The sequence below is a fragment of the Diadema antillarum genome, unplaced genomic scaffold, assembly GCF_040938485.1.
Source record: "Diadema antillarum isolate AM-2024a unplaced genomic scaffold, OU_Dant_1.0 seq00000530_RagTag, whole genome shotgun sequence".
NCBI classification, from domain to species: domain Eukaryota; kingdom Metazoa; phylum Echinodermata; class Echinoidea; order Diadematoida; family Diadematidae; genus Diadema; species Diadema antillarum.
This window is the reverse complement of record NW_027271481.1, coordinates 8,730-152,908: the sequence shown is the minus strand read 5'-3', so window position 1 is coordinate 152,908 and position 144,179 is coordinate 8,730. Positions and strand designations below refer to the sequence as shown.

General features: G+C 39.1%; 4 protein-coding genes across 4 annotated transcripts in view; 3 read left to right on the top strand and 1 right to left on the bottom strand.

The window, feature by feature from the left end:
* LOC139734495 (uncharacterized) overlaps positions 1–8,339 on the top strand; it is a 9,177-nt gene extending 838 nt beyond the window's left edge. Inside the window, exons 2-9 of the mRNA XM_071645276.1 lie at positions 1,469–1,587; positions 2,162–2,308; positions 3,479–3,622; positions 4,510–4,625; positions 5,050–5,173; positions 6,317–6,475; positions 7,128–7,271; positions 8,118–8,339. Coding sequence (XP_071501377.1) covers positions 1,469–1,587; positions 2,162–2,308; positions 3,479–3,622; positions 4,510–4,625; positions 5,050–5,173; positions 6,317–6,475; positions 7,128–7,271; positions 8,118–8,339 — 1,175 coding nt within the window. The remainder of the gene's footprint in view (positions 1–1,468; positions 1,588–2,161; positions 2,309–3,478; positions 3,623–4,509; positions 4,626–5,049; positions 5,174–6,316; positions 6,476–7,127; positions 7,272–8,117) is intronic.
* Positions 8,340–15,835: 7,496 nt separating this feature from the next.
* On the bottom strand, positions 15,836–28,329 carry LOC139734494 (serine/threonine-protein kinase 16-like). Its single transcript, XM_071645275.1, has 7 exons — positions 28,065–28,329; positions 23,276–23,495; positions 22,572–22,714; positions 20,955–21,075; positions 20,257–20,352; positions 18,617–18,741; positions 15,836–16,497 (listed from the first exon to the last, which is right to left on the bottom strand). The coding sequence occupies exons 1-7, from the start codon at positions 28,139–28,141 to the stop codon at positions 16,371–16,373; spliced, it is 909 nt and encodes a 302-aa protein (XP_071501376.1). The 5' UTR covers positions 28,142–28,329; the 3' UTR covers positions 15,836–16,370.
* A 5,476-nt stretch (positions 28,330–33,805) lies between these two features.
* On the top strand, positions 33,806–82,530 carry LOC139734503 (serine-enriched protein-like). The gene is made up of 5 exons (XM_071645283.1): positions 33,806–34,022; positions 78,865–79,150; positions 80,178–80,425; positions 81,015–81,172; positions 81,652–82,530. Exons 1-5 carry the CDS (start codon positions 33,806–33,808, stop codon positions 82,528–82,530), a joined length of 1,788 nt encoding a protein of 595 aa, XP_071501384.1.
* A 14,367-nt stretch (positions 82,531–96,897) lies between these two features.
* On the top strand, positions 96,898–114,592 carry LOC139734501 (nostrin-like). Its single transcript, XM_071645282.1, has 15 exons — positions 96,898–97,281; positions 98,356–98,441; positions 103,647–103,727; positions 104,310–104,372; positions 105,074–105,155; positions 105,693–105,755; positions 107,790–107,900; positions 108,591–108,815; positions 109,264–109,383; positions 110,214–110,319; positions 110,856–110,935; positions 112,204–112,332; positions 112,492–112,783; positions 113,898–113,981; positions 114,447–114,592. The coding sequence occupies exons 1-15, from the start codon at positions 97,249–97,251 to the stop codon at positions 114,590–114,592; spliced, it is 1,701 nt and encodes a 566-aa protein (XP_071501383.1). The 5' UTR covers positions 96,898–97,248.
* The last annotated feature ends 29,587 nt before the right edge of the window (positions 114,593–144,179 follow it).

Here is a 144,179-nt window from a genome sequence, read left to right as displayed (position 1 = left end):
TAGAGAAGATGCCCATAGATATTCCATGGCTCCGCACAATACAAAGAAGACGTTTATTTGTGTGCACGTGTGTGCACTCAAGTACACAGTACCCACAGCAACCATCCACCCCTACAAGTTTTCACTATTTCCAAGAGCAACAAGACTGTGGAACAGTTTGCCAGGCGCAGCTGTTCAACTCACCAACCCAACAGAATTCAGAGAGGCTGCACTCCAACATATCATCATAATGTAGCCTTCTTCTGGTTCCAGTGTCCTGTAAGGAGCAAACCTTATTTTTACTTGCACGCTTTCAACCACTTTTATTGTAAATATGTGGGTTACGATTATGGCACCTCTGCACCCTTGTTGACACACAGCAGGGATTGTTCATCCTGGTATAGCTTCAACGGAGCTGCAGTTTTGGGATTATTTCAACAAGTAGCAAGTAACGTGCAGTAAGGAAACTTCAGGTGGCTACAGCTATGTGGCTAAGCAGTCTTAGCAATTCTTAAATTTGCTTGACTCTAGAATCTAGAGTAACTTTTTAACATTTTGCAGTTGTCTTTGACAGACACCTCAACTCAATTAAGTGGCCGTAAATTCACTATGCTCTATTTGTGCGCTGCCTTGTGGGGCTTTGTAAAGCTGTGCCTCACTCCTGTGCTCTGAATAATGATAGCAATGAAAGGTGGCCAAAACAGAAAGAGTGTTGGGTAAGTATGGCATGGAGATGTTCTTTTTTTTGACACTTCTATGTTAAATCTGATTCACCACTTACCTTTAATACCCACAATTACAGTAAAGCAAGCTATCCATAATTCAACCATAATGCCATCCAAAATTTGACTGCCGGCTGCATGTAGAAACCTAGATGCTTTTGCAGTGAGTAAAATTTTGGTAAAGGAGGTATAACCTTGTTGTGGGTTTTTTACATGATTTTGTATCTACCTCATGCATTTTTCATTCAGCATATCTCTGCACGTACTTCTTCTCATCATGATCTTACTCACAATTTTGTTTTCCTTCATATGTACCACCCATGACTGTCAATACTACCTCTATTACCGGATCTTCTAGAAAAATGCAGTGTCTTCTAAAGTCAACTTTCCAGGTCTATCTCTCTCTAGCTAGTTTGGTTGTTCATGGGTTCTTTGCAGTTGAGGTCATTTACATAGACCTTTGAACTGTATGAATTCAATTTACTTTACTGTTGTTATATTTGTCTCCATGCTATTATGCTGTACAATATTGATCTGTTCCAAATAGCTTCAATTTATATAAAAAACCATAAGAATAAAAGATTGAAGTGCATTCAACAGCTGCTTTTGGGAAATCATATTTGTAATAAGCAAACAGATTTTATTTTGCGTGAATGTTTTACACAATACTTTGCCTAGTGAGTAGTATCATTGCTACATGATTTGTTCACGATTTGACATAATGCGATATTCATCGTTGCATTTTTTTGTCTCTTCACTGCACACAGCTGATGGTACTCCATTAACACGACAGGAAGTCCAGGATCTTTTGGAGGAAAGGAGACAAGTCAGAAAAGCTGTCAAGAAAACAAAAGACAAATTTAGTATAGAGCAATTACTTGAAAAGGTAAATAATATTGATTGGTATAAATCTGATTGCTTGCATTGTTCATACTGACCAAACTATTTAATGAAAAGAACTAACCGTAAAACCAGAAACATTCGCGGCATGAAACTTTTGCGAAGTGCTATAGGCATTCATTGCATTGTGCTCACGAAATGTTTCTCGCATAGTGTACTTTCAAGGAGCTTGGCTCGTCACAAAATTTGCTAAAGTTTCATGGTTTTTAGACAGTAAGTCATGGACTAGAGAAATTTATCTTAATTGTTCTTGTTAGTGTTTTTCCTTGATATAATGACACAAGTAAAAAAAAAAAAGGAAGAATAGCTAGTCATCAATTGCACAACTCATTATCCAACTCATTCCTTCATTTGTAAATGATTTTAATAGAATTGTCAATGGTCACAGTACAAACTTTTGTTTTCCTCTCTTTGGAAATTGTTGTTTGTTTTGCAAATCACTTACCTACCCAGATGCATCAGCATCCTAACATTATTGTGTTGCCGTACACTCATTGATCAACTAATTTATCGTAAACAAGGAGAATAATTCTCACTGTTGCTTTTTAATCGTCACCCAGGCAAGTGACTATCTAGATACCTACGAGTATGAGATGGCTCAGAGGTTCTGTCAGAGGGCACTCCAGTTGAATCCAGACCACGTCGGAGCCTTGGAGATGTCTGGAAATCTCCTGGCAGAGCTGGGTGATGGGGAAGGAGCCATGAAAATATCCTTTTACTTACACCACCGACCATTCTGAGAGAGTTTCCACTCGGCATGTATCATTCATAAAACAGCATTCAATTACATAGATGATGAGTTCTCTAGACACATCCAAAAGTTGTATTCATGAGCATTCAATCACATAATATTAAACTCTCTCAAAGCAACTACATGTATGTAAGAGTATTTTGGTGCACATGATAATCATGAGGGAGAAAGGTTTGCGGTAACACCATGTGTATGTAGTCCTTATCCGGATCGTTGCTTGGCAGAAGAAGAGCCTAGAAAGAGGAGAATTGAGGAGGGAAGTGAAATGTGGGGGTTGTAAGGAGAGCAAAAGTGAAAAGTGGGGTACAGTAATGGGCTGGAAGTTGAAGTTGCTTTAGTAGAGACCGTAGAAAAGGGAACAGAGAGAGTGGTAAGGAAGAATATAGTGAGAATCAAGTAAGATGTTCGGACATCGTTGGGAAGAGAAAGATGAAATAGCTAACAATGATAATCATATGAGCTCAATAATTAAAAAAAAAATCTAATGTGGTATTTTCATATCCATGTAAATTAATCCATATGTCTGTGCAGATGCTTATTCATACAGATTTTTAATCTATTCCAAAACTTGTTGAGCCCCCCACCCCCTTCTTTACTCACGCTGTTGCTGCTGTTGCTATTTCACTCTTTTCCTATTCTTTATCCTCTGTTGTTCCTTATGTTGTTTGATGTTTCCTCCCTATTCATCTTTATCCATCACAGGTTGCCCCCTATGATCCTTGGGCTCATCACCAGCCCACCTCTGCCTTTTGTCTGTTCACCCCTTGCTTTAATCCCCCTTACCTGTTGGGCTTCCTGCCTTTGACTTCTAATCCACCCCTTTTGTTTTCATTGTTCTGTGTCCCTAGCCCTCTTCAGACTGTGCTTGTTGTGTGTAAACTTCGTCTTGGGTCAGGGTTGATTGAACTGTGACTAAAATGAGATTTTGTTTCTAGATTGTAGAGATGATATGGTATGACCAATCTTGTGCTGCATCGAATATCTTCTATTTTTAGAAATTAATGGGATAGGCATTCATCTGGGGAAAGACATTGATAAGAATAACAAGGTTTTGCTTCAGCAGGAAAAACAAAATGAAAGAAAGAAAGAGAGAGAAAAAAGTTTCCTTGACAGTGATGATATGTACTGCTTGGGTCGTGCAATCACACTGAGTCCGGAGGAAGGGTTCTCGAAGTACATGTACATGGGCCAGCTGCAGGAAGGGTTGGAGGCGGTGCAGTTCTTTCAGAAGGGAGTGGAACTCATGGTGGGGGAACGCGACAAGAAACAGGTTTGACTCGCATCTTGCTATGGTGTAATCTCTCACAGTATCTTGGAAATGTTTGTTTGTTTCGTTTTCAATCTAACAAGATTTCTGGATAGCTAGTATTCAGCAGCTCTAGCTGGTCTTCCATTTGCTCCAGTTGAATGTGAGGCGGACCACCTCACCGAGTTAAACACCCTGCTCTTTGCGATTAATAAATGAAGTGGGATTTTTTACGTGCATGAGTTGTCACACTCTCACACATGGATCCTCCACTTTATGTCCTATCAGAGGGACGGAGTGTTTTGGCTCCTACTAGAGGAGGCGGGGTGATTGCACACAACATTGCTCAGCTAGACTTGGGGATCTGATGTCAGGGAAATGTTGCAGTGTTTGAGTGAATCAAAATGAAAACTGCCCTTTGCTGGATAGGCATTCAGGCATGAAAAACTCACAGCCATACTACCAGCCAATGAACACCAGGAAATCATAAAAAGATTAGCATCTAATGGCCTCAGAGAATAGCCTCACTCCCTTGTCAGAATAATCAGTGAAGAATGGTATTGCTCATTGCTTAATGTGGAGTGGTATTTAAAAAAGAAGAAAAAAAAAAGGAATTTCTTTCTGCCAAAGCTCATAGTGAAATAAGGCTAGATAAGATCCCATTTGCAGTCTGTCCATCACATGGTCATAGGAGTACATGTATCTGTCATACACATTTCTATTGAGTTTTCAATTTCCTCTATACAATTTGCAAAGAGAGCAAGGAAAAAAAATTACTCTTGATTTTTTTCTCTTTCTGTATCAACACTAATGTCCTTCAGAATGCTTACAATCATTGAATACATTGTAGATATTTTGAAACGCTCATATTATTGTATCGCTTTAATATCTGATTGCTGCGTGATCAACAGGGTGAAGTGAATGGTGCATCATGTTCGACTGATGGGGATCATGCGTCAGCAGTGACCAATCAGGATATATCAAGGGCATACTGCTCAATTGCTGAGATATTCCTGACAGATGCATGGTAAGGAAGCGGAAAGATACATTTTTATGTAACACAGTCATGACTGTTTGATAACCACTGCAATAGACTTTTGACTCCTAGCTGCTTCGTTTTTCACAATTTTGGTCTCCAAGGACATATCCTACCTGCATTACCTACCGGAGTGCACATCACAAAATGTTTTCTTTAAAATAGTAATAAAACACATGAAAAAGTGTCATTGATATTTGCAAGTGCCTCCCACCCCCACCCCCACCCCCAAAAGACAAAAAGCTTTAAAGAGGCTATTAACCTCATGTTAAAGCATGACATATTGTAGTCTATAAGATAATGTCCCCAATTTTAGTAAATGTGACTCATAATTTCCAATAAATAGGAATGATTTGTGTAGATTGATGTAGGTTATTATTTAGATGGTCAAATTGTCTATCATATGCTTCTTTAGCTTTGAAGACGATGCTGAAAAGAAGTGTAAAGACGCTCTAGACCACGCCCTAAATGAAGACCCCAACAATCCTGAGGCTCACCAACTCATGGCTAGCTTCTGGCTTAGCAAGGACGACAAAGAGGTTTGTTGGCTTTGATCCATCTTTAGCTCTTTATGTGCCACGTTCGCACGCCCGACTCAGTTGACGGCGTGCCTAGTTTGCATATTCTACTCAAACGCACAAACCCGCCTAAACCGATCGATAAATCGCTAAATGCCGCAGTTCAATGAAAGCATTTCTAGCTGTTCCATTTCTGTCACACGTAGCTCGCATTTTATGTGGTGAATGAATATCAAGTGGTGTTCCCTACTGGATTTGGGGGTAAATTCTAACTTTCTGTCACTGTTTTGTGTGCAACAGTGATTCCCCTATACAATAATATCGCTACTGGTCATTTGAAAGAAAAATAATCGTATATTTGTCATACAATTTACGTCAAAGCAAAGCGAGACATTTTCGCTACAACTTTGCCCATTACATGTCGAAGGCAACAAAATTTTAAAAAGTTGCATAGATTTGAAAAACAGAATGTTTTTCCAAAGCATGACTATGTTGCTGTCTCAGAATAATGTGGCACCCAGGGGGTTTACACCATGGCACATTTGAGGTATGTACAAGAATTAACCAGGCTGAACAGATTCCTATTTCAAATGCATGTTATTGTTATTGAAAATTTTCAGATGTGTACTGATAAGGTTTTTGTGGCAAATGTCTCCCTACAGAACCTGCATGATAAATTTTTTTTAATTGATATATTGATACATGTACCATGTATTTTTAAGTAAAATATCTACCGATCAAGTTCACATGTTTTGACATGAAACGCAAACATTATATTATGACTTGGCCATTGTTATGATTGTCTCTCAAATTTCCATCCATTTTTACACCAGATTTATATCTTGTTGCACCCAGTTTTTGTATATACACTGTACTTTCTTACGAATCAAAATCAAGAGTTTCCCCTGAAGTTCATTAAATCATACCATGCAATATATACCAGTATACAGATGCCTAATCAGTTGGTTGAGTGTGGGGTTAAGGAGCTGACAACATACAGTGTAAGATCAAATATGTACTAGACAACATCTATACATCTAAAGATTGTGTAGTTTGTGAAATTCAACTTGTTGAATATAATAAGTGGTTAGATCTCCTATTGTAGATCACTCAAGGGGTAATACTGACATTGTGTACATCACTTGTTTTATTCCCTGTACGCAGAATGCCAAGGCCTCGATAGAGAAGAGTGTATCGCTATGGCAACAGGCAGATGTAGACAGGATTAGGGGAGAGGAGACTGATGAAGAAGCTGGCCGAATTCTGGCATACGAGAGCAGAGTTGGAGCAGCCAAGATCCTGATGGAACTAGAATCATTTGATGTAAGTAGAGCTTGTTGCAGCAGAATAGTTGAACTGAATTTAATGTACCTGTATTAGATATCCTGATTATAGAGTAAAATTAAAGTGATTTTTTGAAGACTGGCTTCAATATGAAGTGATACATACATTTTGTATTTTCATACATACTTATTCTCATTCAATCACTCAGTCATATTCATTCATTCATTGAACCATCCATCCATCAGTTTATTCCTTCATTCATTTATTCATTCAGCAAACCACTAATCCATCCATTCATTCATTCATTCATTCATTCATTCATTCATTCATTCATTCATTCATTCATTCATTCATTCATTCATTCATTCATTCATTCATTCTCATTCATATTCATTCATTCATTCTTTCATTCATTCATTCATTCATTCATTCATTCATTCATTCATTCATTCTCATTCATTCATTCATTCATTCATACTCATTCATATTCATTCATTCATTCATTCATTCTTTCATTCATTCTCATTCATTCATTCATTCATTCATTCATTCATTCATTCATTCATTCATTCATTCATTCAATCATTCAATCAATCAATCATTCATTCATTCATTCATTCATTTTTTGTGTACATGTTGCATTTCTGGGAATCCTAAATTTAGCCTACATTTGTTTGTGTGTGACATGTAGGTGGCAGAGACTGTTCTACACACTCTACTGGAGGAGGATGATGAAGTGGTCCAGGTGTGGTACATGTTGGGACTCCTCCAGTGTGAGAGGAAGACTGATGAATGCAAGCCTCCTGCCAGATACTACCTTCACAAAGCAAAAAAGGTACTTCACAGTTATGAGAATGGTATGTTCTTTTTTATGCAGTAGAGCCTGTTTGATGAACCTCTTTTCCAGCGTTAAAACTTGCCATGGTTCTATACTCAAAGTACTGGGTACTGTAGAACCAAAAACATTTGTGACATGAAACTTTCGCAATTGGAGCTGACAGCTTATTTCGCTGCATGAAATCCTCTTGAATTGCTAACCATGAAAAAATGATGAATATAAAGAAAATACATGTATTGCATTCATTGCACTGTGAGGACAAAAACTTTCACATGCACTTTACTTTCGAGAATCCTGTCTCGAAAAATTGTCAACAGTTTTGTGCACACAGAAATTTCTGGTTGTAGTACATTATGCAGTTATACACCTGGGTAAAAATGTATGTTGTAGGTGACATGTCATGTCCGGCAGTGCACATGCGCGGTAGGTTTTAACCCGAGATATTTTGATTGAGAGTCCACAGTCCTTTCCAGTCTACCACTTCACTTCCACTGATGATTGACAAGCCTTGTCTTTACAAGGCCTTTAGATATGGCTTGAAGGGAGTAGTAATACAGTGCACAGTGCACTTATAACGAACATGATTATAACGGAATTCTGGTTACAACAAAATAATGATCCAGGTTGCAAAGTTATCGGCTGTATGTTTTTTATTGTTTATTTGTTCAGTTATAACGAAATTTCGGTATAATGAAAGAAAACTGCCGGTCCCAAGGACTTCGTTATAATGGGAGTCCACTGTACCGCACCTGTATTCATCCTGTCTTGTAAAGCTTACAACAGGTACATTTAAGAGCAGTTTGGTTTACATTAAATGCTCTTTATCCATCCTTCTTTTGTCAGCTGTACTGTGCATTGAGCTGCGATGATGAACAGGTTCTGCAGCACATCAATGAACTCTTGACCTCGTTGGGACCGGGTGAAGGTGACGAGGAAGACTGGATGGAGAAGAAGGCAAGAGAAGAGGAGGAAGAGGAGGAGGAGGAGGAGGAAGGAGGGGATGGAATCGAGGTTGATAGTGAAGCATCATCGGATGAAGATGAGGAGGAAGATATGGAGCACTGACAGCGAACACGGAGCGACATGAAAAGAGACATTTCAAAAGTTTGACAGACTGATTTTGAGATCAGATGGACCAGGCTGCAAGAAACGAAGATTGAGGTGGATGTGAAAGATGCCTTACCATGTCAGCAAATCACATCACGTCACATCAAGTTATAGATGAAATCCAACAGAAAGTGGAAGCTCCATGAATGGATTGGTAGATGGGAAGGTGGATTGAATCGGGGAGAGAATGAGGGTGAGAAGCAAATGGAGTGAAATACGTATTGAGAAAGGAGAAATGATAGACAGATAGACAGCTACAAAAAGAGAAAAACAGAATGCGAATATTAGAGTCAAGGTCAAATAGTAGAAAAAAATAAGAGGGGCAGGGATAAGTTGAGCTCAGTTCTGTGATTTTTCACAACAAATTGATATTCCTATCCTTGAGATTATATCCCTGAAATTAAGAATAAGAAAATGACAATTTCAGAAAATGAATATAAACTCTTGTGAATACACTTGAATTTTATACAGTATGTGTACATGTAATAGGTAATGTAAAACCACATATTTTTGCATGCATGAAACTTTCACAATTCTGCCAGGAGACAAGATTTAGTAAAATGCACATGATTTTTTTTCCTCTTTCTCTACACAATGAATTGAATGCCAGGTGCAATTCACGAAAGTTTTATGCCATGAAAAAGGCCATCAGCTCCAATTCTCGAAAGTTTCTTGCCACGAACGTTTCTGGTTTTCCAGTAAATGCAGTTGAAATATGTTGGCATATTATTATTTCTTGACTGAGACAGCAGTCATAGGAATGCACTCCATGCAAAAATGGTGTTTTTTGTCAAATATCTGTTGAATCATGTTTACAAATGGCAGATGGTTCGAGTAAGCAACTGTCATGGATAAATTAACTTTCATAATACAAACTTGAATGCTAACAGGTGCCAACATGTACAGAAAATTGCTTTATTTGGAATGGGTATGATTGCATTGTTACACAAATTCTAGTGCTACAGGCGAACTCTGATATTACAAGATGCACTGTAGTTAGGACTGAAAAATTTAGTGGTTATAACGAAATCTTGTCAGAATGGACAAAGTAAATACAGAAAATATGACAGTTTTACCAGACTCATGTAAATCATCCCATTTTAATTAAATCTTGTATTTGTGTTCATCATAACCCATTCATGACAGAGGATTTGCTTGTCACACTTGGCTCCAAGCTTTAGGTTTCCTTTTTTTCCCATCGTTAGTTGTCCACCTTACACGAGTTTTGACTGGTGACTCGGGTTGGAATATCAATCACATACGTCCTCTCTGCATCTTATCTCGCCAAAGTAGCTTACAAAATCTGAAACAAAAGTAGCAACACACTTAACAGCTGCAGGCTGTGTTGACAATGTGACATCAGTGACAGCTATCAAAATATATTTGGTAGAGTATCAGGTAGAGTGAAAAAGGTAACCTCACAGTCAGCTTTCTTGATTATATACTCGGGACATCTAGAACGAGTTCGCACAAGTCCAGGCTGCACTGTGAATTGGTGTCAATTTCTTTTTTTTTTTTTTCTTTTTGCGTGCAAATGGCAACCCTAAGAGTGTAAGCCTTCCGTTGGTCCCACTGCATGAAGCTTACATTTCATTGCCTACCAGTCTTCATCATTAAAGAGTGACGCTCTGTATGTCATAATGGGAGTCTAACACTGCATGTTGGAGGAAAAGCACGCGGACTGCAAGCGTTGTCAGTATAGGAATACATGTACCCAAAAAGGGGACGCGAGGATTGTACATTTTATCCCATTATAACCGTTTCCTCTTCTTAAACGTACTAAAATGAGACCAGCCAAAAACAGTTATGGAAAATTGGGATCGCCAAATTCACCTCATTAAAAGTGCCACCCCATTGTGAGCAAGCTCATTATACAGTACATGTAACTGCTTTTCCATTGCATTGTACTTGTAGCATAACATGTATATTGTTTTTCTTACCTTGTTTGTGGTATGGACCATACCTGGAACAAGTTCAAAAGATTATTTTATCCTGTGTCAATGTCACCATCTCAATTTTGTCATTCATTGATATCAGAACACTTCCTACTTGTAAAAATTTTATTCAAAAAATAAATAATGTGTATACATTTATTATATTCTATCAGCTTAAGTACCGGTAATGCCTTTTATGTGTCTGCGTGAGCAATGAGTGGATCGAACATTCTTCCCGTGCATACCAATTTCCGTAACTGTGTGAATTCTATTCTGTCCACTATCTTAAACACACACACAAAAATCCACACCTAGAACCTGTACTCTTTGAGGAGATTTTATGTTGGCTCGTTTCAAGACTATGTAATGTTGCATGTACTGGCATTTACAACATGTACATGCAAGGACAGGTGGGAAGCTTAAGTTTTACTGTGAATTCTGCCTGGTGGAGAGATAGATGTATATACTACACCTGTGTATGTACAATTGTATAAACAAGCCTATGGTCATCATTGTACAATTCTACGAGTTCATCTGGGTTTACAGCACCACATCACACTCTTGACCAACCAACAATAATACAAAGAACCACCAACAAAATAAAAAAGTTTTCTGTGGATTTGTGACATACCCTTTAATTTCTCAACATCATGTGACATGACAGATACAATGTGATTTCAGAACATTGTGGTTGTACTGTATTACTTTGAGTTGTCAGAAAAAAAAAAAAGTTTTTTAACTTGCTGATGCTACAGGTAGATATAATTTAGAATGACAAACATACATGGTACAGTGTATGCACTGTATCTACTGCCCACATCTTACATTTGTGACCTTCACCTGGCAATAGTATAAACAAAAAAGAAAAGTCTTCACAAAACATTTTATCATCTAATCAGACACTGATATACAATGAGCATGAATACATGAAAGTTACATAATATGCTAGGTATACGGTTCACCATGTGTGAGTCCTGAAAAAGACTGTTGGAATGAAAGAGGAAATGAGAAGGATAGGAAGAAGCGAGAAAGTGAGCGAGAGTTTCTTTCTAGAGTGTGTGTAGTCCTGAAAAGGACTGTGAACCAGAGAGGAGTATGGAGCAAGAAGAAGGACTCAACGTTTCGGACAGTTGACTGTCCATCCTTCTCCTTGCTCCATACTCTCTGGTTCACAGTCCTTTTTAAGACTACACACACTCTACAAAGAATACTCTCGCTCACTTTCTTGCCTCTTCCTATCCTTCTCATTTCCTCTTTTATGCCGGGAACCGTAAACCTAGCATATGTTATGTACAACACCATGCAAACTTCTTCCTTCAAAGATCATCTACATGAAAGTTGTTGATGTTAAATTGGCCCTCTGTGTCAACAGAGATGAGACACTTTGATAAATAGATCAGACATTCTGAAATAACTCTTTATTTATTTTTACACTATACACGTACATCGTTACACTGTATGAGAGGGAAACTGTATTAAATACAGGTGCATACCAGTTATACTAGAATATGTTTTAGTGCAAACCAAAAGTGCTGTACTTTTGCCAATCTCCATACAGGTTGCCATCAACACCTGGTGAGTAAACATTATTTGAATGTTATTTGATTTCATCTTATTACAACAAAAATGAAGCCAAATCACTCTTAAAAGACCTGTGCCCCATTTCATAAAAGATGTTAGGATAGCAACTCTTTCTGGGCCCTAATTTTATCAAAAGATAAAATCGATTTTAAATTTCCTTACCACACAGGCTGCCATAGACTTACAGTTGAAATCAACTACAGCTGTATGTAATCAATTTTAACTTCATAAAACAGGGCCCTGGAATGGTAACTTCCAATAGCAACAGCCAATCAGGAAGCTAGATTCTTGTCAATCGTTTCCATGACAATTGCAATTCCAGCAAGAGTTGCTATTGTATCAACTTTTTATGAAATGGGGCCCAGGTACAGATAGCGTGGGGATTCAACGATGGCCCAATTCATTTGCTGACCACCAGGGTACATTAAAAACCAAGAAAAATACAGGTCAGTGAATATAGTATGTGCATCGAAGTGTACGCTTGCCGGTAATGGTTTACACCAGCAAAGACTCTTCAGCTGTGTGTGTACTTACACAGAGCTAAGTGATAGAGCTGTACACATTTTGTTAAGGTACTCTGTAATATATCCAAGCTGGGCCAGCCTTCTTACTCCATTGAATCCCTACACTACCAGGTGGGTGTTTCATAAAACTGTTCTTAAAGTTACGAACAACTTTAAGAACAGCTGGTGATCAGTTCTTGTGCTGAATTATTGACATTCTGAGAAGTATAGCACATCAGAACTGGTCACCAGTCATTCTCAAGTCGTTCATAACTTTAAGAACAGCTTTATGAAACACCCCCCAGGTCTTTAAAGTGATAAAAGAAATGTATCACATGATTACTGGATCGACAAACTTGTGTATAAAACTTAAAAGTAGAACAGGAGGACTTGCCCATAACGTAGGGAAGGAACAAATGCGGATTGTGGCAGTGCTTATTACAAGTACAGTAATTAACTGAAGCGTACAGAACATTGACACTATGCAAGTCTTTTTCAAACCAATGTTTAAGTGTGCACAGATCTCTTTAACTTCTCTAAAAGTCAGCCAAACATTTTTAATACTCTTATTAATATTTTGCATGGAACTGTTGTATCTTTCACTCCTTTGACACCATAAATAGTTTGTACACATACTTGCGATCTTTCTTTATACAATTATTTTTAACAATATGGAAAAACAATATACAAGTATCAACTATTTTTGTGCTGTATTTGATGATTATTTAGTGTGTCTTGCAGGTTTACACATGGATGGGTGATGAATGGCACTTTCATACAAATTACTGCCATCAACGTTCATACAATGTACATTGTTCTTATACATCATGTGGTAAGGAAGTTTGATTATGGAAGATCATAAAGTTCAAATTAATTTGCATTGACCAAATATGCAAATTATGTTGCTGACCTGTTAATATTTGCCTTTTAAAACAAATAAAAGACATGAAACCAAGGAAACTGAATTATTACTCAGGCATACATGTCATGCCTGACATAAGTCCATTCCAAACACTAGCATCACATTGATATGTTTTAAATAGAGCCCTCTGCAGTCAATGCAAGTGAGATCCCAAACCTAGTCACCTATGGTCTCAAATAAAGTTGACAAATAATGTTACACTGATAGTCATAATTCAAATCATATCATAATTCCACTTTATGAGTGGTAATAGCAAGAATACAGCGATACAAAATATTGCTCAACCTTTTCTCACTCCAAGAAAACATATCAAGCATTCTATTCATTCATCATTCAAGTGTATGGCACATTGTGCCTGGTTGATACCATTTGCTGACTATTGCTAGTCACCTGGGGCGAACCACAATGGGTACTATGTACTATGTACTACTTAAACTATAGTTTGTAGAATTTAACAGCAATGAAATGTATGTAACCAATGGTCTTGAATCAAACTACAGAACCCTTTCTACAATAGTACTGAATAACAATAGTCTATTTTTGCTTCCTCCTTCCACACAACGGAAGATTGTTGTACACATACTCCTCTTCATTTACACCAGTTTTATATGCACATTTTCTGGCAAAGTTTTCATTTATCAAGCTTGAAATCATTGTAGAGCAAATAACTTACAGACTACATCAAGAAAGATCCAAATGTAAAAAAAAAAAAAAAAAAAAAAAAAAAAAGAAGAAGAAAAAAGATAGCCAGGATTGAACTAACAAGGGACTAAATTCAAAATGAGAAGTTTCAGCTGGATGATACTTTCACAGGCAGATGATACACAAAATATATGTCCTTACACAAAACAATTGTAAGTGCCATGGAAACAGTGGCATAATTTTCTACCAGTTCTGTTCAAGTGAGTAATTTACAGTAAGATAATTTTACATCCCAAGTATTGATGTCTGAAAGTAGTGTCATCGCAACGGTATGAATAGGACTGAAGAAAGAGGGCACAAAGATTTACTTCAGCGCTCTACCTTGTGAAGAGAACAGAAATTGTGTAGGTACATGTAAGAGGGTTTCTGTTAATAATCCTTTTATTCAAAAGTAGCAGTCAATATTATTATTGAAGTAGTAACTGCAAATCACAATTTATCTCCAGCATTCCAGTGCATCGTGGACCAAATCTTCAGGAAAATATGTGACCCGCCACAACAAAAGGATCCGAAAGTCGGGGGAGGACAATTTTCTGAAAATGACATGACATTATTCCCTTACTCTTCTACTTTAATTTCATATATAGCATAACTCATAAAAGTACTCGGTTGCGGAGATAGCGATGATTTTAGCGCATGTCAAGTGGTTGAGGAAATCAGAGTTTCGAGAAAAATGCCTTGAAAGTTTTCCTTCCAACGCTAACATGATCAAGAGGAGGCGAGACAGTTTTCACCGCTTGGCAATAGAAGGTATGCTCCTAGCGACCTCCGCGATGTTCATTCATGCTTAGTCCCAGCGGTCTACGCACAACCAATCAGTAATCAGGATGCTACGTACTGACCAATAAGATCATTCCCTCGTTGCTAGGGGTGGAGTCTTGTTACGGCGCTAAATGCAAATCTTTGGACACGCTTCTGTTACGTTGAAAGTCAGAAAATCATGGCCCAAAAAAACGTGAATTTCCTGCCTTTCGTTTGGTCAGTTAGCTGCGAAATTTCGGCAGATGATAGACAAAACATTAGATCACAAAATTATGCCAAAAACAGAAATCCGATTGTTTTGACCAATTTTGATGATGTGACTTCAAACTTGATTATCTCGGCTCAGCCATAAGCGACTTTGGGATCCTTTTGTTGTAGCAGGTCACATATAATCTCTTTGGAAAATGAAGCTTCTGCTGGGATGTGAAGAGTTACATTCCATCCGTAAGAAGGCCTACATGACCCTTCTTCTGGCCCCTTCGCACATCTTATGTAATACAACCTAACTTTGGAAATATATGCCATTCCTGACGTTTCCCATGGAACAAATCACTCTGAACAAAGATACAAGTATACATAAATGTATTTTTGTGCATGAAATACACCCATTTCAAAGAAATTTATCTTCACGAGGTAGCACAATTCCTTTTTCAGTGCCATAGCAAATGAGTCATGCCTCTATTATGTGAAGAGTGTTACACCTTGAGACACACACTATACAGAGCTTTGGCTGGCTAAGTTTTTATAGTATTTCTACAGAGGACCACCACTGCATTTCTGCTTTGCGTCTGTAAATATTAAGTGAACGTCCTATCTGCAGTCACACAAAAAAGTGTATGATACATGTATATTTTGATATTCATATTAATAGCTGCTTTTGCCTATTACACTTTTCATGTATGCATCTTGTTAAGCTAATGATAACTGTGACAGTCTTATACATTAGGACAAATATTCATCAACACCCATTCATTAGTTGCTTTTTCTATTTTTCAGCTGGAAAATATGATCACTGTGTGAGTTTAGAATTGAAAGTTTTGAAAATATATGTCATTTATCCGTTGATTTCTCTGTAACACACTGAATGTTTGCATTCTAATTCATGCTTAGAATACCACTAGCTCCTGCTTTTGTTTTGCCTGAGAGGAAAATGAATTGGGAATGCATTACTTCACTGCACGACAGCACAACATACACGCAAATATCCTGTGCATATCAATGAATCAATAGGAGCTATTTCACAGCAGCATGTCATTAAGATATCTTCCCTTTGCAATTACCGGTACTTCAATCTTTGACTAGCCAAACGATTTAAGCCAATACGATGTCCTTCAGCCAATACGATGTCCTTCAATCCGGTAGTGGTGGACCTTGGGGTTTATCACACACATCAAATATTAGACATACTTGAGGCACAGATTCTGAGTCCATGTCCCCACAAACCGTTCCATCATTGTTCAAGCTCCATGCTTCCTATCTCTGCCTCATCTCTGCTGAAGTTGGACTGAGCGCTTCTCTCGTGCACCATACGTTGCCATTGCGACGATGGTCCATTCTCAACTTGCCTCCAAGTTCAAGCACCTCCTCATATTCTATTTTCCATATTTCTCTGTCCCTCTGTAGCTTTGGTCAACACCCAGTCGATAGACGGTCTCTCAACAGCTTCCACCACTAGCATACCAGACACCAAGTCTTGTAGCCCTTGGGTGTACCTGTGGTTAGTGGTTTCAGGCCCATTCAACCCGACAGACAGACAGACAGACAGACATAAGAAATAGACACATAGGCAGGTTGAAAGGCAGATAAATGAAAATAATGGATGAGAGAACAGCTGGATTAGCAGATAGTTAAATGAATTGTCAAAGAGATGAATGAAAATATAAAGATGGACAAATCTGATGTATTATATGAAACATTATAGTCTAAAGGAGTTAGAAAAGGTAGTCGCACCTGCAGATATAGGTAAGTGCATTAATGCAGAGATATGAACGTGACGGGTATATTAAAGAATCCTGCATAAGGCACCAAAATCATAAAGAGATTGAAAACAGACTTATGAAATCATAATGGAGAAACTGTAAACTGTGTAGGTAACCATCTTTCCATGCACACAGATCAGGACAGCAGCCGAATGACACAGGTAGTCGAAATTGGTAAGGGATATCATTAATTAATTCAGCTTATGTACCAAGGTATGTTATGTTTGCAGCATGAAACAGAGTTGGAGAAGGTCAGGAAATGGAAACCTGTTGCTTCAAAGCAGATTGTTTGTGTTCTTCAATGTTCTAGTACACCAAAAAATGTCCTCATTCTATCAGGACTCTTTTTCAAAAACTGAGCTTGTTATAATTGGGTCACTATGCCAAAGGGTTTTTCACTCAAAAAAAGATGGGACCAACAATATTGAAAGCAACACCTCATCGTAAATGATCATAGCGTCCTGCTAATATGATCAAACTAGAAGTGTTTACTGAGCTTGTGCTGCAATTTTACAATGATTGCAAAAACAATTTTGGACCTTGTATGAGTTCTCTTCAATTCATGCATGACAGCAGAATTCGGCAAGCATGTTTATAAGAGGATATACATGAAATCATCAGGTAAGTCTGAATAAAGGAAAAAGCAGCTTGATTACTGAAAAATGATGTCACAGAGATTCTAGGATTATTCCTACAGATGGTCGTTCATTAGGGTTTACACAAAGCATTTCGTTTACAAGCCGTTTAATCTTCCCAAAGCCAACCCTGCATGTTTTCGAGATAAAAGTTTCCCATGTATATACATGTGATAAATATAAAGAATGATGAAGAAGAAGAAAATGCATTAAAAGACAACCATAATTTGTTTGGATAATGCCTGAATCATTTCCACTTCAGAAATTGGTGCCAGTCATTAACACAAAGTAAACAGGGCTGTCACAGTGCTATTTAAATGCAGTATTTTCAGAATACAGTATATTTGAAACTTCTTGAAGGAATGCACAATGAATATTAACATTACCCATTATTGCCCTGATAAAGTTACAGACTTACTAGCCAAGAACTCTGTAAAATGATGTGATCTGCTAAATACAATGTAGCAGGAAATGCAGCATTTGTTCAAAAATTAAAACAAAAAGAGCTTGCACGATTAGCTACCACTTGTACAAGTTTGAAAGACTTCAAAAATCATTTTGAATGTCAAAACTTTTCCTCATTTAAAAACTTTCTAGTATGATATGTGGAATGTACTGATAGTATTTGGATACCTGATCTCCTACATGCTTAACTGCATCTAAACTTCTAATTCAATTTTCTGTCTCAGCGCTGCTTCCTTACCATCCTTACCATTTCTGTGGTATATTTTCTAAAATTAAACTGAGATAAAGTCCTTACCCTTGGAAACTTTTCAGAATTTCATGACTTCACAATTAGAAAATCGAGATTTGTTTTTTTTTTTTTTTTTTTTCTGGCTTTTGTTGTGGCTGGTGAAAAATGCAGTCAAAACAGTTACAGCACACAAGATGCTGTACAAAGATAACTAACCTATCAACAGACCAAACAAAAATGAATGGGTATATCACTTCATTGGTTATATGGTCACAGGAGTGAAGAAGTGAGAAAGGAAATGCAATAAGAAGTAAAGAAAATTTGTTTGGATATAGAATTGTACCTTGTTGTCCTTCGTGAACTGAAAACAAAACATTCCTATGAGGGTCATCAATTGATAAACTAAACTCGTGAGGAGAACTTTTCTTTGCACATTTTATCTAAGCACACACAAGACGTGTCTGACATTAATTCAATGCTTTTGGTATATTCTTCTGAAGGCACATAGATTGTCGTATCTCACCTCGAATTTTCTGGAAACTTGAAATTTCTACCCAGCACTGCTAGGTGGAGGCTGTCTCCCCTGGCATAGATTGGTTCAAAGGGTGACTGGAGGAATGCCATGTTGTACAGCAGACAGCCTAGAGACTGGCAGAAGGAGACGGGGGTAAAAGTTTATGAAAACTTGTGAAGCAGACATGACAATAGAGAGCATTAAATTTTCACAACACAGACATTTAGAGGAAAAAACCCTGTTCTGTGCATGTGCAAAATTGCTTATCAAAATCAGTCTGGCATCATCTCACTCTGTGTTTCATGGTTGGTTGCAGAGAGCTTTTTGATGCAATGATCATATCGTCGGTTGAGAATGATAAGGGCGTTAAGTTGTCACAAAACCCATAGTGTTCGAGACAACTTAACGCCCTTCTCAATCTCAACAGACGATATGGGGACACCTTTTTGCTTTGTATAGGCTGCGTCCTCACATAATCCAAAGCTATTTTGCAGCACGACACAGGGAGACATGAGAACGGCCAACACAATCGCCTAAACGTCTGCACTGCAAATCTCAAGCTTCATATCATATGAGGAAGCCAAACATCTACCAATCTTCTCTTGTGATGGCTCCAAACTACATGAGGTCAAGACCTCAAATGTCAACTTGAACTATGTGTGACACTGCATTGTAATGGAAGGGTAATGCATTTAAAAAGATGAAACAGATTACTTTCACAATCTCATTTTCCATTCAATTGCGAAGCATAGATGAAAACACTCAGACCAATAACATTGTCTCTCTTTTTAAATCTCTTTTTAAATCTGTAAAAATCATAATGAACCAGCCATTATTTCCTCAGCATCTAGAAGTTTCCAAATTATGACTTCTATGATACACTAATGACAATATGTTACTCATATGACAGACACATAATAATACTCAATTGAGATTAATTCTGAAGAACATTACCTCAAGGGGACTAGGAGACTTTTGGGGGAATCAAAAGAACAATTCTAGGAAGGGTATGTTAATGCATGTGTCATCCTTGAAACTGGGTGAGAAGTTGCTTGACATATGTCTCAGACCTATCATAGAATAGACCATTTTTTAAACATTTTGTAACTAATATTTTGAAGGATGAATCAGAGGCATCATCATATTTGATATTATGATATTCTGTCTCTAACCTCCTGATATCACAAGCTGGTACAGGGTACATCAGTCTAGCTGAACTTTGCCTGTGTGTACGCATTTAAAGGGATGGTACAGTATTGGTAGAGATGAGAATTGAGCTTTTAACTTGTTGTGAGATACCAAGAAAACACTTACGAAATAGTACAGAGCATACCATTTTAAGAGAAAAAGTTTATTTGATGAAAATCGGGTTTGATATGACTGAAACACCCAAAAACAAAGGAAAAGAAAGCAAGCGGAATAAAAGGTGGGTCCCACACTTATATTAGAATCGCTCTGTTTTGGATATCTCAGCCATTTCAAAACCAATTTTCATCAAATAGACATTGAATTCCTCATGGAATTACATGCTCTTTCATATTTCATACGAGGTTTCTCATAATCTCACCAAAAAATTTTAGAAACCTAAAATCAGGTCTCAACCAAAACTATACAATCCCTTTAAATCCTTGTCATACATAGAGCATTACCCAAATGTCCACTTTCTCGTCAACGATGCAGTGGCTGTCTACATGGAAGAGCTCCGGTGCTCTGAACAGCATGCTACACTTCTCAGCTGCGAGGTCCTGGAGAATGGATGTTTGAATGGAGACACACCGAAACATCACTCATCATACTCGAATCAGTGCAACCAGAATACTACATAACAGCATATACTGCAATTTGATAGAATACCACATTGTTTGGCTATATTCCATAACCACAGCAGTACAATGAATACCAGAATAAATTGAATATATATAATCATACAGTGTATATATATATATATATATATATATATATATATATATATACATGTATATATTACTGATTTGTCAGCTACCAGATATTTGAGAAAGGCAGCTCTCACAACAAGAAAGGTACCGATACAACAGAGCTATTCACAGACTTTAACCGAGATCTATAGAGTGAGCTTGTTTGTGTGCAGATGCAAACCTTTTACATACATTTGACAGAAATACACACACAGCTGACACTTCTTTTGTTTCTTTTCTTTTTTGGAATTGCCTAAACTCATAAATATGATAACAGTTCAAAGAAATTGAAAAATACATACACTAAATGATTTGGGATTTTCATTTGATAGCAGAAGAAAAGTTTTGCCTTGAGGCACATACATGTTTACACTGATATATTGTGAAGTACATTTATGAACAGCACTTTTTACCTGCAGAGCAACAGCTTCCGAGCGACCTTTGACCTCTATCCTTGCCTCTCCCATAGAGCCAAAGTCCATTATGACTGGTGTATCATCTTCTGTAAGCATCACATTACCTGGCTTCATATCTCTAGAGATGCGTAGGTACAGGACAAGAATCGGTAGAACACAAAATGTACAAATGATGTACTGTACACAGTATATGGGAATTGCAAAATACACTGTCGGCTACTCAAATCTGCATGCCAAGCTTAAAGGGATCATATAGTTTTGGCTGAGACATAATTCATCCTAGAATACTCCTAGAATGGTATGCTCTGTACTATTTAATCAGTGGCTTCTTGGTATCTTGCAAAAAGCTACAAGCCCAATCCTCATCTCCACCAATACTGTACCATCCCTTTAATTACGGACAACCAATATTTCCTAGCTGATTAAATTTTGTGTTTTCTATAAATGGAATATCAATGGCTTGATCCTGCACTTTATTATGAATGCAAGGAAATGTTTCTTCAGTGGCTAATCTTTTCACTGTGACTAGAATGAAAGCAATGGTAACAGTTCAAATAACCACTCGGAAGTGAAGTGTCAGAGTTTATAGGTACACTCTTGATGCTGCTCTCTCAAATGTTTTCTCTCTAGTCTCAGACTCTCAGACTTTGCAGTGATGATTTGTTTGTAACATATCACTATATGAAGAAGTGCTTGCCACTGATTGAGTGCCTGTTGCAATTGCAAAGTCAGAAGAGCATCATGGTGCAAAACTGCATGTTACATTGACCCTTTCTGTACGAGGGATTTTAGACAGTGCACATAGCACACAGCACAATGAGGTTTTCAATGCCAATTGGCAAATAAACGGTTAAGAGCCTATCTTGCAAGTAAATGTACTGGCAGTACATGGTTAATAACATCAGTGTCTGCTTCCGAAACTGCTGGACAAAAAATGTGCACTCAACAGTGAAGCTGTGCCATGATACTTTGAAGTGAATGTTACTTGACGAGCAGTTGACCTATTGGATAGCAAGAATCTTGTTGTATTACCCCGTTCCTTACAGGAACCTGGAATACCAGGTTCCTGTAGCAGCAACAGTTTAAAGACAAGAGTGCCTGCTTTCATGGCCTAAAGTCATGTTTCTTTATGTTATAATGCCCAGAAAAATGGGTTTGATAAAAAGATGAGAGTTTATTCTATCAGCATTTGTATCCTTTCTGTAGGAAAATGCGTATATCACAGTATAATTTACTTATTTTTTTGTTTTAGTTTGCACTTGTTCTGCTACAAAACTTGTATGAACATGTACATAGCGATCAAAGCAGAGCTCAGTAGATTTCTGTGTTCGTTGACCCCAGTCATCCCATTCAAGTGCATGGTTTTTGTGTAGAACAAAAGAGTCTGTGAGCCCATCAGTGCACCCTCTATTCATACCTGGCACCCAATCAATATTTCCACTGTTCCATGACACATGTAGTTGACCATGGAAAGGGGATACATGCATCGCTCGACTGCTTTCACATTGGCGGATTACCAACCTGTCCGTTCTCTGTAGACGGGCAAAAAGAATCTTGGTTGGGGGAATTAAAGGCACTCAGAGAATTATGGAAGGAACCGGTTATGGTCATTACCTGTGCGCCACCGGCTTGGGCTTGGCTGTATGCAGAGCCTTCATTCCTTCACAGATCCCTCGAAATATTCTCCATATTCTCTCCTCCGACATCTGGTCTCCTTTGCTCTTGAGTTTGTCAAGTTCATCCTGCAGGGTCCCTCTCTGCTCAAGCACAGTGGTAAGAAAGTGAAATATATGTGATCAAGACATGCGTCACAAGACTAGAAAAGTATAATGGAGGAGAGATGGCAAGAATGGAATAAAAACCATTCGAAGAAAATATAGTCATTCAGAACGTACGAAAAAAAAAGAACTAAAGGGTTTTCTTTTTCTTCTTTTTTTGTGATGGTGGTGTGTGATGTACATTGATTGTTGATGTGGCTGTATCTAGTCTTCAGTCTGTAGATACCACCACACACGTATGTTGCCTATTGGTAAAGACACACATGTGGCTGCATACACTGCCTTCACTGAAATGATTTGTTTAGAGCAAAGAATTACCACCTATACCACAATTAGTATCAATGCTCTCGACAGAACACAGACACATAATGGTTGATCACATGTCGGTGTAATGCACACATTATCAGAACAAGATTAGTTCTGTTTAAATACTGATGCTATAGGTTATTCAATAGCCACTGCTGATGAGATTTTGTAGAAACTTGCAGAGATTTATTTCAGAGGATTACCATCACACAACTCTTTACTACATGTACAAACCTTGAACAGGGGTAATACTAGCAGAACCTCACTGGCCCCGCCCTGTCCTGGCACCGACCCCCACTCCTCCAGTGGGATGAGGTTCTTGTGTTTAAACTGGCAGTGGTACTCAGCCTCCTTCTTGGCCTGCCGTTCATCCTCTGGACTGTGGCACTGGATCCGTTTCAGGGCAAACTTGTCACCCTGATCATCCTCTACCAAGTCCACCACACTGAATCCTCTGAGACGAATAGAAAAAAATACAGTTTTATGAAAGGATACTTCATGAAGCAGCAGATCAGCGTCTATATACATTATATGATTAGCTTCATCATTCCCTTTTTGAAGGGACTGCTGAAGTAACCAGCTTCAACACTAATGGTCAGATGGCTGTAAACCTCAAACTGTTATATGTTGTTCACAACTGTACTACTTTAATGTCCTATTATGAGACTCAATAGAATGGTAAACCAAAAAGATATTGTTAGCTGACTAATGACAGGTTTCCATATCTCGGTGATATTGGCAACACTATACCACACACCACAAATCTGCCATTTGTGCTTAAGTCAGTAACAGACGTACTGTAGCAGTCAATTAGATACTTTCATGTGATTACACTGTGCGGCTCAAAAAACATAATCTGTGACCCGCTAAAAGGATCCAAAAGTCAAGGGAGGTTGATTTTCTGAAAATGACATGACATTATTCCCCTACTCTTCCGCTTTAATTTCATATAACATGACTCATAAAAGTACTCGATTACAGAGATATTGATGATTTTATGAGACCAAGTTGAGAGGTCTAGGAAATCGGTGTTTTGAGCAAACCGCCTTCAGAGCTTTCTTTCTTGCTGTATGCAATTGTGACCAAGGGGAGGTAAGACAGATTTCACCTCTTGCCAACAGAAGGTCTGCTCACAGCAACCTCCACGATGTTCATTCAAGCTTAGTGCCAGCAGTCTGCGCACGACCAATCAGTAATCACAATGCCATGCACAGACCAAATAAGATCACTCCCTTGTTGCTAGGGGTGGAGTCTATCTACAGCGTTACATGTAAATCCAAATCTTCGCACACATTTCTGTTCCATTGAAAGGCAAATAATCGTGGCCCAGAATAACGCTAATTGAATACCTTTCCTTTTATCATTTTTTAGCTTGGAAATTTTGGCAGATACAGATGAGACATGAGTGTGCCAAAAACAGAAATTTGATGGCTTTGACCAATTTTGATGACCTGACTTCAAACTTAATTTTCTCGGCTCAGCCATCTGCAATGTTTGGATCCTTTTGTTATGGCTGATCACATTTATTTTAGGTTCTTGAATTTGTGCTGTGCAAATCGCAAACCCATTCAAAATATGCAGAGAAAATTGTGAAGATATTTTTGCAGATTTGAGAATTTGCTCCAGCCAGAAGAAATGCAAAACACACGAAAATTAATGAACCATAAATTCTAGCTGGGAGCTCTGGCTAGCAGCTGGAACATCACAAATACTCAAAAAGGCACAATTACTTGCTCTGCGAGGCCTCCAGCACTAAAACCAAATAGCTCATTGATTCAGAGAATGCAAGAAATACTAGTAGAAGTAGACCCTATTACTGGAGAACTGGAATATTAGATTTAATTAGTAAGGTTTTTGTTTGTTTGTTTGTTTGTTTTCAGATCTCTACCTTTTTCCCTGTTAAATCCCATATCCATGTGCAGTCATCCTTGGGCTTGGATAAGAATTTCAGTCTTATAATAAAGGTAGAATGCTATGATACATTTAAGGTCAACTGAAAAGTTTGTGTAACAATAAGCAATAGTCTATCTAAAATGCTATTGCATTATTATGATTAACATCACTACTCTGGTCATGAACACTTTTTTGTTGTTGGAATGGCATTGCCTGCGATTGCACATGTATGCAGGCTTGGATCTTGTGGCGCCAGAGCACCTTCTTCACTCAGGGCCATTATTTCAACTCCTGCTTCTTACCATCTTGAACACCTTCCTCAGATGTACCTTCATACTTCAGAGCTTCAGGAGAGGTGTTATCATTCCTATCCACAAAGGAAAGGGTAAACCCCTCACAGATCCTGGGAACTATCGAGACATAACACTTAGCTCAGTCTTTTGTAAGGTATTTGAGCTGCTGTTGAAACCAAGTTTGGAGCAACTACTGCTCCAAAGAGACATTCCAGACATTCTGCAATCAGGCTTCCAAAAAGACCACTCATGCATCATGACAGCTCTCTCCCTCAACCTCATCATGGAGATGAACTCCGCAAAGCGACAACACACATACAGTACATCTATACATTGCTCTGCTGGATGTCACTAAAGCATTCGATACTGTCTGGCATGCCTTCTACAAGCTCCACAAGGCAGGCATTCAAGGAAACCTGTGGAAAATCCTATTTAAAGAAACCTGTACAGAGGACTATGTGAGAGCATTGTCTTGTGAAATGTCATCCTCAGCCAACCCTTCCCTGTCACTCAAGGCGTGAGGCAAGGTGGGGTTTTATCCCCCTGCCTGTACCTGGTGTACATACATGATCTTATCAAGGCCTTGAGATCAACAAATGTAGAATGCTCCTTAGGCCAGGAATTCCTTGGTGCCCTTGTCCTTGCTGATGATGTGGCTCTTATCAGTCCAACACCAGAAGGCCTACAAACCATGCTGGACATAACCCACAAATACTCATCTAAGTGGAAGTACAAGATCAATCCCTCAAAGAGCGCTATCATCTCTTCTACGCATAGCTCGTCAAGCCATTGGCATCTTGGTGGAGACACTATTGCACGAGTGGAGGCACACCCACATCTGGGCATCAACCGTACCTTCTCACCCTCTGACCCTACTCCAACAATGACGTCAAGAGGTACTGTAGGAAAACTCTGTATGCCCTTGCTGGTGCAGGGGCTCACCGTTGCAGATTGACACCAAATACAGTTAAAGTGCCCTCTGGAAGCGTTTCTGTCTTCCATGCATGCTCTATGGAGTGGAGGTTTACCATCTGAGCAAACGAATGCTTGCTGACCTCGACAGAATGCAGTGCAGTCTGTTCAAAGTTATCCTTGACCTCCCCCGCAGAACAGGAAATGAGGCAGTCTCCATACTTGCCAAGCTCCCCCAGTCAGTGTTGAAGCTGACAAACAGTTTCTCAGACTCCATGGAAAAGTCCTCCTGCTCCCTCATGACAGAATCGAAAGGAGATTGCTTATGAATGCCATCTGCCAGGTACTTACTAGTCATGCTGTGAAGGACCTCAAAACCAAGCTCGCTTTGTACGAACTCCCTTTCATCGATGAACGTGTCACTTCACCACCTCCTCCACACACCTGGAAATCGATGGTGAGAAGTGCCGTGGAAGAGCATCGCACAGACATCACCAGAAAGGCAGTCAGCAAAAAGCCATCACTGCACCTACACTGTACTCTCCATCGTCCTGGGTCATGAACATAAACTCCTGCCCTCCATCATTCCCTCACAACATCTCTGAACAGCAATACCCATCAAAGCCCAACTGCTCAGCAGGGTATCAGTTCGGGAAACCCACTCACAAGGGGGGCCCATCCTTATAAGTAACCCGTCCCCCTTATAAGTAACCCCGTCCCCCTTATAAGTAACCCCCGGGGCACCCCTTATAAGGAGTCTCCACGCTTTTTTGCAATGCAACGCGAAAATGAAAGGACTGCGGCAATTCGCTTGATTATGTCCATAAAGCTTCACAAGTTTCCTAGTTACTCACGAAATTTGAGCAAAATCGGTTTGAGGCATCATATCTAAAATCATGGATTTAAATGCGATGTCAAACGACCCATGCGAATGCTGAAATGCGAGCGATTACTGGCGCGAGTGTCGCCAGGCACGGCGGCGCGGCAATGCTTGAGTGCAGAAGTGGCGACTGAGTACGAAAGGTCTCTGTACTCAGTCGCCACTTCTGCACTCAAGCATTGCCGCGCCGCCGCGCCTGGCGACACTCGCGCCAGTAATCGCTCGCATTTCAGCATTCGCATGGGTCGTTGACATCGCATTTAAATCCATGATTTTAGATATGATGCCTCAAACCGATTTTGCTCAAATTTCGTGAGTAACTAGGAAACTTGTGAAGCTTTATGGACATAATCAAGCGAATTGCCGCAGTCCTTTCATTTTCGCGTTGCATTGCAAAAAAGCGTGGAGACTCCTTATAAGGGGTGCCCCGGGGGTTACTTATAAGGGGGACGGGGTTACTTATAAGGGGGACGGGTTACTTATAAGGAGGGGCCCCCCTTGTGAGTGGGTTTCCCGAACTGGTATAGACCCGGTCTACCCAACCAACTCTCGCCTTCACACCATAAGCGGCAAAACAAGCCCAGGATGCCTTTGTGGCTGCACTGATGAAACAGTGACCCACCTGGTGGGTGAATGCTCACTGTACAAAACCCATAGAGGCAGCTTCCTCGCCAAGTGGCCAAAGCAATGGAAAATACACTTCACCAAAACTGCAACACCACCCGAATGCTTTACCAGACTCACTCTTCTTGGATCTTGCTGCAACTCCACTATTAGATCTTCCTCTCTGACCAGACCCCCCCCCCCCGTTTCATAACCTATCTCTGAGCTTTCTTTTCGACATACATACCAAACGTACAACCGTCTAGTACCATTGTTATCCTGTGACCTTGTGACTATTCATTCATAGACCTCACATTTTTAGACAACTCTGCAACTTTAGCAAATAGCAGTTCTCCTGACCTGACTGGAGGAATTCAAGCAAAGAAGAAGCACTCATTTGGCTTTTGCGAATGTTTAAAAAGCAGTTTCTTCACAAACTTACCCTTCACCGAGCTTCTTGAGAATGTAAAACCGTCTTCCACCGACAGTAACTCGTTTTTTGGTGCACGAGCATCCCATGTCTTCGTATTTTAGTTGTCACTTCGCTTTGACGAGGATTGTAAATGCTCAGTCCCACTCTAATAAGTTTGTGTTAGTGGGATCCTATCTGGTGCTCCTTCCGTTCAAGTCATTGATTTGCTCTCATTGCAACACTGCTTTCCGAAGGAAACAGACGTTCGCCCACTTCAAATTGACTTAGTGAAATATTTACATGGGCGTGACATAAATTTAAAACGTAAAGACCAACGTAACCGCTCAATTGCGCTGCGTTTTTTTTGCCTCGACTCTGGTCTACGTGGTAAGTGGTACACTTGTCAGCACAGATTTTTGTGTACTGACTGAAGGGTTTTTGTTTTTGTTTTGTTAGCGAGCAAGCACTCTGCTGCCCCCTACTGGTCATTGAGACGACAGTAACTTCTCGTTACGAGTGGGCACAGTCACTTGAGTCGACAAGGGTTATTCCACACTTTGCAGTTAGAGCTTGATCATACACCAGGGGCGGATCCAGGAATTCTGTAAAGGGGGGGGGGGGGGGGGGCGTAACTATTATTTTGGTGCCACTTCCGGGTTTCATTTAATTTTTTTCTTTTTATTTCTTTTGTTTTCAACGATAAATAAAGGGGGCGTGCGCCTCTTGCGCCCCCTCTCGATCCGCCACTGTACACGCCGATTCTGTTTCTTCCCATCCTCTTCTTTTATCCACCTTCTCCGTCTTTATCCTCTTCCATTGATCTTAACTCTCTCTCTCTCTCTCTCTCTCTCCCTCTTTTCTCTCTCCATCTTTCATTATTGTATGAAATTTTCTTTTTTTCATCATCATTGTTATCATCATTATCATCATCATCATCATCATCATCATAATCATTATCATTATCATTATCATCATCATCATCATCACCACCACCACAACTATCTTTTTCTTCTCCCTCATCTTCCACTTCTTGCTTTGTTCTCTTCATATCCCTTCCTCTTGCCCTTCTTATTCTTCTTCTCCCATATCAGTTCAGTTCAGTTTATTCAAACCAAATCAAACATGACAAAAATACAAGACATAACTGCACAAATTCAGAATGATAGGTTTGGGACCCCAGTGAAGCACAGCTTGTGGTCGGGGCCCCTTTACACAATACACTACATATGGCAAGGTGTAACATATTTACATGGAATATAACATATGTACATATTGCAGAAAAGACATGCCATATAGCAGAGCGAATGGCATCTCATAAGTCGTTATCTTGAATCAGACGAAGATAAGTAATTGTTGTATTGACATACGGCATGTATCGGACAGTAAAAACCATCGATCGAAATTGTTGGAAACAAAGAGAAGAGGTCGACTTTCTCGCTACGGTCAATTCTCGCAATCAATGACCTTTGGGAAGGCATTCTTCGAGTTTCTATAATAAGAAAGGGATGTGCGGCTGAAGGATTAACATGAGCCATAGACAAAGACAGCGATCGTATAAATTACTCTTGGGAGCGACAGTAAAATAGTTCATCGAGCTATTCCTCTTGCATGTTAAGTCCAAAGCCTGTCGCAATGTCATTATAACCAGCTTCCATCGCCTTCAAGTTCGAACTTGGTGACATCATGCTCATGAACTTTAACGCGCACCCATCACACAACACACACATTTCCTTCAGCTTATTCGAAAGCCTAAGTGTCGTCGCAAACAGTGTAAGCCCCTAAAATTCCCCAACACCACTATGCCATCAACAGTATCAGCAGTAGCATCCTCAATATTACTACCAACGCAATTTGACTATTTTGATACCAGAATCGAACATCTTCACTTACCGTTTCATATTGTTCTATGGCATCTTCAACTGTACAACGTGTTAGTAGCAGAAACCTTGTCTTTATAAGTTATCATTTTCTCAAACGCTATCATCAATGCCGTCCCTGCTATCTCTACTATAATCACCACCGCCGCCACCACCACCACGATCATCATCCTCGTCATCATCATCATCATCATCATCATCATCATCATCATCATCATCATAATTATCATCCATATCGTCATCATGATTATAATGGTGTATATTTTTATTTCCACTAAAATTGTCTAATTGTCTAAAACCACTTTGGTCGTCGTATATTAAGAAAGAAGAAGAAGAAGAAGAGAAAAACCAGTTGAAACTACTCTGACGATGATGTCTTATGATCGCTTTCGAGTATGTTTGATTGCATTCTAGATAAAGTATACAATTAAGTGTGAAAAACCTAAATGATAAATGTATTGTGCTCCCTACATGTGCAACAATCTCACATCCGTTGACCTCTTGATTGAAAACCTTTAGTGGATTATTGACGTTAATGCTTGGGCAAGACTAACTAACACTTTGTGCCAAAGAACTGTATAATCCTATTACACTTACAAATCAATTGACCATTTCTTTGCCCATTGTTCCTCGGTAATCTCTAGCGGACGTGTTTGTCCAGCATCTTGCCAGTTCATTCGAAACTGACAAAAGGAACCAAGAAAGACGCGAGAGAGTGCAACGTCAGTTCCCCAAGACATCGTTAACCCACCCATCACGACTACTGGGAGCTGCAGGCTTATGTGATGACGTTACAAAAGGACAAATACATCTCCGACCTCAGACAACCAAGTAAACAAATTTGCGTGTGATCGAGTGGACATCGCTTTAAAAGTGACGCTGTGTTGTATACATCAAGTTGAAAATTGATAACCATCTGCAATTTATCTGTGTATTGTAGTCTTTCACCCTTTCAACCCGAACTCTGAAGTAGGTAAGTATATATCATCGGCGTTTGCCATAATTTCAGAGATTCAGAATGTATATAGCCGCTGTGTCTTATAAGGGCCGATTCAACATCCGATGTTAGATAATTATGTTTGGTAGCCAGTTTTCTTTTCTATTTATTGGGGGAGGCAGAATATAATTCAGAAATTATCAACAATCCAAGTTTGATATATACTGAAGGGAACAGTAAACAGGCAGACCGGACACTTAAACAGGCGGTATTCATGACAAACAAATAAACAACTGGCCTATTAACATTGACCGACGAACTGAATAAAAAAAAGGCATATCAAAAGCGGAAACCCAAGCAAAATAAATAATTGTTTTGGATATAAACTCCAAATTTTATTGTCCGAGAATGGAAATTCTTTTTGCCCAATTGATCGTGGGCCCGGCAGCCACTGAGCAGCGCCATATCGACGTTGCTCTAACCTTTTCAACTGTTGAACGGCAAACAAGGTAGCAGCAACTCCCATCTTTTAACGTCTTTTGGTATGACGCGGCCGGGGTTTGAACCCACGACCTCCCGATTGTGAGAGCAGCCGCTCTACTCACTGAGCCAACACATTGATAAAACAACAGAACATCCCGAAACAACATTTTGTTGAGGGAAAATAAGAGAGAGACAAAACAGAAGAAAGAAACTAAGTTAGCATCATTTCAGTTGGCTTGTTTGCTACCCAGGCCTGGAATTTTGACTCAGTAATTCAGACTTCATTAAAAACAAACGAATTAGCATCATTCACGTGGTTTGCTTGTACATCCACACTGAATTCCTGCAGTAAAAAGATCCATTCACTTAATTTATATTCTCATTGATCATCACTGAGGATTGTCAACATCAGCGTTGCAGGATATATTAACTGTTTTCAATTTACTCTTCATTATAGTAGTCGGCATGAACGTCGATTCAAATTTATTTTCAGTAAGTTCCATATGATTTTTTTTTTCATTTTTAATCTTAATGTATTTCTGCAACTTTCTTTTTTATCACGAATACAATAACACAGAGATATTATTGTTTTTTTTAAGGAAAACAAAATGTCACAAACAAATTCAATTAATCATGCAGACAAAAAAAAAATACAGTAGATTGCTGCATTTTCTTTTGCATGGCATGTTCCATGTTGCAGGGGCTGTTACAACAAATTTACTTAATGATGCTTGATAAAGAGACCGCCCTTTCCTCGTGACAAAATGACTGAAATATTATTTATTCTCAAGGATTTAAAAAAATAAAGGGGAAAGGTGCGAGTGCGGGGGGGGGGGGGGGTAGAGGAATCACAAATGACCTGACTTGATAATATACTTACAGAAAATACAGGTATCCATACTTAAAGGGATAAATTAACACAAATATGTATTTCTGTATTGTTGTCAATATAAATAGCAATCCACTGTATGAAGTTACAATGTTTTAATAAATAAATTGATAACTGTAAGTGGATTAATGTTCTCTGTTATAATGGTGATGATAATAGCATCCATTAAATCATACTGGAAACAGTAAATCATTATTATATAGTAAAAAATTGTAACTATTATGATACTAGTTTATTAGGACGCTTTGTCTTAATCATTATAGGGCGTACAATGATTTAGTATACGCCCTACCGAAACAGAAAATAAGAAATAAACGTTGCCGAATCTTTGCTCGAAGCTCAAGGAAAAAAAAATGTTGACAAGCCCATAATATTGACACTTGAAGATGATATGTGAATTAGAATGCTGGTCTTTTAATTTGCCTGCTGTCGTTGACGAGCATTAATAAAAGGGACTACGATGACATGCACGGAACTCACCTTTATATCAATACAACTCAACTCTATATCAACAGAACACTTCAAAGTTACCGAGTACCAGGACAAGGATTCCTCCAAATTGTTTTAGGGGGGCATTAGTCACTTGAAGCGCTCTCAGAACAGGATGAGTATCCGTACGGGAAGTACAGAAGTATGTCAAGGATCATGTAAATATTGACCCAGTATACTACGAGCAGAATTTTTCCTGTAACTTTCCTTCTTGACAAGACGAGCTGTTACTAACATCCCTCTCCCCTTCGGGACCCCACTCACGCTACAAAACTCATCCATGCAATTTACATTGACTTCTCATACACTGAAACTTGACCACTGAGTCTTCATTATCCCTGCATGGTGACTGTCAAATGAAGAATATCTTTTAAACGGAGTTTTGGGTATAGATTATGTACATTATTTGATAGTTAGAAGAGTCTAGAATGGCCATAAAACGCCCATCGGCATGGTACAGGAAATGGATAGAGATCAACACTCACATGCAAGAGATCCCTCCCCCTTTCTCTCCCCCCTCCCTCTCGATCCTTTTTGTCTGATCCTCTCACTTTGGGTATTGTGATAGCACACATCCGTGTGGAATATTTTTTTTTTCATTAATTGCCTATAAACCTAAAACTGTAGGTACGTTGTATTTGATTACATTCTCTCTCTCTTTCTCTCTTTGGATGTGCATAATATTTGCATGTGCATGTGCATGTGTGCGTGAGTGTGTGCAAGTTCTGTGTTTCAGGTGAGAAGAAAAGGTCTAGGAAGCATGAAAACATTAACATTAACATAGTGTCTCGATTTAGTATGTCACGTAGGACTAATCTTTGCTAATATCTTTATTTCCCCAGATTTCCATTCAAGTTCACAACCACTTCAAATACGGCTCTGCGCACATGTGAGAATATCATCCCTTTACGTCCTTCATCATTCGTCTGCGTAATACTTGCGTCTCCTAGCAACGCATCAAGCAGAGCCTCCCTCTCCTCTCCAGGAAGGAGGAGGACAAGTTGCGCTCTTCTTCTTGACCGAGCCAGTCGCGTCGGACACCAAAGCTGTGCTTTTTACTCTCAAACGAGTGTGACAGTCTGCACGAGCCGACATCATGGTGATGAGGATGATGCGAAGGAAGTCGTGCCCGAACACGGCCCTCCCGGACATGTACGCCGGAGCCACCAGCTCGTTGTCGCTCTCGCCGTCACCAAGTCCGCGGACGTCGCCTCTGCCGATTCGCCGCGGAGGATCAGGCTCACTCCCGACATCACCACGCCCATCACCCAAGCCGTACAGGAAGCTCAAAGTACCGGCTATTGTTATCACTGGTAAGTATTGCTATTCATTTCAACACGCCTCCTCTGAACAGCTGTTTCTGATCGTAGCTTTGTTTGTTAAAGGACAAGTTCACCTTCATAAACATAAGGATTGAGAGAATGCAACAATATTAGTAGAACACATCAGTGAAAGTTTGAGGAAAATTGGACAATCGATGCAAAAGTTATGAATTTTTAAAATTTTTGTGTTGGAACCGCTGGATGAGGAGACTACTACAGCTTGTGAGTCATTTGCGTACAACAGTATAAAGAAAATGTAAAAGAAAATTCAACATATTTTCACTTTTTTCGCATAATAAAAGAGCTCTTGACTTGCCTCTTTCTAAAGGCAGGGGGAATAATATTACCCATAACATTTGTCGGTAACGAGTCAGGGGAATGTGTACTTTTTTCAAAAGATGGCATTTTGTGAAATTCTCTTTATATTTTCCTTATATTGTTGTACGCATGTGACATCTAAGTTATTCATACCCTGCAGTAGTCTTCTCATCCAGCGGTTACTGCACAAAAACTTCAAAAATTCATAACTTTTGAACGGATTGTCTGATTTTCCTCAAACTTTCAATGATGTGTTCTACTAATATTGCTACATTCTCTCAATCCTTATGTTTATGAAGGTGAACTTGTCCTTTAACATCGGATTCGTCTGTGTTATTGTATACATTTTCCTCTGTCAATCCTACCGTAATGTCATAAACGTTAAATTCATTACCAGTAAAAAACAGTAAAAACATCCAAAACTTGCCCTAAAAATTATGCTGAAAGATTTGATAACCTAAAGCTTAATTACCAGCTTGAAAGATGAAAGTCATAATTGTAGTGCCCTCATAACATACACGAGAGAAGATGACAGTGAGAACAGGTGGCCTTTCCGAAATCTGTTTATAAATCACAGTATAGAAGAACAAGCTTTCATTGTTTGCAACGGGTACAAGCTTAAGGTAGGGCAAGAGCACACTTATAGCAATATTATATTACATATTGCACGACGACACAGTTACCTACTTGCCTCTCTGCAGATCAATTACGTCATCCAAATTTGATGACGCGATATCTGATATTGCACAGGAAATGATGGACCTTGATCATGGGACGTACGTGAATAACTAATTGATATTATTAATAGCAAGTGGTTGTCATTCTTTTGACTTCGTCTGATTGTGCTCGGTCATTCCAATCTTCACAGTTCTAGTCTTCTCGTAGTTAATGCAAAACGCTTCTTCATTTATCTCTCACGTTAAAGCCATTGTGCTGACGTATTGCGTTTTCCACCATATTTGGTCATCCTCGTCATACTTGTCCTCATCAGTCATTTGCATAAATATGAATATTTTCTTTATTATTAGATACTTATAATGATAACAACAACAATTATAATGATAATAATAATAATAATAATAATGATAACCATAATAATAATAATAATAATAATAATAATAATAATAATAATAATAATAATGATAATTATTATTATTATTATCAATATTATTATCATTATCATTATTACCATCATTGTCATTGTTCTTAACAGTACTATCATGAGTATTGGCATTAAGTAATATCAATGTTAGGATTATCAGCTTTGTCATTGCAGTTTTTATTTCACAAGTACCATGTTACAGTGGTATATGGCAAGCATAATTACAATAGTTTTTCTTCATTTATATCGCATTATGGTTGTTGCGTGAGAATGTTATACCTATACCATTGTCATACTAATCAAGTATCACTTTCGCTCTATCGGTCTTTCACTTTCTTCCCACGACGAATTATATCAATCATTAACCGACGTTTTGAAATAATGCTATTAATGATGATGATGAAGATGATGATGATGATGATGAGGAGGAGGAGGAGGAGGAAGAAAATGCTATTGCAGAGGCCAGGATGATAATGATGTTGGAGAAAAAGGTGACAACGCTTTTCATTGTGATAAAAATGAAGATGTTGATGATGATGATGATGATGATGATGATGATGGTGATGATGGTGATGATGATGATGATGATAATGACAGTGACGACAATGATGATAAAAGTAATGAAGGTTAGGAAGAGGGGGAGGAGGGAGAGAATTGAGGATAACAAGACGACCATGCTGTTAAAAAGTGTCCACAGAGTTTAGCAAGTCAAAGAAAACTGTTGCCACGTAAAAAGTTACAAGAGAATAGATGTGGTCTTTGTTTGATGCGTTTTGTTTTGATGCATTTTCATGATCCTTGAAGTTATAATAAATTGTTCAAGATACATTTAAAGGTCGTGGAGCTATACTTGTAACCAGACTCAAGACTCCAGCCTGAAATGAAAGACCAAATTATGCCCATCTACTTCAATTATTCCTGTTATTCAGGCGGAATAATGATTGCAATAGGAATCCTTTATTGGCGTTCTTTTCATGTCGTGTAAATGTCAAATCAATTATTGTTTTAGATGGGTAACGACGCGTTGGGGCGCCCGCTTGCGATGATTAAAGGCAATAAGTTGTGCATGATTCTTTGACGATACGTCTCGCTTCGAAACATTTTGGCCGTTACATCATTTTCATTGCTTTACGTAAACTCTGTCTCTTTTGTCTCACTATAAATGGCCATTACGGGACGCAGTGGCGGGTGTTGTATCATACGATCATCATTTTATTCATGTATTAACATTAAAGCAGCAAGGTAAGCTAAACTGAAATAGCAGTACTTTCGCCTTTTCAAAGTCTGTCGTGCCCTTTATGTGGCGTATAGGAATAACGCCTGATTAGGCTGCGAAGTCACGCAACACTACATTCCCCACACATGCAGAATAAAATGTAGATATCCTGTCGAGTCGATGCGAGCCCGTGTCAGGAGATGAAATGCCTGATATGCCTGCTTACAAAACGCCCAAGATTCTATGCACAGCGCCGCAGAATCTTCTCGACGGATAGATGAAAGATTTTGGTATTTGACGCATCGGGAATACAACGATCGACAGGAATAATAACACGTCAATGAAAGAACGTTTAATCCTTCCTCTCCGTCTGATATCGATTATCCAGGCGATTTGCTTCACTTCAGCTCTCCTCCTCCGGTCCGGGTTGATGTACTGTAGTCACATGTTCTTCTTGTGAGCCCTGCACATCAGCAATTCAAACGTAGCCAGATGCAGCTGCTCAAGTTATACATGCAGAGCGCCACGCTCGAAATCACTTTATACGTATAGACACACACTATACAAAGCATGTAGAAAGTTACAATTACACAGCTTTATGCGATCGTAAAGACCGCATTTCTGAATATTACATTAAACACCATCAGCCCCATGACTACAAATCGACAAAGGTAGGGAATCCCATTTGCACGCCTTAAATGAAGAGTTGTATAAATACAGTGGTATGTTGAAGAGAATATCATTTTAGAAACTCCCACAAAGTATTGAAAGTGGAAGGTAACATTTAGTACATTTTTTTGACGGTTAGATTTTGAATTGAATTGTTTTCGGGGCTCACCGTAAATTCCAGCACATTACTAGGCTACCTTTGCAGACCCATGTACTGCATGTGTGTCCATCATGTATATTTTGTGAAGAAAGTTCATCAACACTTACAAACATTTCTATATACATTCTTACCACACACTCTATATGTTATTACATCAGCTCTTGTACTTTTAGATTTGTGTTTATAGATCACAAATACAGAAGAATGCAACAAAAAGGCTTAAGTGTGGCTGACACACAGAACTACTGAGTAGTTGAGTTTTGTGCATTATTCAAATTTTAGATAACTGTTGACTTCCAAATTTCTAATCAGTGGCCTAAGCAAGTCCCCTGAGGTTCATATTTAATGTTTTGCTGCATTTTGGGAGGTCTGTAAAAGGTATCCCCTACCTTAAATTAGCACAGTGATCATAACACGGTCCCATGCACAGATGATAATGATGAACTTTATTTTCAGGACGTGTTTCGTTTGCAAAGTAAACTACAGCAAATCCAATTACTATAGAATTAAAGATGTGTATTCGTCTTTAAGGGTACCGTGCTCCATCTTCAGTGAAACAACGCAAAGATGAGACCTTTTCGAGCCTCATAATTGCAGTGCCTTGTTCTCGAAGCACTTTTCAAAATGAAATTCGTGAACGTCCTCAGACATGTCAGATACTCTCTACAAAAAATCGAGTGAAAATTTCCACTCTAAAAAGAGTGAATACAAAAAAGAGTGAATTTCGAGTGAAATTGGGGTGAATTTTGAGTGAAAATGCTCATTTTCACTCATTTTGGAGTGACGTCAGGGATCACTCCAAAATCTTCGAGTGATCCCTGACGTCACTCCAAATGAGTGAAAATGAGCATTTTCACTCAAAATTCACCCCAATTTCACTCGAAATTCACTCTTTTTTGTATTCACTCTTTTTAGAGTGGAAATTTTCACTCGATTTTTTTAGAGAGTAGTTAGAATGAGGTCGATATTCTCATCATTGACTAGATAGCTATTTTTCTTTTTTTTTTATAAATGAACTCACATAAACTTGTATCATTGTGGTTACTTGCGTACATTCGTGACCATTGTACATGACATATTATTTGACCGCGCGTCACCTAACTATGAATGCATGAACATTATCCGATCAGCAACCAGTCGACATGTGCTAAAGTGCTCACAAAGACACACAAAAACACCCCTGCAGGTGAATTATACGGGCAAACAGGTAGACTACATTGGCAGAGGTAGAAATGAAGACCTCCTGAGTATACGCTTACTCAGGACCTACCTTTCTCCTCTCTCATGCATACATACATTCTTCCACAAAACCGCACATCACTTCCCTTTCTCTTACAAGCCGACGCACATGACAGAACGTGCGCAGTCAAAGGTAAGCTTATCACGCCTTTCAACATCGCGGCTGCGATCGATCTGAATACCGGGCGAATTCTGTCTAGCGCCATCTTGAGTTTGCTCACTGTACATGATAACTTGTGACGATGAGGTGAACCCTTCTGTTGTTGTTTTCAGGGTTATGACTGTCTATTTCTGTTTATATGAGATGTCTAGTACGATGCGTCACACAACGGATGTCTTAGTTTTTCCTCTCACACTGTTCACTGACGTTCAGAGGCATGGTCTTATGATAATGTGACAAAATGCTATGAGCATGTATTTTAACATGGGCGTGAGCACCGCAGTGCCCGCAGAATTTTATACAACTATCAACTTACGTGCTGATTAAGAATGGCAACGGGTTAGCCAACAGTCACGCCGAACATTGAGAACAACTTCAAAACCACACACACGCACACATGCATGCACACACAAACAAAGTATTAACAAAACGAAACAGCAAACAAACAAACAAACTGCCCTATATACCTATCGCAACGTAGTCAAACGAAATCAAAATAAAACAAAATAATATGATTATTTCTCTCTCTCTCTCTCTTCTTTCGATCTTTAAAATAACAACAACAACAATATGAATATATCGTGCATGAAGTGCTGGCTATGCGTCTGCACAATTTATTGTCCCAAATATTCGTTGGGAATGTGACGTACTCTAGACAGATTTAGATCCATTCTGCATCATGAAATAAAGTCTGTATAAACTGAATTTTCAAATATTTGTAACTATTCATTGATCCCTAGACGTATGTCATATGTAATTTGTGTGCAGTTTATAAATGAAACGAAATAAATTAGAGTTCTGCAGTGGGCCGATAGGCAAGTATTGTCATAGCCAGTTTTGGTCTCACACCTTATTTCCCGTATAGACATTTAAATATCAAATCTACAAATACACGAAACATTCAATATCTTTTTTTTTCTTGCTTCCAGGAAAAGCCACATGGTTTCACTGATATTCCAAAATTTTGAAATGCCTTTTTCATTCATATTTTTGGGCTGTATTTATCTCAAACTAAACTCACAGATCCTTAGTGAATAAACTTTGGGTTTGCCACCCGGAAGAACAAGAAACAAACCCAAAACAATCGCTTGCTTTTTTTTTTTAAATAATAAAAACGATAAAAGTCCCGATTTGAAGAGAATCACGTCTATCCCTCATCTTGGGACTTAGTTTCAGAGGAATAATTTTCCACTCAGCTTGTATTTACTTGTTTCTATGACTATTTCCCGATCTATTTCAGTATGTTTGATACGACAAAGTGAAAGTGTTCGGAAGGGTTGGTTGTATTTAGACTGGTGTGTGAGATGTTCATCTTACTATTTCAACCTGCAAGATAGAGAGCACGCCCTCACTCGATTAAAAATCAGCAGTTATTTCACTGTCGCATAATGCTGGCATCTGTCGCATTAGATCATGAATGTACTGCCTATGATTGAGACGAATAGAAAAGAAAAAAAATAACAGATAGCAGTAAATTACCTTTACTGGATTTTTCGTAAGACTTTTGCTGGACGATGATGAAATGATGAAAAATTTAGGAATAAAACCAAACCACCCCCATATTTTGAAGGTATGAAAGTTCTCCAGCGTGTTAAATGTACTTCCTCGATTAGTAGATATAACCTGGTTGTTATTTTCAGTCAGTACAATCAATATCTCAACGTTTTTCTAATGCCTGAATACAACACGAAAGGGTTTTAAAACATCTTGCCTCAGTCTGTCATATTAGTACGCGGTAGTACATCGGTCACGCTTCAGATGCCGGAGCCTGGATGAATATTGTAGGACCCTACCTGAAATGAGAAGGTCATGGGAAAAGACTTAGCTCTCCGCACTTATTCAAACGATATAAAGAGGAATAAAAGATAAAAATCAAAGACATAGATTGATAGATAGATGAATAGAAAGAGAGAGATAGATAGAAGAGAAAAGGGAGATAAAAAGAAAGAGAAATCAGTGTTGTTTACGGTCTACTGAGAAGTTTGAAAGCGTTCCTATTATTGTTTGCCAAGGCCACGCGAAGGCAAAAATGTGTCTGAACATGATTTTCATACAGCGAAAATAATACCACATGAAGAGCATGCACAATCAATGGGCGTTCTGAAGTGTCACAGTCACTGTGACACTTAGGTCTCCACTGTGGAGACCTAACCCAATCCAAGTCAATTGTGTGCAGTGAGCATGTACGTAGAGATACGACTCTTTGCCAATATACTATGACGCGTCCGACAAGTCGTGTCCTGGTTCTTAATTTCTTTTTGCACTGCGAATTGTTCTGAGCTGGATGTTATCGATTTTTGATATCTCCCTGCGTGGAATCTGGTTCATAAAGGAGTGTATCGCCAGCGGACCGGACAGAAATACGCCAGTAGGGTAAACACGACATACCAAGCGTGCTGATGAATCTTAATTAACATTTCGGAGAATAATCCACTTCTGTAGAGCATTGTGAACCGAGCAAGAGATGTATTTCACGGGCAAGTATTCCATTTCAAGACAGTTCGTGTTTGAACGTGATCGTTCGCTATTCATATCACGTCCATATCAGTTGAATCTGTTACGTATACATAATCAGATTACCATCCGCTTGTAATCACGCAAAGAATTATTTAATTTTGACAGAGAGATGATATTACCTTCTGCGTATGATGTAGATGCTACGACTCAAGAAACCAGGTAGTTTGAACCTTGCAGTTTGTGGAAAAGATATCACCGTTCATAGTAAACAGCCTTTATGAAAATGAATGTTCGTAGTTTTGTGCGTATCAGGGCAATTACCCCGAGGGCAATTGTAAGGATTAGGGTTAGGGTTAGGTTTAGGGTATAGAGTTTGGGTTAGGGTTATGATTAGATTCAGGATTAGGATTAGGGTTAGGGTCAAAGGAAGGGTCCGGGGTAATTGCCCTAGACCCGTTTTGTGATGGTCCATGAAACTGAAGCCACTTCACAAAACTTACATATTCTTATATGATAATTGACTTTGGTTTACTTTATCCGTTGACATGATAATTTCTCTACTTTTACAAGACACAAATTTAAAATTAAAAATTTTATAATAAAATAAAATCATTCACGAACCTTACCTTTTAGACATAACGAGAAAAAAAATCCGTTGCATCTGTCTACAAGTGACTAGCACGTGATAACGGGACCTCCTGTCATTTACTATAGCACTTCGGCTAGACTGCTCATGCGCATTAAAATGGGGATGAAAATGAAAAACACACCGAAGAAAGTTTGTGGCTTGCTGCTACAATTGCTTCATTTTGCGCAATCCACTGTTTAGTGATTTGGGTGAAACTGATTTCAGCATCAACAGCCAGAATTTCGAAAATTAAACAAACGAAAACTGCCCTCTAATCTACCGTTCACTTTCATCCAGTTTGGTTGCCATGAAATTGATTAGGCTGTCACCTTTAAAGGGACATTACAGTATACTGGTCGAGGTGGGGATTCATGTTTTGAACATTCCTAAGTGAGATAATGAGAAACCTCTAATGAAATATGAAAGAGCATGTAATTTTAAGAAGGATTCAACGTTTATTTGATCAAAATTGGTTTTCAAATGGCTGAGATATCCAAAAAAGTGAAAATAATAAAAGGCGACAGGCCACGCCTTTTATTAGGATCTCTTTGTTTCACTTTGTGTTTGGATATCTCAGCCATTTCAAAATCGATTTTCATCAAATAAACTTTTAATACCCCTTAGAATTGCATGCTCTTCGACATCTTATAGAGTGTTTTCTGAATATCCCGCAAAACGTTAAAAGCTAAACCTCACCTCGACCAGAACTGTACACACCCTCTAACACCTTAACCTTATACCAGGGCCATGAATGCAAGCCTGTGATTCAGCTTCATTGATTGTAACGCTCTTATTCTGTACGCCAGCCCTTGGCCAACCAAGAAGCTCTGTCAACGATGTCTTTTATTGTTGATTATTTCTCGAACAGTTTGAACATTTCTTCAGCTCTTCTCAAACTTGCACGATATTGCCCAAAGGAGACAGCCTTCCAAAATTTGCTACCTTGAATATTCCCTACCATTGACCGTCGAGTCGACGGACCCATGTCTCTTATTTACCATTTTGAAGGAAAGAAAAATATGCGACGAAGCATTCAGAAAGTGGTCAACATGAAGTCATGCATTATGAATCAATAAGGCAAACGACAATCTCGTAGATCGATAGGCCCACGATCGATAAAATGTTTCTCAAGTGCTTCTGAGGCCACATAGAACCTATTCACTGTTATGTCAGTAATCCACGAGAAAACGATACATAAACAATAGGATCGATAAAGATTCTTTTTCTGGATTGTTGGCTGCAATGAAGAAACGATAAGGCGTGGGACAAAAGCGTAACTCTCTCTCTTTACATCGCCGAGAAATGTATAGATTTGTAAAGGCGCCTGAACGAGATTTTTATAGGAGTGTTAGGCAGCAATATGGAGATTGCACTGCAATCGAGCGACAGGGCACAAAGAATGAAAGTGCCGAGGTGAAATACGTTATATTTGAGCAGATAACGACAACTACAATTTGGAAGCTACATTTCAGCAATATTCCCTGAAACCTTATTTCGCATATTCCTTTTTTTTTTCTTTTTGCATCGTGCATTATGTCTTGAATTGCTCCTAACCCTCATTGAAGTGATTCTCAAATTATGCTTAAATGCGCTGTAGTGAATCGACAGCAACACATTGAGTTTGGAATGTGATAGACATACATAGTAATATTCATTACTACTGACACGCTTATTAACAGGGAATTTATTTTAGGGTGTAGAGAATAAAGTTAAATCGATACAAGGGTTGAGCGTTGTATGGATCATCCTTGGAAGAACGGATCGGTGTACATCTAATCACAGAACAAGGTAAAGAGTCGTAGCGTCCTCCTTGGGGGCTGTTGGCAACGAATGACGCGTTTGTACAATGTTAGCTTGGCTCATGGTAAGACAAAGACCCCATGTAATAGCCCCATGCGCATGAAAGGTCCCTTACACGTCTTTAATCATCGATTATTCCACTCCGCGACACAGGGAAATCGCCTCGGGATATGTATCGGTGTTCATGTAAGCTTCGCTTTAAATAGGTTAGTCCGCCAGAACAGTGCGTCGAAGTACATTTTTGCTTGAGGGAAAAACTTAACCCAACCTGTCTTGGAATGTGGTTCCACCCTCGCAGGCCCTGATCCTCTAAACAAACCTACTCGACAGTAAACCCATCTTGTGATTATTCGAAAATGTTCAGGAGCAGTGTCGGCCTTTTAGGATCACTGGCTGTTCTCGGCAAGAGCAATTACCAACCTTGGGCTGATCTGAGTGTGAAGTGTTTGGATGTATGCACGCCATGTTTTAAAGTGAAAACAAAGGAGACATTTCAAGGCGTCATTTGTACTCTGTAGGAAAATCGACTTTATTTACTTTTTGCCCCTGGAATGGCTGGAGCAGTTTACTGAAGAGATGAAGCGAAGCCGAAGTTGTGAGTACACCCTTTTCAAAACCTCATCTTCAGACTAACTAACTCTCTTATCGTCTGCTGTTCCATTAAAAGCAGGACCCGCACGGGAAAGCACAAATCAACTCTTGATACTGTTTCCACGATGTCAATGGTTTAAAGTGAATACCTTTTATGAATTCAAACTATGAAGGCACTACGAGATCGGAATTGGCCTAACTCGGAAGAACCAAGCCCATGGCGACTCTTTTGAGACTCAAAATACGTTTAGATCTATTTTCTCCTTTCTTATAACATCTACTAGTATAGAATAAGTTTACCCTAATGCTAAATAGAAATGTCTGCTAAATGTGCGAACACTGCATGGCTTGGGAGAGAACAATCAGACAGCACCACAAAATTGGTTCGAAAGTTACCAGCCACTTTTTTTTCCAAAAACTTTCTGGTTCTATGCCCAGTTTCGATGAAACCTCTTCGTGCCTGTCTAGTGTGACTTTGAATCTTGATGCCCATTTATTGAAGTCTATTTGAACATAATGGAGCAGTATTGTATGTAGTTCAGTCGAATGCTCCAATATTGTTTTTTCTCTCTTCGAAATTGGCTTGTGCTATAGCAGTGCTAGTAAGTTCAGTGAAACAGACGACTGCACAATTTCGTTACGCAAACTTCCCTCTGCCTATTCACAGACTGCTGCCTTCAAAAAGACCATGACTCCCACACGTTTTATTTGCGCTGATTGTCATCGGTATGCACGAACGCGGTGAATAAATACGACGAGTGTGACTTGACTTAACACACCTCTACAGGAAAAACACCTCTCTCACTCTATTTCGTTTTTTCTTCTTTTTGTTACGGTGTTAATTTACTCGGCAGAGTGCATTGGAAACATCGATTGCAAAGAGATGTATTCTTTTTTTTTTCGTTATCTCAACATCTTCACATAAATGGTAAGAAAGAAGTCATGGTCAAATTAGATTCGATATGATATACAGCTGTAGTTTGTTTTTACCCCATGTAGAGGGGGGGGGGGGGGGCACGTGTATCGTTGATACACAGCTGATAATGAGACTTGTAAAGGCTGGTGTATTTTGAAAAGAAAAGTAGGGTAATACCATCCCACATAACATAGTGCGAATTCTCTGGCCTTGTTTTTCTTCTGCATAAGAGCAAATATTTGTAAAACGTAAATACCTTACATTTCCTATTCTGTTCAGTATGTAACAGTTCATTTTGTTTGCACCTTACTGATGATGAGGATGATAATTATGATGATGATGATGATGATGATGATGATCGTAATTATTCTGATAGCTGCTGATAATGGCATAAATTTGACACTGTAACTATAATCGTTCTGGTTGGATGTTTGTATAACGTGATGGTGAGAGAGATAAGGTTTTAATTACATGTTAGACTGGGTAAGGCTAAAGTTGATTGGCTTGTAGTTAAGTGTGACTGATTTAAGATGATATCATTGTTCTTTCGAGTGAGTGTTTTTGGCGTTATTCCACTCTTTCCAGAATAGGAGGAGAGAAATGAACGAAGACTTGAAGTAGGGTTCGTTTATGAAATAGATGCACAGACTGTAAAACAGCCAAATGATGGATAGAGCTGATAAATCTCCCTATTTCGGGCATTCTTGCTGGAATTCCACGGAATATCAGACATGAAGAACCCTCTAGAAAGTCAGCAATCCGATTGTCGAAATCCGATAACTATTTTTACCATAAATTAGCATCCAGGTCTTTTTTTTTTCTTAAAGTTGCCTTTTCTTTAATCTGCTTAAGTAGGGTCCTTATAGGCACCTCTAGAGACACTCTATACCCTCTTTGTGGAAACAAGATTTTTAAGAAAAGATTGGTGTAAGTGATTTGGAAATAGTGACCGCATCCTGCGAGGAATAGATCAGCTCCAAAGATTCTCCTCAGCGCTTTAGTGATTCTGATTCTGATCATTGCATGGTTAGTCAGTGTGTCCCACTGATATTTTGACTGACTTGATTGGACCATGGACCTGACTGGACGTAAGATATCATTGCTAAAGAAGAAACCGCATCACACTCGACCTTGAAATCCGTTGACAAAGACCCACAAGGGTGAGTTCTGTTCCAGTGTTCAATCATGATATGATCACCAGAGAGTTGTGTTCAATGTTCCTCTTGCAGCCATTCGACATGCGTTGCCATTACACATCTTCATCGTGCGCTTTTGAGGCAATCTTGAATCGATGATAATTATTTTGCTCTGTTCAAGCAAAGCATACTTATTTCATGATTTCCACGTTCATATTCACTGTAAATGGTTGTAAATGATATAGAAAAACTGAAAAATACTTTACAAAGTTAAGAATTGGTGTACGTAACTTGAAAGAGTAGATCAAAGTCGCCAGGTTTGTGCAAGTGTGTGGTAAAACCTCTTAAAGACACGAAATTGGTTGACTGTTGAAAAAGGCAATATATGCAGCAAGTATTTGCAACATAATGAATAACGCCATAAAAGAGTTTCTTTTTTTTTAGTTGTTCTGCTGTTCTGATCAGAACACTTGAAATGAAATGATAGATACTCTTTACAATGAATTCAAAATACACCGCTTCTCTAAAGATATGACAATAATGTTTTCACCCTCTTTGCTCTTTTTTTTTAATCAGTCCATGAGAGAAGGTGATACAGAAGGCTATTCTGATAGTTGTTGTTTTTATCACTGTATGACCACAATAACTTCGTTTATCTGTTTGAGGTGACATTGGTACTGATATTTTTAAGGTCTCAAACGTGTGAATTGATGTCCCTGGAAGAGTGCACTCGATATTTTGCCAGACTAAGGACATACATTGTATATGTATTCTAAACTCAACACCCTTTGTGTCGAACATGTCCTCTCTTTTATTGCCACAGGCAACCATTTTTAGCAATATTCATATCATGCTTTTCATGGGACTTTTTCCTACCAGCTCAATCTACTTCATCTCTCTGCTTGGGAAAAGAAAATTTCTGTTATGTCATCAAATGCCAGATTTAATTGGCTTCATACGCTAGGTAAATATATAATTCTGACGTTATATGATTATGTAATTTCGAGGAAATATGGCATACTAGCTATATAGGGCCTATATCTATACGATACATCTTTCTGTATTAGTGCAATTACTAAAACAACACACTGTGTGGCATAAATAACATACATTGGGGTTTATAGAAAAAAGAACAATGCAAAGATCGTGAAAAGAATGCTTTAAAGGGACTGTACAGTAGTGGTTGAGGTAGGGATTCATGTTTTGAACATTGCAAAGTGAGATAATGAAAAGCCTCTTATGAAATATGAAAGAGCATGTAATTTTAAGAAGGATTCAACGTTTATTTGATGAAAATTGGTTTTCAAATGGCTGAGATATCCAAAAAAGTGCTAATAATAAAAGGCGACATGCCCCAACTTTATTGGAATCTCTTAGTTTCACCTTGTTTTTTGATATTTCAGCCATTTCAAAACCGATTTTCATCGAATAAACTTTTGATACCCCTTTGAACTGCATGCTCCTTGACATCTCATAGAGTGGTTTCTGAATATCTCGCAAAATATTAAAAGCTAAATCTTCACCTCGACCAGAACTGTACACACCCTTTAACAGTTACTTTTTGTCATTTATCTGTCTAATCTGTCTCTCTTGACACCACTAACTTGAAAGGAGTGAGGGGAAAAAGGACACAAGTTTGAAAACAAAATGACCTTTCTGGAACAAAAGTTTAGTGTCCTGTACTGAGACACACAAACAAATATAATTAAGATTTTCATCATCTAATCAAGCTGGCCTTTCTTCCACGCGACGAAATGCTCAGTCCCTGCCCCGAGGTCCCTGCAGGGAGGCAGGGGGGAGAACACACCTTCCTGGTCTCTCAGATACGACGCAAAATAGAATCCCATGTACATAGGAGTCCCAATTGACATGTAAACATTCCCCGAGTCAGTCTTTGCGAATGTAGTGTGAAAAACCCTGTTTCTCAAACATTCTATTTGACGCGTATACAAAACATTCCCCTAGCACAAGGCACATTTTGGCACGCGAAGTATAATTAAAAGCGATTTGTCAACTTATAGCAACGCGTATACCAAAAATATGGTCAAACTGAAAATTAATGCATTCAATGGACTAGTCTGAAGTGATCTGTGAGGGTTAAATACGACTTAATTGTGACGCCTCTTCAACTTTTCTTAATTGGTTTGGAATGGGGTGACTTTTCGCGTTTAGTTTTCAACCGATGGGTCACGATGTCAGCTAAAAATAAGATAAAAAGATTCCTATTCGATTTAAATGGGTCTCCAAACAAAAAGGCCAAAGTGGTCTTTACAACTTGCTTTAGGTTAAAAAAAAGAGAGATGAAAGGCAAATAGCCCCAAATAAAACCCCAGTCTCAGGTTTTCTAAGGAAGCAAATAGGTTGATGCAAAAAACAAACAAACAAACAAACAAACTAGCAAAAACCAAACAAACAAACAACAAACAAACTAACTAACTAACAAAGTAAAAAAGCAAACAAACAAACACAAAGCTAACAACAACAACAACAACAACGTTTGTTGATGACGACTTACAACAATGGGTAATTTGTGCTGAATTAGATCAGATGAATTGGTATATCGAGTGTCGACAAAGTTCACGATGGACAAGATCGCACAAAACTGTAAGAGGTCTATCTCAAACAAGTATACTGCACATACAAAACATATATCCCGTCCTGCTTAAGCGGATTTGGTGATTATTGCGCTTTTTGCAAGCATGTCCAAAATGGTAATCAACCAACAAGTGGAGATAATCTTCACAAAAATGTCCCGAGTGTGGCTTCATTTTACTTCAACGAAACCTCCGACAGTCAAACACCTTTTAAACTGACTTTGTTATCACTTTCTCGGAGAGAGATAGAGATGGGAAAGTAGGGGAGGAATGATAGTTGTGACATACAACCTTAAACAGGTATAAATAGAAGAAATATCAGCCGCGTAATCTTCGGTGGGTGATTCTGTGAAGTCGATGTGGAATAAAATGACAACCTTACGAATATCCAGCTGTGTTTTATCATTCCCTTCCATCTAAGACATGTAAAAAGGAGATAATCCCATCGTGTATAAGTGATCCTGCTCGGAGCTCAGCGGAACCGATTAGGATCAAGTCTATTCCACCCCTGGATAACATTATGTAACCGCTAGAAGGATTGTTTACCTTTAGTGATGTTGGGACGCAGTACATCGCCGCAATGTAATACATGTCATGTATGATATCAGGTGAAGATATGAATGACGCCGCACAATTTTTCTCTAGCAGTGATATCGGAGAAACTGCGTGCGTGACCCGTAGAGAAATAAGTTGTCTACCGTCATGGAAGTTGCTTAGCTGCTTTGACTAAAGAAGGCTTCTGATTAATCAAGCTGTGATAAGTTTGATCGTTTGTTGATGACGACTTAAAAATAATCTTGTTTTCAAATTTATTCTTCCTCGAAGGCGGTTCTAGGTTCGAAGAAATTCGAGGATTCCGAAATATCACCGCTTACACCAGCATGGGGCTGGTGAAAACTGTCGCGTCCCGTGCAATATCCAAGTTATGCGAGATTATGTGAACTCTATTCGGAGATCAGAGTAACAAGGAATCTATCAATGTGATTTACGAAATAAAGAGAAATAGAACTGATCACATGATTACCGCAACTTTTACAAGGGCACTATCATCTAGGCTGCAGTTACAAATGTCTCATACGTCCATTTCAGACAACAAACCCACTACTATTTTTTTTTTGTGCATGTAGAAATGAATACAAAGTTGCCCCATTTCTTGCTGGACGTCACGCAAGGATGATTTAGTGAGAAAGAATGTTGTTGTGAAGTCGTCCTACCCTTTGGTATAAAGCCTTATATGAAGTTGGTCACACTTCTCCAAAACACGGCAGCTGGAGAAATGCCATTAGTTGTTTGATAAGCTTGCTAATGATGCATTTGCCTTAGTCCCAAGTGGTTTCCTAATAGAGCTGTTTGTTCTCCGAGACATCCATTCTCTGTCATATACGGGCTTGTTTTCGATTCAAAAATATCCCCGTGGGAAGCAGATATATTGTGCTGATGACAAAAATACCAAACCAATCAAAAAAAAAATATTCTTAATGTGAAAACGTTCACTCTGATCTAGAAAAAGATTTTGGATCAAAATGACAATGTAAAGCAAACGGTTTTGGCGAGTTTTGTGTGTGTGTGTTTGTCTCGGTAAAGCTTCCAGGCGATACCGGTCACATTCTTATGCAAATACTCCAAACTTAGTTAAAGCACCAAAGTTTAAACATGTTGTCAGTAGATTCAGCAGTCAGAGTGCACCTTGCTGTGATAAAAAAGAAAGAAAGAAAATACGCTCTTTGAAAAAAAAAAATTATCATAACATCATTGAATTTCTGCGTGTCGAACCCAAAGTGAATGAAGGGTCCACATTTAGTCGTTGCACAACCAGACAACAACGGCATTGAACGGGGGAAGAATTTGAGGAAAACTGAATCTTCGCATGCATCCTCTCTAACCCTTAAAACTGTTTCTCCTTTATTTATTTACCCTTTCTTTCTTAAGTGTCAGAAGATGAACACCGGTCGATTCCTGTTTCCGATAATCAGTCAAAACGGCGATTAATTAAGCGTAAGAAGCCTTTGAGATAACCCCGCTGTAATCCCACTTGGGAGTGTGCCGTCAATCCAGGAAGAATCGAGCAATATAACCTTCCCCAATCAACCTCCCTTGGCTGGTTTTTGAACCCCAAACTGAAGAGGGAAGTTCATTCCTTTCAAGCTCTAAAAATCAATACAGCCTGGATAAATCGTCAAAGCAGAAAACGCATCGCTTTTGCCTTGTCATAAAGTAGTCAGAGAGACCGCAGCAAACTCATCACTGAAAGTTAAACATCCCCAAACCATGAATGTACTGTATAGTGAAGTGAAGTTTTGTTGTGTATTCAATTCCATCAGAAATGGGTTGTCATCTATGATTCTGGATGTAACTATCAAGTTTAAAGCCTCATACATCAGTCCATACGCCTTTCGAATAAAGGAGTTTCGAAATGATACATTTTTAAAAATAAATTTCAAGAGTTTAATCGCATGATTGGATGAGTGCCATTTTCAAACATTTTAAAGAAAGTCAATTGAAATAAAGCGAAACAAAACCTTTCTAGAATTACCTCACTTGTAATAATATAGCCAGTTTCCTATTTAATGGTTATATCAAGACGTTTATACTGATTATATGCAACATTTTTAATGATCTCATCTATATGTAATAGCCTGTTCATAAAATCGGGAGAAACCTCTCCCGAAAACAACAACAACAACACAACAACAACACAACAACAACACAATAACAACAACAGCAAAACAAAACGCCACTCCCTCTATGAATATGGTCCATTTGATATCAACTTTCCTCAAATAAATTCGTATATGGTGCTTCTATAGCTTGCATCTTATAGGGTAGTGAGGTGGCTCAGAGGGTAATGCGTCTAGCCTTGCAATCAGGTAGCTACGGTTCGAGTCCTAGTAAGTCCAGCTGTGCGATGCGGTGAGTAATCTTGGAGGTTACACCTCCCTAGTGCTGTTTATCCGAGAGGGAATAACAACCTGTCCCTTGGATAGGATGTCCCAAGTCGTGTGAGGGAGTCACAACCCACCCACGTGAAAGATCTCACAACAGTTATGTCTTCCAAATGTTTGTGATGAACTTTCGATGATGATCCTCTTGACGAAAAAATTATAGGAGGAAAGAATATTTTTAGGCGACTTGGTTTCGAGACATCGGGCGATCATCCCTCTGGACAGAAAATAAAGAAGGTATCTGGGTATTTTCACCTCGACTGATTGTCAATAGTTTGTTGGTATCCTCCGCCAGGCAGGCTGGCGCGTTTTGTATCGATTGAACCGCTGGGCGGTCCGAAGCAAACTAGAGCACCGTAGAGCAAAGCTTCCCCCGTGCCTCGTGAGTTACACAAGTGTCATGTCAAGCGAATACAAAGAACAAATTCAAACATAATCGAACTCTTCATTCAGAATTGTGACCGCTGCAGACAGTTCAATTGGAACACAGGTCATTTGCTTCGAATAGCCTTCGAAGAAAATGAGGAGTTGATGAATTTCATAGGTCTCCGGACTACCCACAAACATTCCAACACAATCTGCAAGGCGACGCCAACACGTACTCGTCCCTTCGACTTACACACAACTGAGTGATTTTGATTGCCTTTGTTTCTTCTTTCTTATATAGCACGGGTGGATAAACTGATATTATCATCAACATGAAATATTTTTGTTTTAATAATCTTATTCTTAATTGCAAAATTACTGTACTTCCCCATCAGCAAACATTTCCGCATACTTTCAGTTATGGTAAGAATTCAACATTTTTTCATTGTGAGTTAAGAAATTTTTGCCAAGAATTAATAGAACAAGGTCCAACCTGGTACACCAGCTGTATCTTACATGTCTTATATGAACTCTAGAAGATGCATTTACAAGTGTATGTCGTTAATCAGGCGTTCATTTTCTCTAATTGTTTTGTTTCTTCCTCAACATCACCCAACTGTTTTCTTTACATCGATACGAAGCCTGCATGGTTGGATACCAGCCAGCCAATTCGAATGACCTCTAACGTTATATATATATCCTTATAATTCTTAACGTAATCTCATAATTGAACCCAATTATATAGGAACAAAGATCTCTATACAAGTGCCGGATCGACTAAACACTTTCTTCGATCAGACTAAGGTTGTAATAGCTCCAAGCTGAAAAGGTGAATTTAATCCCCTACGAGAGTTCCTTTGTTTTCCGGTGCACTCTCCGTACCTATATCCACGTATTGGTGACGAATGAAACCAGTGCGTTTCAGTTCAGAAATATGACGTGTAAAATTGCACGAAATGAAGCAGTACTTTTTTTAGATGCATTCCAAAAGCCGAGGCTCCGAATCACAGAAAGCTACTGAAACCCGAAACTCACTGTCCAATAAAATGATTGTTTGAATTATCCGAAATCATCAAACTGAATTTTTACATGACAATGTAAAATTCACACATTATCCAAGAGACAATTCTAGATGTTCGAATTAAATGTTGTTGTTTTTTTGCGTCGAGTTGCATAGTGTTTGTTTTGTATGTTGTTTTTTGTGACTAATTGACGTATTGCCCTTTATCGACTCAAATCTAATTTTCATCAAACAAACTTTGAATTCCTCTTAAGATTATATAACTATGCTCTCTAATTTTTATAAGACGTCATATATGGCTCCCCATCCATCAACGTATCACTTTTAAAATCCTCCTTATTGTTTACAAGATATGCAATAATCTTGCCCCATCTTATCTTAAAGATTTAATTTCCTTCCGCTCCTCCACTTCAACCCGTTCTCTCCGTTCTTCCTCCACTCTCCAATTATCACGTGGTCCCCACACTTGTACACGTTATGGTGATAGGGCCTTTTCAGTTATTTCCCCACTTCTTTGGAATAAACTCCCTTTTTATATTCGTAACGCTGAAAATGTTTGTTTATTTGTTTGTTTGATTTATTTTTCTTCCAACACAATTTCATACATAAATCAAAATTATTTTCAGTAATATCACATGGAATATCAGTAAGCAGATTACAAGTGCATGATTCAAAGAAGGAAAATCGATGTGTAAATTAATTTCATTTACAAATTATAAATTCGTATTACCAATTTTCCAATGTTGATAGGTTTAAGTCATTGTTGAAAACTCATCTGTTTACATAACCTTAATTCTGCTGTTGTTGTTGTTGCTGTTGTTGTATCATAATATGTACATAATGCTGTATTTCATTTTTACGATATATATATCATTTTTTCCCGATTTGATGCGCTTAGAAACATTAGTATTAAGCGCTTTATAAATGTTATTCATTATCATTATCATTATCATTATATTATCTCACAAAAAGGTTAGAAACTTGTAGCCCCATCTCCAGCAAAACTATACCATCCCTTTCAAACTAATTATTCTTGCGGGGTTGTTGGATGGTGTTTTTTTTAAGTAACTGATTGACAAATTTCAATTCATTGACGTACATAAACACCAATTTTTTAGTTGCAGCAAGTCAATTACAAAAAATGCTACATGTAGTCCCACGGGTTGACTTGCTGGGTCCAAAAATTATAAACTCATTGGCAACGGGGATCTTCTGCGTATATACTATAAGATCTGCTGAGATTTCAGAACAGATATTTTATAAACAAGGTTAACTGGCAGACTTTCATTTTATATGACAGCAAAGTTGCAGGTAATCCTACATTGGATTTGACCACACGCTAAGTAAAATGAAGAGGAGCGAAGCAAATATTATGTCAAATGTCAAAACAGGTCCAAAATTTTGAGACCATTTCCGGAATCATTACACACAGCTTTCCTGACTTCAGCTGCACTCTGTAAAATATATATACCTAAAATAAAGAAACGTAAATCTGTAAGTATTTCGGATGGTTCATAACAACGACAATAACATGGGTTGTTTAGATATGAACCACTGATTTTACTGTGCGGCATTTACGTATGGCAACTGATAATTGCAACAGTAACCATTAAACAGGACTGTTATGTATCGGCCTCCGAGTGTGTATTTGAGCTCCTCGATCGAGCATTTGACTCGACCAGATCTGGTTTTACTCGTTTAAATAGGGATCACTCCTTTTCCTGCCGTAATATTGATCTGTTATAAGGGCATATTGAGCATGTAGTCTTTCAGGATCTTTGAATGAGATGTTTTTTTTTTTCTTTTTTTGTCTTTTGAAGGTGGGCGGAATAAATTGGGCTTCTGCGTATTTCTTAACGTGGTCCTTTAGCGCATCGAGTGAAGCTTTTGTTGGCTTTACCGTCTGAGCGATCGGAGTTGGTTTCAGAAATCGATAGACTTGGGTAGCTTATCGGGACAGGGGTACATCTCAGTGTCCTATGTCTAGGGAACAGCTGGTTTAATTGCCCGTAGCTACCATACACGGTAGGGATGTGACGGTGTTCAGTCTTATGTTCCAGCAAATGTTTTCTACAGTGATTCAGCTCTCGCGTGGTGATCCGTGACGTGGGATTAATACCCCAGATAAATCTGACCTCCGTCCTGTCTTTAGGCGATTTTACTGCCTTAAAGAAATAATCATTGCTGAATTCACGTACCTGGGATCATGCCGAAGTACAGAGACAGGTGGAAAATGCTTCTTGAAGCAACCAAGCAACATCCAGGTATGTGTTAGCAGGGTTGAGGTTGACAATGGGGCACATAGCGCAAGCATTATCGATAACCCCCCCCCCCCCCATCTTAACATCTATCGTTGACAAGCATACATTATATTTCATCACTCTATATTCTATGGTAGGCCCTGTAAATAATTCAGCAGTCAATGGTCAACTTGAAGAAGGCATAATCGACTGTGAGTGTGTTTTGGCTTTGAGGTGGTTATGATTATTTGGTTGACATAACAGACCTTTAATCTGGGATGACGATCGAGGGACAGAAAAGTTCTGCAATCATAATCATCAGTTGAAAGATGCGTTTAGAATTTCGTTAATTAACAGGAATGATGGATCAGGCAGGTCTCACCAGACCTCCTTGGATGGATCGAGCACCAGCGAGAAAACAAAAATCATCGTTTCATAATTTTTTCTCTTTTGTTTAACAATGGCTATTGCGTCCTTGATTTTATTTCACCACTTGTAGAGAAAACATGAGAACATGCATTTGTCGTCAGTACCATTGTCATAGACTCCTAAACTAAACAAAAAGAACATGATACACATTTTCAACTATCTTTCAAGGCGCGGAACGCTGTAACCCATTCTTTTTCTTTCTATTGTTCCAAGTTGCCAAGACATTAATTTGCCTCGCGATGAAAATTCATTTCCATTTGGTTCTTTTTTTAAATTTCAATCTGATCTAATTCTTTCTGCTTCTGCACTTTCTTCGAGACAAAAATAATCAACATTCTTTCATGGATTACACACACTTTATAACTTCGTATGATTTAAAAAAAAAATGTCAATACATGCAGAAAAGAATGTGATTCTGCCACATAGCATCTCTAGCTGAGAGAGAAAACAAAAATCTACTACAGAAAGCTATCACAAGCTGACTTGGATTGATGTTTCTACTAGATTATCAGGGAAATGAAAAACACTGACATAATGTTTTCAGAACTATGAAATCTACATATTTCTGAGGTTGTGAGAATGAGGAGGGTTCTTTTTGAGTGATCGCTGTTTTCCCCGAAATCCAATGACGATTTTCAATGAGAAAGAATGTGATATGTTAGTTTTGTTCATGCTTGTTTTTCTCTCACCAACACATGTATCTATATCTATGTCTGTATATGATAATGCTCTCAGCCCTCAAATTCTTTGTGCTGGCTCATCCTATTTACAAACGTAAAAGGCGCCACCGAAGTGTGACATAGTGCGACGTGGCTGGAGTATGCAGTGAATAGGTCTAGTGGGACCAATCCATGCTGTAATTAGGTTCTGGGCAATCGATAATTGGTTTATTTTTTTCGACAACGCGGTTACATTAAGTTGAATGTACATTCAATGTCTGTTTTGAGCCTTTATGTCTGCTGCTATGTGTTAACTTGTTGCTGGTGGCGGTGCTTTTCTGTTGTTTAGTTATTTTCGATTTCTCCCGGTCATGCTCTCTCAACAATCATTGACGCAATGAATCAGGTGAATAATTACCTTTTAAGATTACAAACTTTAGTCGTAGGACACTTTTTTTGATATGATCAAAGAGTTACTTTACTGTGTAGTAGAGTTTTATTCATTTTTTCCAGGTCGTGCTCTCAAGAGCAAAACACTTGACGCGAAACAGTCATTAAAGTGATGAATCAGGTGATTTATTTCCTTTTGAAATCAAAAACTTAGTCGTTGGACCAATTTCTAAAAATCATCTAAGAGATAAAGCTATTTGTGTAGGCGAGTTTTATCACGGGTGGACTTGACTATAATTGCTGCCACTAGGAGAGTGAGGCGCAAAGTATGAACATCTTCATTACTATACGATGTCTAACATCATGTCTAATTATGGGGGTTAATTTTGATGATATTCTCTTCCGTTTCGAAGCAAAATAAAAAAGAAAGAAAAAAGAAGAAAAGAAAGGAAAGAGAAAAAGAAAGAAAGAAAGAAAGAAAGAAAGCAATATGTCAAGATTGGCAAATCCAGTCATGTATTCATTTTGATTCGCTTTATATTCACTTTCTATGATTCACATTATTTTGTGGCGTATACATCTACATATCAATAGTAATCATAATAGGCCCAACAAAATTTGAAGATCACGTGTAGAGAGAATGAACTTTACATAATGATAAACGTTGCAGAATGCGCTTAAATCAGTCTTGATATCAAACGTAAGGCAAATGAAGAATGTTGAGAAAAACAATGGTAAGATAGCTATCAATCAATGTCAATATTGGGAAGTATTTGATTGAAAAATCAAGTTCCCCTGAGTTCCTCTTTCCATCCTGCTGATTAGTGCCTTTAAGATTAAAATGCAAGCGACATCATTGAGATGATGCTGTCTTTCCAAAGAGGCAAGGTCATTTGAAAAGAACCTAGCTTCGTCCAGCATAAAGGACAGTACGATGGAAAACAAAGACAGAACAGAGACAAAGCGGCCGACATTATTCATATCTTTTCGTGAAGCCATGTAAGTACTTCTTGCAGTCGGCTGGTATACCTGCACTCAAAGGCGCGTCAAACCAAACGTGACGATTTCATGTTCTGTTTATCCCGCCGTAAAGAGAAGGACGGTCCCCAATGAAAATCGATAATGTCAAAAGAAGGGGACTTTTACCAGTCATCATTCGGGATATAAAGTGACCTTTACAAGAAAACAATACACAATTACAAATGGGACAGTCAGTGAGTGGATTAATAAAAACAAAAGCATCGACTCTGTAAGCGCTTACGGGGTTTTCGCTTGCGCGCAAAATAATGAGCTTTTTTTTTTCTCCGAAGGCGAGCAGCGAATGACGCAGGCTACGAGGGATCGGAGTTCCCCGGAGGTTGATCGGGGGCTCAGGGCTCGGATTTACCGATGCACACATCGATCAACGCGCCCAGTTGTAGGGCATCTTAGCATAAATCTTGCTCGTAGCACCAAGGCCATGGCGGATTTCCAGGTCAGGTTCGCTCTCGATCTGCGGGAGATGTCGACAGATCGTGCTCAGAAATACCGCCCCCATAAGCATGGTCTGCCCTTTTCATGCTCACAGATAGAAACTACATACCAAAAATAGAACAATTATTCCATAAACCGTTTAAGTATACTGCAAGATAATACTCTGATTGAGCCGTATATTGATTCACAATCATGTCAATGATTATTTTTGCCAAGGATTTTTAACTTCTTGGCGATGGTTTGGATAACCGAGAAGCCAACTCGAACTCCTGCACTTTAAACTCTATACCCGGTCTGAGGGCACACTTCAGTTTGTGAACCGTGGTCACGTTCATTCGTTGGATAACCAGTCCACTTGACAACCAGTCACGTACAGTTGGCATATTCTTAGACTTGAAAGAGGTCTTTGAAAAAAAAAAGAGATTTGACAAACAAATGGTCATTGCAGCGTACACAGGATGCCAATGGTATTTCGAGATGGCGAGCGCGACAGGCTTATAAGCTTTAGATTCCTCTCGCCTAAAAGAATTTTAGATTTCGATTCGGCATCTTGCTATGCTGTACCAGCTGCCCAATGTAATGATTTGTTTTCGCTATCAAAACCATTGCGGCTGCAGGAACGCACAAATACTTGTTACATTATTACTGTATATACTACTTAATAATTCTTGACTTTGTCCTTATTTAAAAAATGTATCAACAATTATTTGTTGCTTTATCAATTTTGCGTTTCCATTGCATGTTTGTACCATCAGAAATACAAATATATGTAGTTTGAAATAGAAACAACATTTGCATTTGATTTTTATCCAAGCAAAACATGAAATGCTCTGCACATTAGGGTTCTAAACGTTGCACATAACTATAACCAGACTGTATAAATTCTTGTGATTATGCACTTAATGATAATTATGCAACTGTTTCTTGATCTTGTTTAATTCTCACATTACAGCAGTGTTTAAGTAATGACTAACTAAAGCCTACCTTATATTTCAAGTGTTAAATTGACTTCTGTCGAGATTTGTGTCTTTATTTGCTCTGTATATGGTTTTAGGCGTACTTAAATTGTTTCGTGCAGAATGTTTGGATGGGTTCCGTACCTTGTTCAAATTCGCATCGCCGTTATCGATTGTATGTGCGGGAAGAGTGGCAGCCGTCCACTGAAACCCAGGCAGGCGCCTCAGACAATCCGTCCGGTCGCCTGAAAAATGGTCTTCCGCTTGAGCTCTGCTGGATTTTCCTCAGTCTCTTTCTCTTTCTCTCTCTTCTTTTTGATACAGATGACGAAATCAATATGTGATTGAAGACCGATACACTGTCTTGAGTGAAACGGGGAGTCTGGAATTCAGGAATCCAGATTTTCTTCATCAATAAAGCTAAAAATTAAAATTTATTCGACGTTACATACACAGGGAAATATAAAATGATGTCAATCTCTCCGTCTTATTTTTCTGATTTTCTTTTTCTATAGATAGTTAAGATAAATAGTTAAGGAAAAACAGATGTCCACACACTCTGAAAACGTGAAGATTTATTGCCTGGTTAAACGTGCTTTAAACACCAAAATTAGGAGAAAAAGCTTCACATAAGCAGGGTATCATATGAATATTTTCATATTAGCATCATTGTTATTACATATTTCAACTATAATCACTGTTACCATCATCATCATCACCATCATCATCATCATCATCATCATCATCATCATTTTTATTGCTATTATTAGCGGTGTCACTACATCTGTTACTAGTATTATTCTTATCGCCGGCATCATTACCATTAAACATTTTCTGCGCCTTCCTTTCTGAGTTAGAACTTTGTTGGATAAGTATGCTTCACCAATTCTCACGTGATTGTTAACCTGGGACTGTGAAGCTGTTTTTTCCTTCAGCACTTCTATCTTGAGCTATTTTCCCTTTTTAGCTGGACCGTTTTGTTCGAGAACAACGGAAACGCCATTGTTCTCTTTGTTCCGTTTCTTTTTCAAGAATGCCGTTCTGAAACTAACCACCTCCAATTTGAGCGAACAATAATGTGGCATTTGCTGCAAGACAATGAGGACGCCCTACACTTGTATACATAGTGAGTTTTAAGGGTTCTGCCCCAAAATGCGTACTCATGCATTGTGGCCCAGTCACTCCACATCTCAAACTACACAAATAAAGACGATTTGAAGTGTGCACGTGTGTACTCAGAGAGTGAATGGAGCCAACACTCCACAAATATATGGGACAGCAACGAAATGGGAGACGAAATCAAATAACTATTTCCTGCGATCCGTGTAATTTTCGTCGCGGAGGACTACTCGGAGATAATGATTTAATTGCGAGCGGCATTGTTGACACGGGAACATCATGTCTTGCTGGTGTTTGCCATGATTGAGAGATTTGAACTCGCTATAGTCGGCGTTTCTCCTCACTTCGAAGCGTCGGCAACGAATAGAAATGAAAAGACATCGAGAAATAGAATAGAAGGAGTTATTTACTTATTTACTCCATTATTTAGTTGTAATATTAAAGAATGAGATAGACTTACAGTAATGCAGTCTCAAAAGCTAGAGATGTTAATTATAAATCGTGACATTGAGATATTAGTAGACACTATATCATCATTGCTCAGTGTTATAACAACACAATTGACTATCTATTTCTGCACAGTAGAGCTCAACACGAAACATAAATCACGAACGGACAAATATTATTGTATCAGTAGAAATCAGCGAAAATTGAATGAAGACCCCCCCCCCCCCAAAAAAAAAAAAAAATCCAATGTTGGCATTTTTTCTGCACGCTGGAGTAAGAAAGTTATCATAATTAAAAAAAAAAACCAAACAGCATCAACAAAAATGAAATGCAAACAAATCATTGCACTATCTACTTTACAGTCTCTGAATTTCCCTATGATATCATAATCACCAAAATATTTGCTTCATAGAAGGTAACATATTATTATATTTGTGTTGTAGCAAAAAAAAAAAAAAAATCACGCAGACAGTGGAAGGAGCAGTGTTTGCAAAATTAGCTGGAGACCACCATCGTTATGGGCATCTGCTGGGGAGGATTGTTACCCCAGGCATGCCAGGGAAGAGAAAAGGCTCAAATGAAGCCATAGATGATTGTAAGCTAGCTTGCAGTGCAGAAGATCCATTTCAAACACGTGAAAGAGATGGGTGGATTTTTGAGGCACGTGAGTAGCTTGCGAGGATAAACTCACGATTGTACTAAAAATCACTGTGAATGTTCCTATTACTCTGCTCTTAGCAGTCGGATCCAAATGTTAACATGCTTCCACATGGAATTTTCGTGACTGTGTTAGTTTGACATATCAGATAATTACCCCCCCCCCCCCGCGATGCAATGTCTGTGAATACCTACGATTTCGCTATTTTTGCTATACTGCTATGTTATTAGCAAGAATCGTTGTTGTCGTCACCGACTTCACAGAGTCAACTTTTTCTTACTGATTTCGTGTCTTCCACTCTCTTTTCAAACTCTAACTTTATGTTGTTACGGTACTCGAAAAAATAGAAATGAAGCAGAAATGAAGGAAAACCAAACCCAAACAAAACGTAGTGGCGCCCTTCTCGTGACAACTCGCCATGATCCCTCCTCCTCCTCCTCCTCTTCCTCCTCCTCTTTCTTTTTTTCCTCCCCTCCTCCTCTTCTTCCTCCTCTTCCTCCTTCTACTCCTCCTCCTCCTTTTCCTCCAGTCGTTTTTTATTTTTTATTTTTTGCTTATACCAATGATCCTACAACTCTGAATATTCGGCCGTGTTTGACGGCGCTAAATCATATTTCTTGGGAATCTTCTACTACGTATGCTACCATCGACGTTACATCATTTTGAAAAATATTTGTACTACGTCATTTTATCACCAGCTGATTGATATTTATGATTTTTACCTTGCAATTACAGTATGTCTTTTAATTGCCTTCTAATATCTTATGTGAGAATACCAATGTCACAGTGACGTCAGGACCCCGTTTATTGATTTCCCTTCTGTGATTATTAAAATGGTACAAAACGAGACTCATACCTCTCATTTGACTGGACATGAATTGTTGACACAAATTAAGACGAGTTCACACCTTAACGGAGCTCCTTTTTGGTTCTGTCAATCCCAGGAGGTAGATCCCTCCTTGGGCAACCCAATCCCATCAGGAGAGCTTTACATGACAACAGATGCCTATGAGGGCCTCCTCGCCTTTTGTGAGATGAGTTATTGACAGTTGGAATGGAGAGATTATGAGCTTCGGTCTTTATATTACGTCAAGCATTGCTCGTCGCGCATGCGCATTTCGCCGGTCGCCTGCGCAGCGGTCGCCACTGGTCTGGTGTACTCGACGTACCTCACCGAATTTGGGGACTGATTGCCGGAGAAGTGCACGGTTCGGTAGGCGCCGTGCGCCAACGGGGATGTACCGCTTTTTCGTGGTCACTGCGTTTGGTCACTAAATCGATGACAGGGGTGCCACTCACTGACTGACTGCTTGAAATTTGTTTTTCATTTTCGCTGAGAACACTCTCTTCATTTCATGGTTCATTCTTGATGGGCATGGATGTTAATTCCGCATATTAGACTGTGGTTTGCATGATTCCACCAGGAAAAAACACGTGTGAACAGACGGATGGTATATTACTTCACCACCCTGGAGTGGTCTGACGTTGGAAACGACTTTGTTCCGGTCGAAAGTGTAATGACTGGAGTGCATCGCACACAGTCTTCGTAGGACAATCGGACGAGTGTCCCGGACAGGAATGCTGTTGAGATGTTCACTAAAATGTCGAAAAAGTTTTTGTCTCAGCCGAAGGCAAAAATTTCATTTCCGGGTGAGTATGAGCGATTCATTTCAAAATGTCGATGAACGGGTTGTTTAAACTGTGTTCTGCTAAAAATCTTGCATTGTGTTCTTGAATATGGCAGCTTCTGAATGCTGAGGACTTCCCGGGAAGTTTCATTAAAGCTCACGTGTTTAAAAGAATTGCAAATGCTTCTGACATGTACTAAACCGAACTCCTTGCTTCCAAAATAGCAACATGCTTCCTTTCCCATTTCTGTTTTTTTTTTTCTTTTCTTTTCCTACTAAGAAATCACATGGCTAAATTCTCTCCTCTCGATTGCTTTCCCTTCGGATGCGGTAAACTACTATTATCACGCTCAATGCACTTTAAAGATGAATCAGGGACTGTCTTTTTGTGATTCTTTTCATTCTCATACACACACGCACACACACACATGAACACACAAACTAATGCGTTGCCATGGAAATTTAGGTGTATATATACTCCTCAAGTGTACTGCTACGTCTACGTCTTTAATCGTTTCCCCCCTGCACATTTTTAGTGGTTGTACGGAACCTTCGGTCACTAGTCGAGAAAACGCGCCATAGCCAACAGCGCAGACGACACCCCGGTGTCACTACTAACCGTTGACACCATTAACCTGCTGATGCACATGAAGAGTGAGCAAGGTATTGAACAGGATTTCCACGTGCTTTGGCAAGGATGGGAAAATAAATTGTCGATAAAGAAATTACGCCTTTGCTCATGGTTTATCCAATGTGCACGAAGTCATCCGCGAAGTGTTTTGTCACGATTTTTCCCCTTTTCCTCTTTGCGGTTTTTCGTGCCTTATCCATTTGTTAACCACAATGTGAGCCGATCAATCAGACCTATACAGTTATTTATAGCCCCTGTGAAACGTCAGTTAAGTTGGTTGGTTGCGGGAAGGAGGAGTCCCCCATTTTGTTCTTTAAGTGGAGAACGGAACCCAACAATTCAACGTCAATGTCATCATAATGAGGCATTGTTACCCCCTACTACTGGGACAAGACCCTTTCAAATGTCCCTGCCGCTGACGTACTAATCTTCCCGATCCGCCGTAAAGAGCAATGGATTTCCCTTTTTTTGTAGATCTTGAACAAATTGCTCAGTTCTCTTGCGGTTGCACCGTGACGTGTAATTACAAATCGCCAAAGATGCATGATTTATGGCCCGTTACAGGACGATCCCCTTCTTCTCAAGACCACCCTTAGGCATGTACTTTCCTTTTCCTTAATATAATGATTTGATTGGCGCCAGTTGTGTAACAGCATCTTCTGTATCTTCTGTATCTCTGTCAAGACAAACCGATAATCAACATTCGCACATTTCCGCAGCGATTATTTGAAATGGGATTTTGTAATTGCCGAATACTAGAAGTTTTTAAGAAATCAAAGAGATGGTGTACGGTATTAAAAAAAAAATGCGCGTCTCGGAGACAAATTGGACTTGTAGCACGCCTTATATTATTCATAGGCGTTTTAGTAACGGGTAACATGTCGCAAACCTTCAAGAAACATATGTCGCATATTGTTGAGTAGATATGGTGTCATTTGCCTTCCCGGTATATCGCAGTACTAGGCAATAATTTTTGTTGTTGTTGATATTTCATACTCATAGCCTCAAGATGTCTTTCAATTCGATAGTCTCCATAGAAAGTTGTTTCGAGATATCAGTTCTAGTTGGGGCAAATAATTTATATCCGTAAATGGTACAGGCTTTGGATACGCTACGGATACCGGTTGTCAAGGAACTATGCACAGATTATAATATACTAAGTATCAGTATGAGAACGGATTGTTGTTCATGGAAATCAACGATTAACAGCCGGCATGATACATTTCAAACTGAAAACAAGATGGGGATTACAGTAAAGTCGCTACATTATGTCCATGGTCTTCGGCATATCTCGATCTCCAGTTTCAGATAATCAATAAGTAAATCATAGATCTCTTTAGGGAACAGAGCACTGGCAATAGACAAACACGGTAGATCTCCAGTTAGATAGAATCCCGAAAAATAGTTTTCTGCGGTTGCTTAGAAAGAAGCTTCGAACTGTAAAGAAAATGATGATTAAAGAGATCAAAATACGTTTGGAAGTATCAGCTGTTTCTGAACCCCATCCAAATGGCGCGAAATCGGATTAGGAGCTTCGTGATTAGACGAATCCCCCTTACTGCTTCGATAACTGAATGGATGTGATTTGAGTCTGAGCTGGATTTCTTATGTGCAAACCTCTCTTCTCCGCCGTTTGTGTGTATGCTTTGTTTTCTTAGGGTTTTTTTTCTCTCTCTCTTCTGTAGATCATTGGAGGTGACCCTTATACACCCTAAATCTCATTCATGTACGGCGTGGTACGTCAGCATTTACAGGTCAAATTTGTAGCCTACTAAGTAAAAAAAAAAGAAAAAAAAGAAAAAAACCGTTTTAAATTTAGAAAGAAATCTCACGTAGTAGAGGATTCTCAAACATGTCAGATGAACCTAAAAGAACTTGACAGCCTGTGTATTAAATATATGGGGATTTCAGAATTTGGAATGGAACGGGTTAAGTTCTGTAAAAGAAGTCGTAATAAAGTACCAACACTGTCGTGGAACTAGTTTCATTTGTTCTTCATACAGGCCAGTATGACAGTTCTCCAGTTCTCGAGTTTTGAAGAAGTAGTGCATGTCTGAAAATTATGGCAGCTGCGTGTATCAAAAAGCAAAGAGCAAAAACAAACGCAAAAGCAAAGAAACAAAAAAAAAACCAAAACAAAACACAAAACACGACAAAATACAAAATATAAAGTACATTCTGCTGCTGTGAATAATTGTGAATTAAATAGGTCCATTCCGTCTTAACTTTCATGAAATATCTGTAAAGAGTTTACTCCAATTTGAGTTTCTAAAATAACAAAGCCATTATAGCAAAAGTATATTCGAGACTAGTCCATACATGGTGCTACCTTGGAGAAGTTCTGAGGTAACAACATACTGCTTAAAGCCGTTGAAAATGATATTGCTTTGAAGTTTATCTCTTCCCCTGTTATTTAAAACTCATATACCCCCAAAAAACTGTGTGCATTGCTATATTTTCTCTTCAGTCTCACTGTTCAGCCTTGTGCCAACAAATCTTGTCGCGTTACTTTATTGATTGCTCCATTCACGAAGAAAGTACACCTCTTCAATTCTCTTCTCTTTTCTCAGATACTCGGGTCATTTGTGCCCCTCTGGTCTGAAATACATAACACGTAATCGATGGAACAAGGAAGAACAAAAGCTTAGGCGAAAACTAAGGGTTCGAAATGACACTTAATCCTTTGAATCGCGTGTGTGTTGAGAGTGTCTGTCGTAGCCGTTCGTCGTTCGTGAGAAAAGCTGTCGTTGCCCTGTAGCAGAACAATGTTGAATCGAAAACCCGAAGCTGTAGTACGGACTTTACATCACCGCTACAGAGATTGGCATTGACGAATCGTCTTGTTTTAATGTAATTGCTTTTAACTAATCACATATTCGGCCAAAACAACAACAACAACAAACGAAAACATAAGCATGCGACCAGTGTCTCTAAATAGATGGTATAAAACGATTTTGTTAAAACTTGTGGTTGAGAATGACCATTAGTTGTTTCAAATCAATTACAATTTTTGAGTGACAACATTTTCTATAATAATGACAAAAAGATTTACTTCTACTGTGATTTTTGTCCATGCCGGAATTCACTGGAAATGACAAGATACTGTAAGTTGTAAAAACTTTTGAAAGCTTGAATGATGTTTGAACACCAGTACACAGTAGTATATACCAGTCTGATAATCTTTTGAATTGGGTCACCACGTTGTTAGGCAGTGTTGGAGGTTTTAGCCTCCATTAACGTAGGATAGATAGTGACATTCATTGTTCAGCGGATGTAATACAGTGTTGCCTCACACAAAATGCTTTGACTGACGTGAAGTCGTGGCATTCATTTTCACTGCCCTAGACTGCCAGAACAATACCAGTCATTCGTCGAAGAAAATCGATATTTGTCATTAACGGCCATTTGGAGCGGGCGTTTTTGTGCACATTCTTCGCTAACAACACATGAGTGTTGTCAGTTATCGTAACGGCGCGCGGTGCCTTCCACGAGAAATGCTCGACAGGCGTGTGCGTAAGTTAAAGTATGAATGGAGACATAATTGCATCCTTAAAGATAAGTGTCTACCAAGATAAAGTGGTGAGGTTCTATACTCTGATAGACGTTTGACACACGTTTGAATCCCGTTTCAGTCAATTATGGGTTTCCTATGCCTTCTTTCTTCCTTCTCTTATACACAGCTACACAATACCTAATCGTCTATGTAGCGGCGTATGATAGGCCTACTAAGTATTATGATAGAAGGTATTGTGCCAATTGCATGCGTGAATATAAGTAGAGAGGATCTCAGATTGTCGCCATGACAACAAAGCAAACACATTCAGGGTCTGAAGCTGAAATAACATTTGGCTGGAATTGTATTTTCCAAAAAATGCTAGACATTTCTGCATGCCTGCATCCAGTGTTAAATGAGTTCGGTAGGAATTACTTTATGAGTAAAGTATGTTATATATGGCGTCTCCCTATATGGCTTTAGATTAGGATAAAACCCGCACAAACAAAGAAACAAATAGCCAACTCTCATTATGAATAAATGCCCTGAGCATCATTAACTGGCCTGGCCAGATTTTACCGCTTTGTAATCACATCCCTCCTTGTGACAATGCTTCTTATACATTCGCAATATGAATGGTTGTGTGCAGCCCATATTTTCATTACAATGCAATCACCAATGTGCATTAACACCGGGAGAATAACGGGAAAAGTCACTTTTAAATCGTTTTCTCTATAGCTACATCCTTTCAGTCATTTTTTTTTATGGACCTGTGTGAGACAAGCTCCAAAATCAAGTTAAGATCTCTGAATAGATTACATTGTACATGTTTATCGTTTATCTGATGAAAGAAGCCGCACTTGAAAGTTGCAATCAATCAAGCCTTAGTCCATGGTCAGTTTGCATCTAAAACGTCCATTCATGAACGGACACGAGGCAGCTGCAAGTGCACGTGTTCGTTTTCTTTTTTTTTCAAAATTATGTCAGTTCTTCTGCTAGCAGGTCGATTTCTTTCTTGTTCTTTTTTTTTAAAGCTCTCCAATTGCTCTATCCAGCATCGCAAAGAGCATCGCAAATGCCGACAAACCCCAACTGGTTATTAAAATCTTAAGATTCACTTGAAGATGCATGCCGTCTTTCAGTGTTTTTTTTTCCGAACCTTCCGATTGATAGAGCAAGTCGTCGTGGAAATTCGCGGAACTCAAATCAATAATTGTTAAGCAGAGTTCCATTCTACTGTTTTACGCTTTGATACTCCATGCATCTGTTTGCATAATTTTTCTTCTATCAACACGCCAAAGGTAACGAGATGTTACCACAACAACTGGCAATATAGACACATCATCTCTGGGTCAAAGACCAACAACAGAAAATAAATAAATAAAGCTCATAAACAACCAACAACAAAACATCCCAAAACAAACAAACAGACAAACAAACAAACAAACAAACAAACAAACAAACAAACAAACAAACAAACAAACAAACAAACATATCCATTCTACATCCACGCCGTGGCTAATCTGGGTGGTTTGGTAAGTTGGCGGTTGGAATGCAAGAAAATTGATGCTTCTAAATGTAAAGTTTGTGTATTCTGGGCAACCGCATTCCCAGTGACTGTAATGTGATATGGTCACTCGTATTTGTTACTCTTTGTTAATAAATGTCGATTTTATGTCAGACAGTCAATGTTCTTCTTTTTTTATTTAATTCACTTCTACTTTATTTTCATCCATCAAAAGGTAGTAAAACTACAAAGTATACATTTGATAAGTCATACTGTTAACAATTTGTGAGAAATTCAAATCATAAAGTGTAATACAAAGTTATATGAACGAATGAATAGAAAACAAAAATGAATAGAAACAATGATGTTTTTGTCCGGGAATACGTCTTAATCACTACTAATGCCTTCATCAATGGTGAATATTGTTGTCACGTGCATAAGCTTCTATTTTCCAAATGCAAAGACGTGTGTTTCTGCTAAAACATGTTTGCTAGCTTTCACAAAGAAATTGATGGCTGAAATCCTTTCCCGTGATGAAACTGTTGGCTTTTGGGGGTCAGTCGGGACATGCACCAACTATAAGAAGTGTCTCTTTTGATGTGTATAATTAGTCATCACGCCCACAGAGTGTTATCGATCGTGTCTCTTGAAATCATGGGAGAAAGAGAAAAAAGTCCAACAGCAAACCTTTATTTTTCTCATTTCCAGAATGGCGTCACAATAAAAAAAGTTGGTGATGAAACGCACCACAATTGCAGTTTGCCCGTTGTTCGAATGGTTAGACGATTGCATGGGTCAGTCGTAGCTTTCACGTTGGTGCTTGAAGAGGAACACTTAGATCAATATTGAACTAGTGTGAGAATTTTCTCCGGACAAGTTCCATTGTTGACCCTCTCTTACACCTCATTCGCAAAAGCCTTTTCGACTGACCTACAATGGACTTGACACCATTACCTTTTGTGCCCCTTTGGACGTCAGAGAGAAGCTCCCAAATTTAGCTCTAATTAACGAGAAATCCTTGTCCCCTTGCCCCCCTTGAGCCCCTTGTCCCTTCTCCCCTCAAGCTTTATCCCCTCAATACCGGCACTCTCGTGGCGGTATCGAAAGTGCTCTTTAAACTCCGAATTTGTTCTTTAATGCTTCTCCTTTGGCTGATTCTGGGGTTATTCAAGAGAGAAAAGGAAAAAGAAAAAAGTCCGTCCCGGATGAAGAATAGATGGGAAAATCGCCTTAGGATGCTGAAAACTTATCAGTTTATTGCACGGGGCAGAAAAAAGGTGATGTTTTGGAGCTCAGTTGATAAATTGGCACCACTCTATCTAATTCCATTCGCTTCTTCAGTCTTCATCTTCAGAGAGTAGCATTTCCCCTGATGGTAGTGTTTGCATTTGTAAGATCAAGATTTTAAGTTTTAATCAGATGTGTATACAACTCAAATAAAAGGCGATTTGAAACGGTTATATCACGGTGGGCTTTCCTTGGAAACAAATCGGCAACGCTTTGAACAGACTTGTCCATTCCTTGCCTTTCTGCGAAGTCGCTGGTAGGCTGAAAGGAGACTTGTGAAAAATCGTGATACCAAATCATCAATCATGACATGATCAGGATATGATACTGAAAAAAAAAATCATGTGGCTCTGCGCAGTATGACTTTATCACGCGGTGCAATAATTATTTGAAAGCAACATTTTGAGCCTTATCCTCATTCTCGAATTCCAGGAAATGAAAGTTGATTCGTTGAAAGGCGAATCCGCGTCTCGGTAGCTTTGTCCCTCTCAGGCTGTGCCATACTCGTGCGAAAATAGGTTAGTAGGTAAATGAAAAGAGAAAATCAACAACGAGGTATGTGTATCCCAGAGAAAGACGAAAAACAAGAAAATGAGCTGAAAAGTCAATAAAAATCTACTTCATGGTGGTTTGAAGATTCATTTATGATGAAAACATGAAAACAAAATTAAAATGGATTTTTATTTGTTCGCGCTAGTTTAACATTAAGTCAAACGCCATTTCAGTCATCTGCACACGTGTGTACGCACGTTCTCTCGTTCGTTCGTTCCCATGACATTTAGACATTTACCAGGGAAGCTCGATAATTCTAATGTGTATGCGTCATCCGTGACGTCACAGGTGAGGCAGGTACTCACTCTTCGACCACCCTGCCGTGGCCTGAGCTGGGAGCTGCGGTCGCCGACCGACGCCTTTCGCACGCACTCGGCCGATCTGGCGGCCAGTGTAGCATGCGAGGAGAGGAAAGACAGCAAACCACCATGTCAAGGGACAAGTCTGCTCTGATTCTACCTCTGTGTAGAAAACAAACAGCCTAACAGGGAGAGATAATCGCTCATGAACATTCATGACCCTAAACGCTGACGAGGCAAGGGGGATAATTTGTCTCGAATTTTACCATTTCCTTTTTGTCATCCTTTTCCCCCCTTCTCCGCTCTGTAGTCAACAAAAGGCGGATCTCATGCGAGGCTACTTTGAAAGTATAATGAGAGTTCTTGTGCGTTGAGTTCTATTCTCGTCGCAATGACTTTCCCACGAATAGGTACAAAGAATACATGACATTTCAACTAGAGCTGGAGGGCTGAAGTCACCAGTGTGCATCCAGGCGAAATGTTAGCACAGCCAGTGATAACATTTCCGACACAAACTAAGAGTTCCATTTTGTCTGCAGATCAGCATTTCTTCAATCTGACTCAGTTCCATGTGTTGGATATACGGTGCACGACGTCATTACTTGCCAGGGTGACTCTCCTTTACTCCGGAGTGGTGAATTTCTTCCGATACGTCGTTTTCACCGATTAAATCAGCAATCTTTACCTGGGGAAATTTTCCTCTCTTAAATTGCATTTGAATTAAATGGTAAGTTATGTTTTCTTGCGTACATCTATCTATTCTTGTATGTCCGTCCGGAGGCACACAATCACAATTCAATTCGTAGTTAAATTTGCCTGTTATCTTTTTTAAAAGGTTGTCATTCAATAGAATAATTACATTATTTAGAATATCTTATTCAATCATTGCTAATTATAATGATATCATAAGTAGTTATCTCCGATATACTTTGGGTTAACATTGCCATGTTTCTGGTAGACAGTAGAAGACTTGGGTCGCACGAGTAAGCCTATTTGGTTTTTCCCCCCGATCAATCTCATACCAGCAGAAGCTCCATGTAACACAGTGGCTGTAACGAGAAACCCAAGAAGCCAATAATCTGACACTCTGTTGTACGGGTATTAATAAAAGACTTTGTAGTATATACACCCTATAAGCGCTCTAAGGTATGATTATGTGCATTGATCTGAACGTAAACTCCTTGGAAGAAAGGAGGAAGAATAATTGGACACAATTTTTAAGGCGTGATTTTTGTCAGTACAGAGTTTGGTTCGAATGTCCAGAATTACAACATTTGCGTCGCTTAATACCAGTTCAATCTCATACACCGTGGTGCGTGTATGGCTTTTAAGCCCAAGATACGATGTAGCCTTCTTCAGGTTCACCACCTAAAGATATTTTCGAGAAAAGTTTGATGCCTTTAATTTTCAGTGCAACATGCAGTCCTGTATATCAGCGATAAAAACCATAGATTTATGGAACTCACTATGAAATTCACTAGCAACATGATAGTAGTTCACCAAATTACACGTTCTTTTGATGTTTCAGATCCAGATTAAAATTGAGTAAATTTAAAAAGGAAATTAATCTGAAGATATCAGATAGTTTTATATTCGTTTGCTTTTGATCACGCTCATGGTCACTCGATGACGTTTTTCCTATCACTTACAAGACCGTAATCAGTATCTGCACATCCATTGCCACGATTGTTGCATATCATAATATTGTCATACGAAACTTGAAAGATTTATGGGAATTTGTTTGCCTGTGTCAGCTTTTAATCTTTAGTTCAACGAACAATTATCAAACTTAGAAACCCTTTATAAAACGATGAACTGGCTCGTTCAAGTGAAATTGCAAACTAAAGTCATTTTTTGACAGCGTTATAACATTACCGCATATCGAGTGAAAAAAAAGAAGAATAAAAAGAAAGTTGAAAGGCTCCATGTCAAATCGATGTGCAGGACTTGAGGCGGGTTGCAGGGGGCAGGTTTCTGTCAGGTTTTGCATGTATATGTCTTATGGTCTAATAAACCTCGGGGCGTTTTTTGTGAATGCATGAGAACTGAGAACATTATTCGTTATCCAAAGCAATGTTCGCCAATCGATGAAAATGATGTCCGCGATTGATTTTAGGCTTAACGCGACATTCAGAAAAACAACTTTCAAATTGTGGCGAGAATGTGCTCTGCGTTGATGACAAATTCGTCGCTGAATGCGGGTTAACGAGAAGTTATCACGTGACTATGTTTCAATGCACGGCGAGACATAAGAACTGTAATCACTGCGAGAGTTGATCTCAAACCTCATTGTAGTAACGACGACTGAGTCGCAATCGTTCAACCCGTCATTCAATTCAATTCAATTCAATTCAATTCAATTCAATTCAATTCAATTCAATTCAATATAGGTTTATTCACAATACAACAAGAGCATGCAGCTCAAAATCTGAAATTGTTCATCTTACAAAAACACATACGACATTAAAAAAAATGCATTTGTTGAAATTAGCTATCAATATGACGAAAACACTGTACAAGTGGTGAAAACATTGAACAGTGTTAAATAAAAATAAATAATTACAAATCATATAATTATCTTTCGATGCATTTCGTCATATTGCATCATTGCCATCATTTCAGGCACTACTAAAACCTGGATTAAAAAAAAACAACAATAGAAAAGTGGTGTTATCTGGATCATTTTATTTTGCCATTCTTTCTTGTCATTAATGCTTAAAATTTTTGGAAAGTCATATCAGATAAGAAAGGCAGGTTTGATGTGTACTTGATGCTTCTGATTAATGTGAGTGCCTTTTTCTTCAGCGTTCTACACCATGGGGGGGGGGGGGGGGGGTGTGGACACACTTTAATCCAAATCTAGAATAACTTGCTTATTCTTTGTTCACACGAAAGAGGGTCGCATTTCCGCTTAAGGATCCCTGCGCAGAATTCGAGCAGAAATAAAAATCCCCTTGCAATTATTAGGGTAGAAATAAAAAAAAAGTTGAATTACTTTGTAATCAAAACATGAATTCCATACTTTTATACAAATGTTGTTGTTGTTTTTCAAGCACAGTTGATTTCTTTGAACGCACATCTCTACTGGAAATCATTTGCACATTGGATACCCTGTGGTACCTTAGTGCCTGTATTTACCCCCAAATAGCCTTTGATTTTGCTGTATAGGTACGTCCTTTTGACATTCAGCGTGCATCACGTTACGCCTGCATTTCTATTGACATCAAGGGATGCCCCGCAAGTAACTCCTGCTACCTTAAACAGAAACTGTTCAATAGATGTACAAGCTGAATAGCAGAGATTGTTTGTCTCACAGCACTCGGAAAAGAGAGAGGGCAAAATGCAAATCGACACTAGTACCCTTCCCCCACCAGCACCCGCTTCAATGGAGTTGCAATTCATAGACTGTAAGAGCTGCGATGTCCTCGGTACAGAGCCACGCTCCCTACCACCATCTAACGTCAATGAAACTTGTAACAAAATTATTACGCAATTACGAGGACAGACGGCGCAAAATGAAACAAGCTCACGACACAAACAACACTAACATACAGTAACCTCCTCAGCCCTAAGTCACTTTTTTGGCTTCGAATTCATCGCAGGTCGGCCATAGATTACGCTAAAGAAACGCAGGGTGATGGTCACCACGACTATCATAACACCGATGTTCGAATCACCTCTATTCCTAAGTTATCAGCATCTGATACTCGGGTTTCCATGGTTACAAGCTCCAGACCTCCTTTGTATACCTTTGCATCATATTCAGTCTGACGCTTTCAGTGAACAATCCACCCGGTTGAATTATAATGCTTAATGAAAACGCACTTATGCAGACAAATCGAAAGCTATTTTGAATCCAGGTGTTGAGTATTGATAATGCTTTACTAACGCGTCACTGAGGGGAGGTACAGCTCAAAAGTCTACAATTTTACAGATTTAACATCAAAGTATTATCATCGACCTTTCACTGCAATGGACCAGGCGCCTCTACTTTTGACTGCGTTCACTCATGTCTTGCATTTAGGGTCCACGAAAGTTCTCTGCATGACGTGATCTGTAACAGCAGCGTGTTTGAATAGATACCACGAAGATATATAGAGAAATTGCACAATCATGGTTAAAACGGACTACAAACACAAAGACACTCACACACGGATAAATTGAATGCATTAAGTTATGGTAGAGAATAAAATGACCTATTATGTTCTATGCATGGAGATAAGGACGGGAAAATCAGACATCAAAAATATGAACTTGGGGATAACTTTTTAACAACAGAAAAAAGCGACGTCTGTAATGGCCCAGCCAGTGATATTGTTGACAGAGTAAAACCAAAGCGTTGCTTAGCGACATGTCTGACTTTGCCAAATGTCTTCATCTAAATCAACCTTGTTTAATCTGCCATTCTTCTCCATCTAGCTGTGAAAGGCCGTTTTAGCTCGCGTAGTATTTGTCAGACCGACAAAAGAACAAGTCGCAGAACAAAGGCTCAAATGGCGTTGGTGAGAAAGAAGAAATTCGCTAAGCACACACCTGCCGGTGAAAAGGGAAGCGGCGCCGATCCCTAGGTACATAATCGTAGGCCACCAGCGCCCTTTGTTCGGTCTGCTCTTTACGCCAAAACACTGCCATCAACTGAAAAGGATGCCTTTATTCCTTGAAAAGCTTAGAAACTGATCCCAGAATATTTTTGCCGTTTCTAGGGTACACTTTCTCCGCCCGCAGCAAACGGGGACTAAACCGTGCTTGTAAACTGGATTTCTTGTGCCTTCGAGTGCGCTAATGGAATCCGAACATGCAACAAGTGTTTGAATTACAATTTGTCTTATCTTTTTCCATGTTTAATGCCGAACATGACGTCATCATGTGAATGTTTATTGTTAGTTTCAAAGCGTATGGGGAGTGTTTTCCCTCTATTGTAATATAGCACATGTGAACATTGCCCGAAGCGCCCCACATTCTGAGAAAGACCATGGAGCTACACACTAGCTAGAAGAGAAAGTTTCATTCAAACTTAACCGATAACCAAACGTCATCATTTCTCGATGTCTTCGTTCACTCAGAGCTCATGGACGCGGTGCTAGGCATCACAATAATTCGATGTAAAAAAGATCTATCTCCAGTCTAGAAATGGACTGACAAATGTCATACTCGCAATGAAAAAGAAAAGAAAATTCACATACATTGAATGATGAAAACGATGCTTATCTATTCAATAGAGCCTCTTCAGGGTTGCACCTAATCTATAGCAGAAGGGCTTGTCATTATTATTACCCAAGCGTCGCCTGGCAGCTCCTGTCTCTTTGTACACTATAGGGTCAAGAGGGGCACTGTAAGCGAAACATCCTGTCCAAGGATGAATGCTGATCGCGGGATTCGAACCCAACAGCTTGAATTGGTTGAAATCCAAAGTTTACTCAGTTAACCCACCAATATGACCATCATTTTAGTGTCATTGTCGCGCCAGACCAATGCATTATCGAGTGTAACGATTTCGTTGATGTCAAGTGCATCCATGTATATCAATGACTATACAAGCAGTGACAAGTACATAATAGATTTGTTCGAATTTATATTCAGTGGCATGGTAATTGAAATATTCTCATGTAAGTTCCGAGGTACCCAGCATCTCCCACACTGAATATATGCATAAGGTGAAAGAATCCAGATGACAAGGTGTTCAAACATTGTGATTACATCTCGTTACGTAATGGATTGAAAACTAGTTCTGACAAAATATCGACTAGACCGCAAGCGGCCGATGATCTACTGTCCTCCCAAATGGAGATCTACTAATGAGCAGCGTTCACATTGCAGCAACGATCATTATTTTAATTAGGAATTGAATGGTGTCAGGCAGGAGACCAGCACATTAGTTAGAGAGGTTCTCAAAGCAGGAGGATGACTTGCAGATAACTAATTACATGCTGCAGCAAACAACACGAGGGGTGGTTAAATATAGTCAACGTGAGGTCAATTAGGCACCATCACAACGTATAAGCTCTTTCTAACAATTGACATATTCTGGTAATAACACTTGTCACGCGATGATTACGGAGATGTGAGCTATTTTTCTAATGTTTTCTTTCTATTAATTGTCAGAAAGATCTTAACGTTGTCTTATCTTGATATGGAATTTTGTCCTAAACAACAAGGAATCGAGTGTCAAAAGGAAAATTCACTCCATGTTTACGTTGACATGAGTTTTAAAACAGTATATGAAAGATGAGTGGATGTTTTGTACTAATACGATCAATGAAAGAGTTTTGGAATAACAAAATATCTCGTGTTCTAACAAGACATTAATATTACTTACATCCACGTAGATATGCAAATGAGATGTCAATGACGAAGAAACAAATCCGATTTCCTCCTGATAAGAGTCATCGTTGCTAAAACATTTTTTTTTCTTGATAATTGTGCGAAGATTTCTCGACAAAATGGAAGATATGGGAGACAAGGATGCTTATATATGTATACTCCCCATCAAAACTTCGTGTGTAATTACCACGATTGATATCATCTGCCTGTGAAAAAGGTGAAACTCGCAATTCTATAACTTTATCAGTTTTTGTCCAATTATTTTTCCAAAGCTTTAACTATTTCTACTACCTTTCCTTCTGTATTCATTAGAGCGAATTTGAAAGTGGAGAATAGCCTCTCTTTAAATGAATGTTTTCAAGGGGCTTAATCTAAGATGAAATGATTCATATGTGGTTTGCGACCCTAGCGATGTTTGTCAAGTATATTTTGTGGTGTTTTGATCATAAGGATAGTATCTTGCGGTACTTTGATGAGGAATAGGTGGGAGGGGATTTAGCGGTAGTTCAGTAAAATAGGTTGGGAGATTTATTCCAGACAGTGACTCATTTTGCCTTAAAATCATAACAAGTGATTCCTGGTCTGCATTAATAGCACACTGAGAATTTTGTATAGAGCATATCAACAGCTTGTCTTGTCCAGTTGCAGAAGTTGCAGGCAGCAGTGGGAAGAGACGGACCAGCACATTGGTGGTGCGTGTTCTTTCAATCTCTATACGATGAAAATGTCACGGCAATCTCGAGGACTAGAAAGGGATCATGTGACCTCTATGAGAGTTGATCATTAACCCATTGAGGACGGACTGATTTTGCTTCAACACGCATTTCCCATAGACACTTGCCCGAGTAAACTTGGGACTCGTCCTCAACGGATTAAGCTTCCTGTCATGTCTTTCTCTGATTTCATGTCAAATGTTATCATTGCAGTTATCCAAGGGTTTGCCGCTATTCGCTCCAAAATATTTGAAACGAGAAACCATGGGCATAGTCAGGCCCGATCGTGAATATCAGGGTACTTGTCTAGATTCCTTCTTTCGTCGCTGGAGCATGTCTCTATAAGTGGCAGAAGCATTACAGCTCACGATCGAGTCCTTCGCTTGGTTCTGCGGTGAATAACTGCAAGAAGGGGAGAGACTTACTGCTCTGGAAATGACGGAATTGTGGAGAGCGATTTGAAAAACTGACAACTTCTCAATAGTACGAATCTGCAGGATGTAAGGCTACTTACGTTTGTTGCACAAATTGCTTTTGAATACTTCCTAAACCGTCTTTAGGCCTAACATGCGCCTTACTGTTTCATGATAATGACATTATCATACCTTGGTTCTATTGGTCAACGCGACAATGTAAATCTCTTTCCGTGAACGTACACACTTCAGTGTCTCTGTACTAATGATTTCTTGTTTTTTTCTTACAATTTATGTCAACAGATAACTACACCATTGATATAGGGGAGGGTGGAGACGACTTGGACGACGAGCAACCCATTTCCCCTCAGGCGTCGTCACCGGACGTCACCCCTCGAATCGAAATGGACGGGTCCGGTGTTCTCAACGGCTATCGGGGAAACTCGTGGATCTTCGAGAACAAGCTCGGCGTGGCCGAAGATCTCCGATACTTAGCGCACATGCCCGAGCTGTGTGACGTCACTTTCCTCGTCGGAGAAAAGAAGGATCCAGTGTGCGCCGTTCGCGCCATTTTGGCTGCTCGGAGCAGGTAAGAATGCGAGAGCCATTTTTCGTTTATCTGTGTTATCTATGTGTACAACTGTATTATGCCTTATACGCGAAATCATAGTATAATATCTGGCATATCATTATGAGGTAATATACAAACATACAATATTCCTCGAGGGTTTAGCAAAAACTATACGAGTTAATGAAGAGGCATAAACAGTAATTTTTCTGAGGGCAAATTTAGATCACATCTACTACTGTATTAGAGGCTTGCAAATCATCTCCCGCTGTCATAAACTCGGGTGAAGCTGCCCCCTTTCGTGCTCTAATAATGGCAAAAAACAAACAAACAAACAAACAAACAAACGAACAACTATACATGAGGATATAATAATGATTGCGTTTACACCTTGGGAATCTCGTATTTCAATTAAGCAAAATATAAACACACACACACGAACATGCACGACAGTGCTGATGTGGCTGATGGGATGGGTACACACACACACACACACACACACACACACACACACACACACACACACACACACACACACACACACACACACACAAAAATATCCAATGACCATGCGTGCCATTCCAAATCTATCACGTTTCACATAATAAGAAATCACACTGAATGACAGCATTGTAATTTAGGCAAATAGTAATGTCGTGACCATTTCCCTTTGTGTGAAATTTTAAGTAAAAGCCATACTTTTTTTTTTCTGAACCCCTAATCGATCTCAATCAGTTTTGTGCAACAACTCTACCAAAACCTAAGATTACACCCTTTACATCGATTACATTGATAAAGCTTAAAGTTCCATTACGTGTGAGGCTCGAGTGTAATTTGCAGAATAAAAGTGAAAGTTGACATTATTACAAGACTCCCTGACAACTTTGCTATGATTATGCACTAACATTGACAATGATTCTAAAATGTTGTTGGTTCGTAGTAAAGTATTAGTTAACTTTGCGACCTACCAGTGTCATTCATGGTGCAGCTTCATAAAATGATATGATTGAATGATTTGCAACATTTAACTTCTTCCTTCCCTCTTCAGGGTCTTCCACAAGTTACTCTACTCCGCAGCCCGGGGAACGCCCCGGAAGAAGACCCCAGCTACCGACAAGCTCGGAAGGCGAGTCTCGCAGATGATCCGACGAAGCAGCATCGATCTGGGTGAAGACAACACCGCCCTCTGTGGTCCACGGACGGTAATCGTCGAGGAGTTCGAACCCGCCGTTTTTCGCCAACTCATTCAATACTGTCATACTGGATGCGTGACGATCAAGCCAAAAATAGTAATTGGTAAGACATAACCTTTTGTTAAAGATCATCAACTCTTCTTATATCTCCACACGCCGGTTATGTTTCAATGTACACGTATCGCAACTCCGTAGCAATTATTATTGTAATAAGATGCCACAATACGCAATACAGTGCATTGCTTTCGAAATAGGCACACAGCTTTCTCCTGAGGTGTAAGAGAATTCGTACGTTTTACTAATATGATAACCCTAGATAATAAAGACTATTGCTACTTTAAACTTGTGTTATAGATTCTGATAATAGTTAATTGTCAACAATGTTGTCATAATATTGCTGAGGTATTTGATAACGTTTGTAGCCTCATGGTTCTTATATATTACGTCAATCATAATTACACAGGTAATCAAATACTGTAACAGGTCCAATTCCGTAGCCTGTTGCGTTTCTTATCATACACCTGTCATGCTGTAGTTGTATTGGCGCCAAGGAGATGATAGAATCTCTTTGGTTGGCACGTACAAAGCCAAGTCACCGCAGAGGTCGCTATTCATTTAAGCTTCAGGGTCTGGAAAGGCTTTATTTATACATGTATAATTATGTGTCGCATGTTGCATCTCCCTTGACCTAGGCCTGATGAACGCAGCGGATCACTATGGGTTGGATGAGTTAAGGCGAGCCTGCATGACGTACCTCCAAAACTGCGTGAACATTGACACTGTGTGTCTTCTGCTAAGATCGGCCGAGAAATATATTCAATACAAATCAACGAAGTCACTCGTGCAGAAGGTAAGTTAGGAATCAGCCGAATCGAGAAACTTCCAAGCACTGCAACAATGAATGTCGCCAAGAAGCATCTCGGAGCCACAATATCAAAATGATTCTTTAAATTTTGTTCACTTGGGTCGTAAACTCGACGGCAACTTGTAGTCAACTGCTGGACGTCCATATTCCTGACTGGGTGATGGTCATGCTTATGTCCGAGTGTGTCGGATGTAAGATCGCACATATTGATGCAACACGACCCAAGCTGGAAAACGATTGATGTGTTCAAAATGAGCTTTTTATGGCCGCATTGACATTAAAGTTACAATACATAATGCATGAAAGAATGATATCATAATATCAAAGGCCTTGTGACGAAACGAACTTGACGTGCCATGTTTTTGAGAAGAGTAATGATTCAAAATCTATTTGATATAATTCTTTATCGTAAAAAATAATAATGTTTTTCTGTTTTTATGCTTGTTTGTTCGACCCTGGAACAGGCGCTTGAATTTGTTGACGTGAATGCAGAGGCCGTCCTGAGACTTCCGTCGTTTACGTCACTTCCGAATCACGTGGCCCGACTCATCCTGACCCGAGACGAGCTACAAGCAGATGAGCTGACCAAGTTCCAGTCAGCGTTAGCTTGGAGCAGGGCGTACATGGAGAAACATCCGGGTTCTTCGCTAAGAGAAGTCATGGCGCCTTTTGTGGACAGCATTTCGTTCCATCTGATTCCCGCCACAACTCTTATGCAGACGGTCAAGCCCACTGGTGCCATACCCGACCAAAAGATCATGACCGCACTCGCTTTTCAGGCTGATCCGTCGAGTATTGAGCCCGGCAGCCTGGTCACATCCCCAGCCCGTCTTAGGCTATCCATGCTCAATCTCAGTATCCAGGACTCGCCGACGATATCAAACCGACATTCGCGAACCGACACGTCATCTTTGTCGCAGAAATCGTTGTCACCTCTGGCGTCACTAAATACGTCACGCGCAAGCGACATCGACAAACTCTCCCTTGATAACGAACCGAGTCAAGTGACCGATCTCATGTCAGACAAGACTGCCGTCAGCGGTACTGGTCAATATGGCGCTGAAATATTACACAACAATAACAATGACAGCGTTCCTTACGTCGACGACAGGCACGAGGAGGACGGCGCGGAGGACGACGAGGACTCAGACGAACGTCTGGATCACGTGGAGTCGATGTCCAGACGGGAACATTGCTGGGGACCGCCGGGCCTCAGCGATACCAGCACGAGTTGTTCAATGTCGACTTGCTCGGACCTGACAGACACTAGCAGCAGTGCCGGGGGTAGCTTCGGGCGAGCTGACCAGAAAGAGAACAACTACCAACTGCTTGTTCCGGAGTGACGTCTAACTAGCTCTCACTCTCTCAGACTGAATTGAACGTCTATAGCTGCAATGTTTGCACTATCACGCATTTTATTTCCCTTTCATGGGGAAGCACCTTTGGGGATGGTATTGTTTTGGATGAAAACACTGAAATCAAAGCAACTGACAGAAGAAAATCTGACAAAACAAACACTGAGAAATATGGCACAATTTATTCGGCTTTGAGCAAACCATTGAACCCAAATTTCTAGAACCGGTTTGAAAAGCCGTCTTCACCACCTTTAATAATCATAATCGTCACAATTCTGCAGGGAATTCATTGAATGACATTGAATATTTCTGTTTTGGAGCAGATGCAAGCATGAACGCGATATCTTTTCAAAATGTTCGTCAACCATGAAAAGCAATTCTTTGAAGAAAAAATATCGTAAACTCAGCACTCAGTGAAATTTCTCTCTCAAAGTGAGATTAGCTATGCCAAACTCAAGACGGCAACTTTGGGAAGCTCCCTTTGAAGTTGACAAAAAGTCATTTTCGTCGTCAGGATGTTCCTGATATTTATTCGATACCCAACACCTTGTCACCGATCTGATGCGTGTTGTCTAACTCCCTCTCCAGGAACAAGTTTTCCTCAAAGCAACAGGATTGAGTAATAAAGTGACTTCGAATTTTCGCGGCATCAGTTGTCTTGCCCGTTTAGACACCATGCATGTACAATGTCAAATAGTATAAAGAAGATATTTTTGTTAATCTACATGATGTAAATATCGTACGCACGCAAATTTTGGCGGTATAGTATATATTATCTACAAAATGCAGAGTGATCAAACATAGCCATAATTACGGATTGTGGTTTGATTATTGTTCTGCCATATCATTACATGTAAGTTGTAATGTAACAGTTGATGTAAACTGACGCTGTGAAATGTGCATATTTTGGCTATTCAAAACAAGCCACTAAGTGCATATACATGTACATGTGTTAATCGTATTTCTGAGAAAGTTTGTGCAAGACAGTGTTACTTGCTATGTCTTAGCCAGCTGTATAAGTGAATGCATCCTAATCACACTACATCTTATACTGTTCAAGTGAATTTGTGTCGAAACTGTTGTGCTTGTACAACTGTTAACAGTGACTCGCATAACAAGCTATGACAAAGTCATAGAAATACACTTGTCCGCCGCCAGATCTTAGTGTACATAATTCTGTTACAACGGTTATCATTTATTTCGTTCTTGTAAGAGTCATCATCATACATCTCACGTAAAATGCACGACTGTATTTGCACAGATGCGTACAATTTTTGCCACATATAATCTATGCGTAATGTATCTTATATCATACTTTATATTGATATTTCTTAATTGATATGCCTGAATAAATGACAGATTATTTCTCCTGACAATTGCAAAGAAAGCATGTAGATATATATCTAGATGTTCCTTTATCATTGCATAACATGAAACACTTAATACACATAAATGTCCAATATTAATAGTGAGAGAGAGAAAGAGAGAGAGAGAGGAAAATAGAGAGAGAGAGAGAGAGAGAGAGAGAGAGAGAGAGGGAGAGAGAGAGAGAGAGGGCTTCAGAACTACAGAGAAGCCTAATCCAACACCTTGGAACCTCTTTATTGTAGAACTGAAAGACAGAAGAGGAAATATATTTGGTTCTTAAAAAGCACAGACAGCTTTGGACAGGGGGACATGAAATAGGCCTACCCAGATGAAAATCTGAATGCAGCTTCATTCGCCCTGTCTAACCCTCTGTATGATTTGAGTGGCGATTGACACAGAAAACCCTATAGTGTTGTACACACCGTCCAAAGTCCCTGGCACGGACAGGGTTAATGCTTAGCCCTGCCACCAGGTATAGACAAAATCCGGAAATTGCATACTGTCTATTCCTGTGCTAGCACGATTTTCATAATCATTGTCATTATCATTGTTATAACACTAATGGTTATCGTATCATAATCTTACTCATTACAGCTTGTTAGTCATTTCCCATTTCTATAAAGTTGCTAAATGCTATGCAAGATGTTATTTAAAAAAAAACACGCATCCATGCTCATTCTAGGACGCAAGATACTCGTGAATCTTGAAAGGAAGTATATTATGACGCCTGAAATACCATTGTTAATCATAAGGACTAAACGTGAATGTTTCGTGCCATGTTTGGAGAAAGATCCATTCCCATTATGTTATGCATAATCTGGACATGTTTATACGGAAGCAGAAAGGAGAGCAATGACGAATAAAATATTCATGCATAATATCAAAACATTTAAAAATCTATCGAAATGCGTTTTGTTCCAAGCAGTCTCATGTGTCGTGACTTGCTCTTGTGAAACCTGTGAACGTATATAGTGTAATGTTTTCACAGAATTATGGATTTTATTTTATTATCATGAAAGTCAGGGAAAATCGAGGGATTTTGGCACTTGAAAAAAAAAAAGAAAATTATTATCGCTCTTTTCCAGAGTTGGGACTTAAATCCGACATTTATGGGGCCCCAGGTGGGTCCAGTAAGCTGCAGCAACTGTGTTGCCTCGCTTGTCAGCAATTTACCTGTCAAATAATAAACTCTTTGCTAACAAATAAAGTTATGCATGCAGCGGCAATAACGAGCTAGCAAGCCTTTTCGCAAAAACACACAAAATTTGCCGCAGAAAGACGCAATTATAAAAAAAAATACAAAAGACAAACGGTATATATATATATATATATAATATATATTATATATAATTTTGTTAAAGCAAGTCGCATCCTAGAACAGTTTATTCAAGAGTAAAAAGAAAACAAAAATGAAATCAATTTATGATAATAATCAACGTACTTGTAACTATAATGACGACCGCTTGCCCTCTTAGTTTCTTGTTTGTCTTCGTAGAACTAGTCATCGACATTATCACCGTCTTCTCCTCGACTTCATTTCACCATGGACGTCGCTAGATCACGTGACAGTGGTGAGGGGCAGTGAGTTCGCGATAAAATTCACTGCTCTTGACTAGTTTCAAATTAGACGGTACCAAAACTTCGGTCGTATGTATTGAGTCACAGCTGGACATCATGTAAAAGATACAACAGGTAAAGTGGGTTAAGGCTTAAGATAAGAGTTTACGAAAGCAGCTAACGTCTTATATATATATATATATATATATATATATATATATATATATATATATATATATAATACGTATATATACATATATATATATATATATATATATATATATATATAATACGTATATATACATATATATATATATATATATATATATATATAGCCATACGAGTGAGACATTTTGTGTATCATTTCACAGCCCTGATAAAGGTCTTAAAACATATGTAAAAAGACCGAAAACTCGAAACCACGAATGCTCTTATCTTCTCGCACTGAATAAATAATGAAGGCGCTGCACTGGTTCTGTACACGTTCGGGACTCCTTCTCGCACTCTTTCTATATATATAAACTATAGAGTGGCTCACAAGAAAATGACAAAGAGCCTGACTACTTTACAACCTAGCTGTAGCCTTTAACGTGAAAGTAGACCTCTGAGTCAAGACCATTTATGATTTAAGATTTTCCTGAAGCGGTCTTCTCTCCTCCTTCCACGATAAAATCAGATAAGAAATTCGGAATACCAAGCAACAACAGCAGCAAAAACAAACACAAAACAATAAAAACAACCCCAAAATACAGTATCAACAAGCAATAAGCAATCTCTTGTTTTCGTCATCGGTCGAAAATCACATCGTATCTTTACAAACTGATACAGAGAAATGACAGAGTTCATGAACATTAGATCAAACGTTCCACGATGAGTTTGAGCAAGCCACCATGTACTTTTTGCATAAATAGCCTAATAGTAACCTACCACGCGGGTTATCTCAATATCATCGTCAAGTGTTTACGTTATCCCACATGTATATGAACTTCGATCGTCCGTTTTCAGGCACGTACAAAACGGATAATGTGAAAAAATAACTAATCTCCACTTGAATTAGAGACGTACAACTTCAAGTAAATAATTCACCAGTATTCAGCCTTCCGATTGATTGTGGTAATACATGTATACATCAATAGGATATCTATGATTGATTGATCCCAGTGATTCCTGATATTATTGTACAGACAGTTCTAAACACGCCAACACAAGAAAAAGGGAGCTCATCTATAATTTTACCGCAGAAAGGTAAGTTTATCTGCATGTTTTAAATATGTTGATGAAGATCTGCTTAGACGTTGTCAGAATTGTTGATTGTGAAGTGTATAAGAATTTTTGCACATCATTCACTTGAGTGGACAACCCTTGGTATGTTTATACATAATACTTTAATGTACGAATCAATGAAACTATCACCAGGAAAAGTACAAGTTCGAATTGTTGCATCAAATAATTTCAGCAGTAAGATTACATGTTTTGCCAACATGTTACGCTTATACCTTGAGAAGTATTCCACGGCAGCTTTATTTTCGCAATGATGTCATGACATCTTTGTGCTTTAGAGACTTCAAACAAGTTGGTTATTAATTTTGGTCATAGTTTCCATAATTGGAAATATAATCATCGTCATTAGCATTTGTTGATTTCCAAGTCATCCGATATGGCCGCGCCGAGTGCAGATACATGAAGGCTTGTTCAGATTAAGAGCATCTGATACTCTTATATTTCGTCCAGGAATACAAATTATATATAATTAAAATATATGAATAATTTATATGGATATTGATAAGTAAATAAATTATAAATAATATACATCTATATATATCCTTATATAACTTTGGATGTCACCTTAAGGAGATAGTGTACATTTTTATTATTACTACATTTAGGAGACACTAGACACTACGGAGACAAGTTTGTGTCTCTTTAACGTTTTCGACTATAGACTATATGATTATCATATCCTGTCCAATCCATGCTTTACTGCTGACATTGCTCCAACACACATTTTCCATAATCTGTCTCCTTTAGCTAAATCCAGAGTTTTTATATATTCGTGATGTCCATATGTATAAATCTCTTGCAGCTAGGCAATTACTAACGTGTTTTCCTAATGATTCAACACTTTGATATTAAATGACCATGTCACAACATTTGAATGGTTTTTAGTGTTTTCTTTTTATTTGTTTAGTTTGACCTTTTCAGTGCCAAGGAGTCGAATGTACACAAATTTCATATACATATCTATGGACGGGAAATTCATGTGACTCGCAGAGGGTTAAGTGATCACTATGGCTGGCAGAAATGACTGCACTGACTCGCCCAAGAGTGAGATCAAGGTAAGAAGTGATGAATAATTGTAGATTTGACACGAAAGTGTTGAAAGATCGTATATTCCTTTTGCACACGTCACGAAATGTAGTATGGTTGAAGAATAATATCATTTCTCTCAACAGCGTGTATGAAACCGTACAGTGATACAACTCAAAGTTGTTTTTTATTTTTTTTTAAGACATGAAAAATCAACCACATGTAACACGAGAATATGCTGGGTTTTTTGTGGTACAAAACGGTTGGAATTTTTCGGGGTTTGAATTAATTCACCGGAAACTTGTAGTATTTATTCCCTGTTCATCATTAGGAAGTTTCAAGTTTCATCATTTTAAACGAAAGGTCTCAAGTACCTATAGCTCTGCAATATACCAGCTTATGAAAGGAATCTAATCTTCAGGGTTGTAAAAGGGACATACTTAAACTCTGCATGTATCTTTCATAATATAAGTGTTAAAATGACACAAACAGTTCTTCTCCAAAAGTCTCCTGTGTGCTGGAATTATTACATCGATTACTGTGTAGACTATGTTTAGGCTTGTGGTGTACATAGTACTTGGACTATTGCAGTCTTGTATCCTGACCTTTCGACTTGCAGGTATATCACAGGAAAGGTTTAAAGGACAATTCAGGCCAAGTTTGAAGTCAGTCTGAGAAGAAAGTGTACAATCATAGATGCACAGCGCAAATTTGATCGTAATAGGAGACAATTTAATAGAAGTTATGAAACCTTGAATTTCTGTAAAAAACTCTAAATGTGTATATACGAATAAGGGAATTGATGACAACTTGTCATATAGTGTAGTACATAAATATTAATCATTTCCGTTGTGTGTGTGTGTTCAAACTGAATTATATATGTCTCAGTCTCAAAATGCTTTATTGCAGAACATAATTTTCTTTCGGGGGGGGGGGGGATTCAAACCAAGTGAAGATTTTGAGATGATGATATCAGCTCCCTCATTTTCATATCCACACCAACGCGAGAACCCTTTTGAAAACTTTAGAAAATCTTCAAAATGTCAAAACTTCCACATTCAAATCCGATTTTGATAACATCTTCATATTTGTGATTGTAAACGGTTTGTCTTCTTTTGAAATTCAACTTAATTTTTGGTCTAGAATATTCATTCTACACATCAGATACACAACGCTGTTGTGCTGATATTATGAAGATCAAATTGTAGTCTCTCCGAATATGTTTTCTTTGTCTAATAGTGTCATTTGCTTCTAGTTGGATTTCATTTTTTTTTTTGTTTACAAGCTAAAAAGAATAGTTATGCACGTCAAAAACATATCTACCTACATGTACTCTGATATCATTCATAAACATTCTTACTCTACCAGGATAAGAACACGGAGAACGAGGAAGATTTTGCAACCAGTCAGACAAGGTGATTAGAACATATCTTTATTTTCTTTACATCAATCACTAGTTACCAGTGAACTGAAATGTCATAACGTAAGTTGGGCAACATAAAGAAAGAAAACAAGTAGTTTTGTAGTCCCTGCAGAAGTAATGAAACACAGCCAAAGAGGAGATCACAAGTAGGCTGTCAATTAGAAGTAATACGCACAAGGTTGCCAGTGTCATAAGCAGAAAACAATATCCTTTTCATGAACATAAGTCGCTGCATGTGATATGGATCGAAGTATATTTCTGAATTCATAACTTCGCTATGGTGCCAACAAGCAAAAGACGACAACTTCAGTTTAATACAATGGAGTAGAGGTAGACAGCACTTCTACATCGACGATGTTGTTTAAAGTTTTAATCCTTCAGTAAGGCATCTCAGTGTGATGTACAATGAGTTTTTCTTTTTTATCTTAACACCTCGTACCCACCTGCATGCAGTGTGCGCTGAATGTTTCAGTTTCGATATATGAATGTCACCCACAGCATTTTCATGGATGGTTTTCCTTTCTATGGCGCGTCCTGTTCATCAACACAGGTTTTAAAACAAATGATGATGTGAATGTTGTTTTTTTTTTGGAGGGGGGGGGTAGGTAGGCTGCTAGTAATCATTGTTACTCTCCCAAATGAAAATCAATTGAATGAAACCGTTCTTTCATATATCATGTCTGCAGTTTTCACCCTTTACGTCAAATTTTAATATCGCCGTTGTTCTTACGTCACCTTCCACATCACTACCCACAGGATTGAGGATGGTAAGAAACGGAGCGATGGCCAAGGTCAGACCATGCTTCATACTGCTGTACTGAAGGGGCGTCTGGAGCTTGTGAATGCTTGCGTGGAAAAGGGAGCAGATATTTCCGGTGAAGACGATGGAAGGAACACACCCCTTCACCTTGCAGCTTCGTGCGGTTATCTGAAGATCGTAAAATTTCTAATCACCAACGGAGCTGATTCACAGAAGGGAAATGTAGAAGGTAATACTCCGGTTCACATGGCTGCATTATACGGCAATCTGGATATCTTGAAATTCCTTGAAGCTCAGGGAGCTGACCTGGAGAAGGCGAACAATGCTGGATGCTCTCCCCTATACATGGCGGCAGGGAATGGACGCCTTAAGGTTGTCAAGTTTCTCGAAGACAGGGGTGCTGATGTCAACAGACGTGATGTGAATGGCTGTACACCTCTGCACTTTGCAGCGCAAATGGGGCATTTAGAAGTCATCAAGTTCCTTATGTCCAGAGGAGCAGCCCAAATCAGGAGCGTTACAGGCATGACACCAATGCTATCCGCTGCAGAAAATGGCAACGTGAAGATTGTCAAGTATCTTGCCTCCCAAGGAGGCAACGTGCAGTCAAAGGATAATCAAGGTTGCACGCCACTTTACGCTGCGGCGGGGAAAGGCCGTCTTGATACAGTGAAGTTCCTTGTATCAAATGGAGCTGATGTTGATGAGTGTGACCAAAATGGCTTCACACCACTGTGTTACGCTTCCCAAATGGGCCATAAAGGAATAGTCAAGTTCCTCATATCAAAGGGTGCTGATATGGACAAGAGTTGCAACATAGCCCCAACTCCCATCCATGCGGCAGCGGAGAACAACCACATACAGATAGCAAAGTATCTAGTCTCATGCGGCGCTGATGTAAATAAAGGGGATTACAGAGGCTCTTCTCCTCTTTGCGTTGCGTCAGCTTTTGGGCATCTAGAGTTGGTAAAGTTTCTGTTGAGTAAGGGAGCTGACATAGAGAAAGGGAATAAAGAAGGCAGCACGCCACTCTATCTTGCGGCGGGTTACGGTCGTTTGGAGACAGTAAAATTTCTCGTGTCAAGTGGAGCCAATGTCGATAAGAGTGATGAAAATGGCTATACATCACTTTCCTATGCAGCACAGGAGGGTCATTTGGAAATTGTCAAGTTTCTCTTAGCCAGCGGTGCCGGTGTAGATAAGAGCTTTCTATCAGCCCCAACACCCCTGCAAGCTGCAACACAAAGAGGCCACCTGCCCGTTGTTAAACACCTCGTTTGGAATGGTGCTGACGTAGGAAGAGCTGATAGTAGAGGCTGCACACCATGTTTCCTGGCGGCGGGTCTTGGTCATCGAGAGGTGGTTGAGTTTCTTGTCGAGTGTGGAGCGGATGTACAGCAACGGAACGACGAAGATTGCACACCTGCCTATATAGCCGCAAGATTTGGTCACGTGGAGACAGTAAGGCTCCTTTTGAAGCTAGGGGCGGACATACAGAAGAAGAATGCGAATGGCTCCTCACCCCTATTTATTGCATCAGCGTGTGGTCATCTGGAAACTGTCAGAGTCCTGGTAGAAAATGGAGCAAACGTCCGGGAAAGTAATGACAAAGGTTTCACATCCCTCTATATAGCTGCAGGAAAGGGTCACTTGGAGACTGTGAAGTTCCTAATATCACATGGTGCTGATGTAAGCAAATGTGATGCCGGTGGTTTTTCACCCGAATACTTTGCCGCACAGGAGAATCAACTGGAAGTCATCAAATTTCTAATGCTCAACGGATCTTCCTCACTGAATGAAAGACTAGACAAGGGTCCAACACATATCCACGCAGCAGCAAGCAACGGTCATCTGGACCTGCTCAGATTTCTCGTCTCCCAAGGAGTTGACGTTGAGAGGAAGAGCAAAGAGGGCGCCAGAGCACTTTATCTGGCAGCTGGACATGGTCATCTAGAGGTTGTTCACTTTCTCGTTTTATCCGGCTCTGACGTAAATGCGTGCGATTCCAATGGCTTCACACCTTTATATTTTGCTGCACAAGCAGGCCACCTGGAAGTTATCAAATTCCTTGTATCCAAGGGCGCCACCATGCAACAGCGGTCGAACACCGGCGAAACACCCCTTCTCGCTGCGGCAGAAAGGGGTCACCAAGAGACAGTCAAGTTTCTAGTTTCCAGCGGTGCCGACAAAGAGACAAAGGACAGTGGCGGTTGCACACCCCTCTACATGTCGTCGGGGCACGGGCGTTTGGAGACCGTAAAATTTCTCGTAAGCAATGGAGCTGATGTAAATGTGTCTAATTTTGGCGGCTTTACACCGTTGGATTTTGCCACGCATGAGGGACACGATGAAGTAGTAAGCTTTCTAAAGGCTCATGGTGCAGTTCCCTCAAGAGTTGCTCGACAGAATCAGGACGAAGTTCCTCGAGGAATCCGCTGGATGCTACCTGTGATCTTAGTCTTGTCGATTATTCTTTATTGGTTGTAACTGTCTATAGATCAAAATAGGAGACAAAATCCTATTCTGATAGGAAAGGATGAAAGTACTTTGTTCATCAGGAACAACAGATGACTAAACGGAGATTAGGGAGAAGCATAAAACGTTTATCATTATGGGCATGTTATTCTACAAGTTATAAAACAACTTAATAGTGTTATTTCATCATTCAGCTCATCTTTGAACCTTTGATTTGATTTGATTTGATTTATTGTTCCACATCTCAAGACACAAATAACATGACAAAATCGATTTGACATAAGACTGAACATAGCGTCGTAATTACAAAGAATACAAGAGAAGACAATTTTACAAACATGAAATGTGGGGACCAACTAAAAAGCAAAGCTTGTAATGTATAGGTCCCTGTATAAATGAAAATGTTGGTCTTCTTAAACAACCTAATAACGAAAAGTATGAAAGGAAGGAAAGGGACGTATAAAAGAAAAGAGAGCAAAAAGAGCAAGAGAAAGACATAAAATATACGAGAGCATAGCGAAATACAAGTAGCCACCTGTATTGCGCTTAGAAGATTCCTTGTCACCCAAGCAACATAGTTACGTAACTGTAAAATGCGCCGAAATGCACATGATACATAATGATTCATTAATTCAGGATTAGCCTTGACATAAATGACTCAATACAAAGAACGAAAAGCAAACCTGGAAACCTAATAAACGACGAATCTGATAAAGAAGAGGGAGTTCGAATAAAATTGCATGTTGTATGATTAGACATAAGCCTGCACGAGGGATTTTTTTAGTTTACGTTTAAAACAGTTCAGTGACAACGATTCAGTGATGTTAGAGTCAAGGCTATTCCAGAATGTCGGACCTGTATGTACTATTGTTTTAAGAGCAAATGCAGTTCTTACGGGAAAAAAAGTGAAATGAATTTTCCTGTCTTGTAGGGTAGGAATGTATAACTTTAATTTCTACCAACATGGGAGTGAAAGCATAAGGTAATTCGTCTTTAGTTAACTGGTACATAAATATCCCAAGGGAGTAAGTATATATGTCAAAAATCTTTAAGAGGTTACTACTTTTGAAAAGTGGGCTTGTCGGTGCTAAATAATTTGTACAATTGATAATCCTTATAGCTCGCTTTTGTATTCTGAAGATAGACTCCAGGCGTATTTTGGAACAATTCCCCCAGGCCAGTATGCTATAATGAAGATACTGAAGTAACAAAGTAGAATATAAGGTACGTAATTCATATATGGGGAAAACATACTTAAGCTTCCGTATAACACCCAAATTTCTTGATAGTAACTTACATAAATGATTTGTTTGTTCCTGCCAAGATTTACAATCAATTAAAGGGCCAAGAAATTTAACTGAATTTGTCTGTTGTAAATTTACCCCTTTGATTGAAATTAAGCCAGGTAAACAAGTAATTGTGTTACTAAACACCATAAAATTAGTTTGGTTTAGATTTAGGGATAATTTGTTACTTTGAATCCAATCATTAACGTGATTCGACCCAAAGTTAAGCATATCAAGTAACTCAGTAGGATTTTTGTGAGTAAAAAAAAAGAAGACTTGAATCGTCCGCAAACAAGAGGAAAGAAAGGAATGCTGACGACCTGGGCAAATCATTTATGTACACAATAAAAAGAAGTGGTCCCAAAAGGGAGCCTTGTGGAACACCACATGTTATATTTGCTGTGCTTGAATCAGAATAATTAATGTGTACAAATTGTGATCGATTTGTGAGGTAATCTCTGAACCACTCCAAGGCGCTGCCATGGATCCCGTAATGAGACAGTTTGTACAGTAGTATTTCATGATCAATTATGTCAAACGCCTTGGAGTGGTCCAGAAAAACTCCAACAGTGTGAGATTTAGCTTCGATAGCTTGAATAACTTTATCTATTAGCAACAAAACGGCGTGAGTAGTCGAATGTTTTTTTCCGAAAACCAACTTGAGTGTCTACTAAGATATTATGATCATTTAAAAACTTGATAGTTCGGGAGTAGCGGTAGACAACTTTTTCAAGTACTTTGGAGAATGACGATAATAGAGATATAGGTCTGTAATTGCCCAGGTCGTCCTGACTGCCCTTCTTAAAAACAGGAATAATCTTGGCAACTTTCGTTTTACTTGGAAAAACACCTGTCATTAAAGACAAATTAGATACATGGGTCAAAGGTGCGGCTACTTCATAAACAATTTGTTTAAGAAGAAACATTGAAATACCGTCATGACCTCAGCTTTTTTTAGCTTTAAAATCATTTACAATATCAATAACATCCTATTCATCTACGGGCATGAAGAACATAGAACTAGAATTGGGATTCACTAGATAATATGAATGAAATGTTTTTTCCGTTAGTGGAATATTTCTGGCCAAATGCTTGATGCTTCGGTTAAGTTACAGAAGATATGTGCTTTCATCGCGTCCTTTTACTGGTCGCAGCATGTAAACCCTGCCAGCCCTTCAAAATGTCACATAATATTCACTTTCGTTTTTATCTTCAAAGTGATATATATATATATATATATATATATATATATATATATATATATATATACACAGTGTATATATCACTTTGAAGATCGAAGCCACCCTCACATGAAAAGACGGGTGAAGTGAAATGAAGGAGTAAGGTAGATAACTGACTAAAACTCTGTATGTCAGTATTCACAGCATCTTTGGAACACCTGTGCAACTCTTGATGTACGGTACTCTCCTTCCGTCATGAAGGAAACAGTGAACAAATTATTGCATTATGCCAGTGCGCTACCTTTACCAAATATTCCACAATGTAAAGACTGGTTACGAGATAGGAAAACGAAATCTTTTTATATAAGTTATGTATCAAATCTTAGAGAGTTCACATGCAGAACGGTCCGATCAAAAGAAAATACATTACCATATTTCTAGAACTACTCAATGCTACCGGTAATTTTCGTAATAATTCTTTCGTTTTAGAATTATGCAGAATTGCATTGTAATCGTTTAAATCGGCATTTCAGTTCGGTTTAAGTCCGATTTTGATATTCTCAATGTATAGTACTCATGATTTGTATTAATACGTATTTCGCTATGTATATACAATATGAGAATCTTATTCTCATTCTGATGTCATGTTATTACTTAGTCAATGATCAATCTTGATGTATTTCAGCCCTGGGACAGCAATCTTGTTTCATATCGGGTGAAATAGACTCTTACATTAATTATACAGTATTGTCAATTTCTGCTCAACAATCAAGTAAGTCGAGGTACTTGTGTGTGAGAGAGTGAGTGTGAGTGTGTGTATATGTGTATGTGTGTGACGAGGGAAGTGGCCCTTCCCCCCCCCCAAAAAAAAAATAAAATAAATAAATAAAATAAAAAATAAAGATATTCATGTCACATATAAATCAAGAAGTGCCGTACATACCGGACAGGCGCAAAGAACCCTGAGTACGCCGATGATATTATGGACTGGTCAACAAAAGCCGCTCCTGGAACATGGAGTTGTCTATATTATTTTTGTGCGAGGGTGAAAAACCAATACATGTACTTTTGCTGCACGCAGTCGTGTGGAATTGACGCTCTGAATACGAAAGGAAACAAAATCCATCATGATTATGATTACCAACTGGATGTGCCTTTTCGTAAAACGCCTTTCCGTGTTCAAAGTGCTATATAAAAGTAAAAGCAAACTGACAAATTAGTATTTATTCCGTTGATATGAGACGTGGAACAGGAAAGTTAAGGGAAATTGAGTATCCCATACGTCTTCCGGAAACAGTGGCATTAGTGTCAACCGTAGAGACATGTAAAATACATCTCTAAAGTGTCAACCTAGCCGAGGTGCACCCAAGACAGAGCGATGATGTCGTTGCCTCACAATTCTCTTTTTGTATACAAATGATAGAGATTATGGTACCCCAGATGAAATAAAGAGAAACACCTATACAGAAACTACAGTATCAAGGCAAAAGAGGTCATGTCGATAATCAAAAAATATAGAAGCGCCTTCCCATTACAATCTATTGTGATTACCAAAACTTGGAATTTTACAGTAGCTTAAAGAAGCAAATTGTGATCGAGTTTTGCATTTTTGATCTCTTGAAAAGAAATAGATTTCTGTTTTGAGGAGATAACATCACTCCAACACCCCATGTCTTATTTATTTTATTCTATTATTTTATCAGAACCAATTTAAAGTGGAGTTCCAAGGGAGATGAATAATGACATCAGTGTCGCCGCATGAGTCGGGCGAGTCCTTATCGTCAGATATCACCTCCTATTGGGCGTGTCTGTATGCAGCGGTCCAAGATTTCCGAGATAACATCGTTAATCATACCAAGCCTGTAAAGGGTTGGCTCTTCGCACTGGGTAAAGTCCATTCCTTCTCCAAGAGTTCAGTAAAGAAAGACAGGTCACATACAATACCGTAGTCTATTATTACGTGAGTTGGTCGTGTGTTTGATGTTGTACACACGGAGAACAGATAATGGCTATATTGGCCTCGGGTATAAAAGGCAGTGTAGTGTTATTAGCACACAAAAGTGCCTCGAATGTGGACCGGGACATGCAGCAAGAAGCAAGCATCTCAATGGATCTTGGAACGTGACGTAATCATCATTATCTTTACGCATTTTTCCGTCAGCTGCAGCGCAAACACACATGGTGTCCACACACGCCAGGGACCTACCTGAATTAGGGTTTTAAGAAATTACACACATCTGCAGTGGAATAGGAACTGCAAGTGAAAAGGCCCAATACTGGTCCTCGAACTTGTGCCGGTAACAATTATTTATTCCAGGACTACTTTGTTCATCGTTGCGTCTTGTCACCATGGCAGAGGCCGACTTCACAACGGCGTTTGTGGTAAGTTCTTTGGCACTAAACATAAGTTACACCCCTTCACTCCGTTTTCACTGGTTTCGGTGCCCTGACATGGCTGCAGTTGTCAGTATTGTTGTTATCACATGTCCATGTATTGACATCTTTAAGAATTTCGGAAGAATATGCGACCCTCTGTCTTTACTAATTCTTCAAGAAATGCATTTTCTGTATGAAAAGTTACCGTCTGAGGCAATAAACTGAGAATATCACTAATGAAAATGAAGTATATGCAAATAAAATACTTTGCAAAAAAACAAGGAAAAAATCGAAGACAACAAATATACGCCTGTTTATTCACGAGCTCAATATGTCAATAAACCTGGAATTACGACCTACAACGTGCATAAAGTTCCATCCAGAGACAAAGATATTCTACATTCAAGCATTTGATTGCTCTTATTCCCTCTTCCCCTCACAAATACTTTGTCTTGTTGTCTTCCGTCCCCATCACACAAACACATTTGACACACTTGAGCTCATCAGAACTTATTTGTCGTCACCACCAGCTATATCTATTCATGCATTGATAGATCATGGTGTTCCCTACCATTAATCCAAGATGGAGACCACGCCTCCATTGCTACCATGGGTGTGTGGCGTTCTCATATGCCTATCAACTGTGTGCAGGGTAGATTTCCATGCACACAATGCATGTATAGTTTTACACAAGTTTGGACCATAATAGGTAATGAATGATACATTATACTTTGAGACGACAGAAGAAAATGATTAGAGAGTAGCATAACATAATTAAACACTGTAGTGAACACAGTTTGAAAGAAACGTGGCGATGAGGTATCCTAAGAGAGGGGGATCGTTCTCTTGATTTTGTTCTATTTCTTCCGGGGCAGGAAGGAAAAAAAACTATAGGACCCTACATTTCATCGACTGTTCCCTAGAATTCGCGATATAATAGCATCTCGGATTGTCATTCATCAGATTCTCTATACGTTGATCTATTTATGGATATTACCGATCTTCACTAGTCGTAACCTTACCATAAACCATTACACACCACTGGTTTGATCGTCATCTGTTTTCTACTTTCTTTCCCAGGATGCAGCCGGGTACGAAGAGTTGAGGAAACACATCCGGGAGAGTACGGAGTTCACGAGGGAGTTAGCCATTGTTCTGGAAGAAAGGTAAAAGAAACCCACGCCTTTGAATTGAAATGTCGAGTAGTTCAGGAACGATTTTTCCTACAATTCCGGGGTCATCCCACGAGCTACACCCTACTGGTTACAAGCTAAACAAACATGGGGGAAAAGGTCCATGAGTCATACACCCAAGAGTCATACAGCCCACGAGCTAATAGACACCAAGTAAATGCGACCCTCGAGCCAGACACGAGGCAAATGAGGCCCACGAGTTCGACACTTGGCAAATAAGGTCCACTAGCACGACACTAGGAAAGAGAGGTCCACGAACTCGACACTACGTAAATTAAGCCCACTAGTAATGTCGAGTTCGAGGGCATTTGTGCCTAGATTCGAACTCATGATCACGTGCGCCTTATTTGCTTAGTGTCTGGCTCGTGGACGTATAGCTCATACGCCTATTTCATTTGTGGTCGAGCTCGTTAGTCTTGACGTAATCGTGGGCTGTATGACTCGTGGGTGTGTAGATCGTGATGTGCACGCGATAATTCTTCCTAGATGTCTATTTTCCTTACCATTTATTCCTTCTTAATTCATCTCATGTGATGACGAATTTTCCAAATCTGTTGTTACAATTTCTGATTAGATAATCGTCCTACCAGTGATTATGCTTCAGGAATATGTGCACAAAACCGGGACAATATCAAGTGATATTGTCCCGATGTAGTAACATTTTGCGCATAATTAACCCTGATCTCAGCGATGTCAATTTTACTTAGACACGTGCCATTTTGAATATCAGAATCCACCCGTGCAGGAAATAAACACCATTATAGCTGACTGCCCATTGAATTGTAGTTACTATACTATCGACCAAAGATCCTTTTTGTATTCAATCATAAGCCAAGCAAACGCCACATACCACACAGTACCAGGTAAAATACTAGATGTGCATATATGTCAACTTAAAACAACAACAACATCAGAGCGTGGACATGGATATATGTCTTAACATTGTATGCAAAAATCATGTTCCATAAATGAATTTGGGTTTTCACTTAGACCCAGACTAAGACCTCTGACATTTTCGGCTCTGGCTCTCGTGCCTTCGCACATTTACCTTTGATAATTTTATATCTCTGGTATGTATTCTGACATCTGACACTTTAAACTCTGAGGTCTTTTTTTTTAAAGCAAACACCATCAAATATGGTGTCTATTGTTGTATGACTTTTGGATTATATCGCATAATTTGAGAATATGTTTTATCTTTTCTTCTTATAGTTCTGTTCAAATCCATAGACATGTTCATGCGGGAACAAGCAATGTCTAATAAGTGTTGTCAGTGTAAGTAACATTGGTCCAACACTCAACAAATATTTTGGTATTAGGACTACAATTGCTGTTCTTGTCCCCTCATCCTACTCATATTAAACTCACGACATATAGCGGAAAATACTGGTATCATCTTTGTTTTGAATATTTTTCCTTAAATGTAAGCTGAATTTTTCAATTTTTAATTAATTTAATTCAAATTCTTTAACTTAACTTTTTTAATCATTAATAATCACTTTTCTTTAAGAAATCGACATCAAACATATAGTGTGATAAGGATAAACTGCTGTGACTGATTATACAAATCGGACATAATTCAAAGGGTGGAGACTACATTCTGCAAACACACTAAGATGAAATGAATTTGATAGAATGCCAGTGCTTGCAGGAGTGTCCATACGGAATCAGAATTAGTTGGGCGTGTTTGGCGTCTTCGGGACGAAAGGTCGTTTAATATCGTTATTGATTAACTGTAATTAGAGGAAACTTAGTTCCAGACTCACATCCGACATGTTTAGACAGAACCCTTATGCGGGTTGTACTCATTGATCAACAAATAAATCTGAATATAATATAGTGACAGAAAACATGATTATGACTCAGTTTTAATTCCATAAAACTATGGTCGAAGATTATATCGAGAATCGCTGAAGATTTTAGGCCCGAGGGGATTAATTTAATGAATAACACACATAATGCAATATGTCATACTTGAATTTTCGTATTTTGGACAGTAGCTGGGCATGCATTTCTACGTTTTCTGCATTACTGTTCAGTGTTTTGACGTAAGACATGACAATTGCAGTGGCAACTTTTTTATTCCGTCATAAAATCAAGCTTTTGGCTGATCAATTCAAACATTATAACTCTCTGGATTCTTCTGTGTGGTACGTTTTGGGATGTATTAACCCTTCATCAAGAACACAACAAAGACAAGTCTGCATAAATTGGAGATGGAATAGTAGCACAAGAGCAATTGTAGATATTACGCTCAAAATAGTCATAAAAACTAAATTGCAGGCACTCCAAAACAGTACGAAACTCCTCGAAAATGGTGGCAGATTATTCATACTCTAATATCGATTCGAAAACGTCGATGTCTGAATCATACGTTTAACATTTAAGTCTTAAAGGGATTGTATAGTATTGGTGGACACGAGGATTGGGCTTTTAACTTTTTGTAAGATACCTAGAAATCACTTTATGAAATAATACCGAGCGTACCATTCTAAGAGGAATTCACAGTTTATTTGATGAAAATCGGTTTTGGAATGGCTGAGACCTCAAAAAAAGTAAAACAAAGCAACCCTAATTAAAGATGGGTCCCACATTTTATCAGGATTGCTCTGTTGTGGATATCTCAGCCATTTCAAAACCGATTTCTATCAAATAAACATTGAATCCCTCTCGGCATTTCATGCTCTTTCATATTCCATGAGCATGATGAGAGTTTTTCATTATCCCCCCCCCAAAAAAAAAAATAAAATAAAATGTTACAATACTGGAGATAGGACTCAAACGAAACTACACAATCCTTTTAACGAGGATTGTCTCTTTAAACTGAACCTGATTAAACGTGCACAATTTTATTCATACCATGAAACAGTTTGAATTCGAAGCTCTATTTCATCTTTTCCACAACTAAATAGGGTTTTAAGCCAATAACGACACATCGTGAAGTCATTTGCAAACGTACTTAACCTGCGATGAATGTTGGATGTTTGTTTTTGATACCCATTATCTTAAGCAAAGCCAGAGCCGACCTTTCGACTCATTTCTTTTAGTCTTAGTTTTGGTACGTTTAATCCTTTGTGTGTTACGTTTATTTCCTGTCCATTGCTTTGCGTGTGAAATTTGTACACATTTACCTCATTGGCATAGGAAGGGTTTAACTGACTCTAATTCTGTAGGACTGATAGATCCGCAGGTCCTTGTCACTGCTTTAGTTTGAGACATTGGCCGCTTGCATCGTTCAGAATCTAGCTTGACACGTGTAAACAGTACCACTTTATGGACCACCCTTTTTCTCCACTTAATTTCCTGTAAACACTATTGTTTAAGGTCTGTGCTGGTAATTTAGATACAGTAGATATCTTCTCTGTGTGGTACAAACACACGTTTCATATTACCAACGCACTCGTATGCACGTACATCAAAACTACTGCATACAGTGCTGTGAAGAAACTCGGATCATTTCGTGCTTGAAGAAAACTATACTTTTATGAAGGAAACAAGAAGTTAAAATGTATCCTGGTACAAGATGATTTTTTTTTTATATTAAGAATGATGCTCATTCGGATTTTATGATTTTGTGCTATATAATACCGTATAACAAATTCTGGCTAAAAAATATCAAAGGTCAATAAATTTTACTGAAAAAAGTGAAATCAAATCAAAATCAAATCAAATAACAAAGTGCTAGTGTCCAAATTTGCTAAGAAACAGACTTTTGACGTGGATAATCTTCTTTATCAAAAATGCATTTCATCTCTATCAAGAGAGCACAGTGTATGATGCCAAACATGGTATATACACTCAGCAAAAAAGGAAAGTAAACGCTTTTTCAAGTTTAGATTTCTCATCGAATATTTGGCTGAAAGCTGATGTATTATATATCATATTGAAGGTAATGTAATCGGCTATCAACCTAGTAGGTCATCAAAAAGGGAAACTTTACGCTTGAGTGAACACCATTGTTTTTCTCTGCCAAGGCACAAAAGCAAAAATTGCAAAACTGAACAAGTTGTCATTCACGCGTATGTGCTCTTCCATGGAACAATAAGAACAAACAACAAATTTCACAAAAAGAAACATGAATTAAGTTGCAAAAATCAACCTTTGATCTCTCTGATATCTCTAAAGCCCAAAAGATCAATGAAGTCTAAAAATAATGGAGGAAAAGAAAGCATCTTATGTCAAATTTAAATTCAAATGAAATAATAGAAGTAAAAATTAACAAAAATGGTAGAAATTTGAGGGGTTTTTTTGAATTAAAAAATTATAAGGAATATTTGGTTCTTGAAATTGTCAAATGGACTCTTAAATCACTAGATTAAAAGAAATAGATGAAGAAATTCTGCTCATTTAATCATCTTTATTCTTGTTATTCCCTATGTCATTTGAACTTTGACTTGACAGAAAATTCTTTTTTTCCCCTTTAGTTTCCCACTTTGTGTTTCTTAGAGGTTATAAAGAGATAAAGAGAACAAAAACTTATTTTTCCTATTTCATTCATGTCTCTCATTGTGTAAAACTGGTCTTTTGTTGTCAATTTTATCATGAAGGGCATTTGCAAATGAAAGAGAACATGTCAATTTTTGCAATTTTTAATTTTGTGCCTTGGAGGACAAAAGCGAATGTGCTCACTCATGCGTAAAGTTTTCGTTTCAATTAACCTTTTAACTTAATAGCCAATTAAATAACCTTTAACATGGTATATAATACATAGATTTTTATAAAAATCTTCTATGAAAAATATGACATCGAAAAAGTGTTTACTTTCTTTTTTTTTGCTGAGAGTATGTATAATTATGAAATCAGAAAGCATTAAAGTGAAATTTGGGTTGTTCTATCTTTTGAACCCTCCTTCCGACTGAGACACATTTCCAGTGTATCTGCACCTCTACTTTAACAAATGGATGGGAATATTTCTGTCCGTATTTTCAAAGATTACACACACACACACACACACACACACATGAATATATATATATATATATATATATATATATATATATATATGTTGTATATTCAATTCCCTTTTCCTTTTACGGTATGGTACAAGTTACGGCCTTAATGAGTGACAATATCTCGACTCCGTATTCTTAGAAAGGTCTGGTACAAGTAACTATCTAGGTGTCCATAATCATATGTCCTTTTTTTTATTCATCATTGCATTTTGTTTGGTTCCCACAGAGCTGAAGTGGAGATGAATTACTCCAAACTGCTCACCAAACTCAGCGTGAAAGCCAACAAGATTACCAGAACCAACTCAGGGTAAGGTCTTCCTACAAAAGCTATTCTTACGAAAGGGTTCCCCTTTACCCGTCAGTATTTTCCCCCGCTTAACAGCACATCTGCTTCATTGATTTCCTGAGAGATACCACAAAGTAGTTTAACGGGGTTTTTTTTCTGAGCAAAGTTACCTGTACGTTTTAATTAGACTATGACCTGAAAAGTATACTCCTTAATGGATAAACATATCAGCTTTAATCACTAGTGTCTTCAGTTTTTAAATATATTAATTGTTGCATTCGTAAAAGAAAGGGAGGGGGAATCGATCAATCTTTAAGGAACATAAGAACGGGGGATTTCCGAATTCTGAAGTTTGGTTAATCCGAATATGAAATACGGTTTTCTCAACCGAAGGTTCGTGACTTGATCCAAAAATGAGCCTTCGGAATGACGAACCTTATTTGATCTTCGGATTAAGAGGGGATTAACATGATTAACGAACCTTTGGAATTACCTTTAATGTAAAAAAAGTATAATATAGTATAAAGTATTTGACATGCTTGAAAGGCAAACATTATTTTGTAAGTAAACATATCATGTAAATTCTCGAAACCTTTCACCCAGAACCTTGTCTGCTGCATGGAGTGTGTTGTGTGGACAATTCGATGCAGAGGCAACCATACACAAGTGAGTCTATTTCCTGAAGAGCTAGTAAAGAAAAAGAAGCGACAATCAGGATGGAAACAATTTCAGTTGGTTCCCCCTTTTTTTATCTGTCCTTACCCGTTTCGTCCTTGATGGTATGCATGATTTTATCATATTTATTAACTTCATCATGCTCATTACAGAGTGATATCTGCTTAAAAGAAAATTCTGCTAGCGCGTGAAGAGGTTACTCGTAGAACATTTTTTTATATGGAAGACGAATGCACAAAATGTGCAACCCTATGATAATTATTATGTATAGATAGATAGCTGTTCTGTTGAGTTTGCTGACACGTAATATTTCTAAGGCCATTATCAAGCGTTTGTTTATGAAAATGGGCATCTCCATCTCTGTTATATGTTGATATCCATGGTTTGTCCCTTAGACCGCAGGTACATGAAAGTCTTTCATTTGACTACGCATAAAGTGACACATGCTCGTCTTTATTCTGTACTATCATGAAACTATGCAGTACATTTGGGTCAATCATTAACTTTTTTTGAAGTATTTTCAAGTATTCCCACTGTTAGATTCAGATATTACTCGGTGGCTCTGTTTGTTTGACTTTGTGTTGCATTTATATACGAGAAAGAAATATAGTGAAATTAAATCAAATAAATAAACAAATGTAAGCTCGAAAGCAAAATCCCTAATCATCATTTCATCTTTTTTTTCTTGAAAGAACTGTGGCTGAAACCATCATGAGGGACCTTCAGAAGCCTTTGAAAAAGATGGCCGACCAGCAGGCAAAGAGTTACAAATTGGTGAGTAAGTACATTTGGTGTGCCTACATTATTTTTACTGAAATGCAAATTGTCTGAAAGGCAGTTCTAGTCAGCACTGAATTCGCCCTGTTGCCATGGAAATTCCAAGAGCACACAACACAATTATCTTACTGATAAAACAATCCATGTGACAGCGCTTAGATACATTTGATGTGATAATGCGCTAGATGAATATTGTAAATTGTCATTATTATTATTATCATTATTGATTATTGATTATTGATTATTGATTATGATATTATTACATACAAGCTCGAAAGGTCCAACCTGTTTGTAGAACGTCATGGTGTTGGATATGAATTTAGTGGGAAGGCAGTGAAATAAACAGGTGTACATCCTTGTTTGCATTTATTTTAGAAAATAGGCACTCGAAGAATGGACAAATTTCCAGTTTTTGCCAATAATTAATTTTGATTTAACTGTAAGAGGATATTCGGGAAGTTGGAACTTTTCCCTACTAATTGATAACATTAATTTGATTAATTTCTACTTTCATTCCTATTGTCTGTTTCTTAGTTCGAATCTCCGGTGGAAAAGGCTGTCAAGACAGTGAACGATTCACGAGCAGAACTCATGAAGGCAAGTCTTTTTCGTTTTCATTTTGTTTTGTGGTTGCTTTTGCTGTTGCTGTTGTTGTTGTTGTTGTTCTTCTTCTTCTTCTCCTTCACCTTCTTCTTCTTATCATTATTAATCTTATCATTGTTATTATTGTTATTACTATCATTGTTATTTCTCTTCTTCATCATCATTATCATCATCATCATCATCTTCTTCTTCTTCTTCTTCTTCTTCTTCGACAGGCTTGAATTCGTGAGAACAGGAATGGTTATAGTTTGTCGTTCCGAAGGTTCGTTGATCCGAAGACGAAATAAAGTTCGTAATTCCGAAGGCTCATTGATACTCACCTCCTTTTCATCTTAGGAATAATGAACCTTCGGAAAAACAAAACTTTTTCCCCCACTTTTGGATTACGAACATCTAGGTATAGGAAACTTGTTAGTCCATGGGCAAAGACACGAAAAATGGGTTATTGGTACCACCTGAGGTGGCAAAACCTTTTTGGTGTCATTTTGTTTGTTGGACATAGATATGCTTTATGAATATCAAGCTATGATAGCATTTCCAAATGAGTAGCTTAGTCATAATAAATGGATTTTAAACCAATTTGGTTTCGTTGTTATATCCCTATACTTCTGAATCGAGACCAACCGCTCTACAAAGAAGAGCACTGTCTTCTGTATGTTCACAGGTGTTCTGTTGTAAACGCGGTGCGCTTAGTCTTTATTCAAGGCAGCGAAGGGAATATCCAAAGGGTTATGATGTCCACTGCTGTCACGCGGTGCGCTTAGTCTTTATCTTGACCAATGTACCGTTATCATATCTAAAGTTCCTAATAAAAGGGATTATCCATACTGTTTTTATACCACCCTCTCAACAAATACATCAGTTTTAAACAAAAATCACTCTGTTCATTAACAACATTATTTATCATAATGTATTGTAGTGTACCGGTACATTGTTTTTGCATTATCTTTCATTGTTGGATGAAAATAAAGCGACATTGGCGTGTTATTAGCGTTTTCACCGTAGCGTTTTCACCGGAAAATGCTAAATAATTGAAAAAATACGGTAAAATTTACGAGGAATTGATTTTTTTTTTGTTGTTGTTTTTAGATAAAGGGATATACACTGTATCATAAGCTTTGGATATTCCCTTCGCCGTCTTGAATATTAGACTAAGCGCTGTGGACATCATAACCCTTGGATATTCCCTTCGCTGTCTTGAATAAAGACTAAGCGCACCGCGTTTACAACAGAACACCTGTGAACACACAGAAGACAGTGCTCTTCTTTGTATAGCGGTTGGTCTCGATTCAGAAGTATAGGGATATAACAACGAAACCAAATATGTTTTAAAATCCATTTATTATATGACTAAGCTACTCATTTGGAAATGCTATCATAGCTTGATAAGCATATCTATGCCCGGCAAACAAAATGACACCAAAAAGGTATTGCCACCTCAGATGGTACCAATATCTGGCCTGGCCCATGGACTATTGAGTGTTTGGGAATAACGAACATTTTTTTCTTCATTTTCGGATTAACGAGCCTCGGGAATAACGAACATCTACAAAAACAAGAAATACCATCTTAGCAGTTTCGGAAGCTGTGATTTTCAGGCCTATAGACAAAATAATTTATTGTAATCTAATCTACCTTTGCATGAGCATCTTCATACTCGAGCAAAGTGACATAATATCCCTGCAAATATAATAACTACTACAGTCCACTCCCGTTGTAACGAACACATTTTTAACGAAATTCTGGTTACAACGAAGTAAAAATTCAGACCGCAGTATTATCTGCTCCATATCTTTTATTATTTATTTGTTCGGTTATAGCGAAATTTCGATATAACGAAAGAAAACTGCCGGTCCCGAGGACATCGTCATAACGGGAGTCCACTGTATCCTCTTCGTGAGGAAGTTAACCCCTTTTGTGCTTTGCCTTCCAAACCGTATGCATGTCACACACTGTCCATGAAATCACTGCCACAGAAAAGGTTAAAAAATGGAATTAACATAACATTATCTCTCGATACCTATGCAGAAGAAAAAGGCCGTATATGGAAAGTCGAAGGAGTCTCAGAACCTCTTCAATCAGGCCAGCAGTCCCAACAACGCCAAGGGAAAGCCACTGTCGGAAAAGGAGGTTGCTAAGGTAAGTGCACTAGTGGAGGAAGACATCACTCCAATTTTTTACTCGGGGGAGGGGGTGAGTGTAGGGGTTTCAATCAGATGCGTAAAAGGTGATGTATGTTCGTTTGCTTGTGTCATTTTATACCGTATGCGCATGCTTGAACTCCAATGTATATGATAAAAAAGGGACATTCAGCATTTCCAGTATAGTTTCTTGTCTGGATATACATCCATAGGAATGTTTTATGTCATTTTTGAAACAATTTCATAAGTTTTGCCCATAATCCCAGCAATCCTCTTCCCCTCTTTCCATCCTTTTGCATCACGTAATAATTGGTTATATTATTATTATTATTATTATTATTATTATTATTATTGTTATTATTATTCCTATTATTATCATTATTATTATTAATAATATTATTATTGTTATTATTATTCCTATTATTATCATTATTATTATTACTATCATCATTATTATTATTATGTCATCATAACAATTTCAGGCAAATGCATTAATTAAAATTTTTCTTCCAAGCTCGAAAGGGTTATCAGCTGTTTAATATTGGAATATCCCCACATCCAAGTAAGACTACCATTAATGGAATAATTATAACTCGCGGTGACAGCCATTTGTGTTCCTACTTTGATATAATTGGAGGATGAATTAACTGTTATTGAACTGAATATATGTTCCATTCATATCTTTTAGCTGAAATCGAAGAGTGAAAAGGCAGACGAGACTGTCGTCAAGACAGAAACAGAATACATCAGGCAGCTGATGATGACTGAAAAAGCGCGCCAAGACCACGAGCTGGCTGTCGTTGGGGCGTCCTCTACCGTCCAAAAGCTTGAAATCGAACGCATCAATCAACAGAAGTCGCTCTTGGGCAAATACTCTCAAGTTATATGGGACATGACACCTAAGATTCAGACGGTAAAATTACTGCTTATTTCAAAGAGGCTTTCTTTCTTGTTCATACTGCATTCAATCTCAATGAATTCTTCTCCAAATATCATGTGATGGTGGTGATGTTGGTGACGATGAGTATATGTAAATTTTCGGAGTAAAAGCGGCTTCGATCTTTCAAGGTGGTGAAGTTTTTTTTCCGAATTGTTCAAACCATTCTCTATGAAATCTTCTTGTAATCAAAATATAATATTCCTCGCTCTAATTACTATTGATCCGTCCATTTATTCTCGCCTCACAAATCACAATTTTTAATCTTTATTCCTCATAACAGACGAACATTGACATAACTCGAAGTTCATCAAACTGTCCAAAAGTAACCTTTGAATGTTACTACAATTGATTTGATTTGCTTTATTTATTGTAATATGTTTTTGTTATTGTCGTTGTGTGTTTGTGCTGTCGTTTCACACAGTGTTGTGAGAGCATCAACCGAGCTTTGTCGGCAGTAGTGCCCAGTGCTGACGTCACTGCCATCGCTAAGGCAAAGGGCAAGATTCCACAGCCTACCTACCAGATGCTCCTGGATTCCTATGTGAGTGATCAATAGGTCTGTCTTTACCTTCTCTAGTAAAAACTTGATTATTTTTTTCTTTCTCTCATCGTGATCACTTACCTGTGAATAGCGCAGATCACTGTCAAATGACTTGGCCCCACTTTCCTATCTTAATCAATTCATTTCTTTATATCTTCTGTAATGTTTGATACGAGTACTCATGTTTAATCAGCTTATTTTAAGAGGAGTCAACTAGCTTGGTGTCTTGAGCTACAAGAAAAAGCTGCTATTTTTGTTCCTGAATAATACTAATTTCAGTTCTTATACATCTTCTCCTTAGGCTTTATTATGTATGTGTTATGTTACATACTCGAACTAACAAAAAAAAAAGAGAAGATCGACTGAATTCTAACGAATTTCGCAAATTGAAATATGAAATAACGGCTTTGCTAAATGGACATTTCATGAATGCTGTTATCAGAATAGCAACGTCGCTACGATGATTCTTTTTTTTTTAAATAATGAATCATCTTATGGAGAAATGTGGTGAAATTTCATTTCGCGCTTTTCTTAAAGAAGAATATGGAACGAAGAAAGTTAAATTCTCGATTTAAGTTATCATTTTATCTTATTTATTCATTTTTTTTTGACGTGTGCTTCTTGCTCAGCTGGCACGTCAGCGTCCACGAAGGCACGGCGTTGATATTTAGCCTGACATCTTCAGGTAGACTTACTTAATGAAGAGTTGGAAGCGTGTATACTTTGTTTGTGTGTGTGTTAGTATGTTAGTGTGTGTGTATGTGTGTGTGTGCTCTAATACTTTTATTACATGACTCTGCCAATTCACACGATGTTTTCTCACTCTGCAGGAGGAAGAACAAAACAATGGAATGAGCATGGAGCAACGCAAGGCATACGTAGCGAGAAAGATCAAGATGATTGATGCTGAAATGGCCAGAGTCGGCAAAGGACAGGGTACATTTTTAGTAGATTACTGCACTTTCATTGATGGTCTCAGCGACTCTGCATAATCAAATCGTTATGATGTTTAAAGATGGAAGCTTATACATTTCTTATTGAAATCCCTTCAGGTGTGCCATTTGTAATCATTATGTGGAAGTCTTGGCAAGAGTCTTCTAGTGCCGCATAATATTCTTGGTACTTTTCAAATTTTCAAATAAGTTCTGTGAAGTAATGAATGAATGAATGAATGAATGAATGAATAGATTAATGAATAAATGTAATTAAATAAATACATCAATTCAATGAATTAATTAGTTAATAAGTAAACAAATAAACGAGTAAATGCAGAAATAAATACAATATGATTAGGTAAAATCAATATCTAAATAAACAAATAATTACAGATAAGCTTTTTTTCAGTACCACTTGATAAAACGCTAGGTTATCGATTTTTTTTTTCAGAACACTTGACAATATCCCATGTATCACTCATAAAGCATAATTGAGAAATTCAAAGCAAACTCATCTACCCACACTCTCAATTGCAGAGACCGCACCTAACCGCAAGAGCAGCACAAAGGCGCCAAAAGATAGCCCCAAACCAGATAGCAGACTACAATCCATGCACGTAAGTACGCTACCAGCAATGTTCAATGACCATCATGATCTTGAATGTTATCCAAATGTTTTTTAACACACACACACACACACACACACACACACACACAAAGTTTACGCTCAGAATATCAGTACGTAAGATTTTGGTGTCTTTCAATGTTGAAAAGAATAAAGGCGGAAATGTGATCTAAGAGAGTGACGTATCAGTAGGCGTTTTCACATCAGCCCGATAAAAATCCAAGCTCGAGATATTTTTCGCAGAAAATAGTCAGCAAAATAGCGCGCTATTTCGAAACATCGGGCTGATGTGAAAACGCCTATTGAGTCAAACGGATTAGAAACAATGTTGTTGAAATAAATTTAGCATAAGACAAGTATACAAACTTAGCAACAGACTCCTCTAACTAATTTGTCGTTGTGAAATGTGTAGTAATCGGAAATTGTAGTTCTACAATCGTAATTATGAAGTTATGAATTTATTCCACACTTCAAACGCGACACAAATGTGCTGCCTCATTAAATATCTTAAGTTATTACTTTATGGTTACAAATCAACTACCCCGAAGTTCATTGCATTTTGATACTCCTTCTATCTATAAATTTACTAACTTGAATCTGTTTCCATAAAACGGATATACATAAGTTAATTCAGATTTTACGATCAAGAGAGCACTTTCCCTTGACATGCAAAGAATTGACATTCAATGCTCAGCATTATTTCCTTTACTCAAATAACAGATCTTTTTTTATTTGTGTGATTTCACTTTTCCGTGAATGGTGTCAAAGCAAAAAGCAAAAACAAAAGCAAAAACCAAAGAAAAAACCCAGCCACGCTCCAAATTGTATAGTGCAATATAACGTGGTATATGGTATATTTTTGTTGTTGTTGTTGTTGTTGTCATCGTCGTTGTCGTCTTCGTCGAATTGTAATTCCCTTTACGTGAACTTAGTTTTAAATTTTGACTTTCGGTCTCCCCACTTGTAGAATTAAAAGGAGCGTGTATACTGAATTATTGCAAACCAATGAAATTTTCAGATGCTAGTTCAATATCTGCATCATTAGTACAGAAGAAAAAAAATCATTCTGATTTGAATCTGTTATGATACTAGTGGCCATAACCACTTCCATCTCTATCTATCTATCTATCTATCTATCTATCTATCTATCTCTCTCTCTCTCTCTCTATCTATCTATCTATCTATCTATCTATCTAAACTACCTATCTATCTGTCTGTCTATCTATCTATCTCTCTATCTATGTATGTATCTATCTACAGACCAATGACTCCATCAACATGCTGACAGCATCCAAATTCAAGATTCTCAGTTCCCTGGCAGAGATGGACGGACAGCCACGACCGGTGTGTGGACTATCCGAGTACATCCGTATGAACAGGGACAAGCAGGTGAGTTTGAAAACCCCTTTCAAGCGAATATCTTCACATTTTAAGATATCAAAGAAAGAAAATAGTGCATTTATGAATGTGAATTAATCAAATTTAGGGGAAATATGTCTGTCTCCATTTTATATCTATGTTTTTAATCACTTGTCTTAATGGACCTAGGGCTCAACAATTGGCACTCTACATTACCCGCGGACGAATGCACCGGAGCCCAGCCACGTCCGCAGTATTTCAAGCATACCATCCCTCGTCTTTGTTCGAGTAGCCGCTGCTGCGGTAGTCAAGGCACCACCTCCTGCCGCTGCTGTGGCCGTGGCGGCAGAGAAAGCCCCCGCTCCCGTAGCCCCTAGCTCTCAGCAAGCTGCCGCAGCTGCTCCCGTGGCCCCGAGCTCTCAGCAAGCTGCCGCAGCTTCGCCGGTGGAAGAAGCTGCGGCTGCCTCCGCAGCATCTTCAAGTGAGTTAGCTTCTCAGCTTGCAAGTTTATCAATATTTCCAGATGAACCAACGCGTTGTAATAAAGGGGCCGATGAAATTCACTTTCCACGTGACTTGAATTTTAAAGCAGTGTACATGAGATGATCTGCATCCTATATAATGTTATTCCAACATGCCAAAAGACAGTCTTGTGCACCTGAAGACCTATGTTATGGTAGATTAATACCGGCATTCGAAAGTAGGCCTGTATGAATAGAAGTTTGATAATCATTTTGTTGATATTATAAGAAAGGTCAGAAAAGGCCGATTCGCGTATTGCGATGCTCGTCTAATTGGGTCAATAGGCATGATTACTACAGTATCATAAAGTAACCAAAGCGTTGGGTAACTTATGATAGGCTCCAATCCATAATCTTCGGGTATAACAATTCAACAGGAATGTCGTTGGAGATACAGCTATGAAACGAACAAGAAAGAAAAAACAAGGAGCAATGAAAGAAAGAAATCTGATACACTGTAAAAACATCGGTGTTAGATTTAACACCACGGGTGTTAAATCTAACACCGATCAAACTTCAATAAAGGACCACACCCACAGGTGTTAAAAATGCACTGTGATGGTGTTGAAAAGTGTTCACCCGACACTTCGTGGTGTTAATTTGACACTGTACCTGGTGTTATTTTGACACTGTACTGGTGTTAATTCAAAAATGACACCACATGGTGTTGATTTGATATTTGTTGGTGTTAATATCAATGGTTTAACACCCGTCCAGCTTCAATAAGAGACCACACCAGCTGGTGTTACTTTGGTGTAAATTTATTATCGCATTTTTTCAAAAATCTAGTATTTTAATGTAAAATTCTTGATCGTCTTGTTTAAATTAAAAATCAACAAGAAGTGCAGTTACTAAGAAACTCTTCAAAAAACAGTTCAAAATTTGGAAATGACACCCAGAGGTGCTGATTTAACACCATAAATGAGCACCGAAAATTTAACACCAGCTCGGTGTTCACTATTTAACACCGGACTTTTTGCAGTGTACATAAAAATGAGGCAGACTCATAAGTATGTAAAATATATACATTTGATTTAATTCTCTTGTGTTTATCTTCCACCATCGGACTATTAGTAGGGAACGAGAAGGTCCTAGGAGTGTGTAGCGCCATCTACGATTTTGAGGCGACAGCCGACGATCAGCTGGACATAATGGAAGGTAAGGCCATCGTTACAGGGCATATGACCGTGATCACAGTCATTTCAGTTACAAAATTGGATGGCTGCAATAAAAAAAAAAAATAATAATTGAGATGAATCACTCTAGATGGAGATAGTGAAATGAATGATAATGAGTGTTCTGTCTTATCAATTCCAGTTTCCACAATAACATATTTCTGTGTGTTTATAGTTCGATACGATTGTGACGTTGCCCAATAAATTGTCATTGTAAGAAATTTGGATTAAGGACAGCTGTGACCCTATACATCACAAAGCCAACAGAAAGTCGCCCGACGTAGATTTTTATTAAGTACACTGCGTATTTCTTCTCTCGCATCTTTTCACCTTAACGTGCTTATCCCAAATTTCGATTCCCTATTTGTGCCTTCTTCTGTGTATTACCCTGATCTGTATCTTAAGATGCAAAAGCAAAAGGACAATTCTGTGTCAACTTTGATTACAGGCGATGTGATAAATGTGCTTGAAAAGGGAGATGACGGCTGGTGGAGGGGTGAGATAAATGGTCGCATCGGTCTGTTTCCGGCCAGCTACGCCCAGATGGAAGGCGATGAGGACAACACGGATGTGCCTGACAACGACGAAGTCTGAGATTTAAGACTATGTGGATTTCGCTTTTTTTTTCCGCTTGTGCTTGATTAGCTTATGAAAATGGGCTTTAGAATCTCTGCAGTCTGATTGGTCAGTCATCATGCATTGACTTTTACTGATCCACAGTCAACTGTGCGTCCGGTAAAATCCGAACGCCAATATGGGTCAAGCCTTGCATAGCATTGTAGGTGTAATGGACGCATGATGGCGAAAAAGGTTGAATTTCATGAATTTACGGACCTATTTTATAAAACGAATGATGCACAGGCCTATTTCGTGGATCGGTGAGAATTGGATGCTTTTGTTTCACTTTGGAACAGTCTAAAACCCACGCCAAATTTAAACTAGCTCATCCAGTTCTCACCGATCCACTCTGTCGTGCGCATCATTAGTATATTAGCGCATGCCCACTATGAACATCATAACTTACCACAATTTGTGGTTTCAAGAATCTAGTTAACGTCTTTATAGAATCACGTTTCACTGGTAAATATAAACAGAAAGTAATACGTGTATTGTGACAAACCAAATTCATTTCATAATTTCAAAAATAGTTTCATAGAAATAAAACCTTTTTTTCCCGTCATTCAGCTTTCAAGGAAAATCAGATTATAACTTGAGCTCAAATGATCTTCGGCAAGACATTTGGATTAGAGTGCAAATCCTCAAGAAAACGTAGTCCAAGCTACGTTGCCAGTTGAGATTGAACAAAGATGTCAGGTATCACCACTTTGGTATGGTGTCGTGAGTTCCTCGTAAAATAGTTGGGATATTTATTGTCTGATTGTGGTGAAAGTATTAAAACGTAGAGACAGCGTGATTTGTTTTCAGTCAAAACCTAGAAGAAGCTGAATTATGGAACCATATGATATTGCGAACAAATCAATGACTGTGTTGATAACTGAAAAGTGAATAATCTATCAACAAATCGGTTACCGTTCGTTATCGTATAGGTCTGTTCTTCCGAAAGTTCGTTAATCAGCCGAAAATGAAAGGAGGTTCGTTATTCCAAAGGTTCTTCAATCCGAAAACGAACTGCTTCTGTAACGTTTGTAATTGCGAAGGTTCGTTATTAGTACATGTACGACCTTCTTTTCATTATCTGATCAACAAACCTTCGAAATAACGAGCCTTTGGAATGACGCCACAAAATTTAATGTTTGGAATTGTCATTATTTCAGTTCGTGACCAGAAATTGCAGAAAGACTGTTGTCTTCTTGCTTACTTACCCACCAGTTATATGAACTCATTACAATCATCTATGCATTGAGATTATGTTATGTTATGTAAATTTCATCTAGTCAATAAAGGCACACCAAAATGATTACCAAAATATATTTACCCTATTTACCATTTTTACGTGTAAGCATATCATAATATAGGCTACATTATAACAGGGCTCGACCCTAACTTTTATCTCGTTCAGGCAACTTAAATTCTTAATTTTAAATTTTGGTGACCTAAAACAAAAGTAAACATAACAATACATTCTAATTTAAGTTGGGCTCCCGATCGAGCCGCCAAAATAGACATTTGGTGGCCCGACATCAATTTCTAGTGGCCACATCCGCCACCTGGCCACCGCTCGTATCAAACCCAGCATATAATATAGATGCTGAGAAACCAAACAGAAACCAATGAAAGCCAGATATCACTGGTCGGAGGCCGGTTTGGTGTAGGAAATGGGCAGAGGAACACGATTACACCACTCTTGTCTGCATATCATTACTAGAGTTGTTGTATCTAATCACGAAAGGAAGGCGGGAAGACATAAATTATTCAGCCGAATCCCCAAACGTCGCCAAGATTATTTATGAATATTCTGAAATAGGTTTTTCAGTTTTGCATAATAATAATAGTATAACAATGATAATAATAATAATAATAATAATAATGATAATAATAATTATAATGATAATGATAATAAAATGATAAATAATGACAATATATGTAATAATAATAATAATAATAATAACAATGATACCAATAATTATACAATGCATTAACTACTTTCATAAGATCAATCACAGGATTGTGCCTCACAAAGTTTAGTCGACCAGTGTATGAGAACGTGACCACATACTATCATAAGAAGAAACAAGTCACGCATAAAAAACATATGTGATACTAGAGAGGGGCCGTCAAAGGCGGCAGACCCACGCCTTGTACAAAGTCGGGGTAAACATAATGTGCATTCGGTCATCTACCAGAATTCGGTCACTTAATTGCCAGTGTGCTTTATCACCAGCCAGTGAGTTCTACCAAAGATCGTACACTGAAGTGTACGATCTTTGGGTCTACAGTCACATCACACGCAAATCACATCATTACACATACGGTATTAACACTCATTCACGTACAGGAAAGTCCTTAAGTCTCCTCCAAAAATCCATCGAAAATCCCAAATACCACCGTCAAAAGTGCAGAATCAGAACTTTTCCAAGCGCGCGCGAATTAAGTCCAGTTTTAAGAGTATATGTGACCGTGCACCTCAAAACGAACAAAAAGTCGCACACACTGATTTTGCGTGAGGACTGAAAATAAGTGAAATGGGTCAACCTAGCCGAGCTTGACTTTTTCATATTTTCTGAAAGAGCGGGTCTTCTTTTGCATTATGCTAAAATGTGGTATCATTAAACGGGCAGGAAAGTGCGTTTTTCAGCAGTTTATCTCGAACATTTTTGGTAGAATAGTGTGATTAGGTGTGTCTTTAGAATCCCTTTTTCATTTCTGAAAAACCTTGTTCTCACTCTTCACTTTCAACTCAAATAACTTTTGAAAGGATAGTGCTACTGCTTTGAAAGTTGGCATTCATTATGGACAGAATGTGTTAATGAGGCATGCTTAATTTCACTTTAATCTGATAATCCCTTCATTGTTGTTACTCTGGTGGTTTACTTCCTGTTTTTTGTCCCATTCATCGCACAGCCAGCACGGTTTGGTAAAGATTAAGCGCTTGAATAGACACTGTACTTTAGAGCCTCTTTTCTCAGTTCACACATTTCCTGAGTTTGTGCTTTCTTTCCAATATTTAGATAGGTTAGGAGAGTCCGTTTGATTTGAGTTATACATCATTTTAAAGCTTAAAGTCTGCTCTTTCAGAATATGGTCTTAACTAAAAATTCATGTCTGGCGACTTTTTGTTTGTTTTGAGGTGCAGTGTCACATATTGTCTACGCGACGGGTCGCCGAAAAAGCGCTAAAAATCGAGAAATACGCCGTTTTCTTGCGGGATATTTTGCTCATAGCAAGCCGAGAGTGTGATGATATCAAACGATCTTTGATGGTATCCACAAAAGCGCAAAAGAAAAACAAAATTTACGTACTCCCTAGGCAATTACCCCTATGATTAGTGTCTACGGAAATTATTCAATGCAAGGGTTGAATGCAAATGTCTACTGCACCAGTATTCGGTCACCAACGAGCGCCGCAACGTCCCCGATGCAATTTTGCACCAACAGTGTACAGAGCGATGCATTTTCAGCGGCCTTGCACACGCTTTGACATTGAGCGCGCATATCGTGCAGTGTAACTGACCGAGCAAATGCTCCTCCAACGAAAAAAACAATCAATGCAGGCCCGTAGCCAGGATTTTTCAAGGGGGGGGGGGGGGGGGGTGCGGTCACTAAAAAAACGGACCTTCGGTACCAATACCAATGATGACACACACACACACACACACACACACACACACACAATTATATATATATATATATATATATATATATTCTTTGGACGACCGAACTACAAAAGTTGTATAAGAATTTGCGCGCGAAGCGCGCCGCAAATTGTGAATTTTGACTGTTTTAATGACGTTTTAAAGTCTCGAGGAAATTTGTATTTTTGTCTGTTGCATGCAATCGCGTTACGGTATTTCATCTAGGAAATAGTAAAAACTCATTTTGCCAGGAAGTTGCAAAGTTTAATTGTGTTCGAGACTCTGCGCGCGTAGCGCGCCGCAAAATTGAGAATAGTGATTTTCCTGGTGTTGTTTTAACTTTTGTTTTTTCTATTGTATACCCGCGTTAGCAGGCCTGAAGCCAGGATTTTTAAAGGAAGGGGGGATTGCGTTAATTAACAAAACGGTCCTTTGATACTGTCCCGGGAGGGGTAGCGACAATTAAAAGGTGGACACCATGCTCATACATGGACTTTCAAAATGGCCCCTAAACAGCTAAATGAGTAATGATCATATGATTTCTTCGGGCCTTAAAAACAAGTATTCCTTCAATGTTTCCTGCACCCTAAAGAAGTACTTCATCATGATTGAACAATATACCATTTTCCCAAATTTCGGCCTTTTTGATACCCTTTGATTATATACGCTCGTACATCACACTTTCCATCTAATCCGTGAGAAAAAACGACCCCTATTACGCGTTTTCTTTAGCGAGTATGGTCACGGTGTCCACCTTTCAGTTGGAGTTTTCCATCCCATTGGATGCTGTTTGGAAGATGAAACATTCACTTTACTATACAGTATATCAGCCGTTGGTATGCGAGTTTGTCAAAAACGAAAATAAATAAGAAAATTTTTAAAACAAAATGAATTGTAAATGTGAACCATTTATATTTTGCCTCCTTGTGGTAGGATATTTCCAGCATTTCCGAACTTTCAAATAATCATTTTAGATTTAATAATATTAAAGGTAGTAGATCCGATTCGCAAACATCTCCAATATCAGTCAAATGTCATATTAACCATCATGCTAAGAAGGTTTTCTTTGTGAAATTTGGAGGTCAGTGAAATTCAAAAATTAAACATCCGTTTGCCATTGGAAGAAGTTGAGTGCAAATTCAGACCTCAGGCTTAGTGCTCAGATGTTTTCCTATTTGATTTGATCTGTCTTACTGTGCACACTAAGATACATACTGGAATGGTTATTTCTTATTTATTAAATTATAGTAGCATATTTGGTTACTAGCTGTCTCTAGGCATTTTCGAATTTGGGCTGCAAAGACTCCGATCCACTACCTTTAACCCTATAAAGCCCAAGGGGGGGGGGGGGGCACATTGTGCCCCCCTACCAGATTTTTGTTTGCCACTCCTTCATCCTTAATCCGATTTCAACCAAATTTGGTGACTTTTCTTAAAATCTTATTGCAAACATTTTGATATATAATTTAGCTATATTTGATGTTGCTGGTTGCCATGGCAACCATAAACTGACAACCATGTCAGTCAGATTTTGCATCTTTTTTTCTGTTCCCATTTCATTTAACAGCATTACAGTGTATGAAATGGGTGTTTCTTGGCTGAAATTTGTTGAAGAAGCAAAATTTGAAGTAATCATGGTCCTGGAAAGTTTTTCTTATTATTTCCTTTGTTTTTATGTGACAAAGGCTTAAAACAATAGATATAAAGGAGATAATTGAAAACAATAATATGTTCTACAGATTGCCCGTATATTTTGAGTTATTTTGATTCCTTCACCCAAGTTATGCCTCTAATATCATTAGTTTATCATATTTTCAATTTGCAATCTCAAAATTCCACTATTATGCAAATATGAAATGTCATAACTGTACGTGTACCCATCCCAAACATTTCATCTCAGGTTTCATAATGAATCACTATGTTGATATGAATAGCGCCCCCATGTGGTGACCTTGAGAAATTTCAAACATAGCAAATAATAAAATTCAACTTGCTTATCATTTGTGGCAAATATGAAAATGATTGGTCTATGATAAGACATATATAATGGGGATAAAGAAATTATACCAAAAAATCACGTTTTTAGCATATTTCCTATGTATTTCTTTATATTTTTGTAAATAGCGCCCTCCATGGGTGACCTTGTGAAAATTCAAATGTACGGTCATGTACAGTATGAGTTACTCTACCCACGTGCCAAATATGACGATGATACATCAAATAATAAAAAAGTTATATAGGGGGGCACAATGTGCCCCCCCCCCCCCCCCTTGGGCCTGCGAGGGGTCAAAATAGCTTGGGCTTAATAGGGTTAAGTTAGAAGAGAGATAAGTAAATAATGATAAAATAAACAAACAAAAAAGAATGAGTTTCTTTTGTAATACTATCTGACAAACTTTTTACTTTACCATTTTACTTCATAGCTCAGCACTTTCCATTCTCTCTCATACCCTCTTACCCATTACATTTAAATGAAATACAACTAAAATGAGTTTGCGTGCCTGCATAATACTCTTTGGAAATTATAAATGAAAATGCTCTTAGGTTTTGGCTCACTTTAAAATGAGAACCAATAGAACTGTCACAACATGAGAAAATGTATAAGTAATAATCAACACTACATTTCCGAATTTAGCCTGCAAAGAAATCCGCTACCTGTAAATTAGAAAAGAGATTAGTAAATAATGATAAAATAAACAACAAAAAGGAATGAGTTTCTACCGCCGTATCCAGAACAGAGCCTGAAACGGTGCAGGCTCAAGAAATCGTTTGTACTATAATACGTCTTGAAGTACTGTGGGATACTGTTGACTCAGACTTCTACAAAGCTGTAAGTGAGAATTGTAATCCAATCCGACTCATTACCTCAGATATTTATGAAAATATATCAATAAAGAATGTAAAGTAAATAACGATGCGTCACAATGCAGTCTAACGCTCTCACAATGCTATCATACATAGGGTTTTTCACTGACTGTTTTTACTCCGGAGCTCTTGCAATATTCAGGCTTTTGTAATACTATCTGACAAACTTTTTACTTTACCATTTTACTTCATAGCTCAGCACTTTCCATTCTCTCTCATACCCTCTTACCCATTACATTTAAATGAAATACAACTAAAATGAGTTTGCGTGCCTGCATAATACTCTTTGGAAATTATAAGTGAGAATGTTCTTAGGTTTTGGCTCACTTTAAAATGAGAACCAATAGAACTGTCACACTGCTGACAACGGCAGACAGTGAAGGTCAACGGCTCAAATTTTCGTTGGTAGTCTCGTCACGTGATAGTTCTGTATGGATTGTACACGTTCCCTATGACAGCAATTGTGAATGGGTAGTCTAGCTTTACTGCAAATTTGCGTCAGGACTGCTCAACCAATGGACAAGATTCTTATGTCACAAAAATGAGCAGAACCTCTACTTTCTGAAACCGTGCTCCCCAAGTTTGTGCGATCTTCCATTCTCGAGATATCCCGTCTGGAAGAATTGCAAGACGGCAAAATATGCTCAAATTCGTCAAATTTGGACTGTTCGCCATAGACAATTCTACTCATAAGGTACTTTTCTGATCTAATTTGCGTCACTGCTACAAATGTTACAATAAAGATATATACACATAAATAATCCCTAAAGTGTCCACTTTCAGAATCCGGGCGCCCCAAGTTTGCTTCTTAAACAGTTTAAAAGTTACGGCAGATTTTGTGGAAAAATGCGTCGATTTTTCACCCGTTTTACGTGTTGTAGCGTTCGCGCGGAAGCGCGGCTTCGCAGATGACCGAAAGTTTTCAATATGTAATAGCTCGCACAAATTGATACATAACATTTGTGTTTGTGTGCATGGGGACGATCCGATGGTTTATACAATAAAAGGATTTCGTACAATTATTTTTAACATTGTTAAACGTACTCTTCCACATTTACGTAGCATATAATGTGTCTTTATATTTATTTGGATTGTTATCTTGAGAATTGCTAAAAACCGTTATTATGAAAAAGTGGACCTTTCAGAATTTTGGGGGGTGCGTACGCACCCGACGCACCCCCCCCCCCCCCCCCTGGCTACGGGCCTGCAATGTTAATTTGAAAAACCATCAAAATACGGGCCAGTTTGTGACGACGGAGAACGAACTTTCATAAATCTAGAAGGACATAGTCCCTCAAATAGGCCTAAACGTAAATTTCGGAATTCTTACGAACATTTGAGCAGCGAAGTCGGATCGTTTGGGAGTTTATGTGTTCGTATGGTAGCGGAAAATCGCAAAGTGAGAAACGGGAAATTTTCGGAGTGGTCACTATATCATGGGGTCAAAACTTCAAGGTCACACAGAATTTGCAAGGGTCAACCGATTATCACCAAAATCTAATCGATTCTTTCCTGCCATTATCCAAACATCCCCTGAACATTTCGTGCAAATCCGTTTACCCGTTCTCTTGTACACAAACAAACAAACAAACAAACAAACAAACAAACAAACTAGAGAGGGGCCGTCAAAGGCGGCAGACCCACGCCTATAAGTACAAAGTCGGGGTAAACATAATGTGCATTCGGTCATCTACCAGAATTCGGCCACTTAATTGCCAGTGTGCTTTATCACCAGCCAGTGAGTTCTACCAAAGATCGTACACTGAAGTGTACGATCTTTGGTTCTACAGTCACATCACACGCAAATCACATCATTACACATACGGTATTAACACTCATTCACGTACAGGAAAGTCCTTAAGTCTCCTCTAAAAATCCATCGAAAATCCCAAATTCCACCGTCAAAAGTGCAGAATCGGAACTTTTCCAAGCGCGCGCGAATTAAGTCCAATTTTAAGAGTATTGTCTACGCGACGGGTCGCCGAAAAAGCGCTGAAAATCGAGAAATACGCCGTTTTCTTGCGGGATATTTTGATTATAGCAAGCCGAGAGTGTGATGATATCAAAGGTCGTATGAGAGTGTACGATCTTTGATGGCATCCACAAAAGCGCAAAAGAAAAACAAAATTTACGTACACCAGTACCCCCTAGGCAATTACCCCTATGATTAGTGTCTACGGGAATTATTCAATGCAAGGGTTGAATGCAAATGTCTACTGCACCAGTATTCGGCCACCAACGAGCGCCGCAACGTCCCCGATGCAATTTTGCACCAACAGTGTAGAGCGCGATGCATTTTCAGCGGCCTTGCACACGCATTGACATTGAGCGCGCATATCGTGCAGTGTGACTGCGACCGAGCAAATGCTCCTCCAACGAAAAAAACAATCAATGTTAATTTGAAAAATCATCAAAATACGGGCCAGTTTGTGATGACGGAGAACGAACTTTCATAAATCTAGAAGGACATAGTCCCTCAAATAGGCCTAAACGTAAATTTCGGAATTCTTACGAACATTTGAGCAGCGAAGTCGGATCGTTTGGGAGTTTATGTTTTCGTATGGTAGCGGAAAATCGCAAAGTGAGAAACGGGAAATTTTCGGAGTGGTCACTATACCATGGGGTCAAAACTTCAAGGTCACACAGAATTTGCAAGGGTCAACCGATTATCACCAAAATCTAATCGATTCTTTCCTGCCATTATCCAAACATCCCCATAACATTTCGTGCAAATCCGTTTACCCGTTCTCTTGTTATCTTGTACACAAACAAACAAACAAACAAACAAACAAACAAACAAACAAAAACAAACAAACAAACAAACAAACAAACATACGGAACCCTTTACATAACCCCCTGCCGATTTTCATCGGCGTGGGTAATAATAATCAAGAAACAGAAGGGACCGTTTACAATATAAAGACCTAGTCTTGCTTTCTAAGTCTCCTGTAAGCAACGACTATCCCTCACTAATATCACGCATTTAAGACCAAGTTTTACGAAATCTTGAAACGCAGACCTGTTGCCCCTATACTGTCCACTCGTTTAGTCTATTGGTCCTTTTAAACCATGGACTACGTAGTCCATGGTTTGAATCAAAGCCCCTGAGCATTTCCCAAACGGTAGAGTAGATAATCCATGGACTAAATCTGAATTCCTATTTGGGAAACGCAAATTTTCAGACCAGAATATGGTCTAAATGACGTCATATGACGTAGTTAATCCATGGACTAAATCTAGGCGACGTTTAGGAATCTGGGTCATTGACTATGTAAAAGTGCAAACGAAAACTGCTGCATCTTTTACATTCTGCAAACGTATAGCAATGTATAGTACGCAAACATTATGCTTGATATTTATTGTTCAACAATTTTAGGTTAAAACTTCAAGGACAAGTTCACCTTCATAGACACGTGGGTTGAGTGAAAGTAGCAATATTAGTAGAACACATCAATGAGAGTTTGAGGAAAATCGGACAATCCGTTCAAAAGTTATGAATTTTTGAAGTTTCTGCTCAGTCACGGCTGGATGAGAAGACTACTATAGCTTGTGATGTCATATGAGTACAACTACGCAAAGAAAGTATAAAGAAAATTCAAGATATTCTCACTTTTCTCACATGATAAAAGAACACTCGACTTCTCTTTTTCAGAAGTCAGGGGGAATAATATTACCCCTAACATAAGTCAATAACAATTTGAAGAAATGTGCACTTTATTCAAAAAGTCAAGTTTTGTGAAATTCTCTTTTTATTTTCCTTATATCGTTTTACGCATGTGACATCATACACTGTAGTAGTCTTCTCCTCCAGCAGTGATTGCACAGATATTCTAAAAATTCATAACTTTTGAACAGATTGTCGGATTTTCCCCCAACTTTCACTGATGTGTTCTACTAATTTTGTTGCCTTTACTCAATCCACATGTATATGAAGGTGAACTTGGCCTTTCAGTTAAGTATGTACATGTATTCATTTTGAGAAATATTTTTCATTCCAATGTACTGAACATGTACAGTAATGGAATATTGGAGCAGAATGCCTACTGGGTGTAGAACCACAGTGTATGTATGCTTTAGAAATGTCTTTATTTCTTGTAGTGCTTATTGGGAATTACCGCTGCGTTGGTATTAAAGTGATAAGTCAGTCATGTATACAGTACAGTAATTACCAAACGATCAGGGATGTAGACGAGTCCTGTATACTCTTGTCACACTGACGTCAATTTCATTTTTCGATCCATGATTGTTAATCAAAATGTACATAATACAAAATCTTTATTGAAGTCATATTTACAAAGTTATATTATCTTAAATCCTTAAGGTTCTACTTTCTAAATTTTGTTGTCGAGAGTGTGCCACACTGACTGTATATTAAGCCTCTGGTTTCGTTAAAGTCAATAGGCTGTATTAGTATTATCCACCATGTTTTCATGGGACAATAAAAATACACATTAACAAAATATTTGCCGGACTTTTTGATTCATGTGTCTTGTAGAAAGAAAATGTTCGGGATATTCATTTCCAGTTCAAAATGGCTATCGTCACTTTCGCGTTTAAATTGTACATACATACACAACACGCACTTACATACATACTTGCATACTGAAACACATACATACAGTGCATTAGCATACATACATACACGTGATGTATTATCATGCTATTTAAGCTTTTATGATAATAATTTTGTCCGTTTCTGTTAAGAGAAACAGAAGCCAGAAGCCTTTAAAGGTCTTGTTAAAGGGTGTGTACAGTTCTGGTCGAGGTGTAGATTTAGCTTTTAACATTTTGCGAGATATTCAGAAACCACTCTATGAGATGTAAGGGGGAATGCAGTTCTAAGGGGTATCAAAAGTTTATTCGATGAAAATCGGTTTTGAAATGGCTGAGATATCCAAAAACAAGGTGAAACAAAGAGATACGAATAAAGTTGTGGCATGTCGCCTTTTATTATTAGCACTTTTTTGGATATCTCAGCCATTTGAAAACCAATTTTCATCAAATAAACGTTGAATCCTTCATAGAATTACATGCTCTTTCATATTTCATAAGAGGCTTTTCATTATCTCACTTAGGAATATTCAAAACATGAATCCCTACCTCAACCAGTACTGTACAGTCCCTTTAACCTTTTCAGAGGCTCCAACTCTCCCGTTTTCGACGGGAGATCTCCCGCCGAAAACCCAGTTTTGCAAAATCTCCCGTTCTCCCGCTGGAGATTTGATTTCTCCCGCCCTGGCTCTGTGTCTCCTGGTGGAGAGGATTTCTTACTTATTGCTATTGCATGTTGAAAAAATAAGCCTTAGATAGCACCAGAGAACATCTAGAACCCTAGGAACTTCGCGCTTCGCACACAATCATCTCGGAGTCTCCCGTTTGCTAGGGGTTTCGGGCGGGAGAATCTCCAGATCAGAAGGTGCTTGGGGTTGCAGTCTCTGCCTTTTGGAGCAGTGTTAAAAAGTGTTCAAAATATCACATTTGATGCATATGTGTAGGTCTGTTGTATCATAAAACATCCTACCATATAACATTTTTGTAATAAAGCCTAAAATGTAAGGATATATCAGTGTTTTTCTCATTAAACCGTAACTGTAGACGGTTTAGACTGGAAACATGTTTATTATAACTAATTTTCACATTTTGTGTATTTAACAATACTTAACATCAGTAAATCATACGGATCCAAATTTTTACAGTGGTCGTTTCTATCCCTAACTCACATTTTTGAACTACATGTATTTTTAGCACTGATGCTAGGTTTTTGTTTCTCCTGCAAATGTAAAATAATGCCTTTAAATGTGATTTTAAGCGCTTTTCAGGCAAAGTAAACAATAACGTTCGTTACCCACACGTCACTCTCGTCTTGGTACATAATCATTCCCGATGGCAATCAGGATAACGCTCACACAAGCCAGGGTACGTGCCTGGTTTATTGGTGATTTCAGCGATGATGCTGTTACCGGACAATTATTTTTGAGGACCGACAAGGATTTGGGCGAGTGAGAGCATGTGTCTTACTTGCTGGACGCGTTCTACTAAAATTCTACCGGTGGGTATACTGTGTGACCTGTGGAGCAGTCGCCTGGGTGCTGACAACTCAGTGAAGGAATTCCTCTGAAGGAATGGCAGAAGTACCGCAGAATGTCATTGTCTTGGCTGCATACGGGGACTGCGAGGTACCTGCATGGGAGTTGCCAGCGAGGCGCTACCGCTAAGGGCCTCCTACTGGCGTTTTGCCTGGACCTCTCCGGGCATCCCCGCGACTCTCCCGGAAAAGTTTTGGTCATGCCCAAAACTTGGCTGCGGTTAAATGGGACTTGCGTGAGCACCTCCGGGCAACTACAGGCAAGATACGCGCTATAGGTACTGTCAGGTGCGGACCAATTGCGGAGAGCTCCGGGTAGAAAATTTGTTACCCCGCAAGTCAAGTCGCAAAACTTCCCCAGATACGGTATGACAAAGCCTTGAGCATGCTCAAAACATGTTCCGAGTGAGTCGAGGGGATTCGCTCGCAGAGGTACACGCAGAACACCAGTAGAAGACCCTTACCGGCAGCACCTCTCAGGCAATGCCACAGTAGGTACTTCTCGGTACCTGTAAGTCGCTCGTTACAGAAAACGGATCGGTTCAAAGCTCTCAGGCAGGTCACACGGAATATACGCAAGTAGAAGATAAGTAGAACGCGTCTAGTAGGTAAGAAACAAGTGCGCACGAAACTCGCAAACATTCTTGCCCGCCCGGGGAAATTCTCCTGCGTTCTGGAAAATCTCTCCTCGCAACAAGCCCTAGTAGCTTGTCCGGAAAGGTGTGACACGGCCTTAAAGACCGTGTCACACCTTTCCGGGCAAGCTAGTCCGATTTAACCGCAGCCAAGTTCTGAGCATGCACTGACTCGCCAAAATCCTTGGTCGCCCTAAAAAAAATGCCGGTATGCTGGAAAATCCCTACACGCAACAGGCCTGCGTAGCTTGCCCGGAAAGGTGTGACAGGGCCTAAACATGGTTGCGGGTGAAAAGATTTGCGTGCACACCTCCGGGTGACTACGGGTGAGATACGTGCTAGGTACTGTCATGTGCGGCTCATTCCGGGGACCTCCGGGTAGTAAAATAATTTGTTCTTTGCAAGTCGCACGCAAGGCTTGCCCAGAAAGGTGTGACATGGCCTTAAGGTTGCTACGTTTAGCTCGCTACTGCTGAGCTTCGTCAAGTACAATGATACACGGTGGTGCCTGCACGTTGTTGTTGTTCTTTTCGATTTGTGGGGCTCTATGCCGGGTGGGCAATTTGCTCCAAAAGAACATATATATATTCAAATATTCACTTCAATTCAATTATAAAAACCTACACTACTTCTAATTATTTACCCAGAAAAATCTAATTTTATATTTATTCTTAATATTTACAAATGAGATATTTACTGAAGAAGAAAGGGGACAGGTTTTAGGAAAGACGTAGCCTGCCTACTCCTGCACCGAAATGCAGGGTTACTTGCGTGCACGATAGTGCGTTCACGCAAATTATAGCATGTATGCGGATGTGATAGTGGGCACGGGTCGGGCAGTGCCCAATCCTGTGTCCGCTGTTTGCTGCGATCATGCGGACCTACTTGGCAGCCTGCCGTCTCCAGCAGCGGGGCGGGCAGTGCGCCATCGTGCGTCCGTTGGGTGCCGTCCCGATTCGGCGGTTTCGATTTGTGCGCTGTGTGCTGGTGAGTGCGAATGCCACGTGTTCATGACTCGGGTAACTCAATTCCGACATCTCTGTTTGTGTTGTGTTCACTGAGTCGTATATGGATGACTTCCTCCGCTCTTCGGGTGTACCAGTGTCGCGCTGTGTCTATGCATTTCACGCCCGCCCAGTCCGGGTGGTGTTGGGCATTCCATGCATGTTCCGCTACTGCAGATGCTACATTTTGTGGTTTGTGACGTCTCGGCGATGATCTTCTAACCTTTTCCCAACAGGTCTGCCGGTCTCTCCGATGTAGCTCTTCCCACAGTCTCTCCAGGGAACCAGCTGATTCCTGATAGTGGCGTATGTCGGCTTTGTAGACGACATGGATGTTGTGTTTCGCCAGTCCACGTCTGAGAACGGGAACGATAGACTCCACATAAAGAAGGACAATCGTGGATTTGTACTCCTCCTTGTCCTGTTCACGTTGACTTCTTGTCAGTCGTGCCTTGTCGACGAAATACCTGGGATAGCCATTGGCCGACAATGCTGACCGTATAAATGGCGCTTGTCAGCTGAGGTGCCTGAGGACTGGGTGATGATCTTGTTGGCTCGATCCTAGAGTCATATCCGACTACTCCTCGTTTGGCGGGGTTAGGGTGATGTGAGTTGAAGGCCAGATACTGGTCTGTGTGGGTAGGGTATCTGTACATAAATGGTGGTGCTCAGCTTCCCCTGCATCCATGTGGGCTAGGGTCTCCAAGAAAGCGAGGCTCCCTTCCACTTCATGCTCTGAAGTGAACTTGATAGAAGGCTCCCTCCTATTCATGTATTGGAACAGTTCGTCAGCGTGTTCCCTGTCGGCGACGATGAAAGTCTCAACGACGTACCTCTTCCAGATCCTTGGCGCGATCTCGGTGGGACACTTCTCCAACGTTTGCTCTTCGAAGGCCTCCACATACCTGTTGGCAAGTACAGCGGACACAGAACTGCCCATGGCAGCGCCCTCTAGCTGTTCGAAGTATTCTGTCGTTGTAAAGAAAGTACACGCAGGCATATCTCAGAACGAAGATAAAGGCCGTGTCACACCATAACGCGGGCTTTTGGCGAGGAGGTAGTTTCCAGCACGTAGAAGATTTTCAGCAGGCGAACAAGAATGTTTGCAATTTTCATTCATGCCTTGTCATACCGTACGGGGGAACTTCTGCGGCTTGACTTGCGGGGAAACAAATTTACTCCAAGGAGCTCTCCGCAGTTGGTCCGCACCTGACAGTATCTAGCGCGTAGTTGCCCGGAGGTGCTCACGCAAGTCCGATTTAACCGCAGCCAAGTTTTGAGCATGACCAAAACTTTTTCCGGGTGAGTCGCGGGAATGCCCGTAGAGGTCCACGCAGAACGCCTAGGAGACAATTAGCGGAAGTACTTCCCAGGCAATTCCCACGCAGGTACTTCGCAGTCCCGTATGCAGCCAAGATAATGAAATTCTGTGAGATTTCAGCAATTCCATTAGAGGAATTCCTTCACTAAGTTGTCAGCCCCCACGCGACTGGTACAAAGGTCACACAGTATACTCGCAAGTATAACGCGTCCAGCAAGTAAGACACATGCGCTGACTCGCACAAATCCTTTTCCGCCCTCAGGAATGTCCGGTATGCTAGAAAATCCCTACACGTAACAAGCCCGAGTAGCTTGCCCGGAAAGGTGTGACAGGGCCTAAACACGGTTGCGGGTAAAAAAAATATGCGTGCGCACCTCCGGGCGACTACTTTTGAGATACATGCTAGGTACTGTCATGTGCGGATATCTACGGGAACCTCCGAGTAGTCAAAATTGTTCTTTGCAAGTCGCACGCAAGGCTGGTGTGACACGGCCTTAAGAAGTTCCGCGACCGCATCTGGACCATGGACCTAATGTATACATGGACTGTTCATTGCAGTCTTTCTTTGACGTAATGATCGTCTCCGACATGTGATTATGTGCGTCTTAATGACACTCAGTCGTGGCGAGTGGTTTGTGCGGCACGGAGACGAACGCAACACGCTGCCTCCCCCATTCTGTATCAAATGTAGTGACCCCGAATGAGAATAGCGCTGGCTCAATGGGTCAGCGAACAAAACGTAAGAGTTCTGTGGGCCACAAGAGAGCTCTGTGTGCTAATCTCCTAACCCAAAATGGCTGTCCGAGCGAGCCACGGGAGCGTCCGATCGAATGGACGCACACTCTCAGTGCGCATGCGCATGAAGAAAGGCCAAAAGAGCCACGCGGCTTCTGACCTCTCTCCAATCACCGCAGCTCGCGGTGACAATATTTGTGTATGATGCGTACACACGCGCACACACACACACACACACACACACGTCTTCTGGCCTCTCTCCTCCAATCACCGCAGCTCGCGGTGACAATGTTTGTGTATGATGCGTACACACACACGCCCACACACACACGTGTCTCAGTGGCAGCATTGTTCCACACGTTTATGGATATAGCACCGAGTCTGGCATTGCGCAATTGCATGCACAAACTTCGGTCGTTCGGAGTTTACGTACCATTAGGGATGGCGATCGGCTGCCTTTCAGGTGTCTGGAAAATAACGATTGTGTGATCATGTATCGTCACTAACAAAAGAATCTTTTCCCTCATTTCAGTCTTGTTTCACTGATGTGCCTTTTTTGTCTTTGAATAAATACAGATGATGAGGAGCAGCAAACCTGAGATCATTACAAATTTTGTGTCAAAAGATGGGTAATTGCTTATTCGCCCATTTTCGCACACGCATAAGACCTTGCCTAATGACAATTATATCTATTCTCTACCATTACCGTCCCCTTTTGCTCTGGAATAAGCTGGAGAAAAGTGAAATATTGAGATCACAAATGACAATTACTCTGCCAAAATGTTAGCTTTCTTTTAAAAACTGCCTGCTTCTCCCAAGCGAAATTGTTTGAGATATGATTTCCTAACATACACTACAACTGCACATTCACTTTACTGGATTTATTTTCTTCTGCGCATATAGTTCTAGATTTCTCGAATCTCCGTCTTGTTCTTCTCCCGGCTTGCTGGCGGTGACGATCATGGGATCAAAGTAGTGAAGCATGCTAAAAATGTCTTTGTGGCGCTTTTGAGATGTACGGGTGCATGAATTAATTAACGATACGATGAATGTCCATGTGTATAGACTGGTTCTAGGTGACAAATTTTCGTCTGCCAAGAGTCGTGTGTCTGCGACGCTGCAAGCACCTTCAATATTAACGTTTGTAAACAGTGACGTTACGTCAAATAAGGGCGTCAATTCGTCAGATCATATTGTTTGTGTGCTGGTGAATTATGCGAAGTCAGTGGAATTGCGCACGGTGGGATGCGTGCGTCCCGTGAGCGGGGAAAGGATTTGAGCGAGGAATTTTGACAGATCATAATTATGCAAATGATCCTATGCATGACACAATAGGGTGGAGCGGGATAGACTGCTTGTGGATCTTGGGGAGGCCGTAGATTCTCCGCGGCTGTGATATGTGTTGTCGTCCAAGCTCCCTTTCTTTCGTAGCAACAGCGTGCCCACTACCATGTCCGCATACACGCCGCGCTCTAACCTGCGTGCACGCACCACCGTGTCTCATTGTACCTGACGAAGCTCAGCAGTAGCGAGCGAATCGTCGTACACCTTACTGCGATTTCCTTCGCGAGGCACCTATTAATCCGTTTCCCAATCGTTATAGTATTCAACGCGATGATAAACATCTTCACAATAACAGCAAAAAAGTCTTCATATTATGAGTTCTGAATTTCCAACGAAAGTCGCCTGCTAAGCAAAACAACAAAACAAAACCAGAACGAAAAGTTTTTATATTTTTCCTGCCACTTCCCTCCCACTTTATATTTCATACAAAAAGTTCTGGATGCAAACATTCGATCCCTGTAAAGTGTGTGTGTGTGTGTGGGGGGGGGGTGGGGAGGGGGGAGGAGCCCCCACCAAGCCCCCACCCCCAACCCCACACCCCCATACCCCCCCAACCCCACACCCCCATACCCCCCCCCCCCCCCGCCGGTCCGGTTATGGGCTTGTAATCGTGATTGTATTGTGATGATTACTATCGTTGATCACGTTCCCCCCCCCCCAACTCTTCAAGAGATACACCTATACAGAAAGTACAGTAAGGCAAAAGTAAAAACTTAGAATATACATGCGCCCCTATCATAAATATCTATTGTGATTACCACAACTTGCAATTTTACAGTAGCTTAAGGAAGCAAATTTTGATCGAGTTTTGCATTTTTGATATCTTCAAACAAATGAAGATTTCTTTTTTGAGGAGATGAGATCACCCCGACAACCCATGTCTCATTCATTTTAATAGTCTCTCTAATTTATCAGAACCGATTTAAAGTGGAGTGCCAAGCGACATGAATAACGACATCAGCTTCGCTGCCTGAGTCAGGGCTGCGAGTCCACATCGCTTGATATCGCCTCATATGGGTATGCCTGTATGGAACGGTCCATAGATATCCGAGATAACATCATTTATCATACTAGGTGTTACAAAAAACATTTCCCACTTTTGATCCTTAATAGTTTAAAAAAAAAAACTTTTTATCAGATAAAACTGACATTGATATGAGCAATAGCTAAATAGTGTACAATTTTTTTGAAGGCAATTTCAAAGTGACAGCAGGCATAATTCAGTTTCATTAAATCAAACATTAATTTATCTGTTAGGTTTCAGATTTTGCTCTTTTTTCAACCCTCCGTACAAAACATTTAACTTTGGGCAGAAGTTAACTTTAATGTTAATGGGAGTGTGTAGCTGACACCCACACAATACAGTCCTGGACAATGACTAGGATTTGAGTTCTCCATTATTCATTCATGAGGAATTCCACTATCACAGCTAAGCTATGTTCAGACGAGGGCAGTTTTGGTCGGAGTAACTTCGGAGGAAGAGTCGGAGGAAGCTTGGTCGGAGTATCTTCGGAGGAGAGGTCGGAGTAGTGCCCGTTTGAACAAGGTCGTGGCAACTTCCTCCGGTCGGAGGAACTTACCACGACCTCTTCCTCCGAACAAGATACTCCTGAGTTTTCTCAAGAGTATCTCGCTACCACGACTAGCCGATCGGAGTAAATTGCCCGTGCGGACAAGCCCTCGGAGTATCTCTGAACTTACAGACCTTACGACCTAGGTAAAACTTCCGGGGTCAAATCGCAATGTTGACATTTTGCGACTACATGTGCGCGTGCAGTGCTGGTAAAAAAAAGCACACACACACACACACACACACACACACACAAAACAATGGTTGGTATGGTCGACGTGCGCGGCGCTACCACTTCCGGAAGTTACACCGACCCTCCACGGTGATCCCACAGAACTCTTACACAGTTCTGTTAGTGATCCCCGCGAAGGCCGTGGTAAAGTGGTCGGAGTTTCTTCCCACGACCGTCGTGTGGACACAGGGTCGTGGTAAGATAAGCATAAATTTGAATTCTAATTGCTGCGCCATAAAATTTTACTCCGACTAGAAATGCGTCTGAACATGGCTCTAGTCTTTATTCATTCTGAAATGTGGTGTATGCAAGCACATGGAAACATAATTATGTTCTTATAGTCCAGGCGAAGCGACCCAGAAAAAATGACTTCGTTCAACCCACCCCGCAGAAAAGGTTTGACTGCATGGTAGGTAGTATGTGATATCAAATTGTGGTATCAATGAAATTTTACAGGCCATTTTAGTTGCGACATGACCATATTCTTCGAGGAAGCGTCTGCGCACACTAAGACTACTACACGTGCCACTAGCACTGCTACGGGCGCCAATGCCAGTGGTGCGTGTTATAGTCTTAGCGTACAAAGACTTTTTCCGCGACAAACATCGGTTTTTGCCTGCAAACTAACTTTTCACGCGAAGCTGGGGTCGGTGTAGTGTAGTTTCCAGACGTTTTTATTTCGTCTTTATTTCTCCGAGTTGGAGCAAGCCAAGTGAGAGTGCATACCCAGCGATTGTGACGCCCGAACCGTTTTTTGTGGCAATCATTGAGCATGCACCCTCACTCGGCTTAGCGCAATACAGCGGGCTTCTGCACAATACACAAGCTGTAACTCAGAGAAATAAAGGCGAAATAAAAACAGCTAGAAATTAAGACTAGGGTCGGTAACGCTTGTTGCTATTGGGGCACTGAAAATGACAAAATTATCTCAGTTTTTTTCATTTATTTCACGAAGGATTCATCGAAACGCCTTAAAACTATATATGTGAATAATTAAATGACTAAGCTTCAACCAACCTTGAATTGTAGAGGGCAAGCTTTCGTCCTCTCCTGAGGACTTTCTCAAGCCTTATGCAGTGGAGTGTTGTCTTGCTGCCGTTGCCTGTCTTTATTAATCACTGGACCATAGATTGGTGAAAGGGTATATCCCGAGTCTCTGTTGAGAGCTGGATTGCCCCTTCTGATCCAAAGTGCTTCCTTTATTTTTCTTTTCAACCAGTTGCTTTCAAAGTCAATGATACGCGCCTCATCCCATTCAATGTTGTGTCCTGTGTTGTAAGAGTGCTCAGCTATCCTCTACAATTCAAGGTTGGTTGAAGCTTAGTCATTTAATTATTCATCATCCCCAGCCGATGAAAGTTTTTAGTATATATGTGAATATTGCTAGAGATGTCAGCAATACAATGGGATACATTGTAAGGTATAATATTGTGCATGGTTACCATGGTAACCGGATGCCTACAGGTGATTGGTAACTCCCAAAAATATCTGGAATTTAGACAGGTTTGTTTCTTTTGCCTTTCGTGCACATCACTCATTGAAGATGAGCTCTACACTGTAAAATTAGTCTGGATAAAAAGGGAAAAGACGCCCAAGATTTTTCCCCCATTCTCTCCTCAGCATTAATTCATTACTGCACGTTTTGAATAAAATTTACATATCATGATATTTCATTTCATTCTCTCTCTCTCTCTCTCTCTCTCTCTCTCTCTCTCTCTCTCTATATATATATATATATATATATATATATATATATACAACAGCTAACGAACACAAAAGTACGCTTAATTCTTTGATGGATAATCCAGCGCACGTGTATATTCCTTCTTTAGAAAGGAATTTATCGGTATTCTTGAATAAACTTCCTTTAAGAACATAAACAATCAATTGCTTTCCTCTGCTCTTTTCCAGGATTGTTTTTGAATAACCATCGCTCTGTAAATACTCGAAAGAGCTACTATAGAATATTGGCTTTGCTTTCTGTATTCATCTTATTTTTAAGGGAAATTTGTGTCCATACATTATTAAAAACTATACATTTGCCTATGCTTTGAAGTCAAATTTGTGTTGAAAGTACGACGGATGTAACTTTCTCATGCATTTTACTATTCGAAAATGACATTTTTCTTTCAATGGCCGTTTATTATGCCTTTGCTTACAAATTTTGCTGTAACTTGAGAATGCTTCAAAATAATCTTCACATATATGTCGTACACTTCATGCAGAAGGACGGACATGCTTATTGAGCTTTTTGAAATTATGGGCTTTAGTTTTTGAGTTATTGACAACTAAATTCTGATTGGATAATACTGGTTGCCATGGCAACAGGGAAAACTTTTTAATGAAATTCAATAAAAAAGTGTGTGTTTCTTTTTATTACATCTATAAGATAATTTTTTTTTTGCAGCAGCAGGAGGCATTTTGGGGGTTACCAGTCACCTTTAGGCATCCGGTTACCATGGTAACCATGCACAATATTATAACTTACAATGAATCCCACTGCATGGATGACATCTCTAGCAACATGTACATATATAGTTTTATGCAGTTTTGATGAATTCTTCATGAAATGAATGCAAAAACTGTGTGAGTTTGTCGTTTTCAGTGCCCCAAATAGCGACAAGCGTTTACCGACCCTAGTCTTAATTTCTAGCTGTTTTTTCGTCTCTATATCTCTGAGTTGCAGCTTGTGTATTATGCAGAAGCCCGCTGTATATATTGCGCTAAGTGGAGTGAGAGCACACACCCAGTGATTACGATTCGGTCGTCACAATCACCGGGTATGCGCTCTCACTCGGCTTGCTTGAACTCTTGAAATAAAGACGAAATAAAAACGGCTAGAAACTACACTACACCGAACCCAGCTTCGCGTGAAAAGTTAGTTTGCAAGCAAAACCCTTGTTTATCGAAGAAAAAGTATATGCGCGCTAAGACTACTACACGCAGCACTGGCACTGGCGCCTGTAGCAGTGCTAGTGGTGCGTGTAATAGTCTTGGCGTGCGCAGACTCTTTTGCGTTTGTTCCAACAAATCATGATGAAAAATGGCCAGTAAAATTCTACTGACACCACAATTTGGAACCACATACTACCTGGGGATGTTCATAGAGGTCCCATCTACCACCTTGTCTGGTCAAACCTTTTCTGCGGGGTGGGTTGAACGAACTCCTTAATTAAGCCTCTTACAGGAATTAGCGCCTTGACTATTACTTTTTTATGTGCATGCATTTCACCTTTTGCTAGGAAGCAAAAGCTAGGAAGCATTGTCCGCGGCAATCCATCATGAATCATTAATAAAACATTCATGTGCCTTGGAGCAGAGCTCTGAACTGGTGGTGTCCAGGTCCATTGTTCAGGGTAATTGTATGTACACACTCACATACACATCGTTTTTTTTTTCTCAGTTCACACTTTTCCAAAGTTTGTGCTTTCTTTCCAATATTTCGATAGCTTAGGGTGGGATTTCACGGAGCACGCGAACGATTTGCGAAGGACGCGAATGACAAAATCCAACATTCGGAAAAGGTTTTCTCCGAATGTGTTCCGACAATGAAGCCGAAAACTATTCTTGCGCAATTTGTGCGAAGTTTTCACGACGTATGTGCGAATGTCGTGTGTATCATTGCTAAAGTACAGCATGTTACGTACACGAAGAACATGCGACGGAAATGCGAACAACGAAAAATTTCCAATAATCATGGTAGAAAATGTACCCAAGGACCGATGGCAGCTGTCTTGAGTTGATTTTTTTTCTTTCCTTCTATTTCTCCTTTCTTTTGTTCTCATTTCTCTATCGTGTGCTTGCCTACATTTTTTTTTCTTAAAACCTATCTCCACTAGTAAAGCATTTGATTTTTTTTTGCAGTTCCTCTAACACTTAATCTCTATAGTTCGAATGAAATTTTAGATACTTTTAGACTAATTTTAAGTGTATTCTGTGAATTTTTTGTATATCAGACATTTCTTTCTCTTTGCTAGTCTTACATTTCTTTTGTTACCATAGTTGTTAATAATTCTTTGATGTTTAGATGTATATGCTACGATTTTTATTTGTAGAAAACGTATAGGTCATACATCCCCCAAACGTGCGCTAAACGTTCGCGAGAGTGTCTCAAAAGGTACGCGAACTGTTTGCGATTACGTCGTAAAATGATCGGAAAAACTTCGCAGATTTCGCGAAACATACGCGAGACATTCTCCAAAGTTTCGGAATCTGTTTGGGGTTTCACGAACATTTTGCGAACATCGCGCGTGTCTTGCGAAGGTCTTGCGCATATGACGAGGCTTTAAAGACACTTTCGAGAACAATTCACGAGCAAATCACGACGAAGTGTGCGGAAAAGGTTCGCAAAAAATTTCACACTTTTTTGAAATTCTCGCCGAAGTAAAAACGACATTCGCGAACAATTGACGACGCTTCCGAACCCTCACGTTCGTTTGGCGATCTTTTGCAGACTAAAATACGAATGCTGGATTTTGCCATTCGCGTCCTTCGCAAATCGTTCGCGTGCTCCGTGAAATCCCACCCTTAGGAGAGTCCATTTGATTTGAGTTATACATCATTTTAAAGTCTGCTCTTTCAGAATATGGTCTTAACTAAAAATTCATGTCTGGCGACTTTTTGTTTGTTTTGAGGTGCAGGGTCACATATACATATGTAGATGTATTTGTTAAGAAATCATATAGTGATATACATTGTACATGTACGAGCAATGATTGGGAGGCCTACAACGCGATCTGGCAGAGTCAATGGGATGCATCTGATAGAGGGCGACATTTGTATATTGCGAAGAAGAACTGCCGGTCACATCACTGGGTTGCTGTACAAGGAGGAAGGAAGTTATTTCTTGTAGACTGAGATTTGGTGTCGCAAGATTGAATCATTTTATGTATATTATTAGCAAACATCCGACGACCCAAATGTGTGCCGCATGTATGGTTCCAGAAACCGTAGAGCATTATTTATTACATTGCGATATGTTTAAAGATGAGAGGAAGTTGATCGAAAAAGGAATAAATCAGAAAGAGTCAAATATACTATGTTTTATTACAACCGCACCATATACATATCACTCAGGAATACGTAAAACGGACATATAGGTTTAGATTGCTGTATACCCTGTGCTACAAATTCTCTATTTGCACTTTTGCTTTTCATATAGATTTCCATGATTTCTTCTCTTTTTCTTCTTCTTCTTTTTTTTTTGACCACAGCACACTAACACTGTTGCTCCACATTACAGTGCTTACAGTATGTGAAATTGATTTTTGTTTAAGCTGTTTACAAAAATACAAGTTAAAATTTTCCGGAGTATACTTCTGATATCTTTGCATCCCGCGTTGATAGGTTGAGTGGACAAGTGCAAAGGACAGTTTTTTTTCTTTTACTTTACATATATTTTGTTAAATATTTTATTTGTGATAAGTGGAAAAAAAAAACACCAAAGTGATGTATCAACAAAAAAATGTGAGGGGTGAAACATTCGAAATTTGAATGCAACGCCCCCCAAAAAGTTATAATAACAATAATAACAACAACAGTCATTGTCTGTTCTCCGTGTGCACACCATCAAACACACTACACAACTCAGGTAATAATAGACTACTTGTACGGTATTGTATGTGACCTGTCTTTCTTTACTGAACTCTTGCAGAAGGGATGGACTTTACCCAATACGAAGAGCCAACCCTTTACAGGATTGGTAACAGGTGTTCCACAAAACATTTCCCACTTTTGATGTTCTATAGCTCGAAAACAATAAATCAAATAAAACTATCATTGATATGAGTACACTGTAATAGCTGAATAGTGTACAATTTAGTTGGAGGTGATTTGAATATGAAAACCTATATAAGTTTCATGAAATCCATGAATAATTTCAAAGCTAGGTTCCAGATTTTGGTCGAATTCTAAACCTCTGGACAAAACCTGAAAGTAAAGAGTGTGGACAAGGTTTTTCAGAAATGAAAAAGGGATCCTAAAGACACACCTAATCACACTATTCTACCAAAAATGTTCGAGATAAACTGCTAAAAAAACACACTTTCCTGCCCGTTTTATGATACCAAATTTTAGCATAATGTTAAAGAAGACCCGCTCTTTCAGAAAATATGAAAAATTCAAGTTCGGTTTGGTTGACCCATTTCACTTTAATATTTTCAGTCCTCACGCAAAATCAGTGTGTGCGACTTTATGTTCGTTTTGCACGGTCACATATATTCTCTCTTCAAGGCTTCTTGCCAAAGAATCCACCATTTCATTTCCAGGAATATCACAGTGTGAGGGAATCCATACAAAGGATATTTTTATTCCCATATAATATAAATTTGCGATCTTAAACATTATTTCTTGCACTATATTATCATTTGAAACATTTTCTATTTCATGCAAACTATTCAAAGAGTCCATTAATATCACCACATCTGAGACTGGCTATCCAGTTTAATGCCATTACTATGGCTACTTGCTCCGCTCTACATACTGAAATGACGTAAGTTTTTTCCTAGGTATACATTCAGCTGAGGAGCGTAAAAGGCAATTGCCTAGCACGTACCGCTATCAGTCTCTTTGAATGCGTCAATGTATATTCTTAAATGATTATATCCAGCGAGTATCTATCACTTCTTCACTAGCTACTCTTTGTTGATTAATCATATCAGATTTGCTGATCATGTTATGAATATCATAACATATTTCAGGCTCTACGACATGCCAAGGAGGGTGCACTGGTACACAGACATTTTCTACCTCCGCATTTAGTTTTAGAGTGCGAACAGCTATGGGCTGATATTTCTTATTTTCTTCACATTTTCTTGTGTGATACTGCCAGCAGTCTATAGAACAAGCTCTTGACGGATGATTGCTACTAGAACTCAACGGCGTAGCCAGGATTTCATCTTAGGGGGGGGGGGGGGGGAGGGTGTGGGAGGGGGGTGTCAGCTCTCACACGGTGAGAACTTTTTGCATTTTGATGTTGGAAATGGTGCAATTTGATGCATGTTTTTGCGCGTTTCATCGACGTGAAACAGTCCCACTTGCTTAAGGTAGCAGTTTATTTTGATGTAGGTTATTATTGAACAATTTGCCTATAAAACGGTATAATCTAAATACACTTCTTGTATTAATTCTTGTCACTGAATATCATGAACGCCACTGAACCCGAGCGAGCGGAGCGAGCGAGGGGAGAGGGGAGGGTGTGGGAGGGGGGGGGGGGGGTGTCCCCCCTCCCACGGTAAGAACTTTTTGCATTTTGATGTTGCAAATGGTGCAATTTGATGCATGTTTTTGCGCGTTTTGTCGACGTGAAACAGTCCCACATGTTTAAGGTAGGAGTATATTTCAGTGTAGATTATTATTGAACAATCTGCCTATAAAATGATATAATTTGAATACACTTCTTGTATTAATTCTTTTCACTGAATATCATGAATGCCACTGAACCCGAGCGAGCGGAGCTAGCGAAGGGGGAGGGGAGGGTGTGGGAGGGGGGTGTCCCCCCCTCCCACGGTGAGAACTTTTTGCATTTTGATGTTGCAAATGGTGCAATTTGATGCATGCTTTTGCGTGTTTTAACGAGTTGAAACAGTCCCACTTGTTTAAGGTTGCAGTATATTTTGATGTAGATTATCATTGAGCAATTTGCCTATAATATGGTATGGTTTAAATACACTTCTTGTATTAATTCTTTTCACTGAATATCATGAACGCGACTGAACCCGAGCGAGCGGAGCGAGCGAGGGGGGAGGAAAGGGTGTGGGAGGGGGGTGTCCCCCTCCCACGGTGAGAACTTTTTGCATTTTGATGTTGCAAATGGTGCAATTTGATGCATGCTTTTGCGTGTTTTAACGAGTTGAAACAGTCCCACTTGTTTAAGGTTGCAGTATATTTTGATGTAGATTATCATTGAGCAATTTGCCTATAATATGGTATGATTTAAATACACTTCTTGTATTAATTCTTTTCACTGAATATCATGAACGCGACTGAACCCGAGCGAGCGGAGCGAGCAAGGGGGGAGGAAAGGGTGTGGGAGGGGGGTGTCCCCCTCCCACGGTGAGAACTTTTTGCATTTTGATGTTGCAAATGGTGCAATTTGATGCATGTTTTTGCATGTTTTAACGAGTTGAAACAGTCCCACTTGTTTAAGGTTGCAGTATATTTTGATGTAGATTATCATTGAGCAATTTGCCTATAATATGGTATGATTTAAATACACTTCTTGTATTAATTCTTTTCACTTAATATCATGAACGCGACTGAACCCGAGCGAGCGGAGCGAGCGAAGTGGGAGGGGAGGGTGTGGGAGGGGGGTGTCCCCCCTCCCACGGTGAGAACTTTTTGCATTTTAATGTTGCAAATGGTGCAATTTGATGCATGTTTTTGCGTGTTTTAACGAGTTGAAACAGTTCCACTTGTTTAAGGTTGCAGTATATTTTAGTGTACATTATTATTGGACAATTTGCCTATAAAATGGTATCATTTAAATAATCTTCTTGTATTTATTCTTACACTGAATATCATGAACGCTGTCTGTTAAGCAATCAAACAGAAAAGGCATGCACACGAGGGTGTAGATAGGGGCATATCCCCTCCCACACGAAGGTGATTTTGCGTTTTCAGACCTGGAATTCAGCGATCTGGTGCAAATTTTTGGTGCAATACTTTTTCATCGAAGTGTTAAAATCACGGAATTTAGCTCTTATTCCGAATGTGCACCATCTGTGTGTATGTATAAAGTCTAGTGAGGTAGAGCTTAGCGGAAGGGGGATTCCCCCGTTTTTAGAATTGAAATAAAGCGATCTGGGTATAGCCACAGTCTACTTCTATGTATGGTGGAAGGTGGGGGGGGGGAGGGGCGGGCGAGCAGGGAGAAGGCGTGGGCGAGTGTTATCTCCACCCTTCCCTTCCGATGGAGCTTTTGCCTTTTTAAGGTTGAAATTGAGATATCTCGTATACGCATAGTGATGGAATCAACATTTGGGAAATCACAAAAAAAAAAAAGAAAAACTGATGGGGGAGGGGGACTGAGGGAGGAAAGGGTCGATTAAAAGGGGAAATTCCCCTTATACATGAGGGAACCTTGAGTTTTCGGAATATAAGTGATAAGTCTTGTGCACTCAGAATTATTCATAATTTTTTAGTAAATCTAAAAAGTGTACTAAGCTAGGGAAAGAGGCACAGGGGGGGGGGGGGGGTTGGGAGGGGGTTACCCCCTCCCAAGCACGAGAGATTTTGCATATTTTGAATTGAAATTCAACGATCTGGTGCACACTTTGAGTGAAATATTCAATAAAATATCTTATTTGATGAAAGGTTGCAAAGGAGACCCGCTTCATGTGCATGCATACAGTATACACGCATTTTTTTTCCGCCTCCCAAATCCCCGGTCCAAATCTTAGGGGGGGGGGGGGGGGGGGGCGACCGCCCCCATCGCGCCCCCCCCCCCCTGGCTACGCCAGTGCTAGAACTTCATATTCTGTATTTCAATCTATCAGTCAATAACTGACGTCTGAGTTCTGAGGGCATCGCTCCACACTCCACTTGCATAGCCTCTAAAGACGTTGTAGGGAGAGCTCCGGTAACTAACCTTAGACATTGATACTGTGTAGGATCCAAGGTCGATCTGAGATTCTTGCAAGCAGAATGACACTCCTCTGAAGCAAAATCTATTACTGCTCTGATAAGATGCCTATAAATCAAATTGAGGACTAAAAATCACATCCCCATGATGCACCAGATACACATCGCATCAAATTAATTTTTTTTTGACAACTAATCTTGATATCTTATTTCTATCCTATTTTATTATCAAATACCACTCCGAGATATCTATGATACTGTACTTGCTTTAGTTTCAAACCATTTATATATAAATTCATAACAGTGTAACCTTTCTTATTTGTATTGCTATATACCGTATTACATGATTTCTCTGCTTAAAAAAAAAATCCAGGATTTACTCCATTCATAATTCTAAAAGATTAACACAGGACTGCAATTTCCTTTCTAATAATTTCAGAGTTTTACAACAAATCCGCAGAGCAATATCATCAGCATACTGTAAACAAACGTAATAGCAACTGATAATCCTCTGATATATCACTTACGAAAATATTGAATAAAAAAGGACATATAACCC

What these genes read in the sequence shown, in the direction of transcription:
- LOC139734494 (XM_071645275.1), bottom strand. Translation starts at nt 28,141, where the DNA reads ATGGGATGCTCGTGCACCAAAAAACGAGTTACTGTCGGTGGAAGACGG. An exon ending in CCCAAGCCGGTGGCGCACAG is followed by an intron (nt 21,076 to 22,571) that starts GTAATGACCATA and finishes ACGCATCTCTAG; the next exon opens with AGATATGAAGCCAGGTAATG. An exon ending in AAGTTTCCAGAAAATTCGAG is followed by an intron (nt 16,498 to 18,616) that starts GTGAGATACGAC and finishes CACTAACCACAG; the next exon opens with GTACACCCAAGGGCTACAAG.
- LOC139734503 (XM_071645283.1), top strand. Translation starts at nt 33,806, where the DNA reads ATGGTGATGAGGATGATGCGAAGGAAGTCGTGCCCGAACACGGCCCTC. An exon ending in CAAGCCAAAAATAGTAATTG is followed by an intron (nt 80,426 to 81,014) that starts GTAAGACATAAC and finishes CCCTTGACCTAG; the next exon opens with GCCTGATGAACGCAGCGGAT. An exon ending in CGAAGTCACTCGTGCAGAAG is followed by an intron (nt 81,173 to 81,651) that starts GTAAGTTAGGAA and finishes ACCCTGGAACAG; the next exon opens with GCGCTTGAATTTGTTGACGT.
- LOC139734501 (XM_071645282.1), top strand. Translation starts at nt 97,249, where the DNA reads ATGGCAGAGGCCGACTTCACAACGGCGTTTGTG. An exon ending in CACGAGCAGAACTCATGAAG is followed by an intron (nt 105,756 to 107,789) that starts GCAAGTCTTTTT and finishes ATACCTATGCAG; the next exon opens with AAGAAAAAGGCCGTATATGG. An exon ending in TGACACCTAAGATTCAGACG is followed by an intron (nt 108,816 to 109,263) that starts GTAAAATTACTG and finishes CGTTTCACACAG; the next exon opens with TGTTGTGAGAGCATCAACCG.